The following is a 125,371-nucleotide window of genomic DNA, read 5'->3' on the forward strand; positions in this document are numbered from 1 at the left end:
TACTACAATTTTAAAATCTCCATATATAGCCTCTATATTTTTTAAACCTATTGTCTTGGATCTATTATTTGTAGGTATATCACACAAAGTCGAATAACTCAAAAGTACTCCTTAATAGTTGGATTTTGATAGGTCGACAATTTCAGAAAAATTATCCGCTAAATAATTTAAAGTAGAAAAGTTCTTTTCAACATAAGTTCGCTTCTCAGACAGGAAACTCTATAAGAGTAGCTGTACTAAAATTTTAAGAACTTGAATTTTGCGCTGGTCTGTATACAGCTAAAAATACAAAAAATGGCATCTTTATCGAAGGAAAAAAAATAGAGTGAGCATGGTTTGTGAATCGTTCTATATATATCTATAGAATATGCGTATTATATAATGTAATATTATAGTTGTGACATGACGTGACATGTTGACTGACGTTGCGGCAGCCCATACAACCATGGCCCGGGTGCAGCTGAGCTACGCAGCAGCGAGTCGCAGAAAAACGACGGTCTTCAGATTTTATACATGGGACTTTTGTAATTAAAGAGCCACTGCTACGACGTTGACTTTTATAGTGATTGGTTTTGGAAAGTTTTTCAATGAAAACCGAGACACAGTTGGGAAAACTGCTTATCTCAAATTGTAAACGTCTAAAAAAATTGTAACGAAAAATGAACGATTTATACAAATCAAAGTTGAACATATTCAATGGGGCCCATTATCTTTGCGGAGAATAAATAAATACATAAAAAAAGTTTTCTTAGAATAATATACTTAGCTAGTTGATACAAAATCCTATTTCACTTTGCCGGGCATTTAAATTTTTTAATTGAGTGATACATCAAAAATTAAGTTTTGAATTATATTATCGAAAATATTTAAATATAACATGTAAATTCTTTTAGGGAAATCCAAACTCCTTTAAATATGTACAATTTTAAAATTACAACAATATCATTATTAATTATATTTATCCAAGGTTATCAGCGACTAATGTATACTAAATGCAGGTGTTAGCAGAAGTATTAAAAAAAAATTGTTTTCTAGTAATTTGTTTTATAAAATTGAGATAATAATGACTTTTATGATTTTAAAACATCTATTAAGCTTTTATATGCATAAATGTAACACTAAGCAGTTCACTAATTTAAGAACACAATACAAATTAAAATTTTTCTATTGTACCTATACTTTGTCTAACAATATCTTACACGTACTTTGTATAACTGCTTTAGAGATAATCATCAGTTATATACAAAATACTTTTTTGAGGCTAATAATGTATATTATCACAAAATAAAAATGTGTTCATAAATATTAAGTTGTTCTGAAATATGAAATTTAAAAAGAAAAATTCAAATATCACATGGAATGCAGCGTATACGTTTGAACATTATAAACGTATACTGCAATTGGCTAATCTAGTAAACAATTTATTAAAGTCAAAGGTATTAAAAATGTGTAAAATAATAATTTAATAAAAACTTCAACCTCAATTTATGAGCGTTGGAGATAATGAATACTTTTGAAAAACTCCAATTTGGAAACTTCCCAATTTATCAATTCACAATGGGACACTATGTATACATATAACCATATAGAAAAAAAAACATTTTTATACAGTACTAAGACCATCTTGTAATTCATTGCTTTTAATAGCGGCGCGTGTACCTACCTACCTATATAAAATGGTTCTAAGAAATTTTTGTTGAATTTATCGGCAATAACGTTGAATTTCATGAATACTTTTTTTCGTGAACAATATAACAATGTATTCTTGCGACTAGGAATTTTTGATTTAGAGATTTTTGCTAAAAAAAATTCAAGCTGATATCATGAGCTATTATTCGCGTATACAATATATCACGTAGTAGTCATTGTAACCTACCTACGAGAGAACATATTTTTTCATCCACATCATACACATGGGTCGTATACGAATCTCCTATTATAGCTTGGCTTTTAACAATTTTATAATGGCATAATGTATATAGTTCAGCGAATGTATACGTAGTATTATATTATACGCACGCACAATAGTTGCGTATTTGCGTCATTGTCGTCATCGCCATAATCGGAGGGTGCGTCACCCAGCACGCTCAACATCCATTTTTTCCTATTTAATATCGAATTCATTCAAATTCTGAGTCTTGGAATTTTTAAATATGCCTACACTCTCTTTAAAGCTAAGGCGACCATTCGTCAATGCTGTATGATACCATGTTATTCGTGATTATAAGTGATTCTATCATGGGTGAACTACAATAATACACTTATATTATGGAAAAGTATTTAAGTGTTTATTAAGTAGCTAGTTTGAATGTTTCACAGCTTGTTTTGGAAATCAAAAATCGTTGCATCTTTCTATTTTTTTGTCATATTATTTAAGTCTTTTACTTTTTTGAACAACAGGATGTACATTTTTAACTTTATCTTCCGAAGAAAGTTATGTTTACGAGAATTTTAGTGCATATAAATTGACTTTTGAAAAAGTAGTTACCTATTAATTAAATATTACAACATGATAAGTATTTAATGTTTGGATGCGCCTGAAACTGAGTGACACAGCTAGGGGTACCTCGAACCATGTCGTTCCACTACTCCACTAATATTGTCGTTAAATACTTATAAGTTATACCTAACTAATAATTAATTACTCGCTGGAAATTAGATTTTATGCATCTATAGAAATTCTCGGAAAAATAGCACGACGCAGAGTGTTAAATTTTAAGTGTATTTACAAGTATGCTGCGTTTTTAAAAAAGCAAAAAATGTAAAAGGTGAAAATATCAAAACAAAAAAAATGTCGTTGTCTTCCTATACTATAAATTAACATACTTTTATAAAATATTTACCTTACAATATAGCTAGGTAGTAGGTACTGATATAATATTATGTAATTTGCATATATTTATATTTACTTACCGATATAATTTGTTACGACTTTTATTTGAACCAACATTATGATGCTTAACAGTATAATATATAATATTTCGATTTTTTTTTTTTGTTTCAGGTATGTGTGTCATTGGTTTTAAAATCCATCATATTTCTATACAATATGTACCTACATAATAATATCATGTACCTGTATGAAGTCGTGTCGAGATTTCTCATACACGATGATGACGTGTATGTGACCGCCGGCCACAGGTAAAATATTACTAATATCGTATAGGTAGGTACCGTACGAAACATAATCTGCGGCAGCTATTATAGTGCACAAACCAGTCTGAGGTATAATATGGGTTTTAATTTTGTGAAATGCGATCGTAAAACGATACTCGGATCGCTCCTGCACTTCGATTCGTCTCGAAAATCGTTTGACGTTAAGCACTCGGACTGCGGTTGACCATCATCATCTCTTAGAGATATCTTGGAGATTATAACGTATACAGTGTCGTGCGATATATTTTAACCACACCCTATGACCAGTGGCGACCATTTAAATTGCCTTACTACACAATACTTAATACGCAGGTGTTATCATTAGCACGAGCTGAGCAAGTCGAGTTTTCACGCCTCTCGTGCGTTCCCGATCGCATAATATTATAATACATATATTATGTATTATAAATATCGGTTTCAAATATTACTGTCACTATTATTATACGCATAGTAGAATTATTTAACATTATATTTACGAGAAATGGCTTGGAATCGTGTGTATATGTATAAATATGGAGCGTATATAATCGAGTACATAATATACCTATATATAATGCACCATGCATACTATTATAATAGCAACGCGAGACTCGCGTGATTAAAATCCTGACAGGAATGAAACTTCAGCGCATTTCCCTGTATAGTTTGTAATAATAAAATAATATAAATACGAGTGTCGTGAATTATATTATATTTCTATACGCGTTATTGATATATAATGCAATTGTTAAAAAAATAACGATTTTTTTCACGTGAATACATTCTTCTATGTACATTTTATCTCAGATTAATTTGTATAAGTTTTTTTTTTTCATTTATTTTAACTCAACTTAAAAAATTCTCGGTATGAACTCGGTGTTTTTTCCTTGACATAATAATTATTTAAACATGTTCATTTACTTTGTGGAATTTGCTGAAGAATGTTACACATTTATCATTGACCGTGATTGAATGTATATACTAATACACTAAAACAATAAGAAATGGAAGCGTAGGGGCATTGTTAATATTCAACAAGTTTTAATAATTCCAAGCATGGTTAAACATTTTAATGATTCGAATTTTTTCAGTTAATTTTAAAAAATGATGTACTTTAATTAAAATTAATATTAAACTATAAACTTACAGTAAGTTTCCATACTTTATAGACTATAATAATTAATAACCACGCTTAACATTAAAAAAAATGTATAGCATTAATATCTACGCTGTAACGCTAAACGTATACCTGCAGGCTGTAACATAGCTACTCAATGATTTTAAATACAAATAAACCAATAAAATATGTTATAGCTGGATTTTATGATTATAGATACCTACCTATACAAAAACATAATTTCGTAATTGCCACTTACAAATAACCACAAATATTTATCAAAATGGTGAGTTACTAAATAAAAAAATTGAAATTTCAATGAATGCGTAGTAGTGCTTAGCTGGTAGTTTTTATGTTAACCAAAAAAAGTTAGTATTTTTCTTCTTTGTACTAGCTCGGTGTTTTAAGTTAAATCCGGAGTTGAATATATATTATTTTAAAGTATTAACAATTATAAATTAACGCGCCTTAAGATGAGTTGACTTAACTAATTAACTAACTCAAGTAAATTTCGCCCATCGATTTTCCAAAATTATTGTTATCAACTATGTTGTATTAACCAGGTGACTTAATGTTATGTTTATTTTACGTACGAAAATAGCACGGCTTTTTTTTTTGTTACTTTTGGTGCCAATAGTATGTTAAACACGTAGGTATATGACAATATTTTCCAAAAATATGCACTCCAATAAAAAAGTGGGTCAGTAATTTTGAGTGTCAGATCCTTCGTTAGCGGTTATTTTCGTTACGATACTCGAGAAGCAAAGTAAAATTATACACACTCCTCGACAGCCGAACGTTTTCGCTTTTTTCAGTAGTTTAGTTCATAGCCCGTTCATTTTTCTTCTCGTGAAATTATTGAATTAGATTTCTGTTCGCGTCCGTGTCGCGAGTCCAAAATGTTATTTCTTTGTACTATAGTAAACTCTTGTGAACATACCTATATATATACGAATAAGGTGTAGGCAGCGAACAACACAGTAACATATTTCACACACAATAAATCGTCTCGTAATGAACAGTTTTGAAGAAAACAGTTTTTTTTCAATTTTTCCCTACAACTTAACAATGTACTGTATTTCACGTCACACAAAAAACATATTTTTGTACTTCAAACAACATGTTAGGTAAAGGAAAATAAAAATTGTTTTTTCTGTTCGTAAAAATCACATCAATACAATAATTATAAATAGGGACCTTACCTGCTACAGGTATATCCAGGTTATTTTTCACTGCTGCTTGATGTATTCATCCAACAGAGATGAATTGGAGACTTGGAATAATTTTCAATGCGCCTTAGTATTATTTTAGTTATAGACATTTTACAACTTTGATGATATAGGTATATGAAATGTAGTTTGAAAAGTTCAATAGACGAAATAAATACAGCTCACTATCGATGAAATCATAATACCCATAATATAATGTTGACGAGTTAAACGTTCTGAAACATTCACACATTTTTATTTTTAATGATTCATTATAAATGTATAAAAACTAATAACAGTGTACAAAGTATAGGTATATAGATGGTATTTATGAGAAATCGCTGGTATATAATTTATGAATCGTTCGTATATGTTGATCCTTATTGAAGTACAATAATATAGCATCGCGTGTAAGACGGGGTCGTTTGGGTGAATAATCAATAGGTACAATACACAATAATACTTCCATTTATATCACAAACGGAGATTGAGTTGTGTTTAAAATCGGATTGACGTGTTGGAGATATTATAAACCTTTACGCTACTATATAGCACAGGGTATTTGGGTTTTTGTTATTTCTTCCTTCTTTCGCCCAGCTGCATAAAAAATACTGAAAAATACAAGTTTTATTGCTGGGGATTACGACGTACATACATATTTATTATACACATCGACCATGAATTATTATAATACATTATATAGAGCTTCAAGAGGGGTAAAATGAAAACACCCCACGACGATGATAACGCGCTGTCACCTCCGCCACGGTGGTGCTGTTTTTATATTATGGCCGTGAATTTGGCCTCCCGACTTTGTCTTATCGGCTTGAAAAAATATCGATTTTTAAATTCTTAAAACTAACTTGCAATTAATTTACTGGCATATTTTCCGAATCAATCGGACAAATACGGCGGCCGACTTCACCGCGGACATTCTTCATATTATACTGTTCTATGCGAGACAAGTCGAGAAATATATTATGTTTAAAAATTACAATCATTTAAAAATCAGTTAAATAGGTACGTCACACTTTTTAGCCATTCATACCTCTTGAACTTATACACAGCCAATACTGATATTATGTAACTGATTATACTGTCTACCCCCATAAGATATAAAATGTACCTATGTAAATACTAAAAAATGCAGCTTGAACTTTTGATCTTTGTTCCTAGAATCAAGTGCATGCGTACACGTGATGTTTATATGTTGTACATATACGAAGCATATTCATGCGTGTGTAGTAAACATAATTATTTTTTCGATAACAACTTTTTGATATACATTTTTACGCTTGCAATAAACAACACGCCAGAAAAGCGATAACAGTTTTCCGTGGCCAGGGGAGCGGCAGAAACAGCAGCCGTTTCCTTCGAGGATTTATCGTCCTGCACCCTCCACCACCTGAAACCCCCTCCCCTCCGTCCACCAATCCACGCCTTCATCAGATGGGATAATTGGCATTAGCCTCGAAGACCTCACGCGGTGGACCTGGACTATACGAACTGCCGGGGCCGTTACGAACGCCTCCACCGCCCTCCATGCCGCCGCCCGTTTCTTTATTCTCTGCTCTTCGTCTCGGAAGAATTACTTACGTATCTATAAAGTTTTCCCTCGTTTTAATGTTTTCTCTTTCTGCCGGCGGGGCCCCTTTCCGTGGTAGTTTACTGTGCGAAGCGCGTCGCTTATTCGAGACGGATTGATAATCCACGAACCGCGAGTTTTTGCCATTTCTCGGGTAGGTTATAGTAATAGGTAATACATGTACAACGCGTTTACTGACTGCCGGGTCTGATTGGGGGAAAAAATAGTCTCGTCGCTATGATATACCTAATAATAATATGATGTAGGTGCGCACGTCCGTTAATTGTCCGCAGTGGTTTATACATTATAGTTGTGTTGTTGTAATCAAAAGACATACGACATTGCCCGCGTATTTAAACTTCTATAAGTAGCACCACCTCAACTACGCGTAGTATTAAAATGTAATGTAGTTAACCATTTTAAAGTACCTACCTTCGTATAATTTAATAGGTGTACCTGAATGTCGGTTTGCGGCCTACGAGTGTCTCGAGTGCGTCAACTCGAATACGGGGCCATATATTATTACGTGTATAAACTAAATGTTTGTTATTTACTATGTACTCGGAAATATTTCTCGTGAGCAGTATCTATATTATGTATAGGTACTTAGGCGATATACCTATGTCTAAAAGGTAATCTCAAAGGTATATGGAAATAGTTAATAATATGTAACCGTTGACCCGGTTAAGGAACTGAATAGTTTATTGTTGCTATAAGAAATATTATATGTTACTCGGATGTATATGATGTATGTAATATACACTATAAATAATTTCCTCTCAGTGTATATGTACAGACATTGGTATATGCGTACATCTTATGCGTTTTGGTTGAACAATTTTCAATGACGTCGTAAAAGAAAACATAAATATAAGTTACAACGTTTATAGACATACTAGTGGCCATTATTGAAAAGTGTATTGAGATTTCTTTGTATAGAAATATATATTATTGATATATTTAACTATAAAAAGAAAAATGCAACAATATTCCTTGACCGAACAGAAAAACTAAACTCTAAATTGTAATAACTTCCGATCGCGGTGTATACACGTCGTCATAATACATGGGTGGTTAGAAAAATTAAAAAGAATTACGTTCGCTACGCGTACTTCGTTGTTTTTTTGTTGGATTTATTATATTTATAATGTAACGTTTGTTGAAAAATAAATGTTCTATGCAAAAATGATTTATACTTTCAGTACACCGTATTTTAAATGTGCAATTCTGTGCCTAGGGATATCTGATGTGATGAACGACACTGAATATATACTGTTTTGAAGCGTTAGAATATTATAAACCACCCTTCTATAGAAAAAAAAGAAAATATGAAAAAAGAAAGGCCTTGTGTGAATTTTAACACACGTGAAAAACTACTTTTCTTTGTGGGATTTTGCTGAGTTACTTCTAAATTAATAATAATAGTAATAAAAGAATTCAACAAAATATTATTTCAACCCATCCATCGCTAAGCTTAATCAAACATTATATACAAACTCTTCACGTATCATTCGTGCTCGTATTTTTCTTTGACCTGTCTGTCAACATCTATTTATATATACCGTTAAACTTGAGGCTTCGAATAATACGAACAACATTGCTATGATATACTTAAAACATATTTTATTATAATATTTTACTCCCTCTCTTAGTGGGTCGGCTTTATGACTAGGTATAAACCCAGGGTGGTGGCCTTTGATAGTATATTAGAAAGTTGTTTGGTTTAATTGGTAAAATGATTTTTTTTCAGTTAGTTGTTGCCTATACATTTGCTACCTAGCACGCTGTTTGTATTTAGATACAGTCATACAGATATTGTGGATTTGTTACGTCCTATTATTCTTATGTGGATGTTTGGTGGGACATTTTGACGCTACGTTCAAGTTTTACTATCATTGACTGTATTAAAACCGGCAGTGTTTTTGACAAAATATAGTTGTTGATCCAATAATAATAAAAAAAATATATATAAATAATATTATTATTTGTACGTTCACTTATTATATACCTGCAGATGCAGTGCCCACGAGTGCGTATAGTATGCGATTTTTATACACATAGCAGTATCATAATATTAAAGGTACGTGATGCGTGCGGGACAAAAAAATGTATACCCCTTGACGATTTTCGAGGGGACGGGCGATGAATAATAGACCATCATTTCGGGTACTTTTTCGTGGTTATTTCTGTAACTTTGTAAAAAAAAAAAACGAAGAAAAAAAGCAGCACAGGGCATTTGCTAAGACGTCAGGTGTCGGTTAAAATACGATAAATAAGTCACTGGGGGAGGCGCCGGATCCCCAATCGTGCGAGAGAGCTTGTATAAATCATATGGGTGTGGGAAATTTTTTTTCCAACCGCTTTTCCCGTTTTTGCAAAACAACATCCTTTTGATTTATATGGCACTACCGCACACCTATGCTCCGTTCTCGTCTTGTTTACAGGATAAAGTCTTGGAAATCGAACGCACGCCGCGCCCGCTCGTGCCGCCGCTTTCTTTTTCTTCTTGTTTTTTTTTTCGTTTGCACCGCGTGAGCGACGGGAAAAATAAAAATAAATAAACAAGAATTACTCTCGTACTCGTGCCAAAATCATTAACCTCCGTCGGGGAGGCGGAGAGGGCAAGTGGGCTGGGGCAAAGTTTGCGGAGTGCCGTACGTGTTTGGAATGCGGGATGCGGATCAAAGCCATGTAAATTTGTTCTCATCCCTTGGGCGTATAATTCGATTGCCTATCCTCGTTTCCCATATATATATATATACATATATACCCTACGCGTAAACCGACGGCGTGGAGGGTAGCTGAGAGATAATATATATCATGTACCTAATCCTTTTGTCGGACTCGAAAACCGTCGTATATATAATATTATGTATGCATGTGCACATATATATGACATTACGCGCCATATGACTAACACAATTGACTAGCTTTGTATATACTCGTAGGTACCTATATCACCTATGTACGTTTTATACGCATTTTATGCACTGTAGCCGTGTTGTGACGTATACTTTGACGTCTGTACATATCCGACGTTACAATATTGCATGTATAAAACTATATAAATTATAAAGCGTATGTCATTATGTACCTATATATTTTATTGTACACTATAGTCATAATATGGTATTCAGTGTCTTCGGAATCGTTGTTGATTTGCTCTACCGGTGGGCAATCATAATATTGAGGTAAATTATATTTATGGAAGGTACCTATCATTGTTATAATTAATTATAAGCCCATACTTACTTTTGTATTACTGTTATTTAAGTCCGATAAGTTCCGTTACACACTGAACACACTATAAATACCAGTTGAAATGATGATTTTTCCTCGAAAATAAAGTGTTTTGCTTTCGTTCGTTCGTTGAACAATATTAGAAAACCCAGTGACGTTCCAACTCAAATTGAATTGGATGGGTGAAATCAATTTTAACATATAGTACGTTATACGCGATGATTCCTTTAACCGGCTAAAATTTCTAAGTCAAATTTTATATTTTAATGTTATGGTTTGAAATATTTATAACATCTTGTTTTTTTTTTTATCATAATGGGTTTTTGTTTTTTAATCAATAATTTTGAGGCATATAATTTTTATTTTATTACCAGCTGAATTACCTGGCTTCGCCCGTGTGCATTTTTGTTTTTTTTTCATATTTATAATATATCCGTATAACTTCACGAAACAATTCTTATCTACGTGAAGGACGAAAATAATAAGTTGCAGGTAGCTAGAAGAGCGCGAGCAGCCGTGCCGCACAATACAAATATAATTGTTAAATACTCCACTAAAACGCAACATTTTTGAAAATCCTTTCTTATTGCACGGTGAAAATATGAGAAGAACCTCTATTACGAATCGCATGTTCGTGTGATGCGTAGTTTTTGAGTTATAGTGATCAGTGACTAAGTGGTATTTGGATTTTATATGTATAGATTGAAGGCAATATATACTTACTTTTGTAAGATTTCATAATATTTTACTAAAAAATCAGATTTGTATACAATATTTTGTATAATTGATCTGAGAAGAGACATTTTGATAAATATACATATTGTTTCATAAAATTTCTATCCCACAAATTAGTTATTATCATGTACATATTATGTTAATACTTTATTTTAAGTAAATAATATCATTGAGAAAACAAATATTTAATAACATTGGTTCATAGTTAATGAATGTAGTGAACAAATTTGAGTAATATTAACACGAATATTATTAAATAATATTAAATATTATATATAATATTTATTATATATTAGTATAGTAGCTGTATAAATAATTATATAGGTAACCTTGTAAAATTTGAAGAGTTAAAAATACAAATTTGAACAAAATACTATGATATATACTTAATCAAACAATAACATATTTGGAGTGGAGCTCAATTTGATGTATACATTAAATAAGTATTTAACAATTAAAATACCATATAGTGTGCCCTCAGCAAATCTTTAAATTGAAGACGTTATAGTTATAGTTTGAATGAAGTTGTTTCAAAGTTATTTCACGCACCCCCATATATACGCAGTATTATAGGTACCATATATATGTTGTATGACAAACCAAGTGTATACTACTCCTGTGTACTCGATTATTGCCACGAATTTTGTAGTTGCCACTGTAGTGTGGATTTGAGTGACCTTTTTGTTTAACCTTACAAACTGTTTGAAAGTTGTAGGTATTGAGGTTTTTGAAGTATTAATTGTGTACTTTATGTATTATTTATTTTGTATACATATATAGGAAGAGTCGTAAAAACTTTCTCTATGTTCATCAAAATATTTGGCTTCGGAGTTCATTTTTATATTGTTTCCAACGATTATATTATAATTGAATTGTCGGATCGTCATGGTCATTATTACTGCTGCAGGTACTTCTATATATAACGTGGTATACCTATATTCAGCGATGTCCTACATTATTATAAGCTACTTTTTGTATGTAAACAAAAAAAAATAACGCTAAAAGTTTGTATTTGTATAATTGCGAACGAAACTATTCGTCGGAACAACTATACATTGACTTTGAATCGTTTGCTGTAAAAGTTGCGTCAAAACGCTTATATTTGTTTTCTATCTCTGTGTTTTTCAATAAACAATGTAAGTAATATTATATTAACCGGATAATATTTTTCATTCGGACAACAGACATGAAAAAACGCTAATAATGCAATAATAATAGATGTTTAAAATGACAAAAGCGTACAGCCTCGTTTTTGGGGAAGGCGGTATTATTTTCGCGGAAAACGGCCGGGATGCGATCATCTCGTGTGCGCCGTAAAACAATTAAAGAAATAAAAATGAAAAATTGCCTTTACGTATATCGTACAATATGATATACACAAAGGTCAATAGGTGTGTATAAGTTCCTTGGACTTGGGTTTGCCAAAAGAACAGACTAAGGGATTTTTTTTTACAATATAATATTATTATACCCCGTTTACTTTTGCGCTGCGGCAGCAGAATGTTTTTTTATAATAACAAATGTTGTGTGTATATAAGACATTTTTTTTTGGTATCTTGTTTTTTTCTCGGGTAACGAGCACAAAGTATACACAACAACAATACTAATAATAATTACTATTATATGCAACGATATTGTTATCCGTATCGCGAGTACTAACCTTCGTCAGTGCGGTCGAATCGCGGTGAATCCGAATCGCATAATGTATTATTAAATACAAAAAGTGTTGTAAGTCGTATATAATATATTCTTACTTAGTATTTTAACTGTGCGTCGTGAAGGGCGTCACTAGGATTTGTCAAGGGAGTCATGAAACAAAGAAGGGGGAAAAATAACGACGTTGAAGATTGATGTATATACATATTGTTTTGTTCCAAATGTAACACATTTGATTTCAATTTTTTTTATGCATAATATTATTATTATGTATGTTGTCTTGATATGATTGATACATTTGTAAATTAATTACATATATATATATATATGTGTATTATTTTAAAAATACTGAACATTGAGACATTTTCTTTCTGCGTGTCATAATATATTAATAATTTGAGAGCCATCAGAATGATGTGAAGAGACGATATAATAGAGGAGCCGTGGTACAAAAAAGTTTGAATACTTTTAACCTAACTTTTTATTTACCTCTGGCTTATCACACAGGTATCCAATGCGTGCAGTTATCACTTATCTTTACGAGGACTTTGATTTGTCACATAGGTGTGTATATTATTTTTGTACATTTTAAGTACACACGTGTAGCCGCTGCAGTATATATAATAGTTAGAAATTGAAACCGTCTTGCATATAAATTATACGCGATCCGGCCTTTGACGACGTTTCTCTCCCCCCCCCCTCCCCCGGAGAGCTGCGGCCCAGCTCAAAGCGATTTTCCGTTATGTATATATACAAATTATAATATGTGTCTCCGGTTCGAAGGCCACCCCGTCCCGCCGAGCGTACAAGTTCCCGGGTGAGTCCTTTGCAAGTGCGATAAGTGATTTATGCGCGACGGTTCTGAAGGGCGGCACATCTGTGCGCGGCGGCGCCTTTGCGTATATTATTAATAAATATATATTTGTACCTACACATACATGCACACGGAGGCAGCGAAGACGACGGCGAGCGTGAGTGTGGCAGAGATTTCGTTGTGTAAAAGAAAAAAATATTATATAAATCCGAATGACACTTGCTCTCGGCGGATTATTATATTTTGTTGTCGGTGCATTTGCAATAGTTTTCACGCTTGCGTGCGTTTGTACGGGCGGATTTAATTTTATTTTCTGTTCCCGAATCCCGAGCGAAAAAAGGCTCTCTCGTGCGGTCCGATTTACGATCGGTGGCCGAGAAAATACGACGACCTTTTCCCGTTTTAGGGTTAATTGGCTTTTACCGTCCTCGGTCGTGTACAATAATACCGACAAACACCTGCAACCACCGCTGCCGCCGCCGCCGTATTCTGCAGTCTCTTCGCGCTCTCTTGGTACCCGTAGCTTAGAAATCGAGTTTAATTAAAGTCACCGGTGCTCGTCGAGCTTGTGTCTCTGCAGCCGCTATCTCCACCACCACTGTCCACTACCCCCATCGCCATTGACCCTTCAACAAGCTCTATAATTATTATATTATGTTTGTCAAAGGGGCTCCCTCGACGACCAATCGATTCATAGCCTGGTGGCGACCACTTTCGCCGTGTCTCGATCGCGGTGAATCATCGTGGTGTTGACATCGTTTGACAAAATATGTCACCGTCCTAAAGCTATCTATAGCTTCTATACTGTACTTATATATATGCGTATTATTATTAATAATATTATATCATGAAATCTCCTGCAGAATTTATAATGTTTTAACTAAATATGTTTTGATATTTATATTTTATCCACCCTAAAGTTATAATAATTGAGAGTTAAATTAACATAACAAACATGTTGTATTAATATACATTATTAATGCGTTTTGCAAATTAAATATACGGCCTTTTTTATTGTACTCAAGTCAGAGCGTGAAAATTTATAACAACTACGTTACTATTTAAAAACCATGTTTTCACACAGTAATTATAATTAATTAATGAATATAAGTAATTCTACTTTCTGCTATACATTTGAAAATAAAACTGTGGTTGACCCAAGTCTGGTTAATCTGTTTCAAAATTGTAAGTAATAATTATTGTAGGTATTATCCTAAATTAATTGAAATGAATGGGCATACCTAACGAACATTGTATTTTAGTATTGTAATATTTGTTCTCAAATATGTATTATTATATTGTTTTATTAAATCTGTGTGTACATAGAAATTATAAAAATAATAAATAATAATATTAGTTATTTATAGGTCAAATTTGTTTTTGCATGTGACAGAATTTTAATGTTTTGATTTAACTAGATAATCCCGCAGCTATACTTGATTAATTATCTTATAACATAATATACTAATTATTAACTAATACAAATATAACATTGGCATATTATACCGCATATAGGTATAGGCGCTTAATCAATTTTATGCAAAATAATTGCAATTAACGTCTTCTAATTAATATATTTAATTATTCACATTGTTAATAATTTTGAAGTGTACTCTAATGACTCTTACCATATACTATTGACATTTTCGCTTCGAATTTATAATGCATAATTTTGTCGCACAACACCTGACCTATTCTACGTCACATATGTACGTATTAATTATTAGAATACATATATAGCACCTATGTATGGGATAGGTACATATAATTTCATAATGAATGATGATGTAATTTGTAAATTTTCCCACATTTTTAAATATCGTTAAATATGATAACCGTATCTATACTGTCATCTATTTTATATTTTTTGTATATTTTTGTTTGTAAACAGACACCCGCGCGGTTTAGTGTAATGACGTTTGGGATATTATATTTTGTTCAATGAATATATTATGTATTTCGCTTTTCCACATATATATGATGTTGTATTATATTATAGTGCACTATCCCACCATAAATGTTTATTTTGATATATTCTCCTCGATAGAAAACAGCCCCGCGACGAAGACGGTCTTGACGTCCCATCGTGCAGTATTGAGTCATCATTTCCGTCCGATCTTTTATTACGTCAATACATATACACACATTCGCGTGATATATACGTACTCTCGGCAAGACAGGAGGAGAGGAGACAAGGAGGAGTTGTCTGACATTACCAAAATTATTATTGTTATACGACGACGTCCCTCGGAATTACGATGAGGAAACGCATTAACCGTGTAGTCGTTTTGCGACGGGCAAAATGTGTTTATAGCCCTGAAAAGTTTCCTTCGACAAACGACGAGCCCCTGTTTATTATATAACGTTATGTAATGTGTGTGTGTGCGTGTGTGCGTGTGTGTGTGTGTGNGTGTGTGTGTGTGTGTGTGTGTGTGTGTGTGTGTGTGTGTGTGTGTGCATTTGTGAGTATGCGCTATGGAATTCGCTCGGTCCAATGAACTAAATTAATAACCATTTTATTACTGACGACGACTTGTTTTTTGCCATCCTCGTGCCCCACCCCCGACAATCGTATAGAGGGATAATGAAAATGTATAATTTTTTTATTTTTATTTTCGTTTCACGTGACCTATTGTGTGTGTGTGTATCGCGTATATATTCGCGTATCCCTCCGAAGTCGTAATTGTTAGTAGCAAAACGGCCGTTCCCTTGCCACCAGCCACCATTGCTGCCGTCGATTATTGTACATATATGTATATATATGTGTGTGTGTATAGGGTTCTTGGGAATTGGCTGAACGACGATATTTCGTAGGGCAGCTGTTGACATTCGAACCGGGGAAAAACAATTTTCGCAAAATTAAATTGTTTTATTCAAAAGTTCACAATGTTTGCACATATTAAAACACGTTTACCTATTTGTGTTTAGGTAGGTATTATTATAATATTTACGGGTTTGATTGCTTAATATTAATTTGTCGACAAATAATCATCCGTTCAAAAGTTTTAAGCTGGATTTCGCTTTATTCTTATATATGCGCGCTTATTATAGCCTGTGATGGTATATATTATTCAAGAATTTATCGGCGATAGAAGGTTACAATTTAATTATAAAGTATTTTATCATATATTTGTGAGTTAACTTGATTAAAAATATAAACGCATTATTGCATTTTCGAGCAGTAAACTAATTATATTTTATTCCGGTATTATAATATAAGTTTATTTACTGAATATAATATTATTTAGATAGGTACGTGTACGTAATTCAAACAAAATATAATATAGGTAGGTACACTTGGCTGCAGCATTTAACTATATTTAGGAACACTTAAGTTTCTGAAGCTATACTCCAAACACACGCGTCAGAGTTGACGACTCTGTTTTAAGTAAAAAATAAAACTTTCTAACCCCCATAATATTATGGGTTGTTGAATGACCTTTCATATAAATTAAATACTCGTTATGATGATGCGACGTACATTATTTGCTCTTCTAGTCTATGAACATAAATTATATTACACGAGCGTGTGTACTCAATACGTCTCGATTGTAACTAATTAATTTAAATTTTTTACACCATGATAACTCTGTGTTGACATGTGAAACATCCATTTACAAGTTTTTCCATTGGGTACACGTGATATATAGCACTTAGGTTAGGCTATATATATACATAAGTACACGTGGGTATCACATTGAATTATTATGTTTTTAATAAAATATTCAAAACCGGACTAAATGTTCGTTTTACACTTTCATAAAAAAATTATATACCCACAAACATTATCTGACTAAATCATTTTATAAAAATAATAACCTGCTAAAGTCGGATACTTATTATTTATTATTAATTCGAATTGTGTACGGGCGGATATCTGTTTTAAATATTAAAGAACCATCAAATTTTCATTTCTTAAAAAAAGTAAAACAATAATGCGATGTTATTATTCGTCTAGTTTTGAATATCGTTTAAATTTTAATTTTAGATTAAGTACATTTGTTTTGCATGGCACATAATTGTACACGCCGATAGGTTACATCTTAAACGTCAACTAAAAAGGTTATTTAAAACTAATAAATTGTTTTCTTTAAAAGCATTTATAAATAGATAAAGAAATTACGCGGAAAAGAAATAAGAGGAATTATTTAGTGTCATGCGTTTACCATTATATTTCGTAATATAATATAATCGCATTTTAGGTTCTGTACTACTCAAAAGTCTAAACGTATGTATTTCATTTATTTATGCCATTTTTAAATGATTGTATTTTATATTTTCTCGTAGAAAACTGTTGTATTGCTACGGTTTACTGTACAACTTTTGTCAATTTATGTTTCGAGTCTGTTCGTCGTAGGTCACCTATTTCGGTCATGCGTACTTCGGAGACTTTAAGTTCTGAAATAATATGTAATAATATATAAAACTAAAAATAATCATTCGAGCGCATAAAGAACTCTGTCGCCGTCGCGCTGTCCTCATAGAAAATGCGTTTTTTTCATTCTACACATTGTATATACATAACAATAATCAGTCTATATAGAATAAAAAAATAGTCTATGAGTGTGCGTGCGCAGTATTGGCGGGACTTTGAGGCGCCAACGTGATTCCTGACAACAAAAAGGGTCCTTCTTCTTCATCGGCTACAAGGCCGAGGTCGAGGTGTCCACTTGCTTGTGAGCGTGAACACATATGTATATATATAGGTATATACTCATATTTTTTATATTATTCTCAGAACTTATACTTCTGCCGCCACTGTCGCGAACCCCACACGCCCACTAGGATTTGTTTATGTACAATTTCTATATATTTTTATAAGTATATGCACACGAAGGATCCGTGTCGGAGGTCACGACATAGTGCTTAGGTCGATTTTCGCTACGTGACTCAATGCCGGTTTCGAAAAATCATAAATATAATAATAATAATAATACATGTCAACTCGCTGTACCCGACTATAATAAGCATGAAATGCGATAAAATACATTTCCCGCTTTTATTCAGATCCTTAGTAGATAACATTGAAATAATTTAATAAAACAAAAAATAATTTGTGTTCACTGCTCAGTCTATTGTCTTATTCGACATCTGTTCACGTGACTATATAAATATGTATATTATGTTATGGTTTACAGTATTGGCCGAAAAACTCCACGATTAAACCAACAATTTGAAAGAAATATGTCTATATCCATGATTTTAAATTCATATAATATAGTTCAATATAATATTATATTATGAAAAATATATTTTAAAATTATAAGAAAAATAAAGCTAAAAAAAATCAATCTTGCACAGTGAAATAATTTTGATGCAGTGGATTAATATCACTCTAAAAAATTGTTTTTATAGAATGTATAATTATTTTATTTATTCGTTATATCGATTTAGTATGGTAGCAGATTCGATGATTGCCTATATTTATTGAAATGTATCAAATATGTCAATTAGATACAAATTTGTATAAACTTAAATTATCACGGTTAATCATATACGGTTTTTTACCCAACTCCGAGAGCGCTGATGAAAAATGGAATCCTTAAACGATTTAAATACGCAATACACAATAATATATATTATTATTATACTTCGGATTTAGTTTTATTATTATTGTTATATGTATTTTTTAACAATAACCGTCCATCATATTACAGCAAATATTGATTTCAATTTGATTAGTAGGGGAACGCGATGGTTATCTCGGATTATTGTTCACGTGCCTATATAATCCGGACTTTTTCTCCCCTAAAAATTGAGATTTTGTCCGGATTATAGTCGTTACACACACGCAGTATGCACTCCCTATACATAGGTAGTCTCTACAAACGCACGCTCACACACGCACCTCGTAGAAATGCAACAATATGATATTTCCCCTTATTTCCGTGTAGGTATTGAATTTAATAAAATCTCGAGTATGGTTACAAGATAAATCCCTTGGAGTTTTTCAATTTTTCACGTCTTATTATTACCAGCTCTTTGTGCACTTTTTGTGCACTTGCAGTTATGCATTATCAGGATACATGTTATATTGCACAGGATGTATCGTTAAGCTTGTGAGGGGAGATTGTTTTAAATAAGGTAAGCCCTACATTTATTCAACAATTTAAAGTTAATGGAAATATTGTTTTTGCCTAGTTTGAATTCATTATAAAACCACATTTTTGAAAATAATTGTTTATTTTTAATGACAGCACACATTTTTTATTTTTTATTTCGTAGCAGGATATTTTTCTAAGAATTCAATTTATAAAAATCGAATTTCGAACAAGTTGTTATTTACCTCATTAGTTATTACTATGGTAAGTTATTAGTTATAATTAGGTATTTAAATTGTAAATAATCAGTGAAGTAGCGCAGCCTGGCACAACCTTCGAAAATATTATGTTTCTCCACTATCTCACTCATTTTGCACTTTAAAATTGAAATACTTATAATTTATAATTAATAAATTAAATATCGTAGGTACTCGATCAATATTTGACATTGAAGTTCTCAGAAAATAACTCCAATTTGCAGGAATATGAAGTAAAAAATCTACGATATCGTTCAAAACGTAAGAAATATTATGTTTTGTAATGAATTGAAATTATGTAAAAATATAACAATGATAGATTACCTGGAACCAGTATGTATTTTCTAACATATTATAATATCCCTATAATATTGTGGGTACCTTATTTTCCTGCATATATTTAGTGTAGTGTGATAATTTATCGACGTCTCTGTTTAGTACACTTTAGTCAAGAGGATCAATTATTTATTAACGATATTCGTAAGGGTGGCGTAAACAGTTGTTTTTAATAAATATTTTTGATGGGTCGTCAATAACACTTCTTAAACGTGGATGTGTACATAATAACGTGTTGTGTGAAACCGTTATCGCCGTCCATTAGGGACCTCTGTCCATGCAACTTGTGAAGTATGTGTAATGAAGTCGTTATCCACTCGCCGTAAGTGTATATACGCGACTTGTGCACAATTACGTAAAAGGGAAATAATTATGATTGTTATTATTACTATTATTGTTATTATTGTTATTGTTATTATTATTATTATTATTATTACGTACTACTATCACAATGAGGCCCACCCCCCACACAGATGTCTTATGAAATAATTCACGTGCGCCAACTGTTCGCCAATCTCCGGTCCTTTATATCCGCGAGTGAAGAGTAAAACAGAAATATTCTGCAGCGGATAGAGAGAGTGTAACCGAGAGAACAATTTAGACGCGTATATACACACACATTAAACGATCTAATCGGAGAAACGTGTGTCTACACGAGCAGTGAACTCTTAATTAAAACTATTCTTATAAGTATAACAGTTATATGTTTCGTTATTAAGTTATTAAACTTTTGTCTCCGAATGATGATTTATACCCTTAAATATTCTTCGAGTTTTCTCTCGATGATTATTATTATTATAATCATTATTTTACCGTAGCAACAGTATAATTCTAGAGGGGAAGAAAAAATATAGTACCTACGCAATATATTATCAAACTAATTCTCTCATAATATATCAGCTCCGGTAGACGAGTTATTTATAATAATAAATATCATCTTTTCGTTCGGCTCTTATCGATTACTTTTTGTTTCAAATTATTTTAATTCACATCGTGCATTTCATATAATGCTATGCATAGCAACTCCTTCAAAATAAGCGCATGTCAGTTTCACAGCTTTATAACTTTACAATAATCATTATTTAAAAATACATTTTTCCATCATAAATGTATTGAAAATATTTTCCTGGCAGCAATTATATAATATTATACTCACCTTTTATTTCTAAAACAAATTTTCCTATGATTTATTAGGCACTCGAAAAGGTTAGGAATCAATAGTAGGTACTCTGCGTTTATATATATATATATATATATATATTCAGCAGGTTTATTTTCAAAAATCTAGGATAGCTTTTAGTTTAATATAATTTATAATATTTCGAACTATTTGCCATAGAATATTTTATACACGATTGTAACACAACATTCAGTATTATTACAAAATTAAAAAAAGTTCTTATTACAGTTTATAAACGTTTACAACGTAATGCTAATAACGATATTTTTAAACATTTTTTTTTTATAATGTAATCAACAATAATGTCATTTGGCTATATGGTTTACTATAATATAATATAATGATGATGACATAATACATTTCAAACATTTATTGGTTCATAAATGTTTAACCTACCTACTATATAGATTAAGAAGGGTTATACATTGGTGTGTTCTAGAATTACAGTTTAGATATTATTTAATTTATGATTATAGCAATAAAAATGTTATAGTTTTATAATATTAGGATTTAGAACGATATAAGTATCTGGGAACATTCGAGATCATAATATAAAATATTATCGCTGTTTTGTGTATTATCTTATTTTATTACATTAGATGTATTATAATATTGTAATTAATTTAAATATAATATTTTATTTACTGTTTGGTCATCGATGTTGCTAGAGCATTCAGATTTCATAATAATCATCTGTAATAAATCGTGTCGAATAATAATTAATTGGGTATAATTGAAATTAATTGAAGCACTCGGATAAAAAAAAAATTAGGTACTTTTCGTTATTATTTATTTTTATTGCGTTTTGACGTTTGTGTCTCACTATAATGATGATCTGAATAATCTGAAAATAATATTTGAGTACCAATTAATTCGCTTGATAAGAAAAACTATCAGTAATCGTATAGTGTTTACAGGCCATAATATATTACAAAGCAGCAGTGTAGGTACATATTTTTTCTGTTGTCTTTAATTAGAGAAAGAATATGTGTAGAGCTTTATGTTCTTTGTCGAGTATTTGCAGTATCTATATATATATATAGTGCATAATATGTGTGTGTTCGAGGAGCATTTCTGGTCATGAGCAAAAGGTCAAGAGGTAATCATTTTGTGTTTCAATTATTCCCAAGAGAGAGAGAGAGAGACACCATTACACGTCGCACAGGAAAGTATCCATACAGTCAAAGAGATGGACAAAAATACAAGTGTTTTGGATCACGGGATCGTGTTCGTTGAGAAACGGATTGTCAAGTATATTATATATATATATAGGTGCAATTGTTGAGTACGCGAGTGAAGAGCGCTCCAAGAATGGCAATATAAAACAACGGGACCATAAGATGAAATTGTTTTTATCGTTTATAATATTTTTTATATGCAGCTTGATATCTTCACTGGGCAAAAATCGTGTAGATTGATGAAATGTGAAGTTAATTTGTATACATGTCAATATTTTTTTATGTGGTTCGCGTTTTTTTTTTTACATAATATGCAATGGCGTGGACCATATAATTGATGTTGATTTATTATAATAGATATTATAGCAATTCATGATAATAATAATTATAAAAATAATAACAAATAAACTATAATAGTCATAATGTTAATATTAACAAAACGATTCTTTATACCGTATTTATAGAGCTGTAAGTTTGACAATTTTTTTATGAACATTTTCAACGACTGAAATTTTTCAAGTCATTTTAATTTTTTTTTTCTTACAGCAATTACGTACATGAATGCCGATAGAAGTAGGCGTAGGTCGTTGTCACGTTTTAAACTTTGGCGTATGTAATAGTAGCATTAAAAAATCGTGAAATATTTTGTATGTTTAATAATAATACCAAACACGGTGAGAGTAAAAAACAACGATAGTGATAATATGTTGACTAATACATTGTGATATTAGCCTATATTATTCTGAATGTTTAGAAAATATTTTGTCTTAAAATATCATTGCCTTTTGGCTTTTGCAGCAATTAAATAATTCCAAATAGTACCTGCTATACCATGAAAATATTAATTTGAATTCATGTAAACGTTTTAAATGTATTTTATTTTCGCTACCTGGTACCTATATTATATAGTCAGTAATAATATTTTCTATAATAAACTTTAAATAGAAACTTAAACTAAAAAAGTAATTTCTACGTTTAAAAGTATGTGCACGCCAAAGTCAACACAACTCGTTTCACAAACTCAAATGAAAACATTTCAAGAGACCCTGGAAACCGACGAGAGGTGTTACTGACGGCTATACCTCTTTATACTAATGCAACACGCATTTATACTAAATTTAAAAATTAAACCGAATAGAAAAGATAACTTAATTTATGTCATAACTCACTAAATATCCGTGTACTTAAGGTATACTCAAATTTCCAGGAACCAAGATGGACTAAACAACGGTATACTTATCAAGGCAATCCGTTAAAACAAATAATATTAATAATAATAATAATAATAATATAAGTATACATTTGTATTGTGTAAGTATAAATGTACATAATTACATTTTAAAATATTTAATTTGAGTGTTGTAATTAAAATTGTATATTTAATCAAAACTCGAGTGTTTCTATTTTTTATTGGCAATGTATATTATGACGCATTTTTTTATAGAAATACGTTTTGTAGATTTAAATATTACTAATGGAATATTTCCCTTTTAGTTTCAAACAAATTCGAAAACAATTTTCATATCGAATAGGTTCAGTTATAAAACGGCTTTATGTGTAAAACCAATTTCACCGAAATTCGAAATGGGATAAATTGAGCTAAGGAACTTTGGGAAATTGATTTGCAAACAAATATAATAAGTCCCTTTGTGTTCTTTTTTTTTTTTTTGCTTTGATTTTCCTTTTGAAATTTTTCAAAATATCATCGTGTTTAATGCTAATAATATTCAACCATTACACAAAATATCAACAATTGGATTTTTATCAAGAAATATTATCATTACTATTATGACTCACTAAAATTTGTTTGAATTAAAATGTATATGCATTTAATTCCCTTAATAACTCGTGAAAAATAATGTTTTCAATTTGCACAAAAACTAATTTCCTCCACTCGTTATTAAATTGTTAACAAGTGTATAATGAATATTGTTGTCGTCGACATAACAATTATTGTGTTTTATTCGAAATATTTTCTCGTTTTCACCGTCGCAAAGTACAATATAAATTAAATTAAAATCAAAAAATCGTGTACCCGTGTGCTTATACATAAAAAGAGATTTTTTTATCGTGGAATCGTGCATCGTCGTCCTATTCTAGCGTTATACGATTTCATTTGGTTTTTAACCATTGCCGAAGGGATACCTCTGTATACCTCTCACCCCGTGCATTTATGAAATGCGCTGTATACAGAGTAAGGATTTTCATTGCGATGACAGACACGTTGAAAATAATGTAGTTTCAATGTAAAATATTGTCAAATTTGTACCTACACTTCATTTACATTGAACCAAATATGCTAAGCCAAATAATAATAGTGTTATGATGATCATCCACACTGTTTGTTTAAATATTTTACTCCGGTGTTTGCAGAACACTCGGACATCCAGAAATCCAAAACCTAAACCCCTAATGAATGATTCTGGTGAAATATATATAGATTCTAGACAATTTGTAGTTAAATTTAAAAATACCTGAACTATATACGATGTGACCGATTTAAGGTTTAATATTGGAGATTCCGATTTGAATAAATTGTAATATAATTTTAATTTGAAGAAAAATAACATATATTTTGCAGTTTAAAATTATAATAAAAATGTTCTACAATGGCCTCTCTGCCATAACAAGCACAAAAAAAATTGTTATTTATTCTTTAAGAAGATAATAGGCTCCATCCAACATGTTCATAAAATACATAAAGTGTAAACAGTATAAAATAAACGCATAATATTATAATAATTTTCCACGTCGGTATTATTACATTGCCAACGTTGCGCAGTTATGCAGGATTTAATAATATTATATATAGGTAGATATTACAAACAATGCCAGTATAAATCGGCTCTGTGTACTTCTACATCTACTATTATAAATACACAGAGTGGTTAGTTAATAGTAAATTACTCATTATCTCAGTACCTAATTTACGTAGTTGAATATATTTTTTTTACACAATTAGACAACATTTATATAAAATAACCCCTTAAAAAAATATTTTTGTGTTTTACTATTTTATTAATGTTTTCAATTTTCTGAATGACATATTACGCTCATCCAAAACAAATTATTTTTTTCAACATGTTGATAGGTTCATAAGGTTGACATCGTGAGTTTTAAACGAATAGTTGGGTATAATAGACTCACAAAGTTTGATGTACTCCGTACGTTCGTATTTATACTTTAATCTCTTCCCTGACTGAATATAGTACCTATATTACAATATTATACTATTGACCGTTATAATTGTATTTAATAGAAGCTATCATAGTTTATACTAGTGGCTTTTATAATAAAAAAAATAAAAATTGTATTTAATTATAGAATAATTATTATTACTTGATGCACCGCCGCGATGAGCCGGTTATGTGGATGTGTGTCGACGATCGACGTTTTAGATCAGGTAAAATATACCTGAAGAGAAAAATATCTTAAAAAAACGTACCTATAGCTCAGCTGTATCATATTAATATTATTATTGTTATATGTTTACCCTGCACCCCTTCCGCCACAGCCAGAAATTAAACCTTTTATACCCGTTACCCGGTCACCGGTCGGTCGGTCGGTCGGTCGGTCGGTCGCGGGTCAAGTGTGGCGCTCGCGCGTTCGTGTAAATAATTATTACTGACGCGCCGACCGTCGCCGCGGCTTCATCCCTCTCGACGTGTCCGCCGCCGCCAACACCGCCGTGTAGTGTGTGCCGTTGCAGTCTCCCGTTTCCGCCGGCCGACAGAGTTATTTATTTGATAAACTACACGCGTTATACACGCGCACACGCACTTACGCACAAACAGAAACATACACACACACACACACACACACACACACACATATATTTATTTATAGTTGGCGTGCATCGTCGTCGTCGTCGGTCATGCTGTCGCCATGACGACACGGCCTAGGGCCGATTCGTGCTTTAGGTCCCGTTTACGCCGCCGCCGAGTGATTATTTTCTAAACGACTTTTGTGTGTGTGCGTGTGTATTCCGGAAATTTCTCTATGAAGTTTTTTCCCGGCCACCCCCCTCCCCCCATCACCCTACTCGTCTATTCCGGCTCGCCATAGTTTTGTCATCCCTCTCGCCCTTAGGTACCTATATATATATATATATACACACGCACACAGTCTTATTTTCACGCTCTCCCGCGCACCGCGGCGGCCGTCTATTTTCCTCTAAACGAGCGACACGTGACTAGAATATGGTCGGGCTTTATTTTTTTATTTTTGTCGTACCGTTTGGTGTTCGCCCGTCTCGTTATGTAGTGCCGTCGTCGTCAATTCGGATAAGTCGCTCCGGTCGTAAGCGCGGCTTTTTTCACCGAAATTAATTGCTAATAAATTCGGTCGTCGTCGACGCGCTTATTTAAAAAAATAAATAAATAGTCCCACAAATTGGTTGTTTCGCTTTGACTGTATAAGTAGGTATACGTTATACATTATAGTGATACCACTGATACCCTTTCAAGTAGACGTCGCCCCTCACCGTCGTCTTTGTTATTGCCACAACACTATAATACTATGTCTACGAGTATCCGTAATACGCAGAACTCAACTCATCTGTCGAGTAGTCTTGTACTTTGTCAGTGGGTACTTTTTTTTTAACTTCGCAAAAACATTATATTTAATATCTTATAGTTAGACATTTTCTATTTTTTTCATCTCCCATCGAGATATTGGCATATTGATGACGTGTCTCGTCTTCGGTAGAGTCATCTTACAATTCCGTAACTAAAAATTAATGACCTCTGCTGCGTAAATTTAGTTTAGGGACACAAAATGTATACTCTCATGTATAATCATCATATTTATTTCGTAAAAATGAAATCATCAATTTTTAAACAGTCGTCAAGACGTATAAATAGTTTTAAAAAGGTATACATTTAGAACTTAATTATATCATATAGATTCTGTCGTTTAAAAACCGATTCAAATGAAAACATTTATCAACTATTGTATAAATCAATTTGATGCTGCCAGTGCGTGAACTTTGATCTGGCCCGCAGACAACTAGACAAGACATTTTTTCATTGTGCATTAAATGTGGTCTTTGTATTAATTAAAATTTGATTATTTAATTTCGTATTTACTTTCTTTGGGTAAACGAATGTACATATACTTTTGGTTAGGTACCCTCCGAAAACGTCCTAAGCTCCTAAAGTGGCCCTCCAAAAATATTAATTGGTGATCCCTGCAGCTATATGAGTGCATACGTTGGTTACATATGAACTAGACTTTATACACTGCTGCGACGAAACGAACATACACGTTTAAAATGATAATATTACGTAGGTAGGTATACTATACACACTGCTACCCTTGTTTTTCGGAAGTGCTAGTTTAATTTAACCACGGGTTATTTAAATGTCACGGACATGTGTTTTCCCGGCGTCCAAAATTAACCGACGAATCAAAGTGTTTTTCCCCTCCCCCCTAATTATACCCGCGACTTGTAACATTACGTATACGTATTATTATACTTACCAAAACCTCTATGTGCGACTACCGCTTTCGGCCATAAACGCTGTGTATTATTTCCATTTTGTTTTTTGGGATGTTCCTTGCCTCGTATGTACTGAATCTGCCGTCGTTTCAAACGTGTAGACTCTTAGTAAAGGCGTTTGGAAAAATCGAATTTCCGTCCACAAAATATACTGTAATTTATTATTATCATCATCATGACGTATATGCTGTATGCCGCCGCCAAGGGATACGAGCATTAATAAAACAATACAGCGGTGCAACAACAACAACAACAAAAACTACAACTACTCCCAGTTACCACTATAATAGTTATACGCGGATAGGCGAGTGTTGCTCACAGATAATAGTGTTTTATACGACGGTATGCGTATGATAATATTATATAATATTATAGGATTCGTGGGGGTTGTTCGGAGGGTAAGACTTTTCGGAATGGGCTTAGGAGACCCGCTGCACCCCCCTAAATCGATCGGACGTGCGCGCTCCTTTGCATCGCGAGTGTATTATCGGAAAGTTCAAAAATGCATCTTCCCGCCCCCGCCACCCCCCGTGTAAGTACGTGACGGACGGACCCAATGACGCCCGTTCTTTTGTATATAACGTCTGCTTCTGAATTATGTACGTACGTCCGACGTATATTATTATTGCGATTTGCGCTCGTTGCATTTTTCATAATATCTTCCACCTCAGATAACGGATGCAAATCGGAGAAACTGCAGCTAAAAACGCTCTCGCTCTCGCGATTACTCTCTGTACCTACCGTATTATCATGTATTTAGGTACATTAGTTTTTATTTTTGCGTTTGCACGTACTGCACTTACCTTTATTATAATAATAAGTAATAATACCGTATCGGCGCGTTCGGTCGTTATTGTTATTGTTGCACTTGACCATAAAATATATACTGTTGCAGTGCTGTAAAACATTGAATCCGTGTGGTTGTTTGTGTTTTTCCAAATACGTTTTACAAGTATTCTGTAGGTATATGCCCCCTAAACGAGCGAAACTAAAATATAAAATAAGTATATGACGCTTATAGTGCCGCAGCTACCTACAACATATAATAATAACAATAATTGTACATACTATTTGTACCGGACGAGAAAATGTTCAAGTCTGCATAACTTTAACACCTCTGAATGATTATATAATATGTGAACGCTGTAAGGGTTTAAATTTAAATTGATATAAATTATTATTATCGTCATTACGTAGCGATAAAAATGATCGCGGAGCATTGCACGCGTTACAAAACCATATACGTTAATAGGTATTGTCTTACTCGTGTGGGTTTGTGTGGGCCACTTCCTCGTCCGTATAATAATAACAATGTGATACTCTCGTCGTGTATGTAATTTATTTCACCATTTATCATGACCGTCAAAATGTATTGAGTTTATTGAGCAAAATTTGGATCATCGCTAAAAATAGCTTTGTGTTACCTAAACTACCTTTTTATTGGTATACAAATTGGCTTGACGATAGTTGGAAAAACATTATACCGTGGTACAGATTTCTCTGCGCCTTGAAAACATTTTTTAACTTATCTATGAATACACTGATTTAAATGCCTACGGAGTTAAATACATTTAACGTAAGTCGCTCGTTTTCCAGAAATTTATTTTAACGTAATAATTGATGCGTACTTGAATAATACTTCAAGTCATTACAAAACAACATTTTTCGAAAAAAATCATTGTTTTCGCTATTTTTTGTTCGCTATCTATCGTTTTTTCAAGTTTTTATTCTTTAATTGAACGACATGGCGTGTACACATTTAATTGCATATTCCAGCATCACTGCGGTTCGTACCGAAATAAATTAATAACTAGTACATAATATAGATTTATATAACTCGGACGCGGTTTAAACCAGACATTATCGGATTTTTTTTACTTAGAAGTTGGCCGAAGGGACGCAGGACAGCGCACACAGGATTACGCACGTAAAGCTTCTGAAAAATCTTCTTTTCGGGTGGTACACGGATAGGTCCCTCCGGGGAAACGTGTTCAGTGCGTGTGCGTAGTACGGAAATCGCAGCGGGCGGTCGGCGAACCCGCGACCAATAGTATTGTATTTTTTTTTTTTGTTCCTTTCTCATGACGTATCATAAAATAATAATAACAACAACACTGGTTCGTGTACGTGTTGCTCCATTAAAATCTGTAATTTTAGTCACACTCGGCAGGGCAGTGCTACTGTGGCAGTAGTGTACGTGCGTGAGCGTCTGCGACGAAACAGCTCACGGGAGGAAAAATAAATAGAATTACAACCGCAGGCAAGATTATATTATGGCGTGTATACACATGCCACACCGTAGCCGCCATGTATTACAAAACTGTAATATCGTGTGTTGATTGTCAATTAAAACAATGCGAGTGTGACATAATACGAATGTAATGCGATGTTGCGGCTGCAGCAATGAGCGCGTGTGTGGTTCGATACGGACTTGGGTCCTTTAATAATAATAATATATTATATTATTTCATTGGTCCTCGGCCAGTGGTGTGTTCGACAGCGTAAAATTCGCGCGTTAAATCCGATTTCGTTTCGAATCCATTGTCGCGAGCGCATTGCACGCAAATTTTAATTTATTTTAATTGCTCGAGTGTCGAGTTCGGTGCTACCGCGGAAAGGTTTTAATTTCAACGGTGTGAAATCGAAACTGCACGTTTTTTGTCGACAGTGTACTTTATACGCGATGAACAACAAAAAAAAAAAAACTAAACAAAACAAAAAAAAAAGATATCTCAGATAGTCGTATTTTATTAGGTACAAACGCGAGAATTTCCGGGACAGAGAACAGCGAGGGTAGAAGGCGTTACGTGACAACGTCAAAAGCAGAGAAAAACGAAAATGCGTTTTCACATAAAAGTATATAACATAAAATTATGGGTACACGTGCGCAGACACTGCAGCTGCGGCGGCTCGTGGTTTTAACGGTTTTATCTAAATTTTCGGCCTCCTCGGGGAAAACTACCCACATTATGATGGCCCACCGCGGTAATGATTCTGAACACGAATATGCTTCTAATTGACATGGTTATTAAAAAAAAAAAAAAAAAATGAGGATGCCCTCAAATTAGCATACAATTAATTTCCTCTTTTGGCGAGACCCTTTTTTTCATATACATACACACACATATATATATATAGACCAACAGACATTATATCCGCGACGACCCGAACGTGTGCAGTGCAGTTCTCGCCACGATTATACACTGAGACATAGTTTAATTGTCCAACCCCTTGCACGTGATTCACATGGTAAACATCATCCCACCCGACTGTGACAACACAATCCCGCGGTGGCGTGCACTATAGATATATCTCATCCCTTATTTTTGGACCCTCCTGCGCATTACTCTGTACAGTGCCACGCGCGTATCCTGTATAATATATATGTATACGTATAGTGTACCATGCTATGGAGTACGTGACGTGCCAACGCCGATCAATCAGTGGCGTATACGACGCACGTATGGAGAAAAATAACCCGGCGAACCAAAAATAAAAATAAAATAGAAAGAATAATATACATATATATATATTATATATTATTTTCATTCCCTCTGAAAGATGATAAATTCCCTACCCATATGGAGATCTCGTGTGTCGCGCACTATATATATATAAATAATATCTGTACATGTGTATATCTGATCGGTGGATCACGTCCGGCCTATTGTTGTTTCGTATAATATATATATATATATGTGTAGACGCATACCGTGGTAGCGGTAGGTAGGTTTAGGTACAGATGCAGGCTGCGGGTACCGCATATCAACTCAACCGTCGTTATTATATTACCGTGAGCATCGCGAATGATGCGGTTTGGCGCGATGTTTGTAAAAATATTATACGCGTTCCCGATCGAAAAAATACAAAATACGATGTACCTATACTGTATACAACTCCTACATGAAATGTAAAAATAAATATTATTTATATGGCTTTCGTGAAGCGAGTTGAAATGCGCCCCTCGGAAAAGTCGTGAAAAAAAGTTAAAATATATGCAATTAGTGAAGTCAAACGGCGGTGGACTCGTTTTGACAGATAGTTCCGCTTCGTATTATTATTACGTCGACGGCCGTTTAAGAACTCGTCGCCGTAAAAACGCACTTTTATAAAGGTTTAAATATAATATGTAAATGGCGGTTTCGTGAAGGTTTTTTTTAGGCAGCTCCTCGGTATTCTTAATTGCATATCTTGGTACCAGCTATACAGGGTGATTCATCAACTATGCTCACCCCCATTATTGCTTTAATAATGCATTTATTCAAATTCAAATTTTGTGGAATTTTTAAGTACCTATTTTAAGGCCCATATTTTTAAAAACTTATTTGTCTTATACCATTAAATGATTGTTCTTATAAGCTGCACATATAAAACTTCTTTTTTTTTTCAAACTAGAACGATCCTTAATACTGTAAATTGTTAAGCAGATTATTTTACTAATGTTTGTATGTACCTATTTAATTCGAAATTCAAACGAGTAGTTTTCGAAGAATTATATAAATGAGCACTTTAATGATTCAAAAATAATTGTAATTTATATTTTATCTTCTTGTAAAACTATTATTATAAGGACTACAACCATCCTTGGATAGATAAGAGAGCGCAACGCGATGTTTGGAAGTTTCGTGAACAAAAATGTTCGACAATTTTAATAAATTACCAGCTTCAGGGACGGACATTATCCGCTTGGCTACCCTTGCAGGTGTATACGTGTGTCTCTAATCGAAATTTAATCAGGATTTTCAGCAGTGTGTAGTTTATTACATTTTATTACTTATTATACCAATATATATTATATTATAAAATGATATTATATAAAGTGCGGTTGGAGTGTAAGATTTCCTCGCCTTCCGCCGTTTCGAGTGGTAAACTTGAGACGCCATTATATATTTTTTTGATTGTTGGGGTGGAAAGGGGTGAAGTATATGGCTGTAATATTGCGCATAACAATATCGCTCTCAATGAGCTAGAGAGGAAAAAAAATTTGCGCAGCGATTTGTCACGTTCGCGTGAGACTAATACTCGGATGTCGGATGACGGCCGTACAGGGTGCACGACATTTGCGTTTTTTTTATCGTCGTTGACTATACACGAAAAATGGTAGGCTGCATTATGATGAAACTCAATATTTTGAGGTACAAAAAATTAATTAAAAAAAAAAAATTCTGAACAATCTACATACCTAAACAAATTTGAAAATTTGAAAGTTAATCTTAATTTTACAGTCAAAATTCAATATTTATGGTAATATTAATTTATGTTTTTCCGTCCTCAAGTGTTAGCTTGTATACATGCATATAGAAGGTTTTAAGAATGATGGTATCATAATGGTGTCAAATTATAAATGTATATATCATTAATTGTATACCATTGATACGGGCCGCCATAGCTCTGCACTGGACGTACCTATTATAAGATAAAAGCTAAATTTTTTCACCGAATCCGTCAGATAGCAATCATCATCTGCAAAACCTCAAAACCTTAAATTTTGCACATATAATATTATAATGTATGCACTTATTGCAGAATTTCCGTGTCAACAACCTCGGCGGTATCATATATAATAGCAGGACGTGTGTCGGGTTAAACGGATGACGCGGGAAATCGGCACCCCCTGCAGTATATGCTTATAATATAATAATATAATATATAATATACATATGCCGCAATATGGAAGTCTTACTGGCGCACATGCATTATGTATATATATATATATATATATTATATATATATATGTAGCCACCTTCGGAGGATTTCCGTTATCGTAAAACGTACGCTGTATTATTATATGATATTATAATATAATATACCTACTGTGCAATAACATTGTGTACGCATTATAATATACATACCTACTGCACCCGGGCGTTTACCGCACACGAGGGAATGCTCGGCACGAGATCAATTAGCATACGTCCCGCGGGGACGGTTTCGCGCCACCCCGATCAATCGTTTACCGAATTCTTCTCCTACAATAATGTACCGCAGCGCCGCCGAAACGCGACCGCGCGTGTGTCTGGTGGCGGGCGAAAACCGTCGTTTCCGAGCGGCCGCGACGATTTAATGTGTATTTGTCGTACGCGCGTATATAATCGTGTGTGCATATACAGGGTGATTCGCCGGACCGCGCTCATTCCCGGTTCGTCACTATATAACCTATATTTATGATCTTTTAAAATAAATATATGATATGCTTTGATACTGTATCGCGATTATATATGTTATACAATAATATGTTTTAATATTCGTGAGATTTTCTCCACTCCTCGCGGGCAGAGTGTTCTGCAGCTGTGGAAAATGGAAATACAAACTCCTGTCTTCAACGAGAACAACCCCCCCCTCCACGTACCTTTCCTAGTTTCTACCGCGAATTGTTGGCTAATAATTTGTCTTACGTCGAAATGTCTATATACTCAAAAAGTTATTCTGCTTTGGAAAAATTAATTTAAATTTTTTTTAAAAACCTTTATATAGTTTTTGAACAAATTATGCTAGTGTCTTATACGTTAAATGGACCACCCGGTATAATATACAACATCGTGTGCTGTTGCGAATTCCGTGTCTCGACGGCGGAAAAATCGTTTAAGTTATGTACATATACATACATTTATATTAAACACACGCCGACGGCCACGACTAGAGAGGGGTTGTTTTAACCCGACGACGATATGCGTTTTCTCGCGTGAAAACGGTATTTATACGTTCCTTATATACAAACATATACATGATAATATACAACATTTGCACATTATCGTATGCCGCACATACTCTATACGACATTATGGCAGGGGTATCCAAATTATGGCGCGCAGACCACTGTCGGGTCGAGGACATCAAGTTTCGAATGGTCACCGAGTTAAAGATTTTGTGGACCCCTGTAGCCTATAAATAATATTGTTTTGTTATCAACTACTTAGGGATTTTATTTTCATTTTATCTTATCCGCTATATTTGGAGTATATCGTTCGCTATTGTGTCGAAATTAATTACCATTACGATTAGGTACGCCACAGACCGGGAATGCGACCTACGTGTTGGTATTGTTATTATTATTTTTTTCTTAACTATTATCAAAATATGAAAAATATACAAAACATACCTATAAACTATAGTTGGTTAAAAGTTGTTCAATGAAGACAGTCACAATATTTTAAAAAAACCTTTGGTATAGTTATATAATTTATACGTGATCTAGAACGGATATCAATTCGATCAAGATCTAAATTTTTATGTGTAACTTATACGCATAAACCTCAGCATAATATTCATGAATAAGTGTTTATAGATAGACTGGTAGTCGTATAATATAATTTGTATTGATGATTTTGTATAATTGTCTGGTTATTATTGTATAGTAAACGATTTTTTGCTACTGAGGCGGAAGTAAGGAAGTATAGTGGTTCCCGCCTCAGTTGTGAAAAAGAGTAAGGTACAGTCAATATATTATAACCAAGTCACTAACAAATTAAATTTATAATATCCTTTGTTACTTAGACGTAAATATTTTTTACTTATCTTTAACGAACTAAACTTTCTCAACAAAGGAGCTGGTAATACTCGATCATAAAATCCTTTTTATTTTCCTACCCACAGAACCAAATTCTTATCTAATGACCCATTGCATGTAAAGCGATGAATGCTGTAAACAATATTCAATCCGATTTATTTGATTTTTATATTTTATTACATTAGTAACACTAGCTATGATGTACATTACTTAGTCGGATGTAAAATACTGTTTAGTTGAACATCATTGCTAATTTATAAAAATCATTAATTATATGATTCTACAAAATATGTTCTCTCGTTATTGGCATATTTTATAATTATGTGCTTTTTATAACTATAATATTGAGAAAACTAAAATACTGATAATCGCTACAAATAATAATAATATACTTACTTGTGTTTTAAATACTATGTTTATTTTTCGTGATTGTTCTGTGAAATGTAGCCGGAGCAAACTAAATTATTGGTAAACAAAAATAATGATATTACAAATTAAAGCTAATAAATCTTTATAATTATATTTATTAATATAGGAATTTTTAAGAGAATAATGTCACTTGTAGTTAGCGCATGCATTTTATTTATCAGCACTAATGTCAAACAATCATATTAGAAAATAGTAATTTTTTGTTCTAAAATTGTCTATACTATTAAATTGTTATAAATAAATTATGCAAGAACCAACATTACTACAGATACATACCAGAACTCCTGAAAATTACTTTCAATTAGTTTTTACGTAGATTTAAATTTCAAAAAATTTAACGTTTCCTAAAATCGTGTTAAAATTGCCTATATAAAACCCCTTAAAAATAATTGTTGCTCATTTTCGCGATGAGGTAAATTATTTCTCATGTCGAATCGTATCAGTTTTTTTTTATGTGCCCATTAATTTGGGAAAATGGATCAACATTTACCCGAGTAGAGTATATTTCATTTGGGCTAGAAACTAATCCCTCGTTTAGACGAATTTATCTTTAATTTTGTTATATATCCATTATCCATTATATCTAAAGTCTTCAGCATTGGATCGAGTAAGAAATACTGCTGTATACATGTGAAAAGAAAAACCCATAAAGACTTAAACTTAAAACCATGTGAAATTATTCGTTTTATTTTTCTTATGAAACCTGTAGGCGAAATTATCTAAAATCCCATTTAGATTAGATTAGGTTAAATATAGGTATCACTATACGACTTTTTATCTCTTGTAACATTATTATAATAGTTATCGCGACTAAACTAAATCACATCGATATAACTAGGCAGTGCGTAAACGTCATATATCTTGTTAAAAAAAAACGTAATTTTCTCACGTTACACACATATTTGGTGAAAGTATATGCGATTTTCATCGTTCGCCCAGATGAAAACCGCCCCGAGTAAGGGTCACAACAAAAAACCGGAAACGTTGAATCGGCGGATGAGCAGTAACCGGCCGAAGTGTATAACCCTGTATAGTTCTATACCCACGTCGTACATATTATATAATATTATTATTATTAAAATGCCCCGAAGCCGGTCGCTTCTCGTCTCCATGATCAAAGTGACGGTTATTTATGCGAGACCGTATATATTATTAAACTGAAGCAGTGTGTGTCAACGGCTGCTATGCGAGCAGAGAGCGATCCGGATGAATGACGGCGGCGATGATGGCGCTGTCGATTTTTCACCGGGTAACGAGATAAAAGTGCAATTTTCTTCATGATTAGCTATATACGGACGGCGTTTTCCGACGCCAGAGCTTCCTCCCCGACGCCACTTACAAAGCCGGTACGAAATCGAGTGGCGTAAATCATCGTGTACGTATATATTATATACGGTGCTGTATGACGTGGTGTGGTGGTGGTGGTGGTGTTGGTATACCGTGAGCGCGGTTACCCATATTATGTGGCAGGACGACCGTAGTTATAACCTCCGCGTCAGATAAGCCGCCCATATTGTAATGATAATTATAATATATTATTCCGAATAACCCGACGCGAACGCCCAACGTCATATTATAATGATATTATATATTATGATGATGTGATAATCATTGTTACGCGATATGACTGGCAGTATTTCCGTTGGCACTGATTTATATATTACACTAGAACTTAGGGAGTCTGAATAGAATAAGAAAATTATAAGTGTTCAAATAATTCAAATAAAAATTCACAATCGTCAAAAGTATTACGGGTTTAATGTATCAATTGTATATTTTCTCTTTCGGGGCAACTTTGGGTTAAACAAATAAATAGATGGACCGTAGGTATTTAACAATATTAATGTAGAGACACAATTAATCAAAATAAAATAATATAATATATAGTTGAATGAAGTATGAAAATTAGGCCATCTTAAACTGAAGAATTTTTTTCTGAATAAAACAAATACAAAATAACTAATTGCTCGTCCGCCACCTCGTTTGGGATTTAAAAAAATACCATAAGTGGCATATACTCTCGTAGGTATATGCATCAAAATTGCAATCTATTTAGGTGTGTAACACCGAAATATTTATGATATACCCATATCTATGTCAACCGAATAAATGATGAAACAAGATTTTATGTTAACATGAGTTCCTTATCTACAGTGTGGTATAGAAAATCTGCAGTGATTACAGCAGGCTATATCCAATTTGTTTTTTAGATCATTAACGTCGTTATCGTCGTTATAATATAATATTATTACTCCCGAAATCGTTTTATACCAAAAGACGACGACGACGACGACGATTTTAACTTCACGTGTCATTCAGTTTAATAACGATAGTCGTCAATTATATAATTATCATAATATAGCGAGTTCTGTAATAATACCAAATTATATTGTAATAGTATAATAAGAAACGTGTAATTATTATCCACTCACTCAATTTGCACACACGTAACATCATAGTAGTGTTTATAGGAACCTACGTGGCCAATACATCGTCGTATACGCGACCCGAAACGGATTGAATTAAAATCGCGGGATCATTGCATTGTTATTCTTGTTCACGTGTTTTATTTTAGTGTTTATAATAATTATCGTTGATGTCGAAACGCCTCCTCGACCTTATTATTATTCTCGAATGAGTATAATATTGTACCCGCTACGACTAGACCCGAAAACACGACGGTCGTACTCGGTCGATAATTTCACGCGCTCGTGCATGTGGGTTTTGTACCCCGAATTATGCGATTTTGTACGATTATTGTATTATATGTATGCTCCGTCATTAGCCGATGTGGTGAATGGTGATATTATACGATATTGTCAGCGCGGGGGGGGGGATATGTCTAGAATTTTTTCAGGGGGCGGGGAGACCCGACATATTTCAAAAAATATATTATGTTTATAAAAAACACCATTGTATTATAAAAAAATAATCCAAGAGTATTTTTTATTGTTATAATAGTATGAAGCAATTATATATATTATTATTATTAATATGCACACGAAGTACACTCGTACTTATAAGTATAAAACTTTAAAAGTCTTAGTATAATGCCTTGAACCTAATGTCCATAAGCCTTGAACAAGTCCAACGCAAATGTTCAAAATATGCAAGTTTCATATTAGTCATTTATTAGTGTCCCCCCATGATTACTCTCCTGTCTCTAAGATTCTGGACCTTCAATCGCTAGCTGACCGTAGGCGGATGTTTAGTAAGACTTACCTAAGAGATTTCTTATCTAATGTTGTTGACTCTCATATACTCTTTCATCCCTTATAACCTTTTAAGTTTCTCAATTTCAAACCCGAGCGCCTGTGTCCTTTTATATTGCCTAATAAACAAAAGTAATTATACGAAAAATGAACCGTTAATAAGACGCATAATTTCCATCGCCAATGACGATCCCTCCTTTTGAATCTAACTACCCTTAAATTGCAACTACTTTAAAATCCTTTTTTTTTGTTCTATTTTTAATCATTATTATTGTTATTATTATATAAATTATATATATATATCCTACTCTTTACTTAGAATTTAAATGTACTATCTATTGTATTCAAAGGGCATCGCAAGTTAATTATTATTAATAAATAAATAGTTGTAACCCATGAGATAAGTTGTATGTCAAAGCCATATATTTAGCATAGGTACATACTGCACAGCTGATTGACTATGTTGTGTGAGGCCCCTCTGGCCCCTTTTAAACCTATAACAGTGGTTGTATCTCACTAATAGGGATTGATATACACATAAGTTTATGACTTGAAATGATTCACTATCTACGATGAGTAAAGAAAACATGTTTGATATGTGTTTTTTTTTAATCAAGACAAATATTTGTATGGTAAACATTTGGGTGTAGTACTTATTTATAGTGACTCGTAAAAACTGTTGTATTGATTGATCGAATAACATCATGTTAACACTTTTTTGTTCAAACACATCGTTTGATATTCAAAATATCTTTTTTATATATGAAACATTAACAAAACGTAAGCATGATGTATTATAATATTATATCTTAATTGACGTGTATTTGTAATTATATATTATAGAGTAGCAGTTAATCGCCTACTTACTAATTAAATTATTATTTGAAAACACTGACAAAGTGACAAATGTTTTTTATTTCACTTTTTGGTAAATATTGAACAGTTTTTTTAGGGTATCTTATATCTTTTATTAATATTCTAAAGTATCAAGTATCTTGTACTTTTGTATATACACACGACTAAAATAAAAGTATCTTGTATCATTAGTATCAAGATATCTTTTTTTTTGGTACTCACCGCCCACCCACTTGGTACACAGCGATTGCCTTATAATGGCACCTGTGCTATACATTTCATTGATATTAACATCAATCAGCGTGTCTATTATTGTCAAAAAAAAAACGAATTGTATACCTATATTTTAGCTAAATATATTAATGTATATGTCATTGTCGTTATCATAATTTATACTTTTTCCTATAAATTTAACTCTGCAGGTGTGTCATTTTGTTTCTATACAAAAAAGTTTTGTGTTTTATTTACATCTTTTTTACATTAAAACTACAATAATGATATTAATTCCATATACGCGGAAAATATAACGTCGGTTGCGAGTCCCTCGGATATACTTGGGTTTTATTGCACAGTATACGCATATAGTATAGTCAGCTGTTTTAAATTATATTATTACTTCGTTTTTGATGCCGACGACCTAAACCCGGAATTCAACTGCAAACGAAATAACAAGTTTTGATTAATTGAGTTGGATTTCGGAATTGCTCAACCTAACCGTTTCGCGTTTTCGCCAAACGAAACATAAAAACGAATAATAACCGCGAGGTTTTCACGTTTTATGCTAATGACGGCGATAAATAAATATTATTTCGCAACGCCTCTACAACTACGGTAGCCATGTGCAATATATACTTAGCGCGAATCTAACAAAACCCGTTCGTTGTATTATTATTATTATTATTATTACTAGTAGGTAGGTATATGGCGCATAGAAAGCGTTAGCAAAGTTTTAGGTTTATCACAAAGGATTTCCGTTTGATAAAATATAATAATCGGAGTTATGATAATAATTACTATCGTCCAGAATATAATGTACCTATTAAAGTTTTGCCAATACATTTTTGAAATCGAAATCATATCAGAGACGTAATATTATACTCGTGCGTTTTAAATATAAACATAGAGAGCAGAATTTTAAAATACACATTATTTTGATAATTTGTTCACCACGGTCCAAGCGAAAGTTCGATAAACGTAAATGATATATAACTGAGGTGCCTATACCGTAAAGCTCGTTATTATGTACCGAAATTTTCTCGTTATTATTTATTTTCATTATTTTTCGCCCGTCGTCGGTCTAGGTCCTTATTATTATTATTATTATTATTTAGAGCGAACGTTACCGTTTTTTCAGCCCTCTGAACGGACAACAAAACATTTTCGTCTATTCGTATCGTGTACCAAAGACTTATATAACAATGCCGGTCACGGGGACTTCTCTGTGCCGAAAATACCCTCGTTATACCCGCGATACGGCTGCACACACACACACACCCACACACACATAATATATGTATATACGTACGGGTATAATGCACTCCGCCGTCGTGCCGCAAAAATCAATTAAAAACCTTTTGTCTCAAAGTTTTTCTATATCGGTGGCGTACGGTTAAGTTCTCCGCCACATATACCACGACCTGCACCGTGCCGCACTCATCGGAAACCATAGTTAACCATAGTCCGCACAATGGAAGTCGGCGCAAATGTCGGACTAATTGCCGTCGTCCAAAATCACTATTATATTATATATAGCGGGTGATCCATTCAAGAGACAATACATATCCACTCATTATTTCAAAAACTATATTAATTGCTTTTGAAAACATTTATATGGCATAATTTTAAGTCGTTTTAGATTACAACGTTTTTCTAAAAAAATATATTCTTTACTATTGCTTTTTAATGTTGGCAATTTTAAGATGTTTAACCCTTGACAAAATGCATTTTTAATTAATAATTCGAAAGCAGAGTACTTTTTCAAGTTTTCGGTGAATAAAAATCGAATTTTGAACGAATAGTTTATACCTAAGTTATAAGTAGGTTTTTATGATGTTTTCGAATGTGTATTATAATGTCGCGTACGACATTGTTTATTATGCTATTATATTTTGATAACTGATACTAGGTACAGTGGGGACGAAAACGGGCGACTTACTTTATAAAATAATTGCCGGTTTGGTGTATTTTGGGTGGTTTAAGTCTGTGAACGCGCCTAAGCTCACGCGCGTGTCTTTTAAACAACTTCGACATAATATTCCAATTCATGTTATAGTCGTCCAGATGTTTACACGCTCGCTCAATGCACGTGTGCCACGGATGTGTCTTAGCCTCAAGGTACCTATACTCGGATGAACTGGGCTGTTTTATATCTAGCCATAAAATATTAAGTGTAAAATCATCATTTTTCAATGCTAAATTTCTAACCCAAGGCAAAAATATTTCATATCTATTGTATAGTGTTTTTCCAAGATGAACGATGCAACTGTATGCAAGTCCTGTAAGTTCAAACGAATTAGTTTTATATTTTTATCTGCAAAAATATGTTAATTAATTGATGTCATTTTGGCAATTATTCAACACAAATGTGTGAATCTAACGTACCTAATTATCATTATGTAGATAAATTCGTAATTTGCTTTTATATTTTATCTCAGTAAGTAGGTCAAAAAGTTATAGGTTTATAATCAACATTTTTTTCTTCGAATTAAAATCCAAATCAACAATATTATAATATTTATAGCCAACATGAACGATGCAAGCTAGTGCAATCTGCAGGTCTCTTTGATATCTCTCAAATAAAAAGTATTAGGTTTAATTATTTCTCTTTCAAACTAAACAGTTCGTCCGAATATATTTTAATTTTTATAATTTTTATCGGAAAAATGTGTCATTGTGATTTAATCTTTATGATTAAAAATGTATTTATCTTACGTAATTATCGTTATGTTGATAAAAGCGTAATTTGCTAACATATTTTATCCTAGTAAGTAGGTTAAAAAGTTAAGTTTATAGAAAGGTAATCTGCTTTTTATCTTCAAATTCAAACCTAATGCAACGTTATTAAAAAATATATATATTCTATTCCAAGGTTTTCCAAAACAAACTATGAATCATTAATAGTATCATTTGTATCATAGTCTATGATACAGCCCTACAAACTGCACTTGTAGGTCTCGATAATATTATAACTATACAGTATATACACAGTTCAAACGAAATAATACCTATAAAACTAATAATTTTATACTGAAATATTTTCATTTTTATGATTTTTCCGGGAAAATGTTTCAAATATTATTTTGGCATTTATTTAAAAAAAAAGTATTTATCTAACGTAATTATTTTTATATTATGTAGATAAAAATGTAATCTGCTTATAATATATGTTATCTCGCTATATGTATACACTATACAGTGTGAATAAATAGATACCTACAAAGAAACATTTGTATGTATTTTAATAAATTCTGCTGTTTCTCTAATGATATTACTGTTAACAATGGAAATTTTTTTTTATATATATTTCCGAGTTTATCGAATTTCCAATTTCAACCGACGAAATTCGTATTATTTGTCTCAATCGGCAGAGCGTATAATATTTTCTTCGCCCCTCGGCGACGACGCCGTCACTTGAATGTCCCAAGAAGTGCTTTCAACCCTCGTTTCCTTATTGCGCTTTGAAAGTTTTTAATTAAACGGTACAATATTGCTAACAAACCATGTATACGTATATATACGAGACCAAATTACCAAAATGTAATTATGGAACCTTAACGTTATTATAATATGAATAGTGTTCACTAATTTTTCAACCGTCGCGTAATTTCAAAGCCATCGACTCGATTATTATTATTATTATGATTTCATTTTTTTTTCTCTCTAAAGAGTTACATAATTTTTAAATAAAATCCCCTTGTGCTATACGCCTATATATGTGTATATAATGATAGTAGCATATGCGATGTGACCTTCGTATATAACAGGAACTTAATTTTTTCGTCATTCGTTCAATATTATATTCAGAACGATTGCCGTCCTCTCGTCGTACTATTGCAGCATTTCAGATCCCATACGCCGAGTGAATTAATGGTATATCTGTGGAAGAATGCACCAAAGAACGTGAAAAAATGGCCAAAATCCAAAATATGTGAAATACGACGACCATCATCCCCTTGGCGTGAGTCTCGAGAAACGAATAATAATTTTTCGAGTAATTAAATCTTGTTGAAACCAAATCGTATACTATAATATCGTTTAATTTACGCTCTCGTTTGCAGAATTTAATGACACGCGTTCTACGACCGCCAACCGCTTATATAATATTATGTACTTATGATATATAATCATAATATCTTTCTTCTGACACTATAATAAATATAATATGTGCGGATGATTCAAAATATGTATAAATATTAGGGTTCTTTCAAATTTCGTTACGAACGGTTAGGGTCGAATGAAAATGTAATAATCTACTAAAAAATGGATTCGAGAAGTTCTAAACTCAAACGTCGGTAGTGAATAATAAACAAAAAAACAATAAAATAAAATAATCATAACGTTTCGACCGCGATGACTATATTATATCTAATACCTATTCACGAATAGATCTTTTCAAAAGCTATCCCTGTCCCTCAACGAAAATATATTTCACAACAATAATATGTACGTTTGAGCAAATTGTAAGCAGCGTGTGTTGTGTTTTCGCCCAACCATGTATATACATCGCCAATATTTTGACAGTCGTGACCGTTAACACGCTGTGTGTTGTGTGTATATATACCTATATTTGGGGACGGCGAGTTAGCTCCGCAATAGTGTACGGAATATATCGGTATATATTATGTTCTTGGACGGTAATAAAATTATATTATTACCGCACGTCCCCAAACTTAATAAGCCGCCTATATGTTGGCTAGGTGATAGGTGCGATGTTGTTTTTACGCACAGAGTATAAACTGCGTCCTATTATTATTTCGATTCTAGGGCCTTAGGGATACTGACTGTATGTACCCACGCGACGGGAAAGTGCCGGGCATATACACACACATCATATACACATAGAAGGCACTTAATTGTGTATTGCTCTCCTACACATATATATATTATATCATCCCTCCAGCTGGTGTATGTGTGTGTGTGTGTAGTACACCGCCGCCACTGCGGCCGGGTGATGTCTAACACGGCAAATCCGGGTGCCAATAAAACATCTATAGCCGAGAAACCAAACGACCTCCGGGCAAATTAATTTAAATCCCCGCCTGAAACACCCCGCCGCAGTCGTGTGGTCCAGTGGGAAATTGTGGTGGAGTATTGCGTATGCCACCCTTAAAAAGGGAATTGTTGTGTAAACAAGGTATAACTAATTCAGAGGGCCTCGCGCGTTCCCCTCTCGTCTCGACCACGGGGTCGCGGGGCCCCAGTGTCTGGCCGTGTCGTTACAAACCGACCTGTGTGCACCCCGGGGGGGGGGGGCTTATTATTATTACGAGCGACTCGCGCAGGCGTAAGTTCGTGTCCGAGTAGGTACGTATAGTGTGTGGGTATAAATAAAGTGTTCTTTTGAAATTATCGCCTAGCCAAATCGATCCTGACACCATCAGCCGCTTGTACAGCACTGTCGGCGGTGGCAGCGGCGACGCTGCATGAGTTCCAAACCCACCTCATATCGCTGCAAAGTTGTAGAAGAAAAATCAGAAACACAGAGGACGGTAATACGCGTTGTATGCAGTAGTTTTAGAGGGAAAACAATCTGTATTACGACACGTAAACAATATTTTGGAGATAATGCGCCACACATTTGTTTTTTTAATTTTTTAACAAAAAACTTACGAAGGTTTGAAAAAAAAATATGACTTTTTGTGCCGGAATTAACGCATTACATATTATAGAAACAGTACCTATTTCCAATTAACACAAACCTTTTTTTTTGTTACCACACTGGTAATACAAATTCATACAAAGTAGATTTTATATTATTATTATTATACGCTTACTGCGCGATAATGAAGTTGGTATTCGATTCGACTCATACACAAAGTCATAAAATAAAACTCAAGAATGACTTGGCATTTATATAAAATCATTATTATTTTAACGTGTATAATATGTATGCACAAATAAGTCGAATCACATAGTCACGGCCACCTGTTATAATACTTATACGTATATGTATAAATAAAAAATGAAACTAATCAAGTGAAAAATGCAACACGGTACGAAATAAAATGCACTGCTGCAAGGTCCATATATTATAATTATTATTATCATCGTATACATAGCTTATCCCATCGATAACAGGAACGAGTCAAACACGCACATAAATATATGAATGGATATTTAGAGTATAATATTTTTATGGCTTCGGCGGATTAATTTTTTCACACAAAGAAAAACAGTTTCGTGCTCATTTGTTAAACGATCGTTTTTTTTTTACTTTTCGTTATTGTTATAAATTGTTATTATTCAATTCAGGGATCGCTTGTTGGGGCGAGGGTTGCCTGGATCAGAATTTTAATTCGCCTGTACGCGTTTTAGCATCTGCCACGAAGTACGCGTATGTTATTAGTATAATATATATGCCATTATACAACAGTAGTTTTGCGGTGAAATAACAACCAGATTTTGTTTTTCCGCTCGACGCTTTATTATTTTACCGCGGATATCACAATAATATAATAATACATTAAAAATAATACATATGATGGGTGCGCAGTTCTTGTTGTTGTTGTTGTTGTAGTCTAAACTTAAAACGAATGTATTCTATATATGTTCAAATGAAATAATTATATATATTATGCATTATAATGGATTAGGTAGTTATATTATATCATGCAGCAGTTATATTATTATAATGTAATATTGGGATGTTTTTTTCACATATACCTATATATATTGACTTGAAATCGCGGGGTGCACGCGCCATTCGATTCCGTTTTATTTTCATTCCACCCGTCGATCGTCGGATGTTTCGAGTTATATTACGCCGCCGACACACGTGCCATGCGTAAATATGCATAGAGGTACCTATATGTTTGCAGGCAGTAAAAAAAAGTGCACAATAGATTTTCTGTTCTCATACACATGTATATCGACTTTGTGAAAAAACAAAATTTTAATATCAAAGTCATAACCATGTTGCGAGGGGGCGCATTGTAATATAATAATATATTATATTTTACGTACCTGCAGTATGTGTGATGTGTGGGTGGATGTGTTTGTGCAGCGTCGGCAGTGTATTGAATTTGAAATCTCGATGTGTAATATAGTGTTATAGAAAAGAAAACGAAATCCATTAGCGATTCGGAAAAGGTCAACCAAGAAAACTGCAGTAAGAGAATCAATTATCCTCACGGCACAGTACTCTTTTATCCCTTTGTGACGACGTGCGCTGTAATAATTAATGAATTTCCTCTGCGATTTCGAATCACTATCTATTCTATATATTCAATCGTGTGTTTTTTTTTTTTTTGTAGACGCCACGGCCAAAGAACCTTCGCTGATCATTCGACCTACACAGCCGAAACAGGTTAAACCGATCGGCTCGTCTTTGATATTGAACTGCCAACCTGACGTCGACCAACCAGAATTCATCACCAATCTCAAATGGCTTGATCCGCAAAACAGGACGATCGATCAAACCTCGTGAGTAAACCTTTCGATTACGCATCCCGTGTATAATAATATATAATATCATGTTTGCACATAAACTAAGAGATTTTATTTGGGTTTGGGGCTAGCTTGGTGGGCTTAGCACCTCCAGTTTTAAATTTAGCACCGTCATTGTTTACGCTGTTTTTGATTTAATTTCTTTTTATTTTATAAACAATTAATATTTACTGTAAAAAAGGATTATTAAACATTATGGGATTATTTATCGGCGGGGGTGTGAGGTTTTGGGGGTTGAAGTTGATCGTTGTTTAATCCAAGATTATAAGACCTAATGAAAAAAAGGGTGTTTCAGGCCCCTAGTTTTTCCATTGAAACTGTGCAGATACTACCTATATATAGAGCTGTTTTTTTTAAAATGTACTTTGAGCATCGATAGCTATGGACATAAGCATTTTATGGGGGGTTATGGTTAGTTTTAGAAACACGTGTTTATATAGGGGCTAGGATTCGTCGTTAAAAATCAGGGTGGTTACCCATCCAGGAGCTTGCAACACCGCACGATGCTTGGCAGCCATACCTCCAGTAACTGCGGCTAACCACCGCGTCACACCAGGCCCCCGTTTAGCTGTTAATGTGGGCCACTATCGCGATATAGCCAAAACAGTGGGTTAGGTGTATAATTATACCTATGTCATTTTCATTATAACTAAGTTGCGCTGATGTGGTAAACAATTTTATATTTATCACCAAAAATGACCGCCGTTTATTTTGCCCCACGGCCCACAGACACCATACACATAATTTTATAATGTTTCTGATGCGGCGTTCACATTTTTATCTCTCTCGCAGCGACTCGTACTTACGCGTAATTCGGTAAAACTAATTCCCCGTGGATGTGTGTTCGACTCTATAACTCCGGAGGGCGGAAGCCGCAGCCGTTATAATACAACAATATATATAATACACAATAAACAACACGTGTGCCGATGTAAAAATAATAACACGATTTTATTACTATTTTCCGCCCCAAAATCGCGAAATCGATACGGTCGTCTGCCGTCGCAATTAAAACATCATCAGATGCGGATATTAGGCGGTAAAATATATCGGCGTTTCACGTTGAAATGTACACACGTTATTGTAATGCATTGATTTTCGATGTGTGTCGTTGCAGGACCGCCGGAGCGCACGTGACCACTACGTTTACTTCCAGCAACAATTTGGGGCTGGTGATAACTGGTCTCACCGAATCGGACGTGGGCACGTACACGTGCACTGCCACATACTCGAATTCTGAATACCTGGTCCGCAGTGTGATCATCGACAGTTTCTGTAAGTCGTCGACACCGATCGATCGATCGTCCGTCGATGGATTTATCTACCCTTTTTGTACAGTTTTATTTTCTGTTATATTGTTTTACTTCTTCTGTGTTCTATATAGACGACATCACGTGGGTGGACGCTCCCACCGAACAATATCCGATCGCCGGAACTAGTTACAAAGTGCGTTGTAAAGTCAAGGCCAATCCCGCGCCACTCGTCGACTGGTACAAGGAAGACACCAGGATTCAAGACGGCAACGGATTCGTCAAGGACATTGACGGTTTGCTCATCCAAAACGTCACCGCCGAAGACGACGGCCTGTACAAATGCCGTGCCATCGTGTTGGACACGGGTAACATCCAAGACCGGGATATCAGAGTCGAGGTGAGTGCGCTGCAACTATATTATATTCGTCATCGAAATCTCTTAAGTCTCCGAGCACAAAACAATTCGCAAAAGTTCGATACTATCAGACTATTCGATATCGATCATGGTTAAAAACGACAAGAAAAGTAAAAAACTTTCGTCTAAAAATTTTCTACTTAAGTACATGCTTTTTGAAGAACTTCGCGAAATACTGGAGGTGCACACCGAGTGAAGTAACTCAGTATAACCAGTGCTCGGAAAGTTTTTATTTTTTAAATCAATTGTACTTTTGTTCACATTCTCGACTTATCTATTTTGTGTTAGCTTAAAAAGAATGTGAGGTATCCTTTACCGTCACTAGAATATATATATTTTTATTACTCAATATTTTTCAATCATATAAGTATTTTTAAAAAAATGCTATTTATTCATATTAATGTAATCAATACTAAACATACCCCAATGATATGCGTCAATCATCTGACACCGTAGGTACACAAGGCAGTGAATAATAGCAGATTAGTAACTGATCAAAGTTATGCACGACAGTGTGGGTGGGTACGTGGTGGTTAGAATTTAACCGGGTTTTTTTAAAAGTAACTTGATGTTACATCATTAACTAACGAGTATACCTATATGTATATAATCAATAATATCATCACTAATAATTGTTTCCGTTTCGCTCATAGGTTCACATCCCGCCGACGTTTGCTTCCGACCAAGTGTCCCAGCTGGAAGTGGTCGAGGGTGAGATGGCCAGCGTGCGGTGCGCGGCCAACGGTAAACCTGAACCCAAAGTGACGTGGATACACATGCCGGACCAGCGAGACTTGAGCGAGGGCACCGAGAGGTACTCCGTGAACAAGCTGACTGGCGTGTTGAGCCTGAACCGTATCAGCCGCACCGACAACGGTCAGTTCAAGTGCGTGGCCAGCAACGCGGCCGGTCAGATCGAGCGGTTGGTCAACGTGGTCGTGCTCATCAAGCCCGAGATTCTGGACGTAACCAACGTGTCCGTGCCCATCAACACTGAGGCCAGAGTCAAGTGCACTGCAAACGGTAACCCTCTGCCGTCCATCATGTTCAGGTGAGTGAAAGCCGGAAATTTCCGTATTTCGATAGCGGTCCAGGACGAACGTATCCTGTTAGGTTTGATTTTTGTAACGCAGAAGGACGACTTTTGAGTACTTGAATGGGTTGGCGTTGCAGATTGACTGATACCATTTACTTTTATACATGATAGATTAATCATAAATACGTTTGCAAACAGTTTTTTATGAAAATGAAACATATATTTTTTTAAATTCATATCGTAGATGCAAAACTCTTTTTGAAATATGATTATGACAAAAAGTTGCAAAATTAATAAATAAAACAAATTGTTAACAATACAATTTATAAAAAAAAATCGTATCGTAACTCTGATAATATGAGATGCCCATATGTTGTTATCTTTAGTTTTGTTTTATTAGCTTTATCATCCCACTATGGATACTAGAAGGTATATGAATCACGTCGATCACGCTACACATCGGCTTTACAAGGCGTCTTATATAGGCAATTTCAATAACTTGTATATTAAATTAAATTTAAATCTTCAATAATATATTGTTTAATTCAAATCATTAAGTAACTTATTAGTGGTCCCATTCTAGTACCGTCCTTGTTTGTTGCGTAATGACAAGATCATATGGAAAAAGTTTCGGGAAAGAACGAAAAGGGCCACAACTATACATATTATATAGTTTAGAAACCAAATTTTTCTCATTAAAAGAAAAAACTTTGTTGGTAGAATATCGACTTACTTTTTTGATATCACTTTTACTGGTTATTAAATCGACTAACTTCCACTGTTCCACGTCATGAATTCCATCGATAGATAATGACACATTCATCGGAGTACACAGTGTCGCAGTCTGTATATAATTCAGCTAAATTATTTTATTTCACTTTATTTTATGCTAATCGTATGTTATACATAACTGGTGCTCATTGTAAAAATATATTTACGGATATTTTCTATTAAAAAAAGAAAATTGATTTCAACTAACACTATGGGTTGGTACATGTCTACTGCAGTGTGAAACGGTTTTATCAAACAACCAACATCAGGAATGATAGGTACAGGATTTGCCTGAAATTTAATTTAATTTACAATAATTATTGGTTTACTTCTGATTTTGTTTTTCTTAATAATATTTTGTTACACTATCTATATTATGGATATCATACACCTTAAAAATCTCCGGCGAGACGTCCTCGTGCCATCTACAATAAAATGCATATATTTAAGTATGCAGGTCTGTATTTATACGTGCATACTATTGTCAACACCATATGTTTCGAGGTATTGTAAAAATATAGATCACATTATTAGCGACGGTCTTTCAAGTGGTTACGCAATCACATAATAATAGGCCTCCGCAGGTATTTATACCAGCGATGTTGGTGAATAAAAATCGTCCGGTTCTATAGATTTTTCATTTCACGGTTGTCTGGTTTCCGTATATATATAACATAACGTTATAATATACGCACGTGATTCCGAACGTCCACTGCAAACAACCGAAATAAATACACCTCAACCCCCTCCCCTTCATGGCCATTTTCCCGAGTTTTTCTACACGATGCCTGTGCGTTTCTTATACTAGTATTTGGTACGCTTTAAATGCCTATACATATTATGACGTGTACATAATATAGTTTTCCGTAGTAAAAGCAAACGTATCCGTTTAAAATACGAGTATTATTGTGTTTTTGTCGTGTTCGGATTTAATTCCGTTCGTACGCTTCGTAGACATTTCCCCTCGCCCCTACGAACAACCCGAAAGCAAAATAAAAACGTACCTATGCATACTGACCCCGCTGTAAATTACACGAAAATAATTATTATTTTTGCCTTGCCATAACCTTAGTATAATATACAGTTAGGTAGGTACGATAATATTTTATGATATCGTGGCCTATGCGTTATAATATAATTATTATGTTTCGTTTGACCGCGGAATAACCGTGAAAATTATCATGGCGATTAACTATCCCTAATCTAACCCGTATACAGGTACCTATTATGACTACATACCTGGAGACGTTTTATATGGCAAGGTTTTATTCAGTCACGTCGACCGTAGGTGCGTGTTAGTTTAATTCGATTACAATTCGGGAATATTATACGGTTAGTTGGGACTTTTGACTGTTTTAATTACTAGTTAGTACACCACCGCTGCGGGGGTAGTGCCTAACTTTAACGGTATACGCGAGAACTTCGACGACCACAACAAGCAATTTCCCGTCTGAAAACATCGGAAACGCTACCGACGCTGGTATTACACGGTTATACAATAAGCGATCTCCGTACTCCGTTTCGAATAATCAGTAAAATAATAATAATATTAATCGTTAAAGTTTTTAATTAAGTTGTTACAATGAGTGAAACGATTGGGTACTTTCAGGAAAATGCGTCATAATGCTTTAAAGATCTCTGCAATGTAATGCAATTACGTAGATGATTACAATACTATATCATAAAATAAATGCGAGCGCATTATGCTATATATTTTATTACGAAAACAATATTATAGTAGATGTATAATATATATATAGGTACCATTGAATCTCAATAAAAGTGTCTTATTTTGTCTCAAGAATATAATACCTGTACCGTTCGGTGTAAATATTACACCCACGACGAATAATTTTATATTAACATAATATCATAATATAATGTTTATTTATAATGTATTGTGACATTATACGCGTCTACATAATATTATTCTCCTTTGATGCAAGACGTTCTGTCTAAAAGAAATAATACAAATACGACGAGTATTGTCTTTTAGCATTGTTAATTCGATATCGATAACAGTCTTAAAAAAATTCAGTATAGGCAACATTCTAAGTGCTTTTTATATGAATGCGTTGTGCGTTTAGTTAGTGGTCATTATTCAGTGTAACAACTAACAATAGTGTAAAAGAGACAAATACCTACTTGAGACGCGTCACCAATATATAGGTCGATAATAGCAATATTGTTGACAAAAAAAGGATGTTTTTGTCCACCGTAATAGCACAACTATCATAGTCCGATAAAAGACCTGAAAACATCTTTAAAGTTTCTTTTATATTTTACTTGAGGTCGATCATTCCATTTATTTTTGATTCCTCATACGATGAATAATGTTTAAAATTCTTAGACTGAAAGCAAATTTGAATAAAGTATCTAACTAGGTTGATCAACCTAAAGAAACGTTCATAATAAATTCCAATACGATGTGCATAATTATATAAAGGTATGTTTTCGTCACAAAAAACTGCTAGTGTATTGATCCTATTAAAACTACTAAATCACGATATCGATAATTAAATGTAATTAGTACACCCGTTTATTTCATATAATATTTAATATTGTACAATTTTAATGGCATTTTCACAAGAAATATAATCCGTAACAAACAAAATATATCGCCAACGCGTACTCCGAATCTAATCGTGATCAAAACATACATCAAATATTCTGAGCAAAAACAGTCACAGGTAACTACAACTAAGCTTCAGCGTGTTTATATTAATGTCTTTAAATACAGTTATAATTTAATTTAATTTGATCATAACTTTTAGAATAAATAACGTAGCTAAGATTAACTCGGTAATACTTTGCTTGTAAATCGCGCAATAAACAAGAAACTTTTACATTTTGATGTTGCTGTAAATTTAAAACAAAACAAAAAACATTTTTTTTAAAAATAGTTTACATTTTTTACATTATGAATGTGTCACAACCCAATTTAACAAAAAAATAAAAAATAAAAACAGATTTATAAACTATAACCATTTAAAGTTTGAGGGGGGAAAAAACATAAAATGCTGTAGCACGGAAATAAGCCAAAAGATAAAGTAGTCTTGGTGCAGCAGCAGCGTATATATATATATATATATATATAATATTCCCATATACTGCCGTTTCACTTTTTTATTCGGACACATTGGAATTTTTAACTACTCTGAGTCTGCTGCTGCAGAAGTATACAATATAATATATAAATATTGTATAAGTCAATATTATGCATTTCGAGACGCGCTGAGTTATTAAAGACCACACCGAGATCGAAGCATAATAATATATACAAAGAAGACGCTACGCCACCGCATCTATGTGTTCGTAAATATAATGTATATGAGTCATACATTAAAAAGTTTTTATCTCGATCGATATATAATTTTGATTATAGTACTATAGCCGGGTTATATCGCGAGTTTTTAATAATTTCTGTTCTATATTCTCTAACGGGTACCGCTGCGGTGACGGTATAATAATTTACAAACGAATATAATAATATCGGCTGCAACGGTATTATAATAACACTGCTATAACGGCGTGGTGTATACGTACGTACTATAATAACAATATCACTAATCCAAACTGTGTACTAAATAATTACAGGAGAGTGGGCACGAACGTCGTCATAAAATCGGGAATCGAAGATTATCGCATTAGCGTGGAGCACGACACCATGGGGGACTTGGCAACGGCCACTCTAGTGATTAAACACCTGAACCGATCCGACGATGGACTGTACACTTGCATCGCGTCGAACAAGGTACGTACTATGCGACATTTGAATTATTGTTATTTACTATTATAGGTATAGGCACCTACCTACGGTTCGGCCATTGTGGAGGAGTCGCCTTTGCCGAAGGCGGTATGTCAATTATTAAAATTTCCATCTGCTAAACGAAGCCAAGGACCCTGCAAAAGCCATTATACCATAATAACATGTCTAATATTGGCAGTGGCTATATATAATATATAATATTGATGTATAGAGGTATACCGGGTGATCCATTTAACGCAAGATATTCATTATTTCAAAAATTATTATCTTTAAGAAAATATTTTAAAATTTGAAGTAGTTAAAAAAGAACATTTTAGAAAAAAATTGGAGTTTGTGATGTTTTTTTATCGTTATTATTTTTTAACTTTTTAAGTTTTTCAATGACAACTTACATTCTTAATTTGTTATTCCTAAGCAGAATATAGTACTCTAATGTATACGAATCGAATTTTGGAAGAGTGCTTATGAATTATTATAAGTACGTATTTAAAGTTATGAGTATCTATATGAGTGGAGTTTTACAGTGGAGGTACCCCGCCAAACGTTTGACGACTACTTTGCTCATCTAAGCACGAAATACTTATATTAGTTATAACTTATAACCATAATAAACTATGTTAACACAAAATTTAATTTTCATAGATAAAATATAAATGAGAATATTTTGAAAAAACTCAGAATAATTGTTGCTTTGAAGTGTGAAACTTTATGTTTTCTGAAATGATGAGTGTATTACGTTAAGTGGATCACTCCGTATATATTATAAACAAGAGATGAGAAACACACACACACAAGCACTAGTGGAAGGTGAACTGATCGATATATGAATATTGTTGTTTATGCGACCGCACAGAACTATAATTAATATAATAATATACATATAACGATTATAAGCCACCACCTTAGTTTGTTCAAACACTGCTGTGTCATAGAAGCGATCGAAACGACCCTTGACGTTTAGAAAATTCTCAGAACACGACCAATTACATGATATATTATAACATTTTTTAATTGATATTTAACGTTTTGAGCTGTGAGTTCAATGTGTGTGTTTTTTATGCAACTTAGTGGAAGAAATCAGTTTTGACGAGAAAAGGGGGGGGGGGTCCAGGTAACTTCAATCGTACATAACCATACCCGTAACGCCCCCCTCCCCCTCTTATCACCACTCGACTTGTCCAATCGTATACATACCGCCTTCGAGTTATTTATCTATAAAATATTTATTATAACCATAACTGTCTGATTCCCCAAGCATAATATTATACCCTTGTTTTGCTTTAATAAAATTCTGATTTCTAGAAGTTTGTAGTATATAATATACAGAATGTAACAAGACTTTTATAGACAAATATAGTTTATAAGCTATAACATTTGTAGTGGAAATCTGTTAAATAGCTCTGTTACACCTTATATAGGTACTTAAGGACCATATTTTCTAACACTTATATTTGTTTAATTCTATTGAGCGCCCTTTGTAGATACAATCTTCTTATTGATGAGGACTATAATTTTTCTCGGAAAGTGCAAAGTACAGTGCAATATATAATGTATAGGTACAAATGATTAACATGGAAACTACTAGATCGTATTTTGATTTATATATTTTTCAACATTTCAAAAAAAAAAATGTACACATAAGCCTTTTAGTGAATAGAGGTTCTCATTTAAAAAAAAGAAGTTTATATTGCCATAGGACACACGAACAATTCAAGTAGGTATTGGAAAACATTTTAGTCTTTAAGACGTAACTGCTGCAGTTCTATAGACAATTTCAAAAATCGGAATTTGCAAAACTTTGTTGCTATAATAAAGGATACAATTATAATGACCTCCTATAATCGCGTATTTTTATTACCTATGTCATATTGTACAAACATTAAAATAATTGTGAAAAAACCACATTTTCATCTCAGGGAGGCGAAGGGACGAAAAACGGGCATCTTACCGTCGAGTTCCCGCCAGTGTACGCCAGCAACATGGTTAAGGAGGTGTGGACTTGGAACCGGATGCCTGTGAACCTGTCTTGCATTTCCGAGTCGCTGCCGAACGCTTCCATCACGTGGCTGCTCAACAACCGCATGGTAGAGGACGACATTAACGTGCAAAAGTTCGGCAAGGGTCCTTACAGCAACTTGCTGGTGACACCGATTGATCAGCGCTACTACGGAGTGTACTCGTGCCTGACCAAGAACATTCACGGCGAGAACAACGCACAAATCACGCTCAGGGAGGCGCACCGTCCTTCCAAGGTGTCTCAGGCCAAGTTCGACGTTGTCACTGGTAAGTACCGTGGCGTTTTTGTCAGCTCAAATTGATCCTTGCAATGTTTGCCGAAAACATGTAAATTCCACCCCAATTTTAAGGGTGGACACTGGGCTTAGATATATGACATTTATACATGAATGGCGCAGGTGAGTTTTTACGAACCTCGAAAATACGAAATGCAAATATTCCGATGATATCATTGAAAATTAGAAAACTATACATTTGAGAATTGTTAATTGTACAATATTATGATGTTTATGTAGGTATACGTGCAATCAATTGTATTCTACTATGATTATATTTATGTATATACTTATAGTTGGCATTGGCTTAGCCGCCCCAAAATATCCCATTAGCCCCCTAAACATAGACAGCTTTTTAGTTGTGTATGTGATATTGTGATCAAAGCCGAATAGATCAAATATTTTCGAGCAATAAAAATACTAGTCAGTCATATATCGTGTAATTAATTTTGGCCTTAAAGTGGAAAAGTTAACGACATGTGTTATTTTAACATTTAATTGTAAGTGACTTAAAATTTTAAAATACAAACAATAGATACTTAACTGTTCACAAAATAACATTGGGGTGGCGTTTATGTACAGGGGGTGTTAACACGTTTTTTTTATATGAAAGAATCATGTCGGAGAATTAATATTTACGTATAAAAAGGGATAATACCAGTGGAATTTATAATCTCTCCTGCAATCATCTGCTTGCTTTTTAGCGGGCCAGATAAATGTACATTTCAAAAGAATCTGTAGGCTCCTTTGATTTTTTTGTAGCGTCTTTTTAAAAATTCGATAAATAAATCCATGAAAAATAATATTAATATAAATAATACATTTTGTTACTTTGTATATTTCAAGTATACTGCATTTTTTTTTTTTTTTTTTTAAAAATGCACATTTTATGATTTATTCAAACCAAAGTAATCTAAAAAATAATAATTTCCGCGTCATATATCTCTGATAATTTATAATCCATAAAACCAGTGATTTTGTTATAATAAAAAAAAGTTATGCATAGTTAAAAATGATCCATTTATTTGAGAGAAAATCAACAAATATGATTTACCTCACTATTAAAAGTAACATATAGTTTAAAATTAGGAGGTGCTTATTGATTTTACTCAATGATATTGGTAGTTTGAAAATTGTTTGCATCAATTTAATTGTAGATATGTCGTAGATATTCGTTATCTTATCATATTATTTGTATTCCATATTTCAACAATAAAAATACCTATACAATTAAGCCCTAATAATATTTAATTTTCTATTCTAGTTAGTAATTCAAAAGTGTGGGTTATCTTTCTGAACATTAATTGTTTGTTGTTGTGTGACCACAAAATAATATTTATAAGAAAACGTTCTTACGCTGTAAAGAAAGCTGTATGCAAAACCAAAATATGTGAAAACAAATTGTTACCTTTAAAAGAGGGGAACTCTGACTGTGTAATAACGTTTTTGTTTTTTTCGATATCTGCAGCAGCCGCTATAACGTAAAAAAAGTTGTTCGAGTTTGAAAAACATAAAAATAATGGATTTAAAACAATAATAACTTTTTTTTATCGTACAAGTGATATCCATAAAACAAAAACTATGTCGAACAGTCAAAATGTCCTCGAGAGAATTTGGTTTCTCTGCAGCTATAATAGGAATACTATTCCCGAATAACCACTTGCTCGTGCCTTATAATGGTTTTTAGCCAACAATTTATGGAGATGTTTGGCGCCGAGTCCCCTTAAAGTATTAATATTATACTCAGTAAACTTTCGACCGAAAGCTCGTCCAGCAGTTATCTGTTAATACCGATTTCGCTTCAACTGATCTATGTGCCCTTTTCAGCTACAACGATTTCGTTCGGTTTCGTGGGTCCGACAGACACGGGAGGTATCAAAGTCAAAGCCTACGCCGTCCAGTACAAGGAGGTTAAGCAGTCGTGGGATGAAGGTCGCAACAAATCTTGGCCAGTTGGTAAGTATCTACTGCAACACACATTTTATAGCTCGAATAGGCTAAATCGTATGTCTAGGGTGAGGGGGGAGCTTAGCTTCCTCAAGCCGATTCGATGAGAGGAAGCAATCGGGTTTCCCTCAATAATCACACCATTCTTAGCGTCCTCATTTAGATGGCCATCATTTCATAATATTTTTTATTTGAAACGACGCTAATAACAATAATATTATATTAAATGCCAAGACAACACAAACAAAAAGACTATTGCGTTTGCCAAAATTCTTACAAAATAACATAAGTCATGACCCCCGACACATATAGTACATACACAGTATGAATAATAATACGAGGTTATATACGCAACTGTTGTCACGGATCATCGGTGTCTCCTAATTATAGATACTTACTGTCAAAACAATTGCATATACTAGGCTATTACATTTTAATTTTTAAGGTAACTTTGTTGAACAAAAATTGTAAAAAAAAGGCATTAACGCAGCAAAGTTTGAGTGTTTATCATAAACGGTATTATACATCCAACGTATTACTGCTTTAACTTTATATAGAAAAACAAACTTAATTCCCTTAAAATATGATAATTTTGTTTGAAGGCTAATACTGCTGTCTCTTTGTTTATTGTTGTTGTTGTTGTTTATTCATATTATAATTATTATTGCTTTATTAACAGGATTTTTATTTAAAATAATTCTATGATTATTGTTGTTTGAATTTTTCAATTTTTTTATTAAGCTTATTTTGAAAAATAAAAATGCAATTAGTATAGAAACCAATTTTAGTACCATCTATGTAATGTGGAGGAGGTAGAGAAATGTGTGTGCCTACAGGTATAAAATGCACCTGATATAGTGCCAAATCTGGCACTGACTATAATATTATAAATGTTAAAATATGTAAATCAATTTTGTCATCTGTTTTTTTATTGCACATAATATATATATTGTAAAAACTCTTCTAAAAAATGTGTACGGAATAAATAACATAATATTTTATACGCATTAAATTAGACACGCCATACATACTGGAAAACCTGGAAGCGCACAGGACCTATACATTCAGGTTTGCCGCCATCAACGACGTGGGTACCAGCGACTGGAGTCCTTCGGAACAGCGCACCATGCCTAAAAGGAGCGCTCCTGAGGAACCAAAAATATTGGTCAACAAGGACGTGTACACCGATGATTACATCAACTCGCCTTACGGCAACAGCTACGAAGTCAACTGGAAGATACCAGCCGACAACGGGGAGCCCATAAACTTGTACAACGTTCGCTATTGCGTGGTAAGTAAATATTAAATATAAATAAGTATAGGTCTGTTTCATATAGATTCCCTCCAATTTTAAAACCTAAACAACAAAATCCATCAACAATTCTGCTAATTTAATTTGTACATTTATATGGCAAAATTAAAATGCGAACATCACTCCGAACCTGCCATTTTTTTTTTTTTAAAGATGGTTGAACACAAGTTTGCCCCCTATAATTTTATAGGATTACAACCTCGTTTAAACTGCAGGATGATTTTTTTAAAGGCAAATCACTCATTTTCGCAATAAATATATTAATGTTCTTTGAAATATAAAAAAAAAATTACAAGTCATCGGTGGTAAACAAAATTGTTTGCTATTACTTTATCTTTATCATTTTCAGTTTGTTTTTATTTTTATTATATTATGACAGCATACGTTTTAATTTCATATCAGAAACAGATACTAGTAGTTAATATTCGTAGTTATAATTATTTGGAAGTGTTGAAAAGCACTCGACAAACACAATCATTTTGCGGAATACGACCCCTAGATCTGCCACTCCATCGTGCTCATATTTTGTTATTTTCACTGTTTTTTTTTACGGTGGTTTTATATATTAATGGCTGTGTGTTTTACTTTCATACCCTCTACCTACATGCCGTTTTTTTCGGTCGTAAGACTGTATATTTTTAATAATACCCAAATGAACCAATATTTTTTTCGTCGTAATTTTGTCAACCTCTGCCGTTTCATGTTTCAGGCCGACAAGGTTAACACGATGTGGGTAACCAGAACAGAATCGTGCAGGAGCGAAGACCTCAGGTCCTCGGACAAGACTTCGTTTTTGATGGAAAATCTAAACGCCGACACGTTTTATAGAGTGGAAGTCAGAGCCCACAACGAAATTGGATTTAGCGTACAATCGGAACTCGTCTTCAAGACTGCGACTGGTGAGTACCTGATAATGATAATAACAATAATTATGACGAAATAATATCTAAAAAAAAACCTCATGTTTTTTTCACTTGTACGCGCTAACGAACAGTTCGCGCTGCGGTGATTTTTTAATGAATCACACGCGATACTGAAACGTTTGTACTCTCGTCTCGTATTTATATACTATTTATGAACTCGAACACTCTGTATATATAATATAATATAGAGAGCGGATGAGATGGATGTCCGCGGAGCATCGCAGTTCGTTTAAGTATATAGTATATAATAATAATATGCTCCTAATTAAAAACGTTTCTATGTACGATTTAATTAAAAGTTTAGACTTTCGTTTTTAATTAACGTAAGTATATTATATACTATAGGTACATAGTAACCTACGTTTTTACTCAGAGAAAACCCGTAAAATCCGTTGAAACTTTTTTTTTTCACTACATAATCTTTTAAAACGTTTTCGTTTATTTTCCAAGCAGTCGCGATACAAATAACTAATAAGTACGTTTTCAACTGTACAATATTATCGCACAGCAACCAATTAGTAGGTATAGGTGTAAGTACCTACTCAGCTCAATCGTATATTCCAAAAGAGATCGTGCTCCCTCGCTGCTGGTGTATACCTATATATACCTACGTATTACCACGTTTCGACGGTGTATTTATCAGTAGCTATGCGTACCACGGTATCGTGCTATTTACCGTTTCTAATTAACGCCAAAGTTAACGAACGGTTTGGCGTAAAAAAATCGCCTCGTTTGCCTCAAACACAAACACAAGTCATGTACCCATATAGTGTAAATGTGTACGGTAAACTATGATACATAGGTACCTACCTACACAGTGCACGTCGCGGTCTGCTCATTATTGCGATTCTCGTGTGTCGTCCCCGCAAAGCGCATATTATTACGAATTGCATATTATTCAAGTACCTACACAATGTTTAGCATGACACATATATGTTATGCTGTATTTGCATACATTATTTTATGTGCGATTTATATTTATATATATAATTTGTATAGAAACGTCGAAATATACTGTGATTGGTGATTGTAATCTAGGTGGTACGTAACGACATTGAAAATATTATATTACATCGTAAACGTGTGGATTTTGAGTGCCAATTTTATTTATTGTTATTTTTTTTAATCATTATACATTGTTTTGATATTATTATTCTTATTGTGATTTTTCCCGTCATTTTTTTTTTTTTGTATTCTTTGTGCTGTTTCTTTACATATTTTATATTGGTAGAGCTTCAAATGATTTATATTCTCTTTGGCAAACGGGATGCGTCTGCTATTTATATGTTATTATATTTATCTTAACTGCATGCATGTTGGGTTTATTTAAAACGTTTTTCGTGTTTCCTATTCATTTTATTATAATACGATATATACTTACTATAATATCAATCATTGTTATTATTAACACGGTAAATATTTAATCATATTATGTGTGTGTTGTTCATTAGATATTTAATAACAATATTATGATATGATATAATATCATAATATATTATATGTGGGTGTATAAGTACTTTATATTATATTATATGAAACGCCGATAAGAAAAATATGGATTATATATTATTACGTATAGTTTTTTTCTTTTACATTTTTACTTTTAAAATATCCTTAATTCGGATAATTATTAATTATAAACAATAATTGTATTTCGACATTTTATGGTATTCTTTTCGTTTATAAATTAAAACTTAAATATTTCTAGAATTTTTTTTAAGCCAACTCCTAGATGTACTTTTTTTCTTATCGTCGGCGTCTCATAATATGATATACCTATCAAGGGTATGCCCACAACATATTAATCGTGCTTTTCATTAACACATCAACGGATTTCTGCTACAGTACAAGTGTATAATATTATAATTTATATGTGTGTAATATAATATACTTTGTACCCATAATATGTGTACATATATATATATATTATAACGACGCGTTTAATATAATTAATTACAGCAAATACCCAACACAATATTATTATGCTACCGACTGCGCAATGCATAGTAACACCACAACTCCATGAATTAAAAACTTAAAGTTTTTAGTGTGCACGGTGAGACTTATATTTTCGTTCATCATGTGCCGCAGCCGTCTTAAGAATCGTGTGTTACTTAGTAACTATTAGTAGGTACTTGTAATAATAATAATAATAATAACGATGACGAAAACGTATAATTAGGTATATAATACTTGGCGCATATTATTTTTAATACGATTAAAAGCCGCTTTTATAGGGGAGGTATTTTTTAGTATTACGACGAGAAAACTGTTTCAAAAGGGTACGCTATTTTTAAGAAACGAGTGAAAAGCGTCTCGGGCGCTAAGGCAGATCTTTTGATATTTCCACGGTATAATGCGATACACTGTTGGGTGTGTAGGCCGGCAGAGGACTCGACGATTTAAAATATGACAGATTATAATAATATAATATATACCTACCTACGACCAAGCCCTCCCCCCCCCCTTTGTAAATGGTTCGCGATGATTTGTTCCCAAAACAGACGACTACGCTCTCCGATCAACCGTCGTCGAAATCATATTTCACCGTATTTCAATAGACAATATTATAATATTTTATACTCGATGATAATAATATTATAAATTTTATGATTATTATATTATTATTGCCGTAGTCTGCTAACCCCACTCAACAGCGTACCCTGGTTTTTTTTTCTTTACATTTTTTATTTCACCAGTGTGGTCTCCACACACTAAATGAATATCTGCAGACTTTTTTTGCCTCTTTTTCCTCTCCCTCTCCCCCGAGACAATGTCTTCTCAGAAACACGACCGCCCTTGACACTTTACGGTATATAATAATGTATAGGTAGGTATAATATAACATTTCAAGTGTTGGTTTTACATAGTTCGCACGAATTTCCTTCTGCCACAACCCCAGCCTCGCTCAAACCGCCAACGCGCTCGCACCAACCACCCCTCATCTGCACCACACCCCCGCGCAAGCACAGACCACCACTCATATACAATTTGTCATCTCGCGCTGGCCTTACATCTTTTTCTGCGTCGTATATTATTATTATTATTATTGTACTTATTATAATATATAGTTGAGTAGTGTGCGTGTGCGAGCGTTAAAAATCTCTCCGAGTAGCTCTGCAGCAAAGAAATAAGCGTGACGATGGAGCAACAACCCGCCTGTAGGGCTGGATCTTTTGTGTTGCGTTGTGTTTATTTACTCCAAGTTAAAAGCGACTGTGTGACGAAAATGGCTTTTAACGTCCGTCGCTGCCGTTGAATTGTGCGACGTCAACGACGTGCAGAAAAAGTGGGTATAATTCCCAGTTTTAACACTGTTTATTTTTTAAGTGTATACACAGCGTGCACCGTCTCTCTCCTTCTCTCGCTCTCTCTCTCTCTCTCTGTTTTCTCCATTTTGTTTTTTGCAGCCAACACTACATTATATACATTATACAGTTGTGATAAATGCGACATTCGCTTGCCGTGATTCGGAAAAATTTAATTATTCAAAACGCTTGTCGAAACGCCGCCGGAACGAGAATTCCCATTGTTTTAAGCGGAAACAAAGTGACCGACTGTACGACGACAACGACGACGACGTCGACACGTTTATTAAAGACGTTTTCGTATTATTTCGTTAATATATTATATAATGTAAACACTTCACTGCAGCCAAGACAAGAGATCACGATTAATCCGCCATGTCCACCCCTTCTCCCATGACAAAAGAAAAGTATAATTGGGTTTTCATCGAATTCACTCTGAAAAAAAACTCGACACACGTATACACCACCAACACACTTTTGTTTCATCTTTTCAAACATTCTTATCTACTACATGATGTACACGAAGCATACATAAAGTATAAACATTTCAATCGTTGATTTCTTTTTTTTTGTATATAATAATATTAAAAATGTATATCATGTTTTTCTTTGAAACAGTAAATTTAGTTTTTTGATAGTTGTAGCCAATTATAATAATAATAGTTTTCTTTCGACACCAAGAGACATCCTGTTGCTGGCTTATCTTTGTCGTCTTCATTTTTTGGGTAGTATCTTTGTCGTCTTCATTTTTTGGGTAGTTGTCGTTAATTCAGTCTTTTAATTCGATTTCTGTTGTTCACCTGCCTATTCCACAGTTTTGATTTCTGAATACACGAAGTTTTTAATGTTTATTTTCAAAAATATTTTAGCACACTTTTATAAGCTACATATTAATATGTTATCCTATATATTTTATCGTTTTCAAAAGTCCGTAAATATTATTATAACATTGCATATAATGTAGGTACAATATGTGATAATAGAGACGTCTGATGCTGACCGACCGCATAACGTATATAGTGCACTTTTGGATGTAAATAAAATTACTTTTTTTTCCACGGTGATGTGTAGGTATGTGTTCTAAAATATCGGTATAATAATATTATAATGTATGCACTGCATTCGATGTGTCCCAATTTATACTCGCTTTGACGTGGCTGACAAGTTCAATCCTTTTGTGTATGTACAACATAATTATTATTATGATTATTATTAGCGTGTAGAACGATAGATGAGGACGAGCAAGCCGTAAAATAGTTCGTTACATAGTTTCAGGAATTGAGTTCGTAATAGACCACTCGCGAGAGTGTGCCCGACCGAACATTCTGCGGTCGTAGCAACAAAGATATTGTTGTTACACACTATGTGTTTATTAGGGCTAAGGACTTCTTAATTTTTTTTTCAAATTTGTCTAGAAAAGACGCAGAACAATGCAATTATGTTTCACAACAATATATTATATCTATAACATTTTACACTTTACATATTTAATCATTTTGCATTAGAAGAGGATAAGAACCTAATTTTCGGTATACCAAAGTGCAGATGGTCTAAAAACGAGATTAAATAAATTGAAACACATTTAGACGATTTTCTGTAGGTATACAAATAATAAATTCATCATTAATGGATCGATTTAAAAACTAATGATGACAACATTTTTTAATGCATTTCATGTATCAGTGTTTAGTGCAGATATTTGACTTTCTAAATTGAGTGTATTAAATGACTTTTTTCAAACGATTGTGACATTTTTTTTAAATATTACTTCTAAAAAATCCATCGGTAATATTAGACACCTTTCATAACTTAATTGCCAAGTACTTACGTAACAAATAACGTCTTTAAAATCAGCCTTACCTATTCGATCTGTGGCAATGTGTTCGTGTACCGAAACTTTTCGACGAGACGACTTCCTATTTTAATCAAATTAATTTGTTTTGCCTATCTCGAACCAACGTCGCTCATTCCTCATAGCAACCGGCTGCTGAGTCTAATTATGTAATATGTATGATAATTTTATACTAATATATCGAACGAGAACTCAAACATTAAGTGGTGGTATATGTATCAAATATTGTAATCCCCGTCGCACTGACGTCAAGCACACGATAGATACTAAAACTACTGAAAAAAGTAACAAAATAACAATATAACCTGTACAGCTGATGTATGTGGATTTCTGTGTCTATATTATATTTACAGCTGTTTAATAATATTAACTGCATGGTGTTTGAGAAAAAAATAATTTCACACGATTTTCCTCTTTAAATGAAAATTGTGCCACGATTTGGTGGCATTTCGATTTGAATTCGTAGATATGTACCCATATTTTAATTGTTCACAAAAAACAATTTTGCTTAAGAATGATGTGTAATTAATAATGTCCAATCGAAAAGGCAAACTTGATGTCTCATAGATAGCATAGCTGATACAGATAAAACGTAATGATACGATCTGAAAGTGGTATGCATACATAAATCATTTTTTTCAAATTCAAAAACTTTCAAAGTTGTGCAAGAAAAAATCCATCATGCACCTAAAACCAGCAACATCGTGTTATATAAATAATACATCAACGCTTCCACCTAAAAACAGCCACCCGCACGGTTTTCTGAATAAAAAACTCGACAAATATAATAATAAAAACAGTAGTAACAATAACAACAATTAAAACGTAATAAGACGCATCCGTTCAGGGGAGAATGCGGGGTGCGACCGGCACAAACCGGATGCTGTTGGTACAGTCGAGCTGCTCGAGTATTTATATATTAAAAACAATATATTATATACTTCAATTATTCCAATAGTATTGAGATATATCATTATAATGTGTAGTCTATTATAATGATTTATCGATATCCTACGTTATAAATGATTAGTCTCGGGTTTTAGATTAATGAATGGTAATAACATATTGTTGTTGTTGTGGTTGGGCGTTTTGGTTTCTACGAGGGGTAGGTCGAGATAATATTATACGTGCGACGCACTATTTTATTCAAAAACCGTACACATTTTCATTCCCTCTTTCGGCTTTCAACTTCTGTCAAGATCTCGTTGAACTTATAATAATATTATAAAAAGTAATTTCATTTGTTAATATTGTATTCGCCAGCACTATGCAAGGGTATAAATCACCAACAAAAAATGACGTCATCTCAACGTTATAAAAAAAAAAAACATTGTACACTGTAAACTCTTAAACGTTTTACACTTTTTTAATTATCATTTATTTTATTTGACATTATCATGTATTCATGTTAACAACAATTAACGCGATGTCGTACAACAATAGTAATTGTAATAATATGTATCTAAATAATTTTTTTACGAGTACCCATTATCACATTCTTTTCTCAACCAAAATAATAATATTGTGCTATGCTACTCGTGGTAGCTGTATAGGAGGTAACAACAATTGTTGAGGTGGAAAATGGGAGTATAATATTATTTGCGGAAACAAATCGTATAATACAGTCTCAAGAATAGTAACTGCCATAACTGTCTATTATTTATACGGTTGTGTTATTTGTTTATTTTTCGTCCTCCTCGTCCTGTCGCAGCTCCTCCTACACGCTGGGATCGTCCTTACATATTATTATTATTGTTATTGCCGTTGCCATTTCTCTCGACCTTCCGTCTTGCAACAATAGTCAATACACACCCTTTTCTTTGTTTGTTTATATTTTGTTTATTTATTAATGTTTATTTGTTTTTCTATGTCTGCGAGCGTAATATCCAAGTGTGTTATGTGTTATGATTTACAGAGCAAACCGCAAAGGTGGCCGTCATCAACGCGGCGGCGACCGTTAACCGATTGGCCGTGCGCGATTGTATTGTCGCCTTGTCGGCATTGAGCTTAGCTGCTTCCTTTGGAGGCAACCGCTGGTGGTTACGCTAAAAAATTCGTGCGAAAAGTATTTAGCATAATATAATTATTATTATGATGATCATTATTATTAATTTTTCCCGTACGACTTACAGTCGCCATGTTTTATTTTTTTTTTGACAATTATTATTATTCCTCGTAATTAATAAATAATTATAATACTGTATTCACCTCTCTATATACCACTACGCGTAGGCAGTCATGTATCGCGAACAATAGTAATATTATTAACTCTTTTTTTCTTGCCAAAAAAATATTATTAGCTTGAAATAATAATAATACATAAATTATAATATCATTATTATATGACTGCTAAAATCGAAACGTTTAATTACGGTTAGTGTGTAATAATATTGTATATATATGCTTTAAGTGCACAGCCTACGCAGCTGCTGCACTTGGTAAGGTATATATGTATATGGTATTATATATTATTATTGTTTAGATTTTTAAGCCTTGTACTTGTCTAATATTATATTTTATAATTGTTGTGATAAAATCATATAAATGTTTGTAATGTATATGTGTGTATGAACGACTTCGAATCTCTGGACGATATATTATCATAATATACTTAGGTGTTGTACTCTGCAGTCTGTCTCTCTATAAAGATTCGTTTCCTACGGCGACATTTTTGTTTTCGATTTTTATGCAGACGAGAGTGGGTCATCTCTTGTATAATAATAATTCGTCTCTATGTCAAAATATATTACTGCCCAGTATCGCATTTTCGGTATCACCGCACTAGCTGATGGCGACCATAGCATCGCGTTTAAATATTCGATAATTTCGTTCTATTGATTCGCATCCACGCGCAGTTCGATGGGCGATTACTCGCATGTTTAGCATATATACTAGAGAAATGATATTAAAATTATTAACTGCAGTTTACCATTACGGTACGACGAAATCGGCAATCGCGTACAATTATATTATTCGCTAATTATACATCACTTGTCTGGACGATTGTGAATTTTAACGAGTACTCGTACATGGTATGTGATTAAACCCTGTTAGTAGGAAAATCTATTTGATCGTCAAAAACACCCCGTCGATATTTGTTTACGCCAATCCTAATAATATTATATTATCGTTTCCCTGATACCTGGTGTCGAACTGTTTTCCGACCTTATAGCCGGGGTATTATATTATATCATTTCTGACATAATATTATATAATATGTTTTCAAACCATACGTTTTCCCCGCATTACCGCCGTCCTAGTAATAATATATTAACAATATTACAAATTATATTAACACCATCGTACGTGTAAATAATATTATCCACTCTTCGTCGTTTATAAATACTTATAAAATATAATAGCAGTTTAGATTGAGAGACGAATAATATTATTATTCGTTTAAATATTACCTACCATAATGTACCTAATAATATTATATAGTGTATGTATAGCGAGTAGAAGTCATACATATTATATAATATAAACTATATTTTTATTTTATAATTTTTTTTTTTCAATATAGGATAAAAAACAAGTCTTAAGAGTTAAGTTTTACTCACTTTTTTTTTTAATAGTCGCCTGTTTTAGTTAATCGATTTAGATATTATGATATTATATTATTATTCTGTATAATTTGTCACCGATTTTATTAATGTACCTACCATTATTGATATTATGATAACTATTATTATTATACATTATAATATGATGAAAAGTGTATACAAAAACCATTCACTGATTATGTTTTAGAGTCTCATTAAGTAACTATATATTGTATAATAAAATAATGACATTTTGTTGTAAATGCATTTAGAGATCTATATTATAATTACATAATTTTTATTAAAAAACAAACTACGTATATAATATAATATATAATGATGTAATAAGACAATAATAAACGAATAATTTTTTTTTTTTAATATAAACGAATTGTTGTATACGTTTGTCGCCTTGTGATGGTTGTCCCAGAACAACCACCCCTTAAGAATATTATAATATAATATTATGTACCTACTGCGATCAATGCTTGATTATTTTGATTTATTTTTATTACTGTACAATTATAAAGGGGTGGTTATTTTATCGCCGAACAGTCGCATTATTCCTCGGGTTAACCCTGAACCGGGCACATGCCGAGTTTGCGGGGTATGAGTTGTAGGTTAGGTTGGTTTGGTTTAGCTATGAGGGTCGTGTGTTGAGGGATATCGATCGTTCTGCGATAAAAAAAAAAAAATACCCTCCTGTACGTACTCACCTGTATAATATATTATATTATAATATTAACAATGGTGCAGCGACAACGACTGCAACTACACAGCAGCGACATCGCAACGACAAGAAAAATAATAATAATATAGTGTTTTTTAAAACACGTCGATGACGTCGTGTCGAAGAGGTAAGAGCATGACGCTTTTACGAATTCAATATAAAGTGCACGGTATTCTTCTATATTATTATTATTATATTAATATATCTTTTGGTGCTTCTTCGCACCCCCACACAGCCCGTGCCAGCGACGAAATCCGATAGCCGACGACCCAGGGCCGCCGTATACATATTATTATTATTATTATTATTATTATTATGATAATAATAATAATATTATATCGGATGACAATGATTTCGGATTCGTCGCGTAGGTACCTACATCATCACTGCAGACGATGTACGTAATGTATACGACGCACGCATACCTACCCGTATATACCAGCAGCTATATTATTATTAGTATACATCTTGTTTCCTTGGCTTTTTGCACTAACGCTTCTTCGGTCTTTTACCATTTAGTTTTTATTAATTTTTTATTTTATTTTATGCGTTCTTTTACACAGCTTCGCGTACCAGACGACAACAATAATTATTATAATATACGTAACCCTAAATCCGGGGTGACATGGTCTCCACGTCTTCCGGTGAACGAGATAACTGTTGAGACGATGCGGGAAAACATTAAAACAATAACAAACGTCTCGTCCCAGCGTATTATACGTCTTCGTATATTAGTGTTGTTGTCGTTATACGCGTTGCAGCATGTCTAAATGTGTATACAATTATTATAATATAGCATTTATGTGTGAGTGTGTGTTTGTATGTGTGTGTATGTGTGTGTGTATGCCTGTGTATGTGTACTTACCTGTGAACGACACCAATCACAAAATTACGAAAACTCGTTATTAATTATATGATATTATGATTTGCGGCTAACTCTGTTTTTTTTTCCACTTAAGACAATAATTATAAATTATTATAATATAGTGCATAATATTATCATAATAATATTGTAAGAACTGCATCTCGTCGAATGCGCCTTTTTTTTGCGCGGCGCACGCGCATATAATAACCATATAAATGATATTAATCATTAAGTCCGGACGCATTAAGCTCGACGAAAATACAATTATGTGACGTTAAAAATATCATATTATTATTGTTATTATTGTTTATTAAACATGCGATGATGATTTACCGTGTTCGTTTTCAGGAGTGGACATACCTCCCGTCCAACCGGCGTACAATAATCGGCTCAGCTCGGCGGTCATAATCAGCATCGTCTTGGCCGTCCTGTTCACCGTGTTGGTGGTCATCGACGTGTCGTGTTACTTCGCCAACAACACTGGTAAGTCAGTCGGACCGACGGTAACCACTAACCACATTATATTATTATCTCGTATTTGAAGGGGTGACCGTCCCGGTAGATCGACCGGATACATTTCATAACCGCCCCTCGGAAAAAAAAAACAAAAAAATAATCCTTCTGGTTTTTGGATTTCACACTATTATCCTTGTTATAATATAATAAATATAATATAATACTTTCTCTTTACTTAAATACTTAAATTATCCGACGATATTGGTTGCGAATAGTCTTATAACTTAACCCGAACGTCCTAAACATATTAAAGAAAAAGTATGTCAGAACGAGAGTATTAAAGCATAGAATAAAATAAACGATTTGTCAAAATGTAATAAAACTGTTTTATTTTATAAAAAAAATGCAATAATTTCATCTTAAATACTGTAATAACTTAAAACTTAAAATTGATATTAAGTCAAGCCCAAATTATAGTGTTTGCTACAATATTTCTGTAACAATCTCAAAACTTATTAAGGTTCCGTATCCGATATCACACATTATTAAATTGGTCTTTGGCTTAGCCTTAATTTCTGAAAGAAGTAAAATAAAAAACAAAAAATTGAATAGGTACTAGAGGTAAATTTTATAATTTATAAATTACCCGGTTTACTTAATATCAAACGCTGATTTTAATATACTTCAAATAAAACAACATTATTTTAATGTAACATAATAATGTTATCAAACAATAAATTTGCAACAAAAAGATTCAGGTATTGCTGTATAGAATCTATTATTACTTTCGTTGTTTAGGGAGTATTACTTTATTTCTGGATATCATTTTTGTTTTTTTTTTACGGAATCATGTTATGTTGTCATACTTATCATAAATTTCAACTTATTTCAAATTAGGTTGTGTGTATGTTTATTTTAAACCACCTTCAAAGCACCATATAATTTTACAAAACCTCACGCGTTTAACACAAATAATAAAAACTAATAAGGTATAACATAATATACAGATTTAGGTATGAGGTAACCTTTTTCCTACATCACATCGGAATGTAGTATATTATAGTGATGGGATTACCTACGAATTTTCTAATAATTTTATATTAAATGACACGTACGGTTTATCCACTGAACGAAATTTCAGAAAACGAATATGGTCGGTCGCGTCAAAATATTATCGATAGTCAGCTTTTAAGTGTTGTATTATATTAGATTATTAAAGGTAGCTTATATTATTATGGCTACCGAATTAGTGTTGCATCTCCTATTAACCTTAATATGGTGTGAAATACAATAAATTGTACTCTAATAGTCTGATGCATACCCTAGAATTTTTTATTTAAATTTACATATATTTTTGTATACGTCGTTTTAACATCATGACACGCCAGAATGTTATTTATATTTTCAGTATGTTAAAGTATTTTCGCAATAAAGACACAAACGCCGCATATATGTTCAACTCGTATATTATTTACATTAAATTAAGACGACGTAGTGTAATACGCTTCGTCGTCGACATATATTACTATAATTTGATAACATTATTATTATATGTAATAACGTGTCGTTGTGATTTGTTTTTGTTTTTCATTTCACGCGTACTCCACAGGTATCTTGTACATACTTTTCGGCATGTGTTGTCGGAAGAAGAAGAGAGACGAGGACGCAAAGCTCGGAAGGTATGATTTTTTATTTTATTTTACATTTTTTCGGGTACTTATATACAAACACATATAATAATCACTTATTTGCTGGTAACACTAATCCACCGGGATATCCTGACATTGTACGAGTCCCATTCGTGCGTATAGCTATAACATAATCATATCATACCATACCATACCATACCATATCATACCATACCATATAATACATGTACATTTTATGCACTCGGGTGTGCGCACTGCAGTCATCTCCTCTGTCTAATCATTATGCATCCCGACCGAGGCAGCAAGATGAACAACGCTTACACGCCGCGGTTAATACCAACTGGTTACACATAAAGTGGTATATTATTATATTAGGTAAACCGTTACCGTGCCTAGATGCGGGTTCTTTTAATAATAAAAATATATGAAACGTCGTTATTATAAATTAAAAATATACCGCAGAGTCTGATACTTAACAGTTACCAATAACCTATTAAAGTCACACGTTCCATCTTAAAAATGTTTGTTATTGCTATATTTCCTATATAAAATAGTAAACACGCTTTTTTTGTCAAAAGATATGCTAAAATATGTATGATAAAATAATCATAGAAATTACCAACAATTTCCGAACTGCCATCGAAAGAATGAGAAACGTATTCTAATTTTAAAACAGATGGAGTGAAAAAGATACCAGAAAGTTACTTTTTGGTTTTTATTCAAGCTGAATATGGTTTTCGATAGTCCAATTCTAAAATGAAATATAAATCTGTTGTACCTACCTGCCAATTTTATTTGGTTTAAAATGTATTTCATTCAAACGCAAAATCAATGGTTTAAAGGAATTGAATTTATCAGAATTTAATGATGAGACATCTCGCTAGGTCTAGATTGTGGAGGTAAGGGGGAAATTGAAGTAATTTTCAAAATTTCAAAACACAACACTATGTCTATATTATATAAGCTGTCAAAAATACTTTTCTTTTATATTTCGTATTACTTTTGATTAAATTTACCACAAAACGTATCCGCGTACGTACTTGTACCTATGTTTTGTGTTTATTGTTGAAATATGCAATTTCATTTATACCGTATTTTATTGATTTACCATAATAAGTCAAATACGTTTTATTCATCGCCAAGTTTATTTGCTCCGATTATTAGAATGCTCACCGCAGATAATTCAATTATAAGAAATATAGATTTTTTTACTTTATTTATTTATTTTTTGTTTACTCAAATCATTGTTTTATCTACAAATGGTTATAATAAAGTCACATGAGGCGGTATGTGGACATAACTAACGATAATATGTGAAACAGGTTGCTTACAAGGGACACTTAAAGAAAAGTACCAACGCAAATACTTCCTAGGTCTAAACATAGGTGATTTTTTTGACAGTTTATACATATATAATATTATAATATTGTACATCGTTTTATAATCTTCAAAATTTGTGACGGAGTACCTAATTTTATAAAAACTTTTAATCATCGATAACGCAAATAATATATTATTTCCTATTAATAATGAAGGTTTAAATAAACTCTACATTGACTGAAAATTATAGACACAACGACTCACCATTTATTCGCTCTTATTGTCTACACAGTTTAAATGTGTATTAATTAAAAAAAGTTGTATTCTTTTGATGATAATATTATCTATTACTATATTATCTACTACTACTATAATACCTACTTATAAATTTTATTTTTGTTTGAAAACCATTCACATTACCATGAAATCATAGATCAAAAGTTCAGATAGTTTAGATATTTTCTATATCACGTAATTTTTTTTTTTTAACTTGCCCTAAACAATTAAGTAGGTAGAGTAAGAGCTAGCAGTGTTAGCTGTTAAAAGAATCGCACAACATAAATACCAGTACACCACGTTCGTATACATTATATTTTATAGGTGTACGCCCACACTTACAATAATTTCTCGCGTAATTAATGTGTAAACAGCCTCTCCCCCTTTAGTAGTTGCACACTTGCTGAGGGTTGTTCCGAATCGCAACACAGTTGAGCAATAAAATAATATTTCAACAAATGTCTTAATTATTATTATATTATCGTGTTCATGTATTGCATTTATATTTACTACCCACGCAGTCGACAGGCGCATAAAGTCGGGGTAGGTACCTATATATATATACACAGAACGTATCCGAGGAGGAGGGTTTGACTGGTCTTTAACCAACAACAAGTTTAACGAGCTGTCGTTAAATCTATGAACTCAGTACACCCTATACACATTGAACTCGTACACGCATCGTATGACGTATTATTGTACAATGTATTTAAAATTTAAATGTTAATCGTTGTGGTTCAGAGTCGACGATCGAAAATATATATTATGCATGATATATGGCCTACATATTAGGGGATGAAATGTCCAGGGACCCATCTATAATAATATTATTATGTACTTATCGCCTACAGCATTATATTACCTATGGACCTATATTAACTAGGGTTGGTGAGCTGCTGACGCGTACTTATATGTAAAATTATTAATTTATGCGTGAACCCGATAATGATTACTAAACCTAACTTTTAAACTAATTAATTTGCAATTTTTTTCTCGTGGTAGAACACTTTACTTGCAATAATAGTGTGCAGTTAGAACTATTATATATAAATCAAGTAATTACCGTACTGTATACGAAAGTCAAAACTTCTCTCTTAAAATTCTCTCATTTTGAAATATCGTACACTGAAGCGTAATCACAGCAACCCAATAAGAGGAACTATAATCGTTCCAGGTAATGATTTCCTCGAAAACCCGATTGGATATCGATGATTTTTCAAATATAATTTTATTGACAAATGTATTAATCGCATTTAACTTTAATTACATTTACAATTACATTTAATATTTAAATATATCAAAATTATTTTATCTCTTGGCCGATACATTCTTATAGTTGTTCTGATATTACTCAATGGTCTTGGCTAATATCTTGTTATTCGGGTAATGTTTGACATTGACCAATATTCAATAATATTCCAATGTAGTATTGCAGCTAATGTCAATATCATCCAAAATTGTAGCATTTATGCGATATTTATGGCATGCAGTGCATTTTAATATTATAGGGATAGGGGTTGCAGTGCGGACGATATTTATTTTATGCACATAACTTTCATACGTTATTAAATTAATCCCTAAAGTGTGGGTTTATTTTATGGACGACAACGATCGGCATCGCCACCTCGAGTAAAAGTTTTCCGTTTGTTTCGTTTTAAAGTTGTGTTAGGTACCACCTATACATGTATAATAATGCAGTGCAAACGCGACCAAAGACGCGGAAGAATAATCGTACAGGAAAAAGTTTTTTCTCTCGTCTTTTTTTTCTCTCAACTCTTAATAATTTTAATTTTAAACGGTAAATTTAATACGCCTCGACGACGGTGACGATAATATAATTCGACGCCTTTTTTTCTTTTTATGTTTTAATATAATAACGTCGAAAGCGTCACACCTGCAGCTCACCCCGCTGCCCGCAAACGACGTTTTATTATTATTATTATTCATTTATTTAGTATAATATAATATATTATTATATTATATTATATAGTACGAGAGCACCTGTATGATGCGATAATACTATTAAATTATGATCATACGTTTATAATATTATTATTATGTGTTGGTACTCGTGCGATGTTCACCTGAATAGGAAGTACGTGTTTTGAGGGGCAGCCCCGACAGCCCTTTTTCTCATTCTTTAGTGCCATATCCCCCCCCCACGTGAACGAAGAGTGAACGCGTTTGATACTTTGATATGATACGAGTTTATATATATTTATATAAACGTGCGTGTACGTATACATATATATAATTTATATTACACAAATATTGTTTTCTATATTATTATCTCATAACGGCGTGAAAAATAATATTAAGGCACAACTTACTCGGGTGTCATATACATAATAATATAATAATATACCAGCAAGTGAGCGTTAAGATTATTTTGCTGTCTGCGGTTGGTGTGTGTGTGTGTGTGTGCGTGTGTGTCATCATCATTTCGCATTCATCATACGCATAATATAATATAATACAACGTCCGCGTCGTTATTCACACGATTCGCACACGTCAAACCTGACCCTTTTCACTGCAAAAAAAACCATCATCATTTTTATATTTTCAACCCCCCCGCAGCCCCGTCAAATATATTCGTGCGGTGTGTGCTTTTATGTTTATGTTTCGTGTATATAAATATATGTATGTGTGTGTTTTACTTAAATACTCACAATATTTAGTTTTATACGTCATTATATTATATTATATATTGAAGCGAAATAACACGTGCTGTCGACGAGGGGTTTTTCGATTTTTCAAAATGTTTATTGCTTATTTAATTTAACGTATACTTTAGACCTATACATATATACATATATAATATACTTATATATATAATATTGCTGTATAAAAAAATTTAATAATCACTGTTTTTTTAACGAAGCGACCACCGTATTATTTTTTGATTTCGAACTATTACTGCTTAAATATAATATTATGTCATATGGTGAAATATTTTTTACTGAAAGTTCGACATAAGTGCGTGTAGAAATATTATAAATATCGAAGTAATGTTTTCAGGTTCGTTATCGTTTAGAGTTTATATTATACAGAGACGATTTGACGTGTCCGAGAGGTGCCTCATCTCACAAGTCACAATACTTTATTGTACTTCGCTCATTTATATAAACTTTAAGCGCTTATTATAGAAATAATAGCTGTTTTAGTTCGAATTCAGTAAATTGAAGAAAATAAGTTGCACTGGCAAATATAACATTAGAATCACAGCTATTGATAAATTAAAAAAAAAAACCATACAAATTATTTATGAATGTACTTCAAATTAGATTAAAAAAACATTTTTTTTTTTCAAAAATATCGAATATTGACAGTGGCATAAATAAAATTAATTCTCAGGGGGAGTATTTATATATGAATAATATATAAGCTCTCAGCTCACTATACAGGGTTTTGAAATAATCTCTTTTCATGTTCGTTGTAAGTCGAATATTTTTTAAGAGGACTTACCTTCCCGCCCTTGTACCCACTATTTGAACCACTATAGGTTTTGAGTAAAAGGTATTAGCTTGAAAACGTGAAAAATAAAATCCGAGTGCAATCATCGTTGAGAGCAAGAAACGATCGTTGGCGTTTATTTGCCAATCAATAGTGTAACGACAAAAAAAATGAATAAAAAATAGTGCCAATATAAAAGACTGCCATTATAAATATCTAAAAAAAATGTGTACGATGACAGTATAATATAAAGACGTTAAGTATTATATTTTGTACATCGGACCGTCACAATACGTAGCAAGGTACTCCAGTACAGCCGGGTGTAGCTGGTGACGAAGGTTCTGAGAGTTCAAATAATAAAACAATGTGCCGAGGATTATCTAAATAAAAATGTAAAAAATCATAATAATACGTTGTTGTTTGCCCTTTAAAGCGACCGTTCCCTCTATATTTATATGTCGATATGTTTTCTGTCATTGTTAACACGCACGCATACACACATGATGATTGTTTTACCTCGAATCTGTTTGGCAATATCTTGGGAAATTCAAGAAACGTATTTTGCATACTTTTCAGAACACACAATTTTGTATTTTTTTTTTTTTTTATGAACAGAATTTATTTTGTTTTTAAAATTTAAATAATTTTTTCTTTTCTTTGATTTCTCGGTTTTTTCAATAAGCAGATTTTGGTCGCGCATAGTCGACATTTTCAGTGGCTTATAGTTGTAGTCAGCAACTTTTTCATGGGCGATAAAATAATGTTATTCGACCCAGGAAATTGTTGTTCAATGAAAATATTATGCCTTATATGTTAGCAAGAGAAACCCTCCAAGAGCATCTGATATAATAATATTATAATTTTCTTACTCTCGTAAGTACACGAAAAAGACCGCGTCATCATGTAAGGTTTATATAGCCATGACCTATCCATATAATTATCATAATTGGTGCATAATTTATGCCATTTATAATGATTGACAAGTTCTCGTCTTATATATTAATAAATTAATATTATAAACAATTATTATTGAATTGTGGAGTGGTTTCTCTAGTCCATAATCACTGCAAAATTAACCGAAGAAATACATATCGCATTCTGCAATGTCCCAAATTTTGTAGTTGAAATTGCACCCGATTAGCCTGTTAGCGTTAAAAGAATCATCCTATTTACCAATATAATTACTGTTTGTGTTGTACTATACAGCAAAACTTCCATTTAGCCATGACATTTTGTGTTTAATGAAGTACTTTTGAGAACTAAATTTATTTAAGAGCTATTTAACGAATTCCTCTATAATACGTTGTTGTTTTATTTTCGTTGTTGTCCACGAGACTTCGTAGTATGGAAGTTTCACTGTGTATGATTACCCTTAAGGCGACCCTGTATTTTAGTAAATTGGGATATCAATGCGAAAGCAGGCTTCTGCAGCATAATAGTAGTTACAAAAGGTGACGGTGATTCGTGTATAATATTATATGTTTGTGTGTGGTATTATGTGTTACTATATTGATAACTGAAAAACTGATTTTCCATAATATAATACATGATAATATTATGTATATAAATATAATATGTACTACAGTGAAACCTTTAAATAGCGTACACCCCCGAACAGTGGACCAAAATACCAACTGTGTTCGGTATTTAAAGGTTTCATTGTATAATATTGACATTATAATGTGTGTGCAATATGCATTAGGGTCTTGTTTTCTTAAAGGACTCATAATCATTTATACCTGCATTTTAACTTTCGGTTTCAAAAACTTGCCGTTGAAATAGTATTACACATTATTGAACATGACGTTATGGACGAATACCGGTGAAAGTGTGACCAAAGGACTTTAGTCAATACAATTTTTAATATATTTTAATGGTTTTAAATTAAAATTACATAATTTCACTTAGAGGTAAGGGATATTCGTGTAGGTACTCGTAGTCTGCACACGCCTATACTTGTGAGATTGTGTGTAAGTCGCTTGTGCGTGTATTTTATTTTTAAACTATATTATTAAATACGAGCATATACACAACTGCATTATAATATAAATATCATATTGTGGTACCTACCCATATACACCCTTTGTTTTCCATAATATAAATCCTTTGACCGTTAAGTCGTGTGTCCCGCTTATAAGTATAGGTACGTTAACAATAGTTAATGGTATGTGTGTTGTCCCCCCCCCTCGATAACAGCGAAAAAATTAATTGTTCTCATATTATAATGTATAGTGTTTAAAATCGTGAAATATTTATATTTTCTTAAGACAGTTAAGGAATCAATATATATAATTACCTTTTTTTTTAACCGATATTAGTAATTAGATAGGATATTACATTTTTTATAATATCTTTTGGATATATTTAGCCTTTCACTGGTATTACTGTAATATTAATTACTATAGTAGGTGTTAAGTATACCTACTTCAAACTCCTATAATAGGCTATTCATGAAAAATGTACCAATTAATTTTCACAGTAAAAAATGTAATATGTGTATCAGTTAAATACAGCTGGAAAATGAGATCAACACAATAATATTATTAGTTACTAAATTTATAATTTTTCTTGAAAATATTAAAAAAAAAAAAACAAACAAAAATGTATTTAAATTATGAAAATTTTAAATGCTATACGTACAAAACTATTATTATATTCTTACTCTTTGTATAAATTATACTAGAATATAATTATTTGCCATATTATATATTATAATATTTAAGAATGTCTTGCCGCAAGTTTGTACCCATCGTTAACCCAAGTTTTCTGATTAATATTTTTAAACATTTTTACCGAATCGAAGAGCTACGCGTATAATGTGTAATACATTATTATGTTTTCGTATGAGTGACTTCGTCCGCGTTAACTTACAAAATAAAAAAGCCTGTACAGTCGATTAAACGATGTTTTGCTATAACTATAAAGTTTAAGGTGCAATCTGAAAGCTGTTAGAAACTTAGAAAATAGGTTCGGTGGCGGTGACCTTGACGGTGAGACATTTTTTCATTGGATAATTTTATATTATATAATATTATAGTATATATCTGTATACTTACATGTTGTTAACTTTGTGGATATTTTCTCATTGAGTTTTTATTACCCGTGTTTATATTACCTGTTATTGTTATTGTTGTTGTTATTATTGTTATAATTTATTCAAATACCGAGGGCCGTTTTCAGTTTGTATGGTTGGCGTTTTCCGTTGCCGTATTGCAACAACAGCACGGGCGAATCGTCCAGTAACGGAAACGGTTCTTCTTACACTTCCGACGTAGAGAAAGTCCCCTTGCCAGATATGAACTTTGTGTTGTAAGAAACGTGTTGTCTGTTTAATTAATTAATATTTTTGTTATTATTTAATTGATTTGGTTTGGTCGCTTGTATTTACCGTAATATCAAAATCTTATTTACTAAATGCGTTCAATTCTGAATACCCTCTGTTTAATACTTACCTTATTACCTATCTGATATTACTATGATGTAGGTAATGTATAATAATATCAAATATTAGGTAATTACGCTGTTTCCTGGTTGTGGACAAATTAATAAAAACCATGCAAGTTACAAACACAAATATTTCCCTTTACCTTTTTCAAGACTCGGGATAAGCTACCTGCATCCTAGTTTAGCAGTATGAATCCGTTCTAAATTGATACCTCAGTACCCTACCTATAAATGTAATACACGGGAGATGTTCAAAATAAAATTGTCTTGGGAAAAAGCAGTCGTGAGCACAAAGTATGTGAACAATTTATAAATGAGAAACCTATAATAATACTTTATAATTAAAATTGCTGTGACAATCATTTTCGATATAGCCTGAATAAATTCATTTCTAGTATATTTATCACTCAGAAAATTGTCGATATATCAAATACGATATACAAACGATAAAATATTTTCTCTGCCCCAATTTTAGTATGCCCAAGTCGAAACCACCCTGCTCACCTCAGTTGTATCAAAAATAATGGTAAGAAATGACCCGACGAATTTTGTCCGCAACCTAGGAACTTTGCATCCTAATGTTGTATATTATTATGCCTACTCTTTTTCTTCCTTTCTCTCTGCCTCTCTCTCTTTCTCTTTTATCTTACTCCCGTTTGTTTTGCGTGTGCGCCTTGTTTATTTTTTATTATTTATTTTTATTTTAATTATTACAATAATTATATTGTACCTATTATACGAATTCTTCTATTTCGTATGCGTTGTGTGAGCGGTTTTAGTTTTTTTAATTCTGTTTTCGTTCGTCGTGCATTTACATATTATATTATAAGTATTTGCGCGATCGCAATGAAAACATTTTCTGCGTGTTTCGAAATTGATAAGCACCTATATAACTTGAACAATAAGCGACGTGATACGATAACGATGATATATATATATTTATATATAATAATAACACATGTTTGTAATATTATGTATTGTTGTATCGGTAACGTCGCATAAATCATATTGTAATATTATGCACCTCTCGTAGATCTCGCCGCTATGTAATAATATTGCTATATAACACTTATCGTCTATATTATTATACGCCTGCTGCAGCTACGCGCGTTTAACATAATATATAATAACAATAGTATAGTTTATAATATTATAATATATAATTGTATTATAATATAATGACGATATAAATTTGAATAATTTTATACACTTGACGCGATGCAAACGGCTTTGGTTTAACACCCTAATTATATTATATTGTAGAGCAGTTGGTATCTACCTACATACATACACTGCAGCGATGGATGCTCTTCAAAGGTCGCCGGTTCGTCATACACTTCGACCATCGTATATAATAATATCATTGTTATTATTATTTTTGTTATAATAACATACAAACGCGCCTTTATAACATATATAGTATTATAACAACACTGCTGTGTATGATAATAAAAACATAATATAAAATAAGCTTTTAAGCTGTTTTAGTATATTATATGTATATTTTATTATAATATACACTTAAGCCAATTACCTGTCTTCTACAGACTGACTCGCTTTAAACTAATTTTTTCCGCTTGTGCGATATTATGTAAAAAATGTTTGGTGTTTTTTTTTAAATTTTTTTTTCCAAACACATGCCAACGCGTATATACTTCCATTATGTATTGTATTTAAATTTTATATAATTTTACATACATGTACCATAAAAAAATGATATACATATTTTATTATGAGTTTATTCATAGGTATGTATACCGTGGTATACCACCACGCAGGTCGGCAGCGACGCGAACTTATGGGCGTTAGGTGAGAAATCCTTCGTTTATCCTTCGTAGTGATTTTTTTCCCTCTAAGACGTAGCTCACGAAAAAGTCACCTTATGTGAGTAATGGCGAGGTAACGGTGTTTTTATGCTTTCCAGTGGCCTTATATGGGAAAATGCGATGGCCAGCTTCCCCTTAGTGAATACAATTTATTTAAAACTTTACGATTGATAATTTCGACCATGGAATACGTACATGTACAGAGTGGTTGTTTCTATACATTTCCGCGGTGTTACAGCACAGAAAAACTCAGCGCAGTCTGATTTTTGGGGTTCAAACCACTTGATTTTTAAAAAGGAAAAACCCCGATAAATTCATTAAATCCAGGGTTAAAAGATTAACACATAACAATAATTAAAAATATTTATAAAAACACCTTTAAAAATTTTAGACTGCTGAAAATGAATAGCTTGAACAATCAAGTTCATATAATAAATAATTTAAAAGTTGTTGACTGCAAAAAAAAGTTATCAATATCCAATATTATTTGTAAGACTAGAAATTTTACCTAAAGGTTATAATTTCAATTTATTTGATTTTCGTTTTTTTTGATTGTATAAATATTGTTATATTTGATCATCTTATAAAACTCGCCCCGGTTGACTGTTGTGTTTTTTAAAAAACGGTTACCTATCTACCTAGCTATATAACTTAACTCTTAATTTTTTTGATCACTGTGAATATTTTTTAATTTTAAATTTGTTTAATGTGGGTTATACTTTTGTTTTCATATTGCGAACCAAGTGAATAGGAGAGGGGGTGCATTCATTAAATAAAATTAAAATAGTGAAACCAGTAAAAAAATCGCCGCAATATGAAAATTAATGGAAAAAAAAACCAATAAAATGTGTTTTTATGTTAAGAAGTGTACAAACCCAGCTAAGCACCCAGCACTAAAAAAAAATTATGATGTATAAAAACATTTTCGACTAGACTAATGAGTGACGTTAAAATAAACGCCCTGTACGCTGTACACAATTCTCGATTAAAACAACATAATTACAACGCATTATAATATTATATTATGTGGACGTATAATAGATATATGACGCGTATAAACATAGTGTAATTTGGGTTGTTGTGTTACAACTTGGGTTCACGAAGTCCGTTGTGAACATTTTTAATAATTATGTGCAACTCGTATAAAGGCGCGTCTAAAACAGGGGGAAAAAAGTTCGCGCCGCCGCGGCCGCCTGTAGTGGTAAATATACCTATATACAGTATATTGTTATTATATACAATACATATATATATATATATATATATTCATACATAGCACTTACATACGCGTCACGCATTGTATGTGTATATATTATATATATATATAATTATTTAATGATATACGATACCGTCTTGTGTAACGTGATGTAAACGATTTTTTGTTAAAAAAATATATTATTTAGTATTATAATAATATGTACGTGTTGTTTTTTAGCGAGGGCAAAGAACTGTTGACCAACGGCAACACTTACCAGAGCACCAATTTGCGCATCGAACCCACCGAAATGTAAGTATATAATATAACTAATATTAAAAACTGCGTTCAAAAATAAAATCAAAAACCTTACCCCCTCTCTGGGTGTCCAGACGGAAGCTTGTTATATTAGCTCAAGTTTACCCTCCCCGTGCTCGCCTCCTCCCCCCATCCGTTCAAATACACACTCTCACACCATATGGGGTCGTACTTCACGGCACTGCGGGGGTAGGTCATGGAGGACAGACCTCCCACAGACGTGTTTTCAGAACGAAATTAAGTTCGCGTGCCGTCATTAAATTGTTTTTGGTACAGCTTTCGTTTTATTGATTACAATTTAATAATTCAAATAAATTAGTCTGGGAGGTTTCCCGTTGCAAGCTTATTATGTAATATACTAATATCGATCGAATTCAAATGACATTGAACTTGTAAATTTTGAAAAATCTAAAATTAACCCCGACGTTTTATTTTTTATATGAAAGTCGAGTAAAACGTAGTTCGAATTTCATATTAATTCTTCGACCGGCCGCAGAAACTCATTTGAAACTCACGTTTTTCCCTCATTTCTACCTATTCCTACCTGTTTGATAAACATCGTGTTGTGCTCAGCACTTCCCACTAGTGCGTATGACCAGTGTCGGATTTGGCAAAGGTGCGATACACCGGTGTCTCAACGCTGAGTTTGTTTTAATAGGGCGGCCCTATTAGGGCCTGATGCTATAGATTTTCGAACATTATAAAGCGATACATTATTAAGAATATTAAATAATGGTTTAAAAAAATTACCCTCACCCATTTGTTTTAACTGTTATCGACTCAGTATTGTATCCTTATAATCTCAATGGCATAGAGATCATATAGAGATCTTGTTATGGACTCGATTTAAAGGAACACATGACCCATCATTCGATACCTATCTACTCAGTTAGTATGTAGTTCAAATGTTTTCTTTTCGAAGCCTATCTTCACTTTTCAATGAAATAATTAAAAATATATGTAATTAATGCATCAAAGCATAACGTTTTAAAAATAGCAACTTTTTTCGAGAGGCCTCCGGTATTAGGTATATAGGTAGTTTTACTGTAGTTACATCCCTAACTTCCGGGTCGTAGATCCGGCTCTGCGTAGGACGCAATAACGACTCTCGTGGCCGACGAATCGAACGCCTCCTCAGAAAATAAATAACAATAATAATGTAACAACAGAATTAAACCGTCCGGCTTTTGTCCGCATTTCGCAGGCTGAAAAAGGACACCGAAGTGGAGTACGACGTCAAACGGTCCGTGTCGCAGACCCGTTTCGTCGGCAAGGATTCGGCCGTCTAAAACCGGACGCGCACGAACCTAACCGATCGACGACGAAGATGACACGATTCTACACGCCGGCGACGTATTCTGCGTGAAATACGCACATTACGACGGCGGCGGTGTGCGCGGAGCGACGATTTCACGACTGAAAAATATATTTTAAAAAAACGAAATTCATAATTGATTACATTTTAATAATAATAACAATAATAATTTGATGAACGCTATAATAATATAATAATATTATCATGACGGTTGGGGTGTATAATAAATAATAATTATTGTACGCGAAACGATTCCGAGTTTGACCGACTGAGTTTCGCGCCGCTCTGGCATTTATTTTATGTAATTATTATTATTATTATTACCGTAGCGTTTTATACTACCTAGCAACTATATATAAGTATTATTATACTGCTACTATATAATATTTTTATTATCATTATTGCATTATATTATATACCTACATTATACTTTTATTATTATTACTATACAATGTTTACTATTACTATATAATATTATAATATTATTACCCACTACTGATAACATAATAACCGCTAGGTAGTACTACCCAGTGTAGCGCATTCGTGTCGTGTATCCCTCCATCCTTCCACCACGTTTTGTAGATAATATTTTCAATGTTTTATTTTTAAGTGTTTAGCGTTAAGGCTTTTTAATTTTTATCATTTCATTTTTTATACATTCTACACGTTGTACAATAACTATTGTGCGCCGTATATAATGTAACGATATTTCGAACGAATTTTCATCGATCAATAATCTTGCTCGTTGACTCGGGTCGAGAACTGTCTCAAAATAATAGACCATTTTAGTTTCGTATGATTCGATATAATAAAAATAGGACAAATTTTTGACAGCCCAAAAATAATTTTTTTAATACGCATTCGCAGCTACAAGTGCGTGATTTTAAACAGTTTTTTAATTAATAGAACTCCGTCAAATCTGACAACTATAATATGTAAGTGCGCCCAAAAAACGGTGTGGTTCATATTGGGTGGTACACTTTAATTTGAATTCGTTCGTTTTCCTCGGTCGAATCTCGGTTTAGAAATGAAAAAAACCATTATTATATTATATGCGTCTTTTTAATTTTTGCTTTTATACAACCGACGCAATCGTTTATCGGTTGTTCGATGCTGCTTTGTACTTAATAAAATAATATATATATATATGTGTCGTGTAATAAGAATTAAATTACATTATTATGTCTTAAGACTATTTTCATATTACTGTGTTATATAACGAACGTTTGATTTGATGATTTTTTATTTTTATTATTATAACTATTCCTTAAATTTGTTCCTACGTGCATAATTTTTTACTTATTGTTTTTTTTTTTTAAATTTAAATCGTGTGAATATCATATTTTTGTGAAATTTGTGTGATTCGGTTTTAAGTCGATTGGTGGTGTGCACCACGGTATCGGCTGAACTATATTAAGTTCTCTCTCTCTCTTATATTATCGTCATTTAAAATAATTAAAACATACATACGGATATATGTATCACTTGTGTTGTAAAGACCAATCGCGCGTGTTCCATACGCATACAATTAATTTTTTCGAAAGACATAAATATTACTCTCCTCCGCCCACCAGAGTTTGTAATCTCGCAAAATTTCGACCCTCCGAGAGATATTCGAACAATTGAGCCGCGTACAACACGTCTTTATTTTAATATTCAAACGCGTTATGCACAGGTTGACCTATACTTATGAAGGTACTTAAGTATAATATAATCATGATGGTTGTCGATGCGATTTTTATTATTTTTTTTTTTTAATACGCGAGTTTACTAGCCATTTAATTTAGATTTTTTTTTTATTATTATTACGGAAATTACAAATTACCGCATAAAAAATGTGTGTTTATAAATAATATTATATTATATAAATCAATCATAAATCGTAATGTAAATTATTGTATATTATTATTATTATATTTAAATTTATTGTGAAAATGTATTGTCTATTGTTTTTTTTTTTTTTATTTAAGATTTATATTATTATATACATTTCTGTTCGCTATCGATCGCCACAGCAGTGGCCGCCATCTTGAATTTTTTCCAATATTATTGTAACGAAAGAATATCTATATATATATATTTTTTTTAATCCTTTTAAATTATAAGACACGAACGATAGGTATAACTTAATAGCTTGTGTTATGTTAATAGATCAATAACAATCGTTCACGATTTAATAATTTCCGTCGACTCGTCATTCGTTCATCTACTGTCTTGTTTTTTAAGTTTCCTCCTCTGCGTTATTCTTCCTCCTCCCCACTAAACCGACAACGCACGTTAAAGAGCCAGTCGATTTCGAATAAATTTAAAAAACGACCCTTTACCGCGACCGGGTTAACCGTTTTCCACCTCGCGTGTTAGCTTACACAATTCGATATCGTTGCAGTCGCATGTTGTAGTTGTTGCCTATAATAATATATTCTGCGGCGCAATGTGCGATGATATAATCTACTCTACCTCGTCGTCGTCACCTCTGCCGTTTTTGTATGTTTGTCTTTTGATGTGTTGCGTAAATCATCTAAAATATTATTTTTCACTCATCGGCGTCATTGTGGCTGAGGGTCGTCGTAATATTTCGTTATCGTTTGCACCGTTTGAGCAGCGTTTCGAAACGTTCCGTGTGAATAGTAATCGCTGCAGGTAAACGACTCCCGACGAACGTTTAGGGTAAAATATTTTTATTGTTTTACATATTACATCGAAACGGTCTGGTCCGGTCGGACCCGTGGGTATAGGTTAGTGGGCTACTGCGATTTTCGTTTGATTTCACAATAATAATATTCTTTACCTTCCGCAGGCATCACTTATTTTTATCATGTCGGTACGTGGTACTGTAATATCATAATATTATATTGTAATAGCTTCTCGTCACAGTCTTGACGCTCGAACAACGATTTTCCCAAGTCCCCGTACAACATAACGCGCATTGTAAATAACATAATATTATATTATATTCAACCCCTAATATTATATAACATTAATAATAATAAACATTATATTTTAATAATTAACTATTATATAATATAAACATGTGTTACGTTTAAGTGTCAGCTAAATATATATGAACAATAAGATAATTATATTTTATATTTGTATGTACGTAGGTGGAACATATATATTTATTAAAATATTATATATGTCGTTATACCAATCGTCTGCCTCTATACTATATATTATTATCATGATATTTTTTTTCTGCTGAAATAAATGTTTTTCGCGATTGTGAACTAGCGGTTTTTTTTTCCTACTCCCTCTCGTCCTCGAAGTCCGTAGCCGTCGTCGTTATACGGCGGTGCACACGTCATTACATCGGCAAAGAAAAAAAAAGGAAGAACGAAGATCGCGACGAAGTTCAAGTAATTTGACAATGGTTTTTATATACTTATACGAGGTATCTGTAACTGCGTCAGTGGTCGGTAACGAGCTGGGGATCCATCACAACTACTATACAGAGGCTGCCTTTTTACTGGACTTTAACCACGTGACTGCTCGTGTGTACCTCTAAACTTTTTCGGTTACCACGTTTTGCATACCTATTTAGGTTGGTACTTTTCTAAATATTATTATTATTATAGTATTATTACGTGTTTGAATGTATTACGATGATGGTATAAACGCTCGACGGTTCAGTCGTTATCCGGACAGATGATGCGGACCGTCGAACACAACCGATCTCGAAAGGAATGGACTTCCATCACTATTTTTCAGGTATACCTATTGTGTTGTAGGCGTTACGAACCGTTCGTTTTGGAGAGACGAGTATAGAAACAACGAGTGGAAAAATATTTAGTTTCGACAATTTTGCGGTCTTAAATAGGGCTGCAATCTTAAGCAGACTAAGTGTGCCAAATTATGCTTCTACCGACAGGCCATATTTATAGGCGGAGGTCAAGGGGTCACTGAGCCATTGGATTTTTAATATTATGTAAGCTGACGAAAAAAACCACATACTTCAAGTAGTCCAGTTTTGATTTTGAAACAAAATTTTAGTTCGTTAACCTTCTGTCTATGTTTTGTAGGAAAACCTTTTTCATTTTGTTTGTTTTGTTGGCCCTTTAAAGTACAGTATAGGTATTTATATGTTTTTTTAAGAAACTAAGTGAATTATTTTGGAACCATACTACATAAGCTCCCCAAAAATTCGAATATCAAATTCCTTTAAGACATAGAGAAAAGGCTATCTAATTCAGATAATTCTTCAAAATTAAAATTTGATTAGTAGAAGTACATTTATTTTTGGCAGTTTATATTGTCATTATTCATTTTCACGTAAGTACAAAAATATTTCCAAGCGCCTTCGTGCGCTTATGTACGTGAGTTACACATATTTAAACCACACTTACAGCCAATAGTCATTATCATTTAAGAGTAAGACATAAGGATCACGGGTAGTGACGATAAGATTAGAAATTGCCTAAATGTTGCCCCTTAAGCAATGGCCCCTAAATCACTAAGACTGGAGTTAAATGCAGGAGTGCCATTTTTAAGTGGACTACAAAATAAATTAAATAATAGGCTACCTATCGTATAGTATAAGAGCGCTTGGAGTTGATGTCGTTCTGCTTTTAAAATATCACGCTGAGGCCCCTGCAAACGTGTCATTTTTAAGGAGTTGTGCTTAGGCAATTTTTTTGTTACTTCCATTCACTGCTCGTCCATGGTATGTGTACTGTGTAGTAAATGATCGATAGTGTGTGTATACCCGCCACCAATCACCCCCATGATACATATTATCTAACCCAAACATGCATACATAACTTAGTCATTAGATTAAAATATTAAAAATCAATTCATCTACGAGATATAACTAAACGCTTAACAAAAATATTTAAGTACTTCCAAAAGTTCGCTTAAAAAAAGGAAATATGTTTGAATGCATCCAAACTAGATTAATTTGCATCGGTTTTTGTTAGCACTTTTTCAATTTCGTCAAATAGCTGACGAAATCAAACACTTTATCAGTGTTTATAATAAATATTAAATTAAAACTATTTTAAATATTGAATATATTAAGCTCAGACCTATGCAAAATAAACTACTTCTTTATCAAATCAAAAACTTTTGCATTTTTTAAATTGAATCTCTAGAAGGACCATGATTTCTTTCAGTCATTAAGGTCGTTTTGGTGAAAATTGATAGGGTTTGCAGAATGGGCCTTAATAATAATTGTCTGGTTGCGTTTTTTATATTATGTTATAAGCTACACAGAACTAAATCCGAACTAAAATATTGCCAACCATATACTCAATAACTTTTAAAAAAAGTTTACTACTTATTTATTTGATTATAATAATATGAATTACTTTAACTTTAATTGCACCGTGCCCAGGTAAGTACCCAATAAGACTTATTTACTGTAAAGTTAGGTATTATGGTTTAGGGCTTGTAAGTAGTAATTTTCGTTGTTTGTAACTTGTCAAATGCTCTGAGTTTTTTTTTTTTAGACTCCCTACATTATACTATATATTATAACATTATACTTACATCGTTTGCGCTTTACAATTTACCAGAAATTAAAAAGGTAAAAATCAGTAGTGCTGGTTTACCTAGAAATGGAAAGTATTCACGATTCACACAGGTATTATGTACATTATAATTTATAAAAAATTAAGTAAATGCAATATTTTCCAAATTTTCATAATCCCAAGTGAAGTTGGAATAAACAAATTCACTGCAAAAATTATATATATGTATAAAATATTTTAAATTTTATTCAATACAAAATAATTTGTCTATGATACAAATTGATTTTACTCAATACGATTGTCTTATATAATATAAACTATTGAGTATTACTTTGATTTGTTTCATCTATAATAAATAATAGCATACTACTGAGTGCTTAAAAAGTTAAGCCATAAAATAAAAAAGGTAATCTATTCACAATGTGTATCGTATTCCACTCAATCGATTTAAAACCTTTTTGAATCTCGTACATTTTTTTTTACCTACGATTTCTAATACAATTGACATGATAGACCCGTATTTTTTTATAAATAAGCATCGAAAATCCAGATCAATCAGCTGGTCACCTAGTAAAAAACTATTAGGTTTCGTGTTGAGCTTAGGGTATGCAACCATAATATGTGATTTCTTGACGATATATTGTGTAAGCAATCAATCCTGACGATACTGCAGCAGTGCTATAGTATGTAGCAGGCCACAACTCACAAGGTCGGCACCTATAATATGATGCTTTGTAATGTTCAGTTATGTCTTGTGAATATTATATTATAATGTATATATCCATATCAATGATCACCTCAAGTGAGCAATCTAGCACCACACACGCACCGACGCACCTACAACACCATACGTTATATAATTATTATGTACTTATCATTATTTCGCCATAATAATATTATCACCTGCAGTAGTGTTAATTTCGATGGACAGCACGAATCGCCGTATAATATTATTGTATTTTATTTTGCGTGATTCCAAATCACCACTTTTTTAGTACATTTTATTATTATTGTAGGTGCGAATCGCCACACTATTTTGATTGTTATCTGCACTTGAAGTGCTCGCAAATCGCCACTCATTTTATTTTATTTCTGTACGCATTATTATAATGTTATCCGTGTGTTGCGTGCGTGTGTAATTATTACCATTTTATAGGATATAGGGACCAGCTAGCTAGACCGGGCACCACTATATTATATTGTACATCATATTATTAGTATATACCTACTTGAATCCTATACCTTTTTTTCGGTGTTGCTGTGAATTACATTATTTTTATCTGTTGAGTCAGATGGCCTATGCTTATTATTCTATTCGTACCTACTCTTTATGAGCGAGTAGCACCTTGAAATATACACGGCAACATTTAGTACTAGAACTCTTGTTATAAAGATCGGGCCACACATAGCGGTTGAGCCGCCCGACGAATTCAAATTATTTGATTTTAAACGCAACCTGCACCTGATAAGCGGTTCGACCATCCGAACTATCAAAACACATTATTGCGAATTGTCCGTTCACACGTCATATCTGACAGCCGACAGGTTACCTCTGTTCATTTTTTCAAAATTCATATCATACGTATAAAATATAAGAATTCCAATAGTGGAGCCTAAAGTTACTGTTAACTTTTATCAGATTTTGTAACTTTGAATTATAAAACTACACACTATATTATGTTTTAAAATATATAATTTTAATTTTTTCTTTAAAATTAATTCTACCGATATTTATTAAATTCCAGCTGATCCCGTGCACTTCGCCGCCCTTTAAAAATACCAACAACCACAAACCTGCATTCTACACACACCTTTGCCGCATAACGTAGATCATCGGTATTTACTCTCAAATCCTGACTGCTACTGATGCAGCAAACTACTAAACACTATTATGGTATTTATGATAAACATAATAATACTATAAATCAACGTCTCTCAAATTATGGTACGCGTACCACTAGTGGTAGGTAAGCGAAAGACCACAATGTGGTAGAACTGCAGAGAGTAAATACACGAATATTTTTCATTGTTTTTAAAATTTTGAACATTGAAACAATTAACAGAAAAGTTTAAAATAATATAAGTAATTATTCTATACAGTGTAGAACGTACATCATTATTAATTGTAACCAGTACTATAGGAAATACTTATCAATAAACTATATCGTCGACACGCACGGTGCAAGCACGTAGAATGTAAATAATTATTTCGAAAATAAAAATAAACTTCTTATTAAAATTAATACATTTGTATTAATAAAAAATAATTATATTTTAGTAATTTATTACCTTATTATTTGAAAGAAATTCATTAAGATTTTGAATAGTTCTATATCTAGACATAACGGTACGCGACAGATCAATAATATAAATGAGGGGTCCGAGAAAAAAAATGTTCGAAAACCGCTGTTATAGACAGTTTGTACACACGTCGGTCGATTTGTCGTAGTCTGATAGGTGCTCAACGGAGTGTTTCGCAGTTAGGTTTAATTTTAATCGATTGACACTATAATATGGCACATTATAATAATTAATAATAAATAATAACTGTACATTTGTTGCCATAGATAACTACATAATTCACTCTTATAATATAGTTGTTTATACATTGGAGTAAAATATTCATTGTACTATTTTAATCATATCTCTGTCCGCTTTTGTCACAGACAGTGTTAGAAAAAAAATAATTATGGAAAAAAAATATTTGAACATGCCGAGAAGTATGAAAAGCGCTTCTAGAATATCTCTGAGTTCGGACGGATCGTGGAAGCTTAGCTGTAGCAGCGGTGCATCGCTTAAGTCAGTCAGAGCCCGCTACGTGCCGGAAATCAGTCAAACTGTGGCTGCCACCACTGCCACTGACCCGGTCATGATGGTCAAACCCGTCGTCGCCCAATCGATTTCGGCCACAGCATCTGACGAATCAGACACTGACGAAGAGTCCAGCGACCAACAGTCCACCGATCTACAGTCCATCGACGAACCGGCGACCGAAGAAGAGCAACCCATCGTACCGACCAAAGACGAAGAGCCATCCACCGTACCGGTCTATAAGACTTGTGATCATCTGCCGCCGCGGGTTCGTTTGTCGCAGAAGTTATCCTTCAAACATTCTTACGGCAAAGACGTCTACGCCGATTTGCGATCTTTGGATGACGGCGACGTTGCGTATAAGAAGCCAGTCCAAGCGAAAGTCGTGAAACTGCAGCAGGTATGATTCCGTGGATAATAATATATGTATACATACATTTTACAAAGGTATAATTCTACTGTTGTTAAAATGGAGTGCTGAGTGACCACCATCTTTTTACAGTCATAATTTATATACTAACTAATAGTTTTGCGTCGCTTGAAGGACGACCTTTTGGTCTTTAACTATACCTGAAGGCTAGTGCTTTTCCTAGTGGTGAGGTGCTATATTTTTAAATTGTGTTTGAGATTTCTGTGGTCAATACAAGATGGCTATTTTTTGGTGGTTCTCCGTAGTATAATCTTTTATTAAAAAAAAATTAAGATAATCAGTTAAGTAATTTCGGAGAACATTAGCATCAAAGGTTTCAATTTTTGATTTTAAAATCTTAGATGTCCTAATTTATTTATTTAAAACAACTGTTATTTTGTTCTTCTCGGTTATAAAATATGATACATTATTATCACTAAATACTAATGATGATAATCATAAATTATGACCATTAATTAATTGCAGCATGGAAAATTGCAGTTATATAATTGCAAAGGTAACCTAAAATGAACAAAAAAAAAAAATGATTCAAACAACTTACTAATTTGCTGTATTGTACTTGACTCTTACATGTAAATCCCACATAACTAGGTACGTGCATCTCATCCTGGAGGTGACATGGGAATCCCTAAACCGAAAACATTTCGGTGTGGTGCTGCAGCGAACGCAAAAAACCTGAACGATGACAAGTTCTTGAAACGAGTGGCCTCCCCAGATACTAAGAACAACGAGAGACTCGTAACCGCTCGGCGCAAACCGGTGGTGGCCCAAAAAACGTTTAAAAATAAAAACAGTCAGATAAAAAACGTATATATGAGCCAGGCGAACAAGGTGTCGACGAAACCAGCGCCTTTCCAGCGAAGATCATCGTCTTACATCAACCGGCAGGCAATGCAAAGAGAAACCGATCGAATCAATTATAAGATTATGAGAAAATTGATCAACGTCAAGGCCGCGGTTTCCACTTTTCGTTAGTTCGAGTTGATGGGCTCGGGCAATGTAGGATGGTGGTCGTTGTAGTGTATTGCATTAATAGATTATTATTTATTCCAAAGAATTTTGAAAGTCGGAGTTCATATATTATTATTTAACTATATTATGTGGTATGGGTTTTTATTTTTTTAAACGTACATTGCGAACGAATGAAATCCTATTTTAAAAAAGACATATAGTAACATCGTAATACAGTGCAACGTGCTCCGGTTAATTTAATCTAACGATACGTCGAAACAGCGGCCTTGACGCTCATCAATAATTTGTTAATCGTGATTTAATAATGTAATATTGTTGCATTCTTCGGCCTTATAACTTGGTCAGTTAAGACGAAAGCTACAATCACGTTCTTCGACCATATAATAAACTAAAAGGAAGCGACTTTGGCAATTGTTGTCTTTGTCTTGCAAGTGCGCAACATAATGAATTTTATCCGTGGCAGATCCAAGTTGAACCAAGATTTTATGGTCGAAGAACTCGATTTTTGCATTTCCCTTGGTAAACTAAGTTTATATGGTCGAAGAAAACAACAATATTCAGTCACGATGAAAAAGTTATCGATAAGCGTTGTGGGAAACTCAAAAGTAGAATATAATATAAAATAATAAATTATGCAGTAGTCAAATTTATGAGTTTTAATGTAGTTAGCAGTATGCGATATATTGTGTACGTAAAAAGCCTAAATAACAGGAAACTTAGTTCAATGGCAAAAATACAAGTTGTTTTAACTGTTCACATCATAAGTGCAATTTAACAATAATAAGAAGTAAAATTTGAATATAGATATATCACACCACCATACGTCGTCGTGAGAACCGCATAAAAACATGTAAAGCACCCACTATTACTAGTCAGCATTCATCAAAGGTCTAATAAGCTTAGGACAGTGCATTTATTTATTTTGTGTTTAGGGGTTAACAGTAATAAAATGTTTTACTATATTATTAAAAAAATGTTTAGAAGTGTTTAATTATTTAAAAAATTATCTAACTCAAAACTACGTCTCAAGGCAACAACGAACGTGCTACGTCGTTGAAATAGTTATTGTGGTACCGATCGTCGTGTCCTTTACAGCGATCTCTATACAAATTTGGTGTGAGGTTTGGGGTTTGATATCGAATCAAATAAAATTGATTTTCCAATCTATAAGTAATGATTCGAGAACCACTGACGATCCACGTTCAGCATCGTCATTAGATTCACTCCAAATTGTGCTACAGTTCGGTTTCAACAAGCCAATCCAGCCGAAAAGTTTAGTTCAAGGGACAACGCAAAGCAGCACCAACGAGCAGTGCTTGTTAGCGGAGTGCAGTCCAAGAAGAAAATAAGTTCCAAACGGAGCCAAGCTGTTTCAAGGGCGCATTTTTTCACCGCCGGCAGAATGAATAATATGTAAGTTATTAATATTAATATATATTATGCCAAATCTGTTGCGAGTTAATAGTAGTACTTAGTAAATGTATACGAGTGTAAACGGGGGACAAGTGGTCAAGTGAAAACTATCCTGCCTTACTAGTAGTACCTGAGCCATTAGACTCAGATTTCACCGACCCATTAGAATCAGAAGTTAATGTGAGCACGTCAAGCGATACTAGTACAAACGTTTCAAACGAGTTTCAAGTAAGTTGATCGATTTAAATCAAACTATAAGGGGTCCCCTACTGCACGAAACTAATTATATATCAAATCAATTAAACTTTGTGACACCTTTAAGATTTCTTTCCGGAGGTACTCGAGCCGTTTAAGCATCTTTTAGTTCTAGGTGTGAGTTTGTTTTTTCTAAAATACCCAATACTATGAAACCAGATATTATTTTGGAAGCGGTGCTTACCGGGTTTAAGGGAAAATCTTTTGACGCGATTATAGGTACCGGGACATTTAGACATGGGAAGAGTTGAAAAGTCACCTTAGGACCATATTTAGTACTTCAAAATCGTTAGGTCACTTACGATTGCAATTAAATATGATAAAATGAATAATGGGGAATTGATATAAGGTGTCTCGCAGCGCGTAGAGAAGGCATATATCATTCGGTGTTTTGTAAGTGCTGTTCCAAATTCTATCGAATTAATTTTATTTGCACGTTATGTCAATAGTTTCGAAGATACTGTTCAATTGTGAGTTGAACAGTATCTTCGAAACTGACATAAAGCGCAAGTAAAATTAATTCAATAGAATTCGGAACAGCTGCATCTACAAAAACACTGAATGATATATGCCTTCTGTACGAGCTGCATGAAACCTTTTATCGATTCCCCTTTACCTAATTTCTTCATATTTAATTGCCATCGTGAATGCCCTAACGAATTTGATGGTCCTAAGGTGACTTTTCAATTCTTCCCATGTCTGAATATCCCGGTGCCTAATCCCGTCAAAAGACTTTCCCTTGATCCCGATAAGCACCGCTTCCAAAACATCTGGTTTTATAGAATTGGGTATTTTAGAAAAAACAAACTCACCCCTAAAAATAAAAGATGCTTAAACGGTTTGACTATCCCCTGCGATCTCGGAAAGAAATCTTAAAGGTGTCACAAAGTCTAATTGATTTGCAATAATATTAGTTTCGTCTAGTAGGTGACCGCTTATAGTTTGATTTAAATCGATCAATTTACTTGAAACTAGTTTGAAACGTTTGTACTAGTATCGATTGTAGTGCTCACATTAACTTCTGAGTCTAATGGGTCGGTTAAAACTGAGTCTGATAGCTCAGGTACTACTAGTAAGGCAGGATCGTTTTCACTTGACCCTCGCTTACACTCGTGTTTACTATGTAATACTATTAACTCGCAACAGATTTGACATAATATATTTTACTATTAATAACTTACATATTATTCATTTCTGCCTGGAGTGAAATAATGTGCCCTTGAATCCACTTGGCTTTGTTTGGAAATTATTTTCTCCCTGTATTGCACTTCGTGAACAAGCGCTGCTGGTTTGTGCTGCGTTCCGTAGACGTAGAACTGACCTTTTCGGATGGATTGACTTGTGGAAACTGAATTGTTGCTCAATTAAGCGTGAATCTCGTGACGACGTTGAACGTGGTTTGTCGCTGGGTCTCGAATTGCTTATACATTGAAAAATTAATTTTATTTCATTCGATATCAGACCTAAACCTCACTCTAAAATGGTGTAGTAATGGCTGTAAAGGGCACGACGATCGATACCACAATAACTATTTAAACGACGTAACACGTTCTTTGTTGTCTTGAGACGTAGGGTTGAGAAAGAGAGGTATTTTAAATAATTAAACACTTTTAATTATTATTTAATAATATAGGAAAACCCTTTATTACTGTAAACTTGAAACAAAATAAATAAATGCACTGTCCTAAGCTTATTAGCCCTTCGATGAGTGGGTGACTATCTTCTAAGTAATAGTGGGTGTTTTACCCGTATTTATGCGGTTCTCACGACGACGTATGGTGGTGTGATATATCTATATTCAAATTTTACTTCCCATTATTGTTAAATTGCACTTATGATGTGAACAGGTATAACAACTTGTTTTTTTTTTACCATTGAACTAAGTTTCCTGTTATTTAGGCTTTTTACGTACACAATATATCGCATACTGCTAACTACATAAAAACTCATAAATTTGACTACTGCATAATTTATTATTTTATATTATATTCTACTTTTGAGTTTCCCACAACGCTTATCGATAACTTTTTCATCGAGACTGAATATTGTTGTTTTCTTCGACCATATAAACTTAGTTTACCAAGGGAAATGCAAAAATCGAGTTCTTCGACCATAAAATCTTGGTTCAACTTGGATCTGCCACGGATAAAATTCATTATGTTGCGCACTTGCAAGACAAAGACAACAATTGCCAAAGTCGCTTCCTTTTAGTTTATTATATGGTCGAAGAACGTGATTGTAGCTTTCGTCTTAACTGACCAAGTTATAAGGCCGAAGAATGCAACAATATTACATTATTAAATCACGATTAACAAATTATTGATGAGCGTCAAGGCCGCTGTTTCGACGTATCGTTAGATTAAATTAACCGGAGCACGTAGCACTGTATTACGATGTTACTATATGTCTTCTTTAAAGTAGGATTTCATTCGTTCGCAATGTATGTTTAAAAAAATAAAACCCATACCGCATGATACAGTTAGATAATAATAAATGAACTCCAACTTTAAAAATACTTTGGAATAAATAATTTTCTATTATTGTAATGCAGTAAAACGACTACCATTCTATATTAAGAAGGAGGATCAAGAAGTTTCGCTAGTTCATATACAAACCGGCTTAAAATATTTTTCCAGTGTAATGCTTAGTAAAAATTTAATAATGTATAGAATTATACAAATAAATAATCGTGTTTTGCGTAATATTTTTGTAATTTTATTTTAGAAAATGTTTTGAACCATCGTCTATATTGACCAATCCGTCTATACCATATCTTTATTTTTGCCTATGATCGACAACATAATAATGATAGTATCTAGATGATCAAAGTGTATACTAGAAAAATCAATTTTTATTTTTTAGTAATTGGTTAAACTATTTACCCAATAAATTAAAAAAGTGATACATTCTCATGTATATTAATATTCGGTTATACTTGTTGAATTGGCACTGTGTGTTTTGTATACGGGATGGTTGGTAGTCGTAGCATATTTTTGTGATCTGTTAAAATAATGCTGTAATATTATATTTTGTTACATATTGTACAACAAGCCAACAAGGTAAGTCTTATTATTTTTCTTTTACGGCTATAACTATTTGTAGTTGTTACTGTCTTGTTAAGTATAGGTAAATAATAAAAACCTAAATGTAATTTACAAATATTATAACTAATACCTAACTATTTAATGGGGAATACAGGATACTATACCATGATAGGCACCTACTACTGCCCTACATTCTTTCAATGTAATTTATATATATCCAATATTTTTTTTACCTTAATAATTTATGATTTCTGGTGGGATACCTTCCCTCGTAGGATCACTGATTTCAATGGTAACAACAATTTATAGTATCTATTCAGTTTATCTATATTTTTTTATGCGGGTACCAAATAAAATGTGCACAATATTTTTTAAAATTATATACTAAAAAAGTATTTGACAATATTCGAACATTTTCAAAACATTGCCATATGGACTTATCTGTGAACTTTGTACTCAAATATTACAAGTCTTATTTAATGAAACATTTAAAAAGGTAAATGGAATACTATTAAAAATCCACCTACAGCAACTAACATAATAATATATCAATATATTAGGTGCTGCGTATAGACGATTCGTTTTGTATTACATCGTCGATCGGCGATCGGTATAAGTCGACACTGTATTTACATTTTATACCCAAGAATGTCCTCGGGCGACAACTGTGTGAGAATTTCGCAAAGAACAATACGGTGCGTTATATAGGTGCGCATTAGGTTGTGTACCTACGTGTAAACGTTAAGTCAACTCTCGGCTGGAGGTGTATTAGCTGAGCAAATCCCTTTCAAGTGATAAATCCTCGTCGAAAGGCCGTAATAAAAGTAAAGTTTTGAGCAATCCTTTTGTGTTTCACCCCGCCGCCCACGAGAATAGAGAGCTTTGGATCCGCCGCCGCCGCCGGGTGATATGCTGCAACAGTGTGTAGATTATCGTCGTGTCGACGTAAATGTCGAGAGATGGGGCACGGGAAGAGCTTCCGTGTATATTTTACACTCGATTTATGTATTATATAATATTATAGAAAATGACGAAAAACTAATGACTGAGACCTGATCACTGCAGGAAACAGGTACGCTTATTAGAGGATGTAATATGCTCACATTCGTTCTTGTACGCATCAAGACGCATGTTGGCGCTATTATAATATATTATACTATGAAATTGCAGTTTGTACCTGTATGGGTATTGGGTAGTATGTTCGTTAATATTATAGTGACTGGATTTTATTTTTATGTGTTATTTAATATTTTAAATATTTTAAAAAAGTTATTTAAATAAAATTAAAAAAAAAAATAATAATAATATTGTATAACAATTGCAAAAAGTGTTTGAATTCCATTTCGTTTGTTGTGTAAAAAATAATACTATTATTTAGGTATGTATTGATATACCCAACCAATAGTAAGAACCTATAAATTGTGAAAATACGGTTATTAATAAAGATACGCCTCCGCCGTGATGACCGTTGAATGTATTATTATTGGTTATTACTATAATAATAGATGGCCAAAATTCTATAATATAAACTATTGTGAATATTATGATATTGTTGTGGCGATACGATTATGTCCAATCTAACAAACGTTTAGGTATTTATGACTTTCGTATTATATATTATTATCGTCGGATACAGGGCCACGTCGGGTGCAGTGGGATTATATTGATCCAAAATTCCTAATAGGACAATAATTATTAACGTCAATAAAGTTTATAAAAAAAAGGTATACCGATAATGGGATAAACGTTTATTTTAATATTATATATATATATTAGTTAGAATATTTAGACGACAAAGTGAGAAAAAAAATGTCCCTAAATAATATAATAACGTGTTCCGAATGCACTATCTATACTCAATCTATTATAAATAGTATTAGCCATAGCTGGTCGGACAAAATATGTTTCTGCATAATAATCATATTATTATTATATACATAATTTTACGACGTACCTATATATACACTGAACCGTCGTCCGTCGAGATTAAAAGTTGCGAAACGTTGAGACCGTTTCAATTATTTTCAATTTTAATTTATTCACCGTCCGTCCGTCGACGTCATAAACAACACAAAAAAAAAAAATACACCATCACTCGGATATATATATATTTTTTACCGAGTTAGGTAGGTGCGCCTACGACCTATACCTATATCGAGTCGTATCGACGAAATTGTTTTGTCAAATATCGCGAGCGCCACATAAAAACACGGTTCGCGTACCCGTGTTTTATTAGGGCGGCCAAAAGAATAATATAGGTATAGGTATGCCATCAAATACGTGAGTAATATAAAACTGTTCTGAAAAAAAACTCCGAAGGGTCACACCGCTGCAGAAACCGGGTAGAATACATGTGATAGACCCATAGACCTTGTTCTACAGTAGGCAAACTATGATATTGAATGGAAAGCGGAACAGCTGCATAGAGGGCGCTTTTTGATTACTCAATATTACTCGTACGAACGGCAGTGCGGGGTAGCAGGGCCAGGTATAGGTACAGTTGAATAGATTATTGTATTTTTTTCGTAAAGAAAGACTACATCACTGCGAGATGTTGTTAAGCTGCTCGTAAGTCGTAATGCTATTGTTGCACACAGTTCTTATCCAGTAGTATAATAAGGGCTATAAAAATGGTAGAACACGATATCGACTTGTATCACTATATAAACAAAATATTATTATTATCATTAAACATTTAAACTATACAATCTGATGAGAATAATTTTAAATAAATCGTCTGAGAAAGACAATACATTACAAACCTTACATTCTGAGCTCTTTCTATTGATAATGAAAATTATATTTAAAAATATATATATTTCATATTTTTTATGAATTTCATTTATTTTGATGACTTAAGTTTGACAGTAAATACCTACCTAATAAGTTAGGTTTTTAGAATTTAGAAAAATCGAATACTAAATATTAATTAATTTTTTTATTAATGACATTCAAACATAATTATTATATTTCGAATATTACAAAAAATACAAATTCAATTATAATACAGTTACATAAAGCAAGAAAAGAAAATGTGTAAAGCTCATAATACCACATTATTAAAGGCCTGTATGCAGCATGAAATTGAGGATAATATGTTGTATCATGATTACGTTATTGCGGATAAAAGAGCACTAAAAAAAGGAAAGTTGAGATCGAGAGAGGAAAAAAAGTACTTTAATTGAATTCTATGGTAGTTAATTCATTATTATATATTAAAAAAAGTATAATTAAAATGTGTTTTAGTCTTCAAACTTCAGCAGATCGGCGGAAAGATCAATATGGATATTTTGTAATATTGCTTTTATTTTTTTACAAACAAGTTTGAAAAACTTTGGACATCACCGCACTACTGCCTCGTTTATCTGCCCTTGAACTCGGATACGTATTTTCATAGCCTCTAGAAAATATAATAGAATCTCACCTCTTGTGCAAAGTATACAGCTATAATCGGTGAGGGGAGGGGGGTGAGATTTCCGATCCACGAAGCATAATAATATGCGCTGTCGTCGATCATTTTCATCGCCCGAAAAATTGTCGCGCAGAAATAGATAAAATATAAAGTTTGAAAACATCGTCGTAAAAACCAATACGCTCAAACAACCTATAAACGCCTTGCAGACACCTCGCGGTTTATACCGCCCACGCACAACATCATCGGAAACTATGGTAATATGCAGCAATCTGCCGCGATGGTTATGACCGGGAAACGGATTTTCCGTTTACCGAAGCATTATTTGCATCTATTTTTTCTAAGGAAATATTTTTTGTATATATATCACGGCGTGTACCTAAGTGAAAAATCTGTTTCGTGTTTCAGAGAAACGAAATTTAAAACTTTTACGATCCTCGTGATACTATTATACATAAACATTTTTTGATTTTTTTTAACAATATTATGTTGCATTCAAATATAACATTTTATTTTCATCTTGATCGTCTATAGCGCTCATCTCTAGTCATTTCACGTACAGTGTTTTTCAGTCGTCTTCTTGTATTATGTGCTCTATTTTTATCCATTTTTTCGTCACTATGATAATATTTTAGTCACGGAAAATACGTTTTTTTTTATTGATTACCTCTACTGCCCAATCATACATTGTACATAAACTGCATAGGTAATTATATATTTTTTATTTGTATTTTTGTAGTCGTATTCGCTGGACGATCGGTTTTTCTACATATTTTGAAATGGTTAGTATCCAATAATACTATGCATCCAGGTACAATAATTTTAACTTATGGTTTTGTAAATGCTCTTCTTCTGGAATACTTAGAAAAAACTGAAAAACAACCTCATTAGGCCATAATTTAACCTTATGGCTACACGTCAAAGGGTTAAGTTATCAAAACCAATTAATTTTTCTCATCACATAAAATAATGGAAAGGTATACTCGTTTTAAATCAAAAAAATTTTGAAATCACTATAAATGTAAACCACCCTAATACACCTATACTATTTCTATTAGGGCATGTTTTAAGAAGTTAAGACAAAATCTACAACATTTATTCCACTAAAATCCACTGGTATCAATTATCTGGAGCAATCGTGTTGCTATACTCGCGCTATATTATTGTATATGGTTTCTATTATTTTTTTAATATATTTTTTTTTTACCTTTAATTGATTAAATTTTTTTTTTTAAGCTGATTTATACAGCCGTTGGTTATTAGAAAAACAATAAATTGCGAATAAAACATCGGCTATCGTTATTGCTTACGGTTTAGAAATGTTGGTTATAGATTAATTCCGAGGACATGACGTGCTGCAGTCAGTTGTGGTCTGTAGACACTTGTAAAACATGAACACGTATTGAAACATATCGGCTATAATGTTATTACTACTACGCCTTTATAGCCTAAAGGGTAAATATATAAGGCACGCCCCTACATGAAACTCTAAGTTCACTACATTTCGGGAGGCATTCGATGTTGTTATTATTCACACAAAAAAAAAAAAGAAAAGAAAATAGGTGTACGAATAATTCGACATAACGAAAAGTTCAAAAATATACTTAACCAGCTGTGGTGAAAACCGCCGGTATGAGGGTATGAATAATCTCCCTCAAAAATATTAATCAATAAATACCAACATTTCGAGCACGCGTTTATTTTTGTGTTAATTAACCGGAGATGGCTGTGATCGCGGATAACTATATTTTGTACTGCCACTTTAGTCGAATATTCCTTCTATACTTAGAGGAATTTATCGGGGTAAAATATGATTTATTACCACAAACTGTGAAATAAATGATACGATTTTTGAGTTTCATGAAACTTTCGAGTTCCGCCAAAAATAATATTATAACATTGAAACTAATCTGAAAATAGGGTACAAATTGTGGTCATGTCAGCATATATATTGTCAGCTGTACATCCATATCATTATAAGTTGCAACTTGCGAGCACAAGTTTGAAAAGTTTTGTTTTTATTCTGTTGGGTTTTTGTTATGGAAATAATTATTGTTCTGAATTTATGCAACGTCAGTATGAAAAAAAATCAATTAACAACTTAAAAATTGTTTTATTCATTTGCGAACGATTCGAAATGAATATATACTTTACATTTATAATAATATTATTATACAAGTTGATTCTTTTAATGCTGTAAACACTATTTTTTCCAAAAGTACTTAAGTCTCATGAAATATTTTTTTCTCCATAATTCGGAGTCATCATTTGAAAATAAAACATTTTGAAAGAAAATGTACTTACTATTTGGTACATTGTTAAGAATTTAAGTAAATTCATTAAGTTTCTTTTTTTTAAAATTACTGCTTGCATTCCTTTTTTTCTTTAAAGCAGAATTTTTGTTTTGAGAATTTTCGTATTAGTAGTTAGTACCTCAATATACTTCAAAGACTGAATTTCAAACATTTAGTTATTTATATAGTTCTGACTTATGAGTTAATGAGTAGGTTCATAACATTCTAAACTTTTAAAGAGTGGACTAACATTTTGCGGGTAACCTTCGTGGCCATGTATCGCTAAATTCAACTCATCTAAACTATAAATACTTATAATTGCAGTAAAGTTAAGCAGTCATGATGTATAATATTAAGTGTAAATAAATGTTCAAAATTAGATTTTCGTATATTGAAAATATCAAAATAATATTCTGCTTATTTATTATTATTAGGTTGATGTATAATGAGATCATAAACATTAAAAACTTAATAAACTACCTATTTTAATAATAAAAAAAAAATGATTTATTTTCAAAAATGTTGTTTTGTAAATTAAAATAACTTCAAACTGTATAAAATATATATATTTCTAAAACCATTATTACATTTGGTAATTAAATGAACCAATTTGTGTATACCTAGGGCGTTAGTGCGACAATAGTTAAACGACTAATTTTGACGGTTCTTGGAACAATTTTTTTTCATATAACATGTCTGTTGTAGTAGTTATTCAAAATTAAAATTTCAGTATACTAAAATCTAAACTCTCATGTGACCTATATAATATTAACAATGCCAACCATGTTTAGTGATTTAATTTTTTTTTACGTTTTCTCCGTTTATTATTATTATTATTATTATGGGTACGTTTTTTTCTTTCTCGTAAACAACCGGACTATGGTTTATTTTTTTTATTGTGTTCAGTGAAAACGATAAAATGAGAAATTCTTATAAAAAAAAATTGTCGCGCTAACCGTAAAATTTAGTCATTTGACAATAATATAAACCTATATATAGGTATATTACCAACGAATATAAAATGTACAGTGTAATATTATACGACGAGTACACATTATATGTTATTATAATATTAAAGCCATCGTTGAGCGCTCATAATAATAATAATAATAATAATAATAATAAATAATTGTAGTGTTTTCATCGCGATACGAATGTCCCTCGTATATCATATTAAGAACTCGACCAGCGTTAATCCGTTTACGTCGATAAACAACAATCGGAGACTCGATGAAGGCGCGGTGGAAAATTAATGCTCGTCGGCAGTTTTATTTTTTCCCGTCGCCTCCATCACAATATCCCCGATCATTTCTCTCTCCCCCCCCCCCCCCCCCGTGTCATGACGGCGTTTCATCGGAAAAGCTGGCACCGCAGTCGAACGACTATATTATTATTGTTAGGTGTATTATTATCTTACGAGAAATTGGATCGATATTATGAAAATAATGGTGATGATAATAATAATAATAATAATACGAAAGTTACCACAGGTGGAGGACCTGTACGTTTATTTTACTAAGCACACATGCCACATTGTATTACAATTATTATTATCGAACGGCGCTCGTGTTCTATACTAATAATATTATTCGGTTTTATCGAAATCGACCTATTTCGTCATTAGATTATAATTATAATTATAATTATTTGTATTATTATTATTATGATTGTAAATTTTCAAACGACAGTTTACTTAAAAATACAGATATAGTGTTATTTTCCATGCAGGGAACCTGTTTTTCTTCAATATTGCAATAATACAAAATCTGATTTTTGCAATTTTAAAATATCCTACCTACTTTTCAAGATGATTTTTTCAAATTGCTAAGATTTTTGTACTACCTGCCTAGTTACTTACAGAGTGTCGAGTTGAGATGTAAGCTTCTATTTTTCAAATGGGGACCCTCCTTTTCAACTGTAAATATTATTTAACTATTTTTTTTTTTTGAAAATTTAGATGCAGCTAGGTATCATAATCAAAATTAAAACAAGTAGTTTATGAATTATTTAACTTTTTGTACTTTAAATAATACTATATATCATAATAAGTCCATGTTTATGAGTTCGAAAAATAATATGAGGGTTATGGACCTATGGTGACATAAAAATTTAAAAAAAATGATATTACCGAATCTATCAACATTTGTTGGTATACCATTTGTAGACACTACCTACTTCCAATATTATACAATATATATGTATATGTTATATTTTGTTAAAACCATTTTTAAGAATTGTTATCCTTAGTACAGACATTTTAAGAACTTAATACTACTTGTTAGAATTTAGAATAAGGTACATCAACCTTTAAAAAAAAACTATACCTATAGGTAATTTATAGTAAAAATGGAAAGATACTTAAAAATAGTTTTAATAAATTCAGTATTAAAAAAGGGTCAATCATGCTTGGTGAATCTCCCTGTATTTATGTATATTATCCTCTGATGCAAATTTGCGACAACAATAATAAGTAATAACAGTCTAACGATGAAATTGGTCGATTACGCTAAAACCAAATATTATTAATTTAACACGCACGCTGGACAAATTATAATGCAATGTGCATAGCAGGTACCTTTAGTAAAATTTCGGTACATGTCCTCTACTGAAATGTATGTATTCAATAATTCGAATTCAATGACAAATAATTATTGCACCTAAAAAACTATTCTGAGAGAAGACTGAACAGATTCAGAGCCAAAAACAATACTAAGTATATTTCGTGATATATTTTTTGATATTACTATTAAAAAGCAACTTATTTTATGATTAATATATGACGGAAGGAGGGTTGATTTAACTTTTGCCGAACACATTGTATTTATTATACCTATAATTAATATTTAATTATGATATGCCTATATAATATGTACAATACACATTCGTCGAAATTCTATCTTAAAATACCTGTAAAAACGATTGCGATTATTTTTTTTAATTCAAGTATAATAAACCAATATGTTTAAATTACAACTTATAAGAAACCTTGTTGGGCTGGGTAAGGTAGGACACCTAACTTAAATTGTATTTTATAGGGTTATATTATTTTATTTTATTGAAACAACATTGTTAATAATATAATTTTTATACTTAATTATTTAAAATTATATGTAGTTTCTAAATGTCTAAGCAATTTAATAATATTATTATTATACATACATACATTTTTACTAAACATGAAAATTGATTTCTGTCGCATCATAGACTATGGCTGAAAAAAGATGGGACATAGATCCTTATTCATAATAAACACAATTAATTTCATATTATATCGATGATTAAATGTTGCTAAGGAAAGTCCATGTGATGCTATTGTTTTTATTTTTCTCTGTTTTTTTTCTTTTTCATCAACAATGAACGACGGGGGTCGGAGGAGAAGTAAAAAAAAGGTGATTAAATGTTCAAGCTAAAAACTTTGCAAATAATTGCAAAATTGTCAAACAATTATTTTAACAACATTATGCAATTCATAATAATATCATAATCATTTTAACAATTGTAAGTATTTTTTTTCAGATTATTTTGAAAATCATTGAGAATTTTCGATTTTAACCTCCCAAAACTACCAACTAGATCCAATTTTATACCAGTAACTTTCACATCGAAGTCGATGATTTGAGTATTATTTTTATACTATAGAAAAACTTTAAAGGTGTCTTCAAAAGAGTTTGCGCAAAAAAAACACACACACACACACACACATACATCATTGTAAAATCAATACATTTATCGGACTGCTCGGAATCTAAAAAAAAAAAAATGTGTGTGATGATCATGTTTGTCGAATCAACCTTTACACAATACATACAGGTAGGTACCTACGCCGCAGCGTCAGACTGCAGTTCATCATATTATATTGTTACCCTCGAAGCGTTGTTTATCTTTTAAATATTTGTTTGCGAGTGGTCGTAATTATACCGTTTATGTGCAATAACCGTGGCGTTTGTTAATTATGATTACCCGTAACTGGCCAGTGCTCGTACATTTTCCAGCGTGCAACAACAATAACGTCATAGCTAGGGTTTCACATGCTTTTGAATAGACTTTACTCGGAAAATTCGTGTACGATATTATAATTCATTCACACGCTGCGTCGTGCACATCTACAGGGTTGAGGGTTGATTATATTTCTCGTTGTTCTATAACCGCTTTTTTTTTTAAAGATAAATACATTTTTTAAGAATTGAAGGTAATTACGTCCGTATAATATTCAACAACCATGCTCACGGCTGACCCAGATTTATACTTTTAATTTCAGTAAAAACAGCTTAAAAAGTGGTCGAACATTTAAAATGTCAATTTTAGTAATAGCTCAAAAAGAGCCGAAACATTATTTAAAATAATATCATGTCCAGAAAATTCTAATATAAATATTTTATGAACTCTTTAAGTATTTACTGTAGTTATTTATTTTTAAATGAGGAACAACAAATTAACAAGTCGGTTTTTGGGGTGCTTACTTTTGACACCCAAAATTTCTTCTTTTTGACTTGATCCAATTTCCCAACCAGTAAGACAGTAACTAGTCAAAGATACAGAAGTTGAAGATATTGAAGCATTTTTACCAGTTCAAAAGCTGATAACTTGCACACACGGACGGCTTTAATATGTGATACTCAAATGTCAATATCTTATAATATAAAATATAACATTAAAAATGAAAAGTTAAAAGAAAAATTGTTTTTCCATTAATAAATTATTATAAATGAAGGGCGTATAAAATGTTGGATAATAGTATAATACAATATAAAACATTATATTACTACGTTGGGAGCCGATTTCAAATAGGCAAGTAAGCACGTTTTTTATTTTTGGTCGTTAAAATCAACCCTGAAAAAAAAAAGCTATCTCTTAGAAATCACGCACTGTCACCTGTATATATATTATATACAATATAATATTAATAATAATTGGTAATTCTATGTTTCCAATAATTGTTACTGTATTGGCATTTTGTATTATTCATATTTTATATTTATGGGGCCTACACGGTTTCGGAAAATGGGCCAAAAATGTGGTCTGTTGGGTGGATAGTTATAATAGACAATAGTTTTCTATCCGAGAGAACAGAACTTTATAGTTTATTCCACCAAAAATACGGTTTGGCCGAATAATTATACGAATAATTTTATAGGTAAATTAATCTTGACCAGTGGCATGCTCACGGTGGGGAGGGGTCAGGGTTTCATTACCCCCTTTTGGCTTATTTTTGTCACATGAAATATGATATGATAAAGCAAAGAAATGTATATACAGCGTGGTCTCAGAAAATTCAAAAATCATATAAAACTATTTCAAAAAAGCTGAGCTCTCCAATGATCTAAAAACTGCAGTATGGTTATATTGTATAATTAGTGCATGGTCAATAATTGAAAAAATAAAATGCGCGTCATGAAAGGGTGCATATTGCTTATTGCATATTGCAAAATAATTTCTGCACCAAACAGTCGACATAAACAACAACTATTGGTCAAATTTATAATATTACACTCACCTAAACAAAGACCTTTACTCCACCAGTCATGTTAATAAATTATGGGTAGACATCTATATGTCTGCAGCAGATACTTGTAGGACTTCGCTCATTCACGGCCTATATAATAATATGCTTAATACAGAATCATCGAAAAACGATCGACTATAATAGCTTCCGTGGGCTAGAGCTATATTGAACAATAATTATTTGGGTTTGAAAGTATAAATAATGATAATATTGTTATTTTTATAATATCGCCGTGAGTACAGATTAAAACGCACGCCGTTCGTATAATATTGTGTGATCTGCAGCGCAGTGGTTCGCGTATGCATTTTATCGCCGACAATGCCCTACCGAACCGTACAAATATACAATAGAATCGTACAAAAATAACATTAAATTTATAGTTGTATTATAGCCTACAAGCATAATAATATCATAAACATGTACAGGGTGATTCATCAAGCAAGCTCACCCCCATTTTGTAATTTAAAAATTAATTCAACCAAATTCTGATTTTTGGAATTTTTAAATTCTTGAATTTTTTCGTACTACGTACGTAAGGAGTGTGATGTGGTGATTCAAACTTCTGTTTTTTTTAAATTAGAACCTCCTTTTTTAGTGTAAATTAATTAGTTTATAATTTTTTTGAAACTTTTATGTAAGTACCACATTCAAAATTCGAATGAGTATTTTCTTAGTTATCAAAATGTTTGAATTAAAGACAATAGTTCTTAAAACTGGTTTTACATAAGTATAAAATAGACGTAAAATTAGATCTAGTATTTATTATACTTGGGCCATTTTAACAAATTAGTGACATCGATGGATTAAAATTACTGACAACATTTTCAAATCTCCATAACCCCCTATGTATATTATACATTTATTACAATGGACATTTTATCCTTAGAACATAAAGTTAATAACTCAAAAACTACTATTTCTACTATTTTGGTTATGATACGTTAAAAATTTCAGAAAAATCATCTACCGCATAATTTATAGTTGAACAGCGTTGTTCTCATTTGAAAAACAGAAGTTTGTATCTCCACAGAACACTCCTTAAGTAGTAGGTACAACAAATCTCAAGAATTTGAAAATATGTTTTTAAAATTTAAAGTATATTTGAAAATTGAAAAATCAGGTTTTTTTAAATAACTGCATTGTGTTGAAGAAAAATAGGGAGTAAGCATGCTTGGTGAATCGGTATCCGGACAATTTCCCCCCGGACATTTCCCCCCCGAAAAATGTTCCGATGCGGACATTTTCCCCCCATTTTTTCATAAATATAAGTAAAATAGGTTAAAAATTTCGACATAAAAATGATATATTTTGTAAAAAACATTTAATTTCTGATTCTTTTTTTATATCTAAGCACATATTTTGTAATCGTCTTTCATATTTATTTTTATTGTTAAAAAAACCGTACCTGTTTTAATTTTTAATAGTTTATTAATTGCCATTGAATTTGACTTTTGTAGTGCTTCAATGAACATCCAAATATTTGGATGCTGAGTTCTAACCAAAGTTTTAAATTTGTTATTGAAACCTTCACTTATACTATTTGTTCTACCTGTGTTTTTCTTTGTAGCATTATGTACATTCCATAAATAAGGAGGAAATATTGGTGAAGATCGCCATAATGACAATCCATTTGATTGTGTAGTAGTTCTCTTGTAAGTCCCATTGACGTACGTTCTATCAAAGTATAACAATAGTTCATCGATATCTGGATCATTGAGGTATTTTGATAAATCATAAAACACAGACATACCTAAACAATTAGTATAATAAAACGTATATAGGTAATAGTAGTTATTGTAATAATATTATTAACATATATAATAGTACATACCTTTCTTAACATATTTTAGAGGCAATAATGCTAAACCTTTAATCATGCTAACCATTTGACGAACATTTTCATTTTCTTTTTACTTTTTAGCTAATCCTGTGTTTTGAACTTTACGCCAAATACTTTGGGAAAGATGATAATAACAACATTGAATATTAATGTCAATAAATACTAATTCAATAGCCTGAATCATTGATTGTTCAAAGTCAATACTTATAGTTTTTAATTTCAACTCAGACAACATACTTTTAAGTTTTGATAAAAGTTCAACATAGGTTTCTTTATTTTTTCTTTGTAATAAAGCATAAACACACGGAATTGATGTGTTTTTAATACATGCATGAATTATGTACACTTGATAAAATTTTTTAGGACAAGTAAAAAATGTTCCATCCATACACCACTTGGTCAATTTTGACAACTCTAACATTCGTTCGGGAGACGCAAAAACAATTAATTGATTGTTATTGTTTTCATTATCAAATAATAAAAATTGTTTTGGTTCGGCACCTCCTGTAGTAGCCCAATTACTATTTATTTTCAATTTCGATAAAGGGCATAGAGAAGGATACTTTTTATTACGATTTCTTCTTAGTGATCTTTTGATCGATTTTTCATCTGTCAATAAAACCATTGCTTCGTTTGATAAATTAGACGTTTCTTCTGCAAAAACTCTGGAAGGAGTATCAAAATTGTTTTGGGCTTTAGTATGCATATCCAACATGGCTTTTGTTGCTTCTACTTGGGCTGAGGACGGTAGATGATTTTCATGTTCAATATTATTCAACACATTTAAAATCGATTGATCTGTTGTTATACTACCTTTACATTTTTTCTTTTTTTTTCCACACACTCTCATCTAATTTTTTTGTTAGCAAGATTTTTTTGTTTTGTATACATATAATCATTAAAAACAATCTTTAAACCTCCCCTGTCTGTTTTAATAATTTCTATTTTATCCATATTTTTCTCTTTACGAATTTTGAGTTACAATCACTAAACCACTACTAAATGACTACAACTGCTTTGAACAATTTTTATACAAAAGTCCAGAACCTTTGCTCATGAAGATATAAGATTGTAGAAGAATCTTATCTTAATAGTCTAATAAATCAAATAATAAGATAGTTTTTGACAGCCCAGCAATCGATTGGGTTTTAGATACAATTTTAGATTTCAATGTTACTAGGGAATAATACAGTATGCGAGTACTATTATTTTTTAAATAAATATAATCTAATAATCTAAAAATATATATCTACTATAATAGGTAATTATAGTATAATTGATTATATTTATAAAAAAAAATTATATTTTACTGAAAAAAAAATGGGGGGAAAATGTCCTACTACGCCAATAACAGTCGGGGGGGAAATGTCCGAGGGGAAACTGTCCGCCATTCGGTGAATCACCCTGCATATTTAAATAATATAATATAGGAATAGGACGACCATGATGACGTTGCAGTACCTACATATTTTATAATAAAACATACAGGGCGATTCACCAAGTATATATAGATATATTTCATCCCCATTTTATCCTTTAAATTTATACATTCATACAAATTATTATTTTTTCCAGTGCATAGGTACCTACTAATTGCAGAAAGGCTAGAGACGTAATAGCCTAGTGAATTTATTCGCGGTAAAAATGTACCATTTTTTTTTATCAGCACATTTTTTTTTACCAAAAAGTTACAAAGAGGTGACCCCCCCCCCCTCAATTAAAATGTATTTACTAGGCTAATATTTATGGGGCACATACTGAATGGTTGATATTGTGTATAAAATGGTAACTCTTAAATTTTAACTGTAAGGATAGTACAAATAAAATTATTACAATAATGGGTATTTAAAATTTAGACTATACAATTATCAAAATGTGAAACTTTACATATAGGTTTTAACAAGTATGTTTCAACAGAAACTTACTCTTCTTCAGAAAAATAAATTGAAATTATCAAAAGTAAACATAATATAAAGACTTCAAATCCGTTTTCGATATTAATAACTCTGCATAATCATCGGGTCGGTTTGATGGGATGAAAATGAATCAATTTAGCACACATATACACCATACAATATTATATTACAATAATATTAGCCAAAATATTGTCAATACGCAGAACTATCCTTTCAAACGTGTGCGTTTCGAATCCCCTTAAGCCGTTTAATATTATACCCTTAAAAATCGGAATATTAAATGCACAAAATAATCGGGGTTGCTTGCAGGTCGTGGATCGTCCCATTCATGTGCGTCTACCTATATATAATAGCTGCTGCCATCGCTTCTACCACACTCATGTTCACGTTCACAGCAATAGTCTAATAATATATAATTTAATAAAACGATAAAATATACACACCGCTGCACAGTTTCTGGGTTTGAAAATTATCGCACGATGATACTCCACACATGCCCACCTATAATAATAATATGATATTTATTGAGTATAATCGTAGTATTTCGTACTGATTTGCAGATTTAATTAAAATCGAAAATTGTTTATAGTAACATTGTTTTATCTCGTTGCATTGTATAGTGCATTGTATTTATAATATAACCTTTCGACTGTGTTGGCAAAATCGTGTTAAACGTAGGTATTTAGGTACTATCCGCGATGGCAACGGTTGCCGAAAAAAATTAATTATAATTCGTTCGAAATGACAAAAATATGAGAGTGCCTGTGCGGTATAATGTCCATCACCGTGCACGCTTCCGGTTAATATATTTTATTGTTTCGCGAATACAATACTATTTTGTTAGCGTGGTTGTCCAATGGCCGGAGCAGGGACAAATGTCCATTTGGCGACAAGTGCTAGTTGATACCTAACTCTTCGCAACATTATTGATCTACGAAATGCTACTGTTTGCCGCCCAATGAAATAATAATGACCGTAATCGTCAGGTTATTTCATTTTGAATAAGATGTGTCTGCGTATACATACTGAACTAATAATACTCACTTGCTTCATCAAAGACATTTCGATTAATAATAAACATTACGGGTGATAATGATTTGTAATATTATGTGGACATGACATTCTTAGAATTGCAATATTTCGTTTACTCAGCTAGTAGACGTTTGTTTCACTTGTACTTGAAAAATACCTGTGTTCAACTCGACGATTCTATAATATATACTACTGAAAGTTGTACTAAATACATAATAATTCGTAATATTATATTGAGATATATAATATCTTGTTATCATATTAAAATAACTCAAACGCGACTTTACATCCTAAAAATAATTGATAACAAATAGAGAATAAAAAAATTGTGTTCGGACTCGTTTACTATACATAGCTCATAACTATTGCAGCTGTAACTATACATGAACACAAACTATACCTATAAATATTATGTAGGCATTAAAGTATATGTGATAGTATACTTGTACGATGTATAGGTACACATAAATATATATTATACCTATAATATATGCCTGTATATATAGTAGTTACATACGTTACAAGCCGAGAATATTATCGCAGCTTCGACAGCCGCAGCTGGTGCTAAATAAAATAAAGCCTTCCTTTAACTTTAAATTATTACATACAATAAGAATACCGTACACATTATTATATATTATTTGTGTGCGACGATACTTACCCACCCCGTGAATCCCCAGTGACGAGTCTGGCTCGCGACACGATTATAATATATCGGTTTCTTCGCTACCGACAATATAGGTAGGTCGATTCAGGCATCGTCACCTAGGAAAGGTGAGACCAGGACGGAAAAAAATAAACATCGGCCCGCACGTAGTCCACCGGAGGTTTCCCAATATCCGATCTTGTTCACAGATTTAAATTTTAAGGGGATTCAATACAAGTACAAGTGATTTGATCTCATTTTAGTGTATCGCAGGTGACTAAAATTCAAGATGATGTCCTCTTATTATTTTAAAACACACACACACACACACACACACACACACACGCACCTGCTATTGCATTTAAGTCAAATAATTATTCACTATATTTGTTTTTATTTATGCTGATTCGCAGTTGTATGGGGCAGGTATTGGTACACCTATTATTTTGGGAATGTCATCAAAACGCCATTATGCGCGTTATACCATTATCACATAATATAATATTGAAATTATAGGTACCTAGTACCTACTATACCTGCAGTGAATTATTCGGAAAAAATGAGGTAATTACCGAAAATTAAATTTTGTTTCGCATTAAGTAATTAGATTTATGCATTAATTGATAAGTTAAAATAAAACCATTCTATTTTATGCGAATAATACAATATCACATAGCATATATAGAGTGTATTATTTCAATATGATTGTTTGGAATTGTGGTGTAGGTATTAACTTAAATTATATTTAATGACTATACATGTATTAACATTAAATATTTTAATCACTGATGCGTATTGTTTTGATAATTATTATTGAATTATTGTCCGAGTGGAATTTTAAGAATTATTCTGGGGTAAAAAATGTTTCACCAACAAATTCAGCATGCAAATTGCCCGGGTCATCACAAAAATGTGGCATTATAAGTATACACTTAATAATATATTTATCGTAAAGTATGAATAATCATGAAACTTTAATAGGTGCTCATTATTTGAATTTATTTCGATTTTCACCTTCATCACACATAACCACCAGTGTTATAGCAGTAATAGTATCTTAGGTGGTATTTTTACCAAATATTATACATATACTGCCTAGGTACTGTTAATGTAATTAAAACAATGTGTCTGACACAACACCTTTAAAATTGTAATGATAATATGATTGGATACAACAACTATAAATTATAATTTATAGCCATGGTCGCGGTGGTGCCAGTCCACATTGAAGCTAGAAAATATATTTATTTGAATAACATCAATAATTATGTAAAGGATTTAAGATTTACTCTCACACGGAACCTGTGCCCTAATATGCATATTCAGATAATATGTTGTAGGGCTCTTAAACTGCTTGGTTTCATAAACCGTGTCTCTTCTGACTTCCACTTGCTCTCCCCTCTAAAAACTCTTTTCTGCTCCCTAGTCCGCCCCATCCTTGAGTATGGTTCCGTTCTCTGGGACCCGTCCACCGCTTCCGCACGTAACATGATAGAAAGGGTTCAAAGAAAATTCCTCCGTCAAGCTGCTTACAAACTAAAGATAGTCTGTCCACCTCACGATTACACGCCAATCCAACGCCTCTTTTCCTTAGAAAGCCTCACCGATCGTCGTCATTCAGCTAACCTGACATTTCTATCCAATCTTCTTTCATCTAAAATTGATAGTCCTGAATTACTATCCCGTGTCTCATTTAAGGTCCCCTCTCGCTGTACACGATCATCTGTTCCATTCCATATACCTTTCTCTTCCTCAAACTACTATCTTAACTCACCGATCATCCGTCTTATGCGCATTGCCAACACTGACCCTTCATTCTCTCTCTGATATTGAGCCACGTTTCCACAAACTATTAAAACTATTATTATTATACTACTATATTCATGTATTAAAGGGTTCGTCCCGTATTGTAAAAAAATAAAATAAAAAATAAAACATCAACAATTACAATTATTGATAAAATATTATTACACGATTATATTATGGTGCAACAGCTATGTAAAATACTAAAATGTATGTACCTTACGGTTGTGTTTGCATGCGCACGCGAGCAATATAATGCAGCAGGTTTATAAATATAATATGCCCAACGACTGTTGCGATGCTCAGCCATTAAAATATTATACAAATCGGGTCTTAAAACCTTCACTGCCGATTTAATTTATTTTTCTGTGTAAAATACAATAGAAAATCATATTGAAATTAATCAATATCAAAATCAACAATTCATTATAGTATTATACTCAATGCTACAATAACTACCTACTGTGATATAAGTTATGAATTATTACGATTATTTGGGTGCATATTATTCGGAATATTGTTTATACACGCGTGCGTGTGAGTCGGTGCTTTCATAATATTACGCTATCATAGACAAATGTCTTAAAGACATTCCCATTTTGTTTTAATTTAAAACTCATGTGTTGCAATATATTATATTATAATAACATGTTGTATGCAGGTATGCTCGACTGCGTAGTGTACACATTATACAGATTTCAACGCATTATTATTATAATATTATGACTAGAAATATCCAACGTGACAGTATTGTAAAAGTTCAACACATAATTAACATTGGCCCACACACATTAGTCATGTGCAACAAAGCTTACATCTAAGGACAAAGCTAAACTTATTCAAAATACATCATGCACTACTACACCGACTGCAGTAGATGGATACTATAAAAACTATCTATACAACAAATAATTTATAAAAAACAACATTAATCAATGTATCGTAAAACACAAAGAATAATATTATTGTACACACATTATCCTAATATAAGAATAAGTAGGTGACATATTGTTTACTGAAATCGGTTGGTTAATATCGTCGAATTAAATATCAATAGAACTATGATGTACCTATACTACTACAGTCGGTAAATTATATACAAATAGGTGACATAATAAAATGTGTGAGACACGTGTGCACTATTCCGAAAGTCGAAAGGAAATTATTTTACGAGCCGGTTTCTATCGAATTATTATATTTATTATGACCTCTACTTTTCTTCTGAGAAAAAAGCTATAGCAAAAAAAAATTAGTTCACTGCAGCTCTCGTGCTACAGCTAAAACAATTATTAAAGATTTACTATCACATCACTATTTAGCTCTGTCGGTTGAACAAAAATTACATAGAACCCATTTTACTATTTTAGTGAAAAATATTACTCTTCGACAACAGATTTCAGATGACGTGTGCGTGCGCTGCTGTCTTATTTTACACTCAAGCACGCACACTCTTCAGTGAACTCTTAAAAAATGGTTGGAAACAAATCTAGGTATCAGGAAACTATAATTGTTTTTCTGTCTGACCCAACCACGACATAGTAAATTTGGGTTCAAAAAACTAATTTTCTGTTGTTAGCTTTGATATTTGGGTGAAATGACAAGAAATAATTCAAATAAATTATTGAACATAAGTGTAAGAATATTATGCAGGCAAGTAGGACTTACGTAATTAATATTTTAATTTAAAGTGAGTATTGAGCTTGTAATAGCCTACATAGTATAAGAGGTGCCTAAATATAATATTCTGTATCAACACCTTACATAAAGCTTAAAGTTTAATAATAGGTCAAGTTACTCTAATACTAAATAGCTTAACTCACGAAATTGAATCTGCTGAACGTTAATTGGTTATCATTTCCAAGTGGGTCAGAGAGAGGAAAAATATAGTACCCTCTTCAGACCTTAACGAAAATCTGTGGAAAACATTTTTTTTTCATAAACAGATATAAAAGATTGACTGGACAAATAAAAGGAGGCGCAGTTAAATGGCAGTTGTGTGTGTCCTGCAATGATGTCGATGAAATCGATTTTCCCGAAACAGACGAATTGCGAGTCGGCTAATCAAAATATTTAATTATAGATAGGTAATTAAATATTTTAACAATACCGTGGTTATTGACGTGATATTCCTACTAGTAAACTATATAGGGTTTTTAATTTGTGTTTGAGGTACATAACAAAACTCGAAAAACACTTTCATCGAATTTATATTTTTACTCTCCTCAAAATTAGAACCATCGAGACTCGACTCCAAAATTCGGTGTCCGTGTAGAAAAATGTGTTTTTTCTCTCACGAAAAACTTATTGTACTCTTCGATGCGATCCGCCGGCAAGTATAGCTCTACGATTATCTGCGCTTGGTGAAAACAGTTATATATAGTAACTCGATATTATATTATGTACACCTCAAGCATAGGATATAATAATATTATGTAATGTACAAATGTATTACTCCGTCGACGGAATAATTTAACGACGCGTTATATTTCACAATATGACAATATCAATGCACGATTCGAATCGCTCGTAACATAGGTACTGACTTAAAAGGGGTGAATTATTATAATATTAGCCGACCGAAAACTTAAGTGGGTTGCGTGCCGGGACTATTATTTTCTAATAAAGGGGTGTATTTCTCAATCCATAACCTTGTGTATATTGTATTAACATAAAATGTTATAATAACAGTTTGAAAAAAAGTTTTATCCATAAAATATATATTATAGGTAATATAATATAGCGACGAGTTTCATCGTTCTTTAGCTTAGGTATTGATAGTTTTTGGTCGTATACAGGTGAACCGAATTTATTCGAAGTTTACTTTTGGAGTTCTTTACGTTAATGAATAAAAATACTACACAGAATAATATGATTTTAGTAAATATAGTTGGTATTACAGTCTATACTCTACAGGAAATATATATATTTTTTTTAAATCATGATAAATACGAAAAATAAGACAGTAACAAATATCAACATAAACGCCAAGTTCATAATAGTTTTATTTTGTCCAAAATTCAATTTTTATCCTTCTTTGATTCTGAAATTTTGTCTTGCTAATCGATTGATGACTTCTATGATGTTAATAGGTATTACTTTCTTGTTATTCTGCCTTCCAACATAATAATACGTCTTATGTGTTTTTTATTTTAGTCGTCTTGGAGAAATTTTTTAGGCTATGACTTATACTATGGGGTAATATGGTTGCAAAATTGATTTATTAAAACTCTGAAACTCCAGTATAATTGGTACATCACATTATAGATGCAACGTCTCGATTGCAATTTTGGAGTTTGGTTTTCTTATGTCGGTACATATTTCGAAGTTTAAATTCAGTTTATATCTATATCATACTTTGCTATCAAGTCACCAATATGTTGTTTTGAATATTTCTTCAATATTATATTTTTAGTTTCTAGAGTGCATTAATAAATCTGATGGTAGAATATCATTAAACCTTTATCATTAAATATTGAGTTTAGTTCTGTAATAGATAGGTACTCTTAAAATGATCAATCCTTGGATTAAAAATTGGAATTACACACCACACACCACCCTTCAAAACTTTATGCATCTCTTTGTTTGACGACCACACTCGAGAAATTCGTATTTCTCCTCCAACTATTGATGCTACTATTCAGATGCAGTTCATCGGGACTATTCTTTCCTTTTATTTCATATATCTGAATAAGACTCAAATATGCGTTCAATAAAACTTGTTGAGTAGTTTGCAGTCTATATAGGTATTATTATATTAAGTCAAGTGTACTGTATTTGATTGATCAAATTATCAAATTCATGAAGAGCCCCCGACCATCTGAGAGAATTTTATAGCGTAATATTTTAATATACAGTGAGTTCTCCATATATAACTAACTTCCATTTAACCAAATTTTCTGTTTAACGAAATGTTTTTAGGAACTTAACCAAATTAGAATCAGATGTATAGTAAAACCGCATTAATCCGAACCCATTAGTAAGGACTTCGTTTAATCCAGACAGCCGTTTATAATACGTAAATTACCCTAGTTTATGCCGTAGACTAAAATAAACCTGAAAACGAGTCCGGTTAATTTCACATAAATGCAGCAAGTTATCGAGATTTGTCAATGTCAACCATCACTTTTTAATATCATATGAATAAAAAAAAATGTTAAGTTAACATATGTATGTAGTTATTATAATGATTTTGTTAGGTCTAATACTGTATCCGAACTATATCTTGTATAATATTGTATAAAATACAATTTTCTTAAAATTGTAATTTACGATTTTTGGTTATTTTGTTAAATCCCGACTTTCATTAATTCGGACAACCTAGATCCCCAATAATTAGACCGGATTATTGAGGTTCCACTGCATTTAATTCAATTCAACGAATTTCTCTCTACTACTATTTTTTTTTTTCGTCGTTGATAAGACTTTTTAGTACGGAAGTTTCACTGAATTTTGTACCTAATAGCATTCTCCAGCACTTACCAGCTACAAACGTATATAGGGAATCACCCAGGTGTTAACTTACACTAAGCCTTTTATTATTCTCTCATGTATTTCAGTATTTTTCCGTAAACCGTCGAATAACATCTGATACCAGCAACAGTGCACGATATCGAGGCCATAGAGTAGCTGATGATATTCACTATATGTCTATAATATGTTCGAGCGTCATTAACTACCTATATAGTAGCTGCTGTTGACTATTAATACTGACAATTGTCTCATAAGAGCATCGGAATCCGATTTATTCTGGCGAATCTGGTGTTCCATAATGTATTCACATCAAAGCGTTTTATAATACCTATTTGGCTACTATTATAAAGTACTATACGGTTATGCGGTGCTTATACGCAAGTAAATAATAATTAATAAGTAAACGTGGTTTATGGTATATCCGTCGTGATGTTCGTATTTTAACTAATGCGGCTAGGTCTAAACGGCTAATATTTACCTACCTATATTTTATGTATTTATTATAACTATAAATACTGGCATGGTGCCCAATAGTACAATTTGACACAAATACATAATCTTCATTTATCGAAATTAATGTTAATAAGTTATAGACGAAGGAAAAAATAATAGTATCATATAACTGTGGATAATAATATCGACCAACATAAACATACTTATAAAATATAATTTTCAAAAGTTATTTGTTATAATCTGAATAACATACAATCAAATCGATTATTCGTACTTTAACAGTTGTTATTATGAAGAGGAATAACAAAGGTAAATTAAAATCGTCTGGAATGAGCAGGACTCTAAAATCAATGTGGAATATGAGAGAAGGAGCATCAACTTGTATAGCTATCGACTTTTGCAAGAGCAACAAGTTAACTCATACACATCCATCCGTTAATGAGTTAGGTCTAAGTAGACTTGTAACAGGAAGGTTATCGTGCAGAGTATGTTAATTTTTTTTAAATAAAAGCGATTGATGAGAAAAAAAAGTCTTCTGAATATTTCTCAAATAGCCAAATGTCCGAAATGTATATAGCTAGTATTATTATAATTTTGCTACTTAAATAACAATAAATAAATAATAACATTTATTTTACCTAGGTAACTTTATAGTATACTACTAGCGTCAACATTAAATTATTTGAATATAGACT

The 125,371-nt window shown here is 32.6% G+C and overlaps 2 protein-coding genes across 2 annotated transcripts; both read left to right on the top strand.

Annotated features, from left to right (window-relative positions):
* Nucleotides 1-47,457: 47,457 nt before the first annotated feature.
* On the top strand, nucleotides 47,458-88,425 carry LOC111035603 (fasciclin-2; the record flags this gene model as incomplete). The annotated part of the gene is made up of 14 exons (XM_022317282.1): nucleotides 47,458-47,626; nucleotides 48,768-48,925; nucleotides 49,035-49,300; nucleotides 49,972-50,369; nucleotides 54,723-54,879; nucleotides 56,811-57,177; nucleotides 59,013-59,141; nucleotides 60,149-60,423; nucleotides 61,154-61,343; nucleotides 72,013-72,147; nucleotides 73,730-73,799; nucleotides 82,000-82,128; nucleotides 85,525-85,596; nucleotides 86,807-88,425. Coding segments are annotated over 14 exons (2,600 nt in total), but the record flags the coding sequence as incomplete, so codon positions are not given.
* Nucleotides 88,426-95,029: 6,604 nt separating this feature from the next.
* On the top strand, nucleotides 95,030-96,687 carry LOC111035599. The gene is made up of 2 exons (XM_022317276.1): nucleotides 95,030-95,593; nucleotides 96,215-96,687. Exons 1-2 carry the CDS (start codon nucleotides 95,072-95,074, stop codon nucleotides 96,596-96,598), a joined length of 906 nt encoding a protein of 301 aa, XP_022172968.1. The 5' UTR covers nucleotides 95,030-95,071; the 3' UTR covers nucleotides 96,599-96,687.
* Nucleotides 96,688-125,371: the final 28,684 nt, after the last annotated feature.

Source organism: Myzus persicae, unplaced genomic scaffold, assembly GCF_001856785.1.
Source record: "Myzus persicae strain clone G006 unplaced genomic scaffold, MPER_G0061.0, whole genome shotgun sequence".
NCBI lineage: Eukaryota > Metazoa > Arthropoda > Insecta > Hemiptera > Aphididae > Myzus > Myzus persicae.

Excerpts from the sequence above, each read along its gene's own strand:
- LOC111035599 (XM_022317276.1), top strand. The coding sequence starts at position 95,072 with ATGGAAAAAAAATATTTGAACATGCCGAGAAGTATGAAAAGCGCTTCT. Across the intron at positions 95,594-96,214 it reads AAGTCGTGAAACTGCAGCAG|GTACGTGCATCTCATCCTGG; the intron begins GTATGATTCCGT and ends CCACATAACTAG.